Genomic DNA, 144,179 nt, shown 5'->3' with positions numbered 1-144,179 from the left:
ATTTTTACCTACATGAACAATCATCCACAAATAACATACTGCAACTCATAGACCATGATCCATATGTCTAAAAATAGACATAGTCTAAAAATAGACTTTGCGCCAAAAATAGCCTGCGGGCCCACTTAGTGAAGGTGATTTCTTTCCACTAAGCTCCATCATCTTGTTGCATTCTCAACACTCCCTCTCAACAAGATATGGATTATCAACAACCTTATCCTGCCTCGATGGTATTCAAATTTGCCCCTGGTGAGCGCCTTCGTCAAGATATCAGCATCCTGATACTCCGTTGGAATGTATGAAAGTAACATGATTCTTCGCTGCACACAATCTCTGATATGATGGTACCGGATGTCAATGTGATTATATCTATCATGAAAAACAAGATTATCCGAGAGTTTAATGCAACTCTGGTTATCACAGTAAATCATAGTAGGCTCCAAGTAGGAACCGAACAACCCGACCAGGATCTTCCTCATCCATATAGCCTCGCATGTAGCCAAACTTGCTGCCATATACTCGGCCTCTGTTGAACTGAGTGCCATGGATCTCTGCTTCCTACTGTACCAAGAAACTGTTGTCGACCCGATACTGAAGACCCCTCCTGATGTGCTCTTTCTCTCCATTGGGCTCCCTTTCCAATCTGCATCCGTGAAGACACATAGCTTCACCTCATCCTCCTGTCTGTACCACAAACCATATCCCGATGTGCCTCTCAAATAACGCAATACATGCTTGCCTGCCTTCCAGAAGAGCTTGGTTGGCTTAACCATAGCTTGTGAAAGCTGGTTAACAGCATAGCATATATCGGGTTGTGTATTGACCAGATACATAAGCGACCCCACCAACTATCGATAAACAGTGGCGCCCACTTCTTCTGCTGAAGTGGCATCCTCCTTCCTCCAACCTACAGGAAGAGGAGTATCAACAGGCTTGTACCCATGCATGTTGAACTTCTCTAATATCTCCCGAGCATACTTACCCTGAGAAACAAATAGTCCATCACTGTGCTGCCAGATTTCCAATCCCAGGATATAATGAAGGAGGCCCAATTCCTTCATCTCAAACTCCTTACCAAGATCATCGTTGCATGAAAGTATCAACAGCTCATCACTCGTTAGAATCAAATCATCTACATAAAGTACAATGATAAGAAACTTACCCTCCACCACAATCTGGTATAGGTTAGGATCCGACTCACTCTTGGAGAATACAAGTCCGGTGAAATAACTATCTATTCGTGTGTACCAAGCACATGGTGCTTGTTTCAACCCATACAGCGCTCTATTGAGCCTGCACACATGTGACTCGCTATTGAAGATCTCAAAACCTTCGGGCTGCTCTATGTACACCTCCTCCTTAATGACTCCATTGAGGAACACAGTCTTCACATCCATCTGATGAATGTGCCATCCCATCTGCACTGAGAGAGCAAGAATTGTCCATATGGAAGAATACCTTGTGACAGGTGGAAAGGTCTCCTCATAATCGATCCCCTCTATCTGTGAAAAGCCTCGGGCAACAAATATTGCCTTGTACTTCTCCACACTCCCGTCAGCTGCCTGCTTAACTTTGTTGATCCATCTCAAACCCACCACTGATTTCCCTTCCGGTCTTGGGACAATCTCCCATGCACTGTTTCTGACAATCGAATCATACTCTTCCACCATGGCATCTACCCATGCGGGATCCTCCACAACTTCCTCGAAAGAGGATGGCTCAGTCACAACACATTTGCTCACAAGAGCCATGTATCCAGTGTACCGATCAGGTGACTGTCTCTGCCTACATTGGGCTGTAGGTGGTCCTACAAATTTCTCTACATCTTGAGCCAGTCGCTCAGCTTCTGTCAAGCACTTTTGCCCTCTGATGGTCGACGCTGCATGAGTGGTCTCTTCCATTCCATGAACTTTGTCCTGTGGATGATCCACGTCCTGAAGCTCATCTTTAGGAACTAACAGCGCCTCATCTGCATGCAAGTGTGGCTCCCTCTCAAGCAAACACTTCATGGCTTTCTCCTCCTGAAATTTTATATCCCGTCGCACAACAGTCTTGCCACTGTCTAGAAAATACACACGATAGTTGTGGGGCGTATCAGTGTACCCCAAAAATATCCCAACCTCTGCGGTGGCTCCAACTTCTTCCTGGCATCCTTCGTTACATGCATGTAAATGTTAGCACCAAAAATCCTCAAATGAGAAAGATCAGGCTTCTTACTAGAATAAGCCTCCTCGGGTGTACTCTTGCCAAGTATCTTGTGAGGACAATGGTTCTGCACATATACTGCAGTATTGCATGCTTCCACCCACAAGTGAAGGGGTAGGCCCTGATCATGCAACATCGCCCGTGCAGCACCCATGATCGTTCTGTTATTCCGCTCAGCAACCCCATTCTGCTGTGGGTTATGGCGAGCTATGAGCTCTCTTCAAATCCCTTCTGCACTGTAAAAGTCCTTGAACTTGCTAGAGATGTATTCACCACCATTATCTCTCCTAAGAGCCTTCACCTTCTTCCCCGACTCCTTCTCGACCAGTGCTTTGAACTCATAGAACTTTGAGTATGTCTTGCTCTTCTTCTGCATGAAGAAGATCCAACACTTACGAGAGAAATCATCAACAAAGATCACATAATACGTGTGTTTTGTTGTCGAATCTACTAAGAAAGGTCCACACACGTCTATGTGAATTCTCTCAAGGATCGTCGTGGTGCGACTATCCTTCTCGTGAAAGGTGGCTTTCACAAACTTTCCCAAAGTACACCCCTTGCACTGATCTGACTGCGCAAGAGTGCCTTTAGGAAGCCTAGTAGTGATCTGCTGCAGTATCTTCAAGGCTCCATGGTGAAGGTGGCTCAATCTCCTATGCCACAGCTCGCCATCATCCCAGCTCACCGATCCTTCTGCCTTGCATGCCATTGCTGCGCAATGATCTACATGCAACTGATAAAGGTTGCTAACTCAAACCCCTATCTTCCGGGTTTCTCTGGTTGTCTTACTGCGCAGGAAAGCCTTTCCATCGTTGAAAACAACATCATATCCCTTGTCTTCTAACATCGCCACAGAGATAAGATTCTTCTTCAATCCTGGAACATGCATCACTTCCTTCAATACGAAGGGTTTACCAGACTCCCTCTCAAAGGAAATGGTACCGATACCAGTCACACTATATCTACCATCATCGCCCATCTTGATGTGCACTCCAAGATCTTTCTCCTCTAGATCAGAAAACAAATCTCGATCTCATGTCATGTGAAAAGACGCACCACTGTCCAAGAACCACACCGATCCCATCACACTTGAAACCAAGCATGCGATCAATGAAAAATCAAGCTCAAATTGTGAGGCTAGAGCCTCTCCTACTACAGATCCAACAACTTGCTTGTTCTTCTTCTTCTGCAGACAATTTGTGGCATAGTGTCCATGCTGGTGACAGTGAAAGCACTTCACCTTGGACATGTCTTTCTTCTTACCTTTCGCACCAGAATGAGAAGCTTTCTTGCTCTTCACTTTCTTTGCTTTGACAGCCAAAGCACAATTTTCTTCATCAGTTGCCTTTGATGAAGATTCGTCCTTGGTATTCCGCCTGATCTCCTCCTGCACAAGATTTGACCAAAGTCTCTCCCATCCTGGCAATTTCTCCTGACCATTGACAGAGTCCTGATAGGAATGCCAACTCTTTGGAAGACCAAGGAGAGCCAAGCTCACCAAGTCCTCATCATCGACAGTCACCCCCACACTTCCCAGCTCATCCCTGCACTGAGTGAACTTTGTGAGATACTTGGGCATACTGTCCCCCTTCTTGCATTTAATGTTTCTGAGTTTATCCTTGAGTGCCAGCTTCCTCTAATCGCTCTTGCTTTGGAATAGATCTGTCAATGCTTTCCACATCAAGTATGGAGAAGTCTTTCCATGCAGGCTGGACACAATGTAATCCTTCACGCCCTCCAACAAAATCCTTCGACACTTTTTTGTCTTCTTTTACCAAGCATCAACTTGCGTAGTATTAGTAGGCTTTGGGACATCAGCCTCTATGAACTCCTTCAGCCCATTATCATCCAACACTGCCTCCATCCTGTCCTTCCATGCAATATAGTTCGAGCTGCCCTCAAGAGCATACTCCAATCGCAATCCGTTGAAAGACATTGCCACGTTGATACCAAGAAAACACTGCTGCAAATTCGAATTCCACCAGCTCAACAACTCAACCACCTCAGATCTAAACTTCGTGAGAACAAAGTATTTCTCATACAGAGATTGACTGTATGGGATTTTACCAGATATCTCACCTTCGAAAGGAAGGATGAATCCAGAGGCTACCTGACCCGATTACAGACTCTGCCTGAAGAAATAAAATGTAAACACTTTCTGAATAGTAGATCTGATGATCAACAGCTCTGATACCATGTAGAAATTTTGAATAATTAATCACTTATTCACAGAGATTATCCTGATTATACACTATTGTGGAATACATGCACAATACATAATCTCCTCTACGTTGATCATCAATTTAGCAGCATCAAAAACATTGAAACATCAATTGCATGCACACATTAACACAGTATGTAACCCGGGGAAAGCATACAGCTGAAAACCCCACACTATCTGTATATTATAATGATTGAGAACATGTAACAATACATAGTACAATACTTCTCTCAAGTATCGAGCACTATCTCCACCTGTTACACACAAAACTAGCTCAGATCCGAACAAGTCACAGGTTCAAATCTCCTCTACTGCTTTGCCTGCCTCCACTGCACAATGCAAAGTGAAAATCACGTGAACACAGGCTACAAGTGCCTTGGTATTGGCCCACAGTGCGCAGTCCTCATTGGCATAACTCAATCCCATTGATTGTGCAAGATCTCATGCACAACTATAGTCACAACTGATAGCAATCTCAACCTCTAACACCTGTCTCCACTGAACTGTCCATGCATTGAGTTAACTGATGTATTCTTTAGTTGCTTTATGAGTTAATAATTAGTGAATTAATTAATATTTAATTCACACAACTCATCACTAGTGTATTCTTTAGTTAGACTAAAATACAACTAGTTCAACCAAGTCAAACTGAACACAACTCCATCAACTCCACAATCAACTCCACCAAACTCAACCACATGAGTTCTAACTAAAGTCCTGCATGCAATAGCTCAACTGACCCATAAATAAAGTGTATTTCCTTCTGACAGCTGCATGTGCCACATCTATAGCTCAAACTGAAGTGCTCCAAGAGGATAAGATAATGTTTATAGTCCAAATATTATTATGAGACAATAATATTTGACTGTTATATTTTTATCCTAACAGTCTAAAAATAGAAACTTGCCCATATGTTTAAAAATAGAAGTCCATCTATTTTTACCAACATGACCAATCATCCACAAATAACATACTGCAACTCATAAACCATGATCCATATGTCTAAAAATAGACATAGTCTGAAAATACACTTTGCACCAAAAATAGCCTGCGGGCCCACTTAGTGAAGGCGACTTATTTCCACTAAGCTCCATCATATTGTTGCATTCTCAACACAGAATATAAAGAATGAAGAAAGAGAGGTATACACAGGTTCACCTTGACCAAGTTGCATATACATGTAGGTTCACTGAACACAAGTAGCGTATACGTACACACACACTTTCACAGAAGGAAAAGTGCGTATATCTTAGAAAACTAAGTATTTGGTCTGAGGTATTTGGTCCAAGGTATTGGTCCTAAGTGGTTTTGGTCCATGGTATTGAGAAAGGCCTAAAACTATATAAGGAGGAGAAAATCATTACACCAGGTGTGCAAGTATCGAATATCTGATGAAGTGTGAGATCTAGTATGTAGGTTATTGTCTTATGGTGTTGTGCTTGATCTGAACCAAGGATGAACCTTAGTGGTTGATGAGGGATAAGATCTAATGATGGATCAGGATCTTAAGGCTTGAAATGAATTATCATTATGTGGTTTGATCATGTATAGTATAGATCTGAATACTGATGCATGTGTTATTCTGTAAATATTATGATTTGGGTATAACTAGAGTCTGGAATAGCTGCAGAATTATGAATTAATATTTGCAGATGTGTACGCTGGTTGGCTTTGATAAAAGCATGTATACATGCTAGTTTGAGACATGGAAGTAGTGTATACCTTATAAATAATGTTTCAATTGTTTCTATTTGTTGTTGCAAAGTTCTAGGTTCTGGTTTGGGTTCTGGTGACTGTATTCTAGTGACAGTATTCTGAATGATCAGATTGATTGTGATTTGACGATGGGTTGTCAAAGTGATTGATTGATTCAGTTGTGGTTGATTCAGAAAGTGATGATTGAGTTTCAGTGATTGGTTGATGCAGATGTATTTGATGATTTTATTGCAGTTATGATGTTGTTGATGGATCCAGTCTGAAAATTTATGAAATGTGGTCCTTGGAGGAAGAAAGAAGGTCATAACCTTCTATAGGTCATCGCCTACATACTAGTAAACATATCGACTAGTACAAGAGTTAGGGGTTTGTAGCTCCCTTCTAGTAGAAGCTGGAGAACGAGAGAAGGTTGCAACCTTCTGCAGGTAGAAGCCTACGTACTGGTATGAGTCTGCAACAGTACAAGATTGTAAACATATTTTCTTATTATTAGCAGGTGGTTTTTTTCCATGTTGGGTTTCACCTTATATCTTGGTGTTCATGTGTGTTAATTATGTGTGATGCTTTATTCTGCTTTTATTTCATTGTCTAATAAATCTTTGATATACTAGTTAAAGTTAAATGCATTATAAATTGGCTAAATCAAAAGTTCTTTCCATATACGCTGATTGCTTTAAGTACAGTCGTGTGTACACGCTAGTTCACTTAGCTGAAGTAGCGTATACAAATCTATTTGGGAAATAGAATTATTGATCTGATAATACTAATTCACCCCCCTCTCAGTATTATTTCCAACAATTGGTATCAGAGCAGGTCCTTCAGAAGAAGCTTGATCGCTTGAAGGGAGATCCATCATCATGAGTAATCAAGAAAGCATGGGATCCATCAGACCGCCAATCTTTGACGGGAGAAAATTTGTTTATTGTAAAATAAGAACCACAGCCTATCTACAATCACTTGGAATGGATGTCTGGGAAATTGTGGAAGGAGGATATACATTTCCAACGGCAATTCCTATAGATACGGCAAGTAAAAAGAAATATGAAACCAATGCTAGGGATGTCAATAATTTATTGGGAAGTCTGTGACAATAAGAGTTATTCAAATTCATGTAGCTCAAATCAGCCAAAGAAGTATAGGACAAAATCGTTCTAAGCTATGAAGGAGACTCTAAGGTAAAATGTGCTAAACTTAAAACTCTCAAAATTCAGTATGAAACTCTTAAGACGCACAATGATGAAAGTATAGCTAGTTACTTCTTATGTATAGATGAGGTTGTCAATTGTATGAAGAGTCTGGGTGAATATATAAAGGAAGTTGCCTTAGTTGAGAAAGTTTTAAGATCCTTGTCTGCTAAATTTGAATCAAAAGTGTCTACCATAGAAGAAAAACAGGATCTGTATACTATCACTATGACACAGCTTCACGGAATCTTAACTACCTTTGAGATGAGAAAAGGAGGTCCATCAGATATTAGAGAAGTCACATTTAAAGCTTTAGCAAAAGGAAAGGAAGAACTCGATGAATCAGGACATATTTTAGAAGAAGAAGATGAAGTAAACTTTGTCAAGAAGCTTCAAGTTCCAGAAGATTTAGAGGTAAACTACCCTTCAAATGCTTTGCCTATGGCAGAGTCGATCATTATGCTACCAAATTTCCTCATAAAGATAAATATGAAAAAGGAAAGGAATATGCAAAATGGAATAGAAAACAAGTTGTAAATAAAAAGAGTTACTATACTCATGAAGATAGTGATGGTTTATCAAATAGTGATGACGATGAAATAGTAATGACTATAGACTTCTAATGGATTATGACAATGATAATTTTTGGGATGCTTTAGAAGAAGATGACCTTCATGAAGAAATCTCTAAACTCAAAATCTGTTTAGAAGAAAAGAATACGATTATAGATACCTTGACATACCAACTTGCTAAAAAAGAAAAACACAATGAAAAACTAGAATGTGAAATTGTGGGTCTAAGAAAGGATCTTGAGAAAACGAAATCTCTCAATCTTAGATTTGCTAAAGGATTAGAAACCTTAAATGAAATTATCAAAGTGCAGCATTCTCCTTTGATAAAGAAAGGTCTTGGATATACTGAAGAAAAATCTCAATCACAGAAGCCGTCAACCTCCACTAAAATCTTTCTTGATGGAGCAAAGAACAGTGAATAGTATGACAATTGTCAACAAAGGCATAAAGAAGATCACCAAGTAAATCAAACTCAATTTTCTTCAAGGATGAATAGAAGCCACAACCAACCTCAGGTAAATCACACTCAATTTTCTCCAAATATGAATATCAATAGAAACTACAATCACCAGGTCAATAGATTTGATAGTCGTAGGAACTTCTTTAATGGACAATGTTTCTCATGTCATAACTTTGGACACAAAGCTGCTCAATGTGTTGCTTACAAAACCATCATGACTAGAGAAGCACGAAATCAAAGGAATATGACAGGGATCAAGAAAAGTTCCTATAATAACTTTTTTCTTCTTGAAAATGAAATAGAATGCTCAATCTATAACAACTTTGGCCATGAAGAATCTGAATGCAGGAGCAAATTTTGGCAAACATCTCAAAAGGAGGAAACTCCATTAAATCCCAATATATGGAGAAGGAAAGAATCTCAAACAAAACTTCACTCATATAATGCCTTAGAAAAGGAAAAGAATGTATTATTTGGAAACGACACTCCTGTTGTCATAAAAGGTAAAGGATTTGTTTTCTTGAAAGAGAAGGTTAAAGCTGGGAATGTGATGTATGTAGACGGTCTAAAGCATAACATGTTAAGTGTCAGTCAAATGTGTGATCAAGGAAATGAAGTGGTGTTTCAATCAAATGGATGTGTTGTTCGTGAGCTTGATACAGGAGAAATCGTGATCAAAGGTACAAGAACTCCAAACAACTTATACATACTCAAGGGAGGACAACAATAGTGTTATCTAAGAAAAAATGATGAAAATTGACTGTGGCATAGAAGATTGGGACATCTAAGCTTTTCTCAAATAAGAAAAGAATGCAGATTCAAGGTTGTTCGTGGTCTTCCAGATATCAACATCCCTGAAATTACAATATGCAAACCATGTCAGTTCGGTAAGAAAACCAGAGCTCACTTCATTGAAAAAGAAGGGTCAGCTAGTAATCCTCTTGAACTTGTCCAGATTGATTTATGTGGACCATCAAAGAAAAATTCACCTCGTGGAGAAGAATACTTTTTTTTTCATTGATGATTTTTCTAGAATGTGTTGGATAGGTCTTCTAAAGCATAAATATGAATCATTTGAAAAGTTCAAAGCCTTCAAAGCTTTGGTTGAAAATGAATCAGATCGCAAAGTCAAATGCCTCAGATCTAATCGAGGAGGGTAATTTACCTCGGATGAATTCTTTGACTTTTGTGAACAACATGGAATAAAAAGGCAGTTCTTCACCGCAAGGACTCCTCAGCAAAATGGAGTGGTAGAAAGAATTAACATAACTATTCAAAAAATGGCTCGAACTATGCTAGATGAATCTGGAACTCCTGCAACCTTCTGGGGTGAAGCGGCATTCATTGCCGTAACTATTCTCAACCAAGAAAATGTTTGGGTAAACAACACTCAAACTCTACATGAACTTTGGTATGGCAAGACTCCTACTGTAAAATACTTTAAAGTTTTTGGAAGCAAATGTTATATCAAAAGGACTGGTGAAAAACTTGGTAATTTTGAGCCCATAGTAGATGAAGGTATTCTTCTTGGTTACTCTTCCCGAAGTAAAGGATATAAATGTTATAATAAAAGACTTGGGAAAATTGTTGAAAGTATTGATGTTGTATTTTATGAAGCATGCAAAAATCCAAAACAAATAAAATCCGAAGATTATGACAATGAAGAAGATGGGGATTATTTTACCACATCAAATCACAATGATTATGAAGAAGAAACCAATGAAGCACCAGAAGAAGAGATAATGGTAGAAGAAAAGACTTCGTCTAGGTATGTTCAGAAAAATCATCCAGAAACTCAAATTTTAGAGGAAAAAGAGGCAGGTGTATAGACAATAAGAACTATTACAGAAACCTCAAGCTATCTAGCATTACTATCCTCCACCGAACCTCAAAATGTAAATGAAGCATGCAAGGATGAATGTTGGGTCAAGGCCATCAATGAAGAACTTGAACAAATTGAAAAGAATAATACTTGGGAATTAGTTCCTAGACCTCATGATAAAAATATTATAGGAATTAAATGGATATTCAAAAAAAAGTTGAATGAAAATGGAGAAGTTATTAGAAACAAAGCTAGACTTGTTTGTAAAGGGTATGCTCAACAAGAAGGTATAGATTTTGAAGAAACTTTTGCACCTGTTGCTAGACTTGAAGCCATAAGGATGTTTCTTGCTCTCTCTAGCTTTCAGAAATTCAAAGTATACCAAATGGATGTAAAATATGCTTTCCTTAATGGAGATTTAGAAGAAGAAGTCTATATTGAACAACCAGAAGGATTCATTATTGGAAATGATGAAAAACTTGTATGCAGACTCAAAAAGGCTCTCTATGGTCTAAAATAGGCTCCAAGGGCCTGGTATTACCACCTTGACAAATATTTACACCAACTGGGTTTTTCAAGAGGGTCAGTGGATAGCAATTTATATAAAAATATTGACACTGATAAATTGCTAATAATTGTTGTTTATGTTGATGATATCTTTTTTGGTAGCAATGAAGAATCCATGAGTCAGAATTTTGCTTCAGTAATGCAGCAAGAATTTGAAATGTCCTTGCTTGGCGAACTTACCTATTTTCTTGGTCTACAAGTTCAACAAAATAAAGATGGTATTTTTCTTTCACAAACCAAATATCTCAAACAGATATTGAAAAGGTACGGCATGGAAGATTCTAAACCTATATGTACCCCAATGGTAACAAGATGCAGTCTTAGCTCAAATTTTGAATCAACAGCAGTACATCAACCAACTTACAGATCCATGATTGGTAGTTTGCTTTATCTAACAGGTACTCGACTTGACATCATGCATGCAGTAGGAATAGTTGGAAGATTCCAAGCAAATCCAAAGGAATCACACCTTTAGGTAATCAAAAGAATTTTCAAATATCTTCAATGAACACAGAACCTTGGTTTATGGTATCCTAGAGATATAGATCTTACTTTTAATGCATATATAGATGCAGATTGGGCAGGAAGTGTTGATGAAAGAAAAAGCACTAGTAGTGGTGCATTCTATATGGGTTCCAAGTTAGTGTCTTGGTTCAGCAAGAAACAAAGTTCATTTGCATTATCTACAGCTGAAGCAGAATATGTGGCTGCTGCATCTTGCTACACACAACTACTTTGGATGATGCAAACATTGCAAGACATTCATATCAGATGTACTCAACCCATCTCCATTCTATGTGATAATACAAGTGCCATTAGTATTTCAAAGAATCCAGTCATGCGCTTGAAGACCAAGCAGATATCCATCAAATACCATTTTCTATGTGAAGAAGTGCTTGAACAAAAGGTCAAATTGTAATATGTTCCCTCGAAAGAATATGTTGCTAATATATTCACTAAACCACTGCTTAGAGAGACATTTGAATATCTCAGACAAAAGTTGGGAGTAGTTGCTACATCATCTTGCTGCTGAATCAAATTTTTTAGAGAAAGGTTATTATACATGCGTTTCATGAAGTATAGTCGCATACACATGCGGGTTTCTGTGGGTCAAGGAGCATATATGTTTTTTAGACAAGAAAAACAGTGGGGAAGGCTCTGATATGGGTGTTCTGACCGATATTGATGATTAATATGCTCTGTTCATTAATTTTATCTAACTGACAAAGATGCCTTGATCATTGACCTGTTAACAATGCACAGGTAGCACTAGTTTAGGGGGAGCATTAACCTTCACGTACATTCAGCATTGTTGGCATTATGGTTGCTGAGTCCAGCTGTGGCTTCAGATATTTATACCATTTGTTGCTTAAGTCTTGTAAAATTCTAGGGTGTGATATGTCTTGTCATGCATTTGAATGAGTCCTCTTCGACAAATGATGTAATTTATATCATCACTTTACATGGGATGGATGATGTAATATTTCTTGTTTTTGTCATGTATAAACAATTGGTGTATCCGCACTTGGTTGGGTGGATGAGTCAAATTTGGTATATCCCCACTTTGTTGGGAGATGGATGTATGTATGAGTCATTGGTGATAGGAAGGTCATCCTCACATAATTGAGTTATAGAGTCATGATTATTCTTTTAGAAAATATTTTTGTAGAATTTTCTGGTGCTCAGGGGGAGCATGGACGGTTTCAGTACATCTCAGCATGTACAAAAGGGGAGCTCAATCAGAGAATTCAATATGTACTCAGGGGGAGGATGACCAACATTATCTTGGTCCACCCTTTGCCCTTGATGTCAAAGGGGGAGAGTGACATGATGTTGTTGTTTCCATCAAGTCCAAAGGGGGAGATTGTCGGCATTATGATACAGGTGTTGTCCTTGATGGCAACTCACTCATATGAAAGATCACAATACAACATGTCAATAGCAAAGAATTACAGATCAGAATACAAATAATGAAGAAAGAGAGGTATACGTAGGTTCACCTTGACCAAGCTGCGTATACAAGCAGGTTCACTGAACACAAGTAGCATATACGTACACACGCACTTTCATAGAAGGAAAAGCGTTCATGTCTTGGAAAACTAAGTCTTTGGTCTGAGGTATTTGGTCCAAGGTATTTTGATCCAAGGTATTGGTCCAAGGTATTTGGTCCGAGGTATTGACCCTAGGTATTTGGTCCAAGGTATTGGTCCTAAATGGTTTTGGTCCATGGCATTGAGAAAGGCCTAAAACTATATAAGGAGGAGAAGATCATTAGGCCAGGTGTGCAAGTATCGAATATCTAATGAAATGTGAGATCTAGTATACAGGTTATTGGCTTATGGTGCTGTGCTTGATCTGAACCAAGGATGAACCTTCGCGATTGATGAGGAATAAGATCTAATGATGGATGGAGATCTTAAGGCTTGAAATGAATTATCATTATGTGGTTTGATCATGTATAGTCTAGATCTGAATACTAACGCATATGTTATTTTGTAAGTATTATGATCTGGGTATAACTGAAGTTCGCAATAGCTACATAATTATGAATTAATATTTACAGACGTGTAGCTGGTTGGCTTTGATAAAAGTGCGTATACATGCTGGTTCGACACATGGAAGTAGCGTATACCTTATAAAGTATGTTTCAGTTGTTTTTGTTTGCTGTTGCAGAGTTCTAGGTTCTGGTGACTGCCTTTTGGAGACAATATTCTGAATGATCAGATTGACTGTGATTTGACAATGGGTTGTCAAAGTGATTGATTGATTCAGTTGTGGTTGATTCAGAAAGTGATGATTGAGTTTCAGTGATTGGTTGATGTAGATATATTTGATGATTGTATTGCAGTTATGATGTTTTGATTGATCAAGTCTGAAAATTTATGAAACGTGGTCCTTGGAGGAAGAAAGAAGGTCATAGCCTTCTGTAGATCGCCACCTATGTACTAGTAAACATATCGACTAGTACAAGAATTAAGGGGTTGTAGCTCCCTTCCAGTAGAAGCTGGAGAACAAGAGAAGGTTGTAACCTTCTGCAGGTAGAAGCCTGCGTACTGGTATGAGTCTTCACTAGTACAAGATTGTAAACATATTTTCTTATTATTAAAAGAAGACATAGATGACAGCAGCAGGTGGCTTTTTCCTACATTGTGTTTCCACCTTATATCTTGATGTTCATGTGTGTTGCTGATGTGTGATGCTTTATTTTGCTTTTACTGCATTGTCTAATAAATCTTTGATATACTGGTTAAAGTTCAATGCATGATAAATTGGCTAAATCAAATGTTCTCTGCATATACGCTGGTTGCTTTAAGTACAGTTGTGTTTACACGTTAGTTCACTTAGCTGAATTAGCATATACAAATTTGTTTGGGAAATAAAATTATTGATCTAATAATATTGCTTCACCCCCCTTCTCAGTATTATTTCCAACACACCCCAGGGGTGGAGGCCCCCTTACAACAATGCTCCAGCTTTATTGCCTTCACCTCCTACTCAACCACAAATTTTTCACCCTGCTCCACCTAAACAACCTTAGATGCATGCCCAGCCAAATCTGAACCAAAACAACAGACATGCAAAACAAGTATAAAATGGAGAGACATCCTACCTTGGTTATGTTTTGGCGATTCAGGAAATCAACCTAAGGTCTGGGAGAGTACTCCTAGACAACCAACCTTCATCTCCACCTAGGGAGATTGAGGAGGAAAGAGAGGAAAGTATACCTAAAGCAAATCCACCACCCTTTCATGAAAGATTAACTCAACCAGTCTATCCTACCCCAGAAGAGAATGAACTTCTAGGTGAATTGAAAAATATATGTGTCAAAATTCCACTTCTCCAAGCCATTAAGGATGTACCTATTTACAACAAACTAATTAAAGGGAAGTGTTTCAAACATCCAGGGAGGCAAAAAAGAGACACTCCTACCATTAATGTCATTGGACAACTGTTCGACCTACTGTTGGGGTAGGTAATTTTCCCAAATTATTTAGACCCTAGAAGCCCTGTGTTAGATTTTCACATCAATGGCACTGTTTTCCCACACACCTTGATTGATCTTGGGGTTGCCATTAATGTGATGACTAAGGACACCATGCTTAAGCTAAATCTCCAGGGTTCCTTGAGGAATACCACAATAGTCTTGCAACTTGTAGACCATTCCATAGTAGCCCCTGAGGGGACTATTGAGGATGTGATGGTCTTCATCGACTCCTGGGAGTACCCTGTAGACTTCCTAGTTCTCCAGCCTAAGTCTAAGCTTACTGGTTATCCTCTCATACTTGGGAGGCCTTGGTTAGCCACTGTCGATTCCTACATTAACTGGAGGGAGAGAAATATGACTATAAAAAATGGGCATCTATCCAAGCAATTGTTCTTGTACCCTCACGCTCAACCATATTTAGAACATGATTTACCTTTATGGCTAGAAGAGGTGGAAGAAGATGAACTTTACTCATCGCAACTCTATACCCTAGAAGTTGCCATGGGAGGATGTTATGAAACCAGATCAAGAAAAGATAGAAAGATAGATCAACACCTTAGAATTCAGCCTCTTCGAGGGGGCAACCTCCTTTACATTACATAAATGAACAATTCTTGGATGATACAAATGAAAAGACCTCCTTTCTATATATAGGAGTCTAAGGGGTCATAACATAATCAGAGACGACATAACAATAATAATGTAAGGGCACAATAATAACAATAGTGGGCTTCTATTTGGCACAATAGTAACAATTTGGGCATTACATGGGTACATAAATATAATAAGTGGTTTGTACTAATACTAATAAGGGGTTACACTAGTAGTATAGGGGCCTAACATGCCCCTCTCCTTCAAAAATGATTATCCTCAATGCTTGAGTAGTTCTTGATGCTTCTGTATAAAATTCTTGTCCTCCCATGTGGAATCTTCAACAGGTAAGTTCTTCCACTTGATGAGATACTCTGAAATTGATCAATTTTGTAGTTGTCGGGTTCTTGTTTCTGTGACTGCTCCAGGTTCCAATATGATTTTTCCTTCCTCTTCAATTTCTGGCAATATTGTTTGAATTGGGATCTTTTACAACTTTTGAATAAGTTTCCATACTTCTTCGTCCTTCTTCCATTCATCCCTTGCTTTGTTTATCCAATCTAGTTGGATAATAGAAATAGCACAAAACAATGCTTCCACATCCTCATCCTTGAAGAGTCTTCCCATTCGGTAAGGTCGCCAATTTTTAAGTGCATGTAGTATTGCCAACATTTCCTTCTCATAAATAGCTTGCTTGAGATGTAGCAGTAAAAATACCCAATCACCTACATCAAAACATTTTTCACTACGATGTTGATCTACCTGTTGTTTCGTTTGATTTTGCACCGAAGTGGCGTTATCCTTTAAAATTTGGAGAACTTGTTGTTGATGCTCGATGTGATCTTTCACTGCTTGAACCTTTTTCTTCTTCATATGTCCTTCTATCTCTAGAGTTTGAGGAGTAGTAATTTCTTCCAATCCTTTACAAGATATGGTCGGATTCATTTCTTGATGCTCGATGTGATCTTTCACTTCTTGAACATTTTTCTTCTTGATATGTCCTTCTATCTTGATAGTTTGAGTGGTAATTTTGACCAATGAATTACAAGATATGGTTGGATTCATTTCTTCTTTCTCGATGTGATCTTTCACTTCTTGCATCTTTTTCTTCTTGATATGTCCTTCTATCTTGAGAGTTTGAGGAGTGGTAATTATTGCCAATGCTTTACAAGATATGATCTGATTCATTTCTTCTTTCTCTGGGGTGGGGTCATGGCATATAGCTTCTTCTTTTGATGTTTCTTGATCCTTTTCTTCCTCTTCATATTCTATGTAAAATAATTTCTTCTCAGCACACTTATGAACTTTAGTGCATTTGCTATCACAATTGTAACAAAGCCCTTTTTCTTTTTTTTCTTCCAATTGTTGTGGTGTAACCCTTGTAGGTTGTGGAAGGCTACGAGAAACAACACTTCCATCTTTATAGTTGTTAGGGGCATGCTTCCTGGTTTCCATAATTTTGCTTTCCACTATGTCACAAAGCCCTTTTACTCTTTCCAATTGTTGTGGTGTTGCTCTAAAGAAGGTGTTGCTCTTTGTATCCTCATAATGTGCTATCATTTCCTCTGAAAATTGACCACGTAACAAGTTGTTTACGAGAACAAAGCCCTTCATACCATAAAATTGATCCAGTTCTAAATATGAAGATGCAATACATACCTTTTGTAACAGTGGTACACCATGTAGATCAAAATATTGCTCCATCTGAAGTATCCATTTTACCGGATCCTTGCCATCAAACTTCCTCATCTTGCTTTTTCTTGATTTTAGGAGCTCTATCTTGAAACGACTGTAACTATATACTTTCAGATCTTTAAGTTCTAAAATTTAGACCTATAGTAGCCCTTTGTGTCGTCTTTCTAATGCCACCAGTCTAATCCAAATTGGATTTTCCAAGAAAGAGTTATGCACAATCTCCCAAGATGACCTGATTATAGACCTTTCCAGAAGATCAAACTTGTATGAAGTGCCACGTGTCACTGTTTCGACCTCTAGCTCTAAAAAATATCTACAAGAAACTACAGTCCATCCTCGTTCTGTACCTTCTTACAAAATTTCAATCCGATGCACAGAGAGAAAGTTATGACGATTTTCCCTAGGTCACCTGTTTGGAATGTAATTCGGGAGTCTGCACAAAGACCAACTTCCTCAGATCATATCTCCGCAAATATAGTGCGAAAAGCTCTGAAATTTGGATCTGATATTTAGCGCGATTTCTTCTCAATTGGGTTTTTTTTTATCTTCTGAAACGTCTTAGAAAAAAAGTTATAGCGAACATGTGACGATGACCTGTTTGGAGTAGTGAAACCCTAGAATCCAAAGCTCTGATACCAAATGTTATGAAAACAGCTCAAGAAAAGATAGAAAGATAGATCAACGCCTTAGAATTCAGCCTCTTCGAGGGGTAAACCTCCTTTACATTACATAAATTAACAATTATTGGATGATATAAATGAAAAGACCTCCTTTCTATATATAGGAGTCTAAGGGGTCATAACATAATCAGAGCCGACATAACAATAATAATGTAAGGGCACAATAATAACAATAGTGGGCTTCTATGTGGCACAATAGTAAAAATATGGGCACTACATGGGTACATAAATATAATAAGTGGGTTGTACTAATAACAATAAGGGGTTACACTAGTAGTATAGGGGCCTAACAGATGAGGATAGCCAGATGAAGATGATTTGATTGAACACATACTCCAAAATTTAACTCCCAACACCTCGTCCTTAGAGGAAGTAGTAAAGGAAACCAATAGCAATCATCATATTGATCTATGCTTAGCTGATTCAAACCCTAATTGTTTCAAGACAATATAATTCGGCCCTGAAATAACTTTGAAAATCAACCCCTCTCTTTCTGTACGCTGAGAAGAAGAGTTGTGCAACATGTTAAGGGAACATCTGGATGCCTTTGCTTGGAGTTACAAAGAAATGAAGGGAGTGAACCCCTCGATGTGTACTCACCACATTTATATCAAATAAGGCTGCAAAATATTCCAACAACCCCAAAGGAGAATGATCTAGCTCTCAAGGATATAGTCAAAGAAGAACTGCAAAAGATGCTGGATGCAGGATTCATTTACCCTATCTCGGAAAGTAAGTGGTTTTTTCCTTTGGTGTTGGTTCCAAATAAAATGGGAAGTGGAGGATTTGTGTCGATTATAGAGAGTTAAGAAAAGCAACAAATAAGGACCATTTCCCTCTACCTTTCATTGACAAAGTGTTAGATGGCCTAGTAGGGAAAATGTTTTTCTCTTTCCTAGATGGGTTCAGTAGGTACAATCAAATCCAGATCAGCTCAGAGGACTAGGATAAAACCACCTTCACATGTCCTTGGGGTACCTTTGCCTATAGAGTCCTTCCTTTTTCCCTATGCAATGACCCTACCACTTTCCAGAGGGCATTCCTAAGTATCTTTGTCGAGTTATTCCTATGGGTCTGATTTCCAGGAGGCTCTGTCCAACTTGGGTAAGGTGCTAAAAAAATGCATTGAAATGAACTTGTCCCTTAGTCTCGAAAAATGTGAGTTCATGATTATTGCAAAGATTGTTCCAGGTCATTCAATATCCCATAAAGGACTGCAGGTGGACCCAAATAAGATAGCCATCATCCGAAGGGTCCCACCTCCGCAAAAATAGAGGGATGTCAAAAGTTTTCTAGGTCTAGCTAGATATTATAGGAGATTTATAAAAGACCTCAGCAAGTTAGCTTCTCCTTTATTTGGGTTATTGGCCAAAGACTCTGAATTTTTATGGTCAAAAAGCTGTCAAGAGGCCTTGGACACCCTAAAGGACAAGTTGATCACTACACCTATTCTCTGAGGCCTAAATTTTTCCATTCCTTTCCATATACATGTTGATGCCTCTCACAAATCCATAGGAGAAACTCTAGGCTAGATAGATGAGGAGCTACCTTATGCCATTTACTTCATCAGTAATAATCTGTCAAAATCTGAGTTGAACTACATAGTGACTAAAAAGGAGCTCCTAATTGTTGTTCATTCATTGAACAAATTTAGGCATTACATTATAGGTTACCAAACATTTTTACATACTGATGATGCTCCAACTAAATACTTGATGAATAAACCTGATGTAAATGCCGGGATTATTAGATGGTAACTTTTATTGCAACAATTTGATTTAACTATTATTGATAAGCCTGGCAAGGAGAATTTTGTTGTAGATTTTTTTATCTAGATTGACTTTGTCTGCAGGGGAGAAAGGAATCGTTGATGATGAATTACCAGATGAACACTTATTCACCATTTTAGTTCTCTCTTCATGGTTTACTGACATAGAAAATTACTTAGTGTCTACATTGTTTCCACCAAATTTTTCCTCCAAGAAAAAGAGCAAGATTGTGAGGGAGAGCGCCCCATTCACTTGGATTAGGGACAACCTCTTCAAACTAGGCCTGGATCAAATTATGAGAAGATGTGTCAGGGAGGAGGAAGTTTTTGACATCCTTCTGACCTGTCATGATGGGCCTTGTGGAGGTCACTTTGCAGCCAAAAGGATAGCATTCAAGGTGTTACAAGATCGTTAGTACTTTCCCACTCTTCACCAGGATGTGAGGAGGTATACTAGACAGTGTGATCGGTGCCAAAGGATGGGGAAACCTACCCCTACCCCAAGGGATTCCTCTACAACCTCAAGTGACTCTCGAGCCATTTGACAGTGGGGCATGGATTTCATTGGACCTATTGATCCTCCATCCAAGTAAAAGCAGTACACCATTGTGTGCACTGACTATTTAACCGAGTGGGCTGAAGCCAAGGCAATCAAAGTAGCAACATAAGGGAAAGTCACTGATTTCTTAAGGGAAAATGTATTTTATAAGTTTGGGTACCCTAGAGAACTGGTCACTAATTAATGCAATCAATTTACATCTCACATGATTGAAAATTTGTTAAGTTAGCACAAGATCAAGCATAGAACATCCACTCCTTACCACCCACAAGCTAATGGAAAAGTGGAGGTAACCAATAGAGCGTTGGAAGGTATTCTGACCAAAGTGATTAGCAACAACAGAAAGGACTGAGCAGATAGATTAGTTGAGGCCACTTGGACCTACAATACCACCTGGAAGACCACCACTGGATTCACTCCTTATGATCTGGTCTATGGGAAGAAAGCCCTATTGTCAATAGAATTTGAATACAACACCTTAAGGATGGTAGCACAACTGGATATAGATCTCACCAGGGCACAACAAGAGAGATTGCTCCAGCTGAATGGGTTAGATGAATTTAGGATGCAGGCCCTCTTGCACACATAGGTGACTCAAGTTCAAAGGAAGATTTGGCATGACAAGAACATAAAGGACAAACAATTTCAAGAAGGTGATTGGGCTTTGTTGTATGATTCCAGATACAAGGATTTTAAAGGAAAGTTAAGGACTAGATGGTTGGGGCCTTATTTCATAGAAAAATGTCATGACAATGGTTCAGTACAGATAAGAACCATTGATGCAGAGGCTATCCCTTTACTTGTCAATGGGTACAGATTGAAGGTCTACAGGAAGCCCTTGTCAAAGAAAGAACTCATCAATGGCATCAACAAGACAATGATGGTGGTGGAGCAAGTCTCAAATTCTACCCCATCAAGTCCTTGAAAAAAGAAAAAAAAGAAAAAAAATAAGGAGGCTCGGGTGAAAACCTCCATGAGGCACCTGCGTCCCACTGTTGGGTTGAAAACCTCTTGAGGTGACCCAATGGTGTTGTAAATAAAATAAAAATAAATAAAAATATCTTTGGGTGGAAACCTCTTTTGAGGCACTCAGGGCAAGTATCTAGGATGAAAACCTCTTGGAGGCAGAGTAGTTGTTAAAAAAAAAAAATAGGAAGAAAAGGTTTGAAAATGTTGTTTGCAGGTTAGCAGGAGGAGGAACATAAGGACCTACACAATCCATATTTTCATTCCTCCATCCCATATTCTTCATTATCCCATCGATCCCTCCATTTATGAACTCCTCCAGCTCAATTTACATAGGCTCTATGTTTTCTGCAGGATTCCCTGTAATCCTACAAGATTCCATGAAAACCTACAGGAGTTTCCTGTAGGAATTATAGTGGCTTGGGAATCCCAAGAAAAGTGACCCTATAGTAAGGGGATGACCAGCCTATGTCAAAAAATAAAATATTTACTCCACTACATCATCACCATGCCTCTCATCACCACGTTACCCCTACATCCATCTAATAAGTCAATTCAAAAATTATAGTTTTCAAAGAAGAAGAAGAAAACAAATAGAAGAGGGTGAGAACAAAGGATAAAGGGACAATACCTGAAGGCTATACCTCTCACCTACCAATCAATAGACTCCTTCTCTACCCATGTCAAAAATCCTCATGCTCTAGAAGTGAAGAAAAGTATGAAAATTTTAGGGGAGAGGCAGCTACAAGACATCCTGTAGGTTTCTTGTAGGAAATCCTGTAGCAGCCTATCCCACAAAAGGAAAATTCACAGGGTTTAAACCATCTTCAGCATAGAGATTCCAATGTCAAGGAAGCTCCTCCAAAGCTCAGTAGCAACAGCAAGATCATCAACATCACTCTCCAATTCCTACACATCAAAGGAAACAAGCATCAAAAGAGGCCAATATAAACAATATGCAGCAAGTACACAACATAGGGACATCATTCTCCAACAAGCATAATCATCAAAGCATATTACCCACAAGTATTTCATCTTGCTTATGCTCTCTTGTTAGCAGGATATGATAAAAAATGAAGGATTATGTAAGAGTTGGTTTTATAAGCAAAGGTGTCTAGTTAACTTGGCCACCTTCAGCCAATCGACGAGGAGAAAATAGTTAGACCACTCCACATGTGGCAACAGTCAAATCAGAAGAAAAGGAGTTAAGGCCAAAAATGGTTAAATTATGGATGATTGAAGTGGGAGATGATTACGAGGTAAGGAGGAATGATGGAGTGATAGTGGGACCAACGGTCCAAAAGGAGGTTCTTGTACTTAGGCAGTGAGCACACTATCCCAAAAGATCACCAATATAAGGAAATAAAACACTGATTTCCATGGAAATAAAGCATTAGAAATCTTGAGGATTCATCGAAATAAGGTTTCTATCGGCCTCTTGAAGCAGTTTCTACAGGAAAGACAGTGAGCATTTTACAGCACAGGAGCACCTACAAGATCCCACAGGAAAACCTACAAGATCCTACAAGAAGATCTATAGGATACATAGCAGTCACCTAGAGGATTATCAGAGGGTATTACAGGAGGAGAGATCAAAATTTTTCCTCATCAAACAGAGTCCAGTGAAGTATGAGCTATACCTTCCCATATTTTCCAGTTAATAATAAAGAAAAATTCCTCCATTTGGTTAAGGAAGTTGCAGTCTAGGGGAAGTATAGTGCAGAGTTACATTTAAATCTCTCACCCACTATAATTCTTGAATTGTATCCATACAAGCCTCCATAATTACCAAGGGAAATATGACAGGGGGTTTTAACAAGAGAGAACCCACAAACACAACAAGAATTCATTAGCACCCTCCTGTAGTAGAAATTTTCACAAGGCACGATTGGATGGGTTTCTTTGAAAGAATGAGAGGATATGATGATGAGGTGGCTAAATACTTTTCTCTCACACTCATACCTCTCACTAGGACCCATGCCACTGTTGTGGTGAAAGGCCTATCAATAGAAATCACCCCTAAAATTATAGCAGAATCACCACCCTCCCTTTAGAGTTACCTTGGAGAAAAGAAGATAAGGGTAGCAGTACCCTTGAAAAGAAGAAATTCTTTTTGGAAGGGGAGGAGGAAATGGAGGGAAAAAATGGGGTCAGAAGGGAAAGCCTTCCATGCCCTTGGAATGAAGTTAGTTACCACCTCATTAAATATATATCATGTGAAGGGAGATACAATGTGGTGTATGGATACCATTTCAGAATTCTCCAAGAACTGAGATTTGGAGCAAACACACCTCCTCAAAATAGACTAGGTATACCCTATTTTCTTCTTCAATCAATGATAGATATGAGCATCAAAGTGCAGGAGGTAAAAAATCAAAAACTAGCTCATCATGGGCTAATCAAACTTATCCTAGAAGATGCTCTACAAAACCTAAGACTCCCTATTACATGGACAACTTTCAGAGACATGCAGGTAGAGGGAACAATTCAGACACTTGAATATGACAAAAGCCCCACTGCTACTGAGAGGGATGAAGAAACAGAGGGAGAAGATGAAGAGGAAACAAAGGAGGAAAAAGATGAATAAAAAGAAGAGGAAAATGAAGAAGAGATAGAATAAGAAACAAAAGAAGAGACAAATGAGGATAGTGAGGAACTAGAGGAAGAAGAGAAAGATAAAGTCAAGGATAAAAAGGAGAATGGAAAAGAGGAAACAAAATGGAAGGAAGAACAGAGGTCTAAAGTTCAAGGCAAAGAAGGGAAATGATCACCAAGGGTATCTCCAGAACCCACTAAGGAAAAGAGGCAACAACTTCTCTTACTGCCCTGAGTACACTTGTAAAGTCAAAAGGGAAGAGATAGAGACAAACCCCATTATACTTTAGGACGGGAAAAAGCTCAAGGATCAGGCAACAAAGACCTCAAACACCCACCAAAATTCCTATTGTCATTGAATACTCACCAAAGTAGCAAGAAAAGGTATCTCCTCTTGAGAAAAATCAAGGAGAAGGATCATCAAGACAAGCCTCTCCCAAATCTCCCATCACTTATGTTAGGAGGCCTGTCACAACATCTGCCTCATTAAAGGGAAAAAGTCTCCTACATGAGACACAGAAAGACCTACAAGAGGCAGAGGCCATCCTTCAAGAAACTCTGCTAAACCTACATGAAACTCGGAAAATTGACCAAGAAGGTATCACTTAGCAAGAAACAAAAAAGGAAGACCCAGAATTGAGGGAACCTAGTCCACAACCCAACCTCAACTCTTACCATAGTTTCATTGAAGGGGGTAGGGTCATCCCACAAAATTTTTCCATCCCCTTATTCTTTGAGCTTGAGAAAGGAAGGGAAAGGACACATAGGTGGATGCAGATTACCAAATCAAAAGGAGTGGAGGACGTAGGGAACATGGAGGAGAAATTGAAGGATATGGGCAGATAATTGAGCAGCATAAGGGACAAAGAGGCAATGATGAAATCTCAGTTGGAGGCAATGAATACATGGATAAGGGAACAACTACAAGAAAGGGAAAGTCAGTTGGCAGCTATGGCTAGTTTATCCTTAGAGGCAATCTAGTGCAGGATGCTAGCAAAGTCTTATTCCTTGTATCTCAAGGAACAATGGCTACAATTCCAAATTAATACTTTATCACAGAGAGGCACTATGCCCTTCCAAGACTATAGACAATTCATTGATCTCTGTGATCAAAGTACCTTGGAAGATAGAGAAAAAATGTCAGAGTTTTACCTACACAACTTGGCCTTGACAGATTTGAATGTTTGGGGCCCAAATTAAAAACTAGGGGACTTGCAATTGATGGATTTAGCATCATGGATGAATCATGAGGAGGCAAGAGATATAGAAATGAAAAAGGTAATGGAAAGAGAAGAGACAAAAATGCTCATGATAAGAGCTTACCAATCTAATCCAATGGTTGTCATCAACACCCACAATCTGATTGCAAATGATCCTAAGCTTGCACCTAGGTACCTTGCTACACAAGAGCAATCAATCACACACTTTGAAGACATGCTCAAATTGCTAGGATATGACAGCATGCAAGCTTTCCAAAGGATATGGAACACCTTGCCTTGCAGCCTAAAAATCAGAGAATACCATTCTCCCCAGAGGATGAGAGAGGCACTAAACATAACACCCATGTACAAGTAAGCTCTACAAAGACTCCAAGTCAATTGGATTAGCTTGAGACTTAGTCCACCACTACTTTTAGGAATGTTGGAAGGAAGGAAAGAAGAAGAAGAAGAAAGAAAGTAGTGGGAAGAGATAGAGAGCAAGGTAAGATTTTATTCACAAGAAGAAGAAACTACAGTAGAAGCATGGGATGTCAGAGAGGCCACCAGTGCAATGAAGGACATGGATATAGATTAAGTTGCTTAAAGGATGAACAACACTTTTAGTAGTGGGGTGATGATGAGCCTCATCATTGGGTAACTATATGGACCTTAATACACCTCCAAGCTTATTAAAATCAAATCTTCTCATAATTCCTTACATATTTTAATTATATTTTGTTTAATGAGATGAGTAAAAGTAAGATGTTATGTCTAGTGGTCTAATGTGCATTGATTATATGTTTTTGAGAGAAAATAATGGAAATTTTGGTTAATTAAGGGTAGAAACTCGAATGAGATAAGGAGACATTATAGGAGACAGATCCTCCTCATTTAATCCTCACTCATTTGAATATTTCTCAATCAAATCACACTAGCTCGGAGTTGCAAGCAGCCAAGTCCTGGAGATCATAGGCAGCCAAGCTAGTGACAGTTAAGAGCCAGTTCATCTTGAGTTTTCGAGACAAGCCTCCCTAGATTTAAGGAAGTCGTTGGAGACTTCAGTTGTATAAATAAAGTGTCCCAGAGCCTCATTAGGATTCAAATTTTTTTATGTAAGAGCACTAAGCATTTTCGAGTTCAAGTTTTGTGGAAAAGCATTGTTATGTAATTTTTCTGATATGATAATGAGAATGAGAATTTCCTTGATCCAACACTAAGTTGACTCAGAGGACTGAAGCTCTTGGGTTAGTGCCCAACCCTAGTAGCAAAGGCTCCTCTTCTTGTACTTGTATGTTTATGTGATTTCATAGCTTAATGATTGAATTGGTTTTAGCATTGTTTCATTTCAAGTAGTTGTGAATTTGATTAGTTTGCTTCCATTTGTGCATTTCTTTAGCAGTAGCTTAGAAAGATAAAGGAATACCAAAAAGGTTGATAGCAGGTGGATTTTGCCTCACTCCCCCCTTCAGGGACCAGTGTTTGAGGAAAAACTCCTATTCAACCCCAAAAAGATAGAATTCTGATTTCTTATGGAATTTAGGGTTTTCTGCTACTTAGGCCAACATATTTTCAGTTTTCAAAGATAGGTTTCAATTTTCATTTATGATATCTTCAAATTTGTATTGGATCTCATGGTGTTTCATAATATTTTTCAAGCATTTCGATGCATGAACTAGGCAACTAAATAATGAAATTCTTTTTTCCTAAGTTGATTGGAAATCATCCTTGTTTGATATGATTCATGGATAAATACCAGTAATGTATTTATTGCAGGAGTTTCAATAGTGCAGGAAGATCTCATGCCAGTCACCCCAGCTTAATCACATCCATCCATGATCACCAAAAGACACCAAGTCCCTCAACTAATTCATCATTCCATAAGAAAAACTTTCCAGGGTTGTTGAGAAAACCCAACCATCTTACAAACTCTGTTTTGAGCTCTGAAGAATTCCTAGCCACTCCTTTGCTCTATTTCTTCCATCATTCACCTTCCCTAAGCCCTATACCACCTTCAAAATCACTCCTATTTCTCTCGGCTAGATCCTGTAGGAATATAGGGGATCCTATAGGAGCATTAGGACATTCTGTAGGAAGCATTAGGACATCCTGTAGGATGACTTGTAGTGGCTTGTTTTGAGGTCGATTTGTGGAAAAGGCATCCTAAAGGATAGGGTAAGACCCCTACTTTCCTCCCAAACCATCTGACCTTCCATCACCATCTGTAACCCACCTGCCACATCACTAAGGAGATGTAGCATTCACATTTTCACAAAAAAGGACAAAAAGGAAAAAAGAGTTATTGTGTTCATTCATATGCACAACAGTAGAATGTTTGGTCATTTTAGATTGCATGCCTAGGCCAATTAGGATTACACACATGTTAGCCTAGAATCCTTTTGAAGCAAAATCTCTTAGCAATTAGTTAGATGAGTGGTGTGTTCAAAGCATTTGATTTCAATCTTTCCTTACTACAGTAGACACTGTTTCAATTCTCTCAATTAGTGCAAAATTCCCCTTTCCTTATTGGTAATCAAGCTTCTTCTGAATCAATAGAAGGTTGGTTTGAGAAACCATAGTGGTATATTGCCAGCTCAACAATGACAAAGAGTGGACCCATCGCATCTTCTTGTGTATAAAACATTGTCACCTCCAAGTTGTATGAACCCTGGGTTGATAAAGTAAAGTTGGTAGCCCCAGGAGTTGCAGCATTCTTGTTGCAATACTGGTGCTCATTAACTATTGTTCGGGTTTGGCCACATTTTTATTCTATTCCTAGTGAGGCTTTATATTATTTTGAAACCTTTTGTTGGACAAAATTGCTCTTATACAAGCCATTTCGTGACATTTCTGCAGAAATTGGCCTTTTAGCTAAAATTATTATTGAAAATTGGAGGAATTTTTGATATCGAGCAACAACATGTTGATCAAAATCCATCAATTGTCGACAATATTGAAGATGAAGAAGATGGTGATTTTTCTAACCAAGAAATGAATCTTGAAGATGATTTTCAATAATGGGATATTTTCTCTCGCTTGGTTCCACTAAATGATGTGAATGTTTATGATCTTGACACCCTTGGTCGAAGGGACTTTGATATATCCTTTGACTGGGAAAGTACAACTATGTTTGATGATGTTACAGAAGAAGCTATTAGTTTTATAAGGAATGGAAAATCAAGGGGTGATATTGTTGACCTTTCAAATAGAACATTTTCATCTCCAAATTCATTTTCAGAAAAAAATGGCTTACTTTTGAAATTGTTTTAAGGCACTTTGTTGAATATGAGATTCGTGAACTCTTCTTATGATTGTTCAGGGTATGTCACACGGAATCTGTCAAGGGTGCGGACACGACTGACCTTCCTAGAAGTCTAAGACGTTCTAATGACAAACAAGACAAAATGGAGTGATCTTTCTCTAAATACACCTTTTACAACATGAAAACTACAAGTGTTTAGGCTTACCTTATTCCAAAACGTTGTTGTTGAAGTCCGTTCTTGACGATCCGGATGAGCTCCTCCTTCAAGTCAATTCCTGCAACCACAAACAATCAAACAATTACCAAGCACTTGCATTTCATATAATAAAACATATATTCAACATGCAGACCAAGGAACACATGAAATAACTCATTAACACAAGCTATTGAGAAAAATAAACCAGTTTGTATTAATAACGAAACAAAGAAACTCTTACAACCTGGCCTTGGTGTTGTGCAAGTTCCTCCCAGGGTCCATCAAGGGTTTTCCTCTACTTTGACAAAGCTCACCCTCTTCCAAGTAGAATCAAGTGAAGACAATCTCTCCTCACAAAGGCTCTAATGGAAGACCTAAATCCTGCAGCATTTACCCAAAGAAAATGTATAGCTCCAACCTCTTCTCCTTCTGGCTCAATGCCTTCATTTATAGTGCTGTAAAGAGGTTATTCAGGTCCACTATCAATGGGATCATCCCCCTCTATGGGTGGGATAGCTCCCTTATTGATGGGATAAGTTCCCCCTTAATAGAGATACATGAACCAACTGGAGGCGCATCCATTTCATCAAACCGACCTCTAGAATGTTCTAGAAGTAACCACAAGTAACTTTTTCAAGATAAAACTCGCGCATTTTGCCTTTTACAGAGGGACGCACCTGTCCCTTAACATACAGAGCGTCCATGGACGCATATTTTGTGAACATGGTCAGCGTCCCCGCAGGTAAGGCTAGAGAGAACCTGCGACCCCAGAGATAAACATGATTTTTACAAGACTTTCTCTCTTCTTTGAGTTTGAGATGGATAACAGAGGCATGAGACTTGCCTAAGAGGGTAGCATGACTTGTTGATTGGAGCCATACTAACTGTAAGTAGTCAAGGTGACATTTTTTAGTGTAACAGATTGCCCCCTAAAGTGCGAAGCCTGGAATAGAATAGGGTTTTGTAATTCTAGGAAGGGTGAAGCGCTTTATCATTTCAAGGATTGCCTTGTGGATGGCCTGGTTGGAACCTGCAATTTTCAACACAAAATACATGGATAAGATTATATCATCACTGAGGTAGGCATTCCCATACTCAGATTCAAAACTTTAACTAATGGACTAACTATTCTGATACAGGAATGATCTTGCAGTACATCATTTTTATAGACTTTTGTAGACACAGTATGGACGCAGCCATCTGTTTATGATTAGTCTACATAGATAATGAATACAAAACTCCTCGCAGCCTGGATGGTAGAAACTAGATCCAGGGTCTTCACTTCTACTTCCCGAATTGGTACGATTCTAGCCATGTGATTAAATGATTCGATGTCGAACATGGTAGAAACCACTTGATTACCAGTCAATGATGTAAACTGTTAACAAGCGTGAGAGAAACCACCAGTAATGTCAATGGTTCTCAAAGTACCAAGCACAACCCGTGAAATGTGAATAGATGTTTTGATGTCGAACACTTCACGGAATCCTCTGATCGAAAGTCAATGATGTAAACTGACGTCAAAGGCGAGAAACCTGCCATTGATGCATGCAGACTTCAAGGTACTGTCGATTCCTAAGTCATCTTTCTAGATAATGTGTCGATGTCGATAGAAAGCGACCCGTTGCAGGCAAGCCTGCAACACGAAATCATTGTTCAAGTTGAAGAAATGTTGCTGTAAGGACTGACTCAGGGATGGTCAATGGATGACAAGTATTTTGCAGATGAAAGTTTTGCTTGCAGACCTCTTGAACACATAACGACACAACAGATGGTTTGGTGACGAATAACTCAAAGTTGATCCCTGAACCCGGTTAAAGATTTTCAAAGTGATTTAGTCAACTGTGAGGTAAAAGATTTCCCAACCCAGGTGAATGAAAAGTGTCGTGTTCAAGAGCGGTAATAAAGTTTCTTCTGAGGCAAAAGGTGACAAATAGGTTCATTCTTCTCTTTTTTCCCCCACCATTTCTGGCAAGTACCTCTTTATTTTTAACAAGCTTGAGGAGGATAACATATGCTTGATTATAAGCTCATCCTTCGGACGAGTCCAACCTAGTTTAAATGCGAACCCTAGGAAGGAGTGGTTCGTTCCTGTTTGTAATTGAACAGGTCCTTTACTGTAAAAGTTTAACGAGCCCAGTATAGGAGAAACTCGGCGTTTTTCAATTTTAGAGAGTCTGAAAAACTTAAGGAAACTCCACGTTGAACTTTTTCGTATATTTGTGTCCCTCAAGCCCGAAAAAGTATAAAATAATACCTGGGGGAACCGCTTGATCTTGCGACCAAGGAGTACTTTCATAATAGTATCGTTGACCTGAAAAGTAAAAAGCGATCAAAGACACGTCGTTTTATTTCCTTATCGAGTTTGAAACGACAAAAACCCGGCAATCTTTTCCTGATTTTACGGTCAGAAAAGAGCTAAAAGGGGACCGTCTTTTAATTCCGTTTTAACGAGTGAAAAAGAAACACTCGGCGATCTTTTCATGTTTTAGGAGTCAGAAAAGGGCTTAAAAGATGACTCTGAAATTTTGTTTGTGAAAAATTACAATTTCCCTTGAAATCCCTTCGTCCTGCACAAAAGCGACACATTACTCATACCTGTTTAAAATAGGCAAAAATACATTTGAAAACATCTTTTCATGGTAAAAAATGAACTAATTCATCCAAAAAACCTATAAAAAGACCTTTTACCATGTCATTTTTACCGTTTCACTGTTGAGGTTGAAAAAGGAGCTTTTGACAAGAAACTTCCCGTGGTTGCTGCGGAAAATCTGACCGTCGGAATCGAACGCCGCTTCACCGAGGTATTTTACACATCCCACTCTTCATTTTTATCCGTTTAGTTTTTTTGTTTTTGGTCTCTGTTTCATTTTTTGGGGGGGTTTTGGGTTCAAAATGCGCCCCTCGGCGGACGCAGGTGCCCTTCGGGTGAGCCGCGTCCCCCGACTTTTTCTCACACGGGAAAAAGGTCTGGGGACGCAGTCCGCCTTCAGGCGAGCTGCGTCCGGACGCCCTGTGCTAAAAAGCCGGGGTGCGTCTTCCGCAAAGGGCGCATTTCAAAACCCTAACTCTCTCAAAAAACCACCAAATTTTCTCAAATTAATTTCTAATTGACTCTTTTGATGTGCAGGGCCCAAAACATGTTAGACTGGAGAGAGAGAGAGCACGTAGAAGACGATGAAGCTGCGATTAACCACCAACCCTCTCTGGATGCCTTAAGAACATGTGGATTGTACAAATATTGGACCATACCGGGCATGAGGGGCCAGGTAAGATTTTTGGAATGGCTAGTTGAGCGATGGAACGTTCAAGATCAATGCTTTTACATTGGAGGGCACCAGCTCGAGATAGAGCCCTCGGATGTATACTTTCTCACTGGCTTGCCAAACAGAGGTGAGCAACTCAACCTTGCGGGGACCAGGCCGGGTGGCCAATCCCTTGATGATCTCCGCGAGGAGTGGTGCAGACCAGGGACTCGCCATAAAAAGGGCGTGGAGATAAAGCACATCGCTCTGGCGGAACTTAGAGTTATTGCATTTACGGTCACTAGGATTTGTGGCGCGGCCGCCTTGCACATTGCTTCCGGATCCCAAATGCGGATGGCAGTTGACTGTTACCAAGGCACCATCTTCAACTGGTGTGAAGCTGTGTCGGCTCATATGAAGAGCCAACTAACCAAGGCAAAGAACGGACGACTAAAGACTTTTGGATATGGGCCTCTAGTCGTGAGCTTTGCCTTGGAGAGAGTTCCTATGCTGATCCCTCAGCAACTCACTGTTGATGACTTGGGTCCTCGGGAGCCAAAGCTTGTTCGATGGGTTGCGGTGATGGCCCGGCATCCTGACGAGGGTGCTGCAGTGGTTCGATTCTCAGACAGTTACTTCGACTGGCTAGAGGGCCAGCTTTTTGTGATACAAGACTTTCCATATGCCGGAATGGATTTCAGAGGTGATCCGGACATGGTTCTTCCACAGGGAGAACAATGGGATGACAGAGGTACTTTCATTTTCACAAGTTTTCTAATTATGTATTTTTTTTATTTTTCATATATATCGTCTCAAAGTAACAGTAAAATTTTAAAAATGCAGATGTTGGACCACAGCGTCCAGCCAATCTCCGGCCTTACGACAGACGACATCCAGCTGCACCGGCACCGGCCTTACAGGATGCGACAGCAGAAGTACTAGCCGATTTGGAGCATGATCTAGAGCGTCTCACGGCAGATATACCTGAGACTACTATGGATGACATTCCAATGAGGCTTCAGCGCTTCGTGGTTGCAGTCCCTGGACCGTTTAGGAGATTTCTGCGCAAGATAGCCCGCGCAGTGGTGTCGTACAGAGAGCACCACCAGTGATTGACTAGTCACTTTTGTAGTCACATGTGACATTTTTGACTTTTTGCACTATCATTTTGCCGATCATAAGGTGTGTTAAACCTATGATCGAAGACGATGTATATATTTTTGGACACACTTCTATCTATATCTATATATCACTATTATCGGCTTATCTTGTTTAACATGTATGATGAAATGTCTTTAAATTTACTTGCATGATTATTATAAATGTCTGTCCAACACTTGAGAAGCAATTGCATCTGCTAATGTATTCAAAGACCTTGGAATATGTTGATATTCAATGTAATCAAATTCACGTTCCAAGAGACGCACTCTCAAAAACAACCTTAATAACACAGGATTTCTAATGGCATAAACTCTATTAAGCTGTAATACAACAAGTTCAGAATCTAACCTCACTATCAAACGTCGAATTCCAAATGAAATAGATTCGGATAATAATTCAACCACTGCACTGTATTCTGCAATGTTATTCGTTGTTTGACCGAGGCTTACCCCATGCATAGAAACTAACTCGTCAGAGGGCGAATAGATAACCCAAGCTGCGGAAGAGATATTCCGTGTACTACGACAAGCACCATCAGCAAATCCAATGTATGTTTGGAGAGGCGTCGACATCTACAATATCAAGAGTAAAACCAAGATGAGCCAAAATAATGACGAAAAACCACACTTGCTAAGCTAAGCACACTGACTAAACTAACACACTTGCTAGCTAGAAAGGAAATCTAACCTATCTAAAAATTTCTCCATCCATCATTTTAAGCATAATACCTCTTTAGGTAAAGTCCATTTCTGGGTTTGCCCAAAGAGTCCCCATCAAAATCAACTAACTCATAAGCCCCTTTTGCTAGCTTTCGCTTTACAATGTAGGGCCCATGCCACATGGGAACGAATTTTCCAGCACCTAGCTTATCGTTAGCTTGATCATATAATAGTACTAGGTCTCCTTCCGAAAAACTTCGAGGGGTTACATTTTTATCGTACTGAGCTTTCATTCGTTTCGCGTGAGTCTCGATAGCTAAAGTAGCGTCACGTCGAGTCTCATCTAATTTAGCTAAGTATAACAACCGTTTCTCCTCTTCGGAAGTAGCTGGAAGTAATTCGACAGCCATTTGAAGTGATGGGATTTCGCACTCAATAGGTAACACAGCTTCTAAGCCATAAACTAGCTGAAAAGGGGTGAAACCTGTTGAATTTTTCACTGAAGTTCGATATGCCCATAGCGCCGAAAATAACATGTTATGCCAATTCGTTCGATGGATACCAATGATCCGTCGAATCATGATGACTAGAACTTTGTTGATTGACTCAACCAAACCGTTGGCTTGCGGATAATAAGGTGTAGAGCTATCGTGGCGCAAACCAAGCTGGCTTGTAAGTTCAGTCATCATGACATTTCGAAAATGGCTTCCATGGTCCGTAATGATTGCTTGTGGGACACCAAACCTAGTTATGATATGATTGAATACGAAAAGTGCAGCTGTCTTGCCGCTTGCGTCGAATGTAGGCATCGCCTCGGCCCACTTAGTAAAATAATCAACCGCAAGGATGATATACGCATGCCCCCCGGCCGAGTGAGGGTTACAAGTAATAAAGTCAATGCCCCATTTGGCGAATGGACCAGCGGCAATTATAGGGTGGAGAGGAGCAGGTGGAGCGCGCATCTTGCGATCAAACACTTGACAGTTGTGGCATTTTCTGACGGCAAGGATACAATCTTTAAACATAGACGGCCAGAAATAGCCAGCGCGCAACACCTTCTGAGCTGTGGCATACCCAGACATATGACCGCCACATGCTCCAGAGTGACAATCATTCAAAACTCTCTCAGCCTCATCGTGAGTTAAACAACGTCGAAAAACTAAGTCTGCCCCCAGGCGATAAAGTGTATCTCCAATAATTCTGTATTGCTGGGATTGAAACCGAATTTTTCGACGGTTTTCCTTGGAAGCTTCAGGCCGAAAGGTTTGGGTTTGGAGATAGATGATTATATCCCCATACCACGGATCTACAGTGCTAATAAGAAACAAAGATTCGTCCGCAATGGACTCCTCTGCCACAGTCTCTGTGTCAGCACTCGGGAAATCACACATCAATTCCGCGAAGACTAAAGATTTCTTAGACTTGGACTTCTCAAACTCCAAGTCGAACTCTTGCAGGATGACGATCCATTTAGAGTACTTGCCCCCTAGCAGTTGTTTTGTCAAGATATAAATCATAGGGTTGCAATCCGAAATAACAGTAGTTTTGCGGAGAAGAATGTAGTGACGAAAACGCTGGACAGCTTGAACGGCTGCCAGGGCCAATTTCTCCACATGCGAATATTTTAACTCAGTTGGATTTAAGGTTCTGCTAAGGTAATATATCACATGCTCTGCCTTGAATTCATCTTCTTGAACTAACACCATTCCAATGGTGGAATGCGAAGCTGCGAGGTATAAGAAGTAGTCCTGGTTGTAGTTGGGAGGATGCAATAACGGTGCATGGGTCAACGCGTGTTTCAGTGCATCAAAAGATTGTTGAGCAATCTCGTCCCAAAAGAATTGTACGTTCTGTTTCAACAACCGTGTAAAACCTTTAGTGACCTCGGCGTAGTTAGGGATGAATCGGCGTAAAAAGTTTGCTTTCCCTTGCAAACTTTGGAGTTGGCGCAAACTCGAAGGAGGAGGCAATTGGATGATAGCCTCGACTTTCGAGGGATCGACGCGAATGCCGGTTTTGGAAACAACAAATCCCAGCAATCGACCTGTTTCTATACAGAAAACACACTTGTGGGGATTCAACCGAATTCGATAATGCCTACACCTCATAAAGATTGCTCGTAGGTGGACAAGGTGATCAGCTCGGTGTAAAGAATGAGCAGGCAAATCATCGAGATAGGGTTGCACAATGTGCTTGATGTCATGAAATGCATAAGACATGGCCCGTTGAAAAGTAGCACCGGCATTCTTAAGGCCAAAAGGTAATTTGCAATAAGCAAATGTCCCCCATGGACAAATGAATGCCGTTTTTGGTTGATCGGCAGGTAGAATATTGATTTGATTATACCCTGAGAAACCATCCATGAAGGAAAACATCTCACTTCCGGCACAATCATCAATAATTTGATCGATATAAGGCGTAGGATAGTTGTCTTTTGGACAAGCTCGATTGATATCCCTATAATCGATACAGATTCTTATTGTTCCTTGTTTTTTATTGACGGGAACAATATTCGATACCCAATCCGTTAACGGGATCGGATAAATGAAACCTGCTTTCAACAGCTTTTCGACTTCGGCTTTGATTGCAGCTGCTTTTCGAGGGTGAATCTGACGCAACCGTTGCCGAATGGGTTTAGCATCCGGGTAGGTTTTGATTTCATGAACAACAATGGCAGGATCGATTCCTGGCATTTCTTCGTAGGACCAGGCAAACACGTCGCGGAATTCTTGGAATAGGGCCTTGTAAGTTTCAATTTCTTCGTCAGTACATGCGGCACCTATATGAATGTTCTCCTGATTCCGGGCTTCACTGAAATATCAATGGGAATAGTACGAGAAATATTCCCTAAATTCAGCTCTGAATCAGAATGTTTCGTTGGATCCTGAGCGTCTTTGACATATTCAGCGGTAAAGATAGATGAAAAATCATTTTCAAAGGCATCATCCTTAGGTAAAAACGAAGATCTGTGATGGAGATCGTCCCATGGTAGATCATCTACACTTAGGATTTCGCGAAGTTGTTCGTCAGATGACACTTCTTCGGGAAACGTTATCCGTTCTAAGGGTGAGGTGAAAAGTGACTCTTCACTGACCACATTCATTTGGTCGGTTGAATGAAAGTCGGTAAAAGACATAAGAGCTTCATAAGCAATCTCATACGGACTCAACGGCATAACATCACCGAGTGAGTCTAGCTCAGAGTCAGAGGGAACATACCAAGGATCATCATAAATAATGTTTTCTGACGTGATCATATGAATTGTTGCGAACGAAGGGTCTGCATTGAGTGGAGGGAGAGGAAAAGTTCCCAGTAAACCGGAATCCTTAACTAAACCTACACCAATGTCCCTATAAGGGATTGTCGTTTTACCAACATGCTGGATAGTTTCTAAAGAGGTTGGGTCGGATGAAAAGTATGTCAGCTGATCAATAGTCACGATCTTACCGTTATGTGGAAACTTAATGACTCTGAAGACCGATGAAACGACCGCTGTCATAGCATATGACCAACTTCGACCCAAAAGAAGGTTGTAGTCTAGAGGGGCATCAACCACTTCCACATCCAGACTAACGGTTTTACCTTCGACCCCTATAGGCAATTCTTGTAGAATACCAAACGGACGGAACCCACGGCCATCAAAGGCCTTAAGGATGGTGGGGGATTGGTTCAACGAAGGAGAACCAAGCGATCTCCAACATTGAATCGACATAATACACGTAGAAGCTCCCTCATCAATCACAGTCCGATGAATAGGCCTGTTTTTGACTATCACTGGAATTTGGAAAGCCATTTGATGGGGGAGACGCGGTGTACTACTTTCTAGATCAAAGATCATTAGGTTCGGGTCCTGAACATCGACAGCTCCAATAGCCGACAAAAGCAATTTTCGTTGCGCTGGACATGATTGCAGCACTTCGAGTGCCGACATTGCTGAAGGTGAAACAGCTAAGTCTTCAACAATGTTGTAATTCTGGGCTGCTCTCGCATGTGGATTGAAAGCAGACCTTCGAAGTACACCCTTGGCGGGCGGCTTAATCACTAAGTCTGGGTTAGGTTTTTCGATCTGTAGTGGATCGGAACCAGGAGCTGAGGTTGATGGGTTAGAGTTAGAAGATTCTGCTTCTTTACCATCAACAGGAGCCTTACTACCATAATCTTGCGATCGAGTCGCAATCCTGACATGAGACATCATCAAAATGGGTTCTTCACTGGCATTCGAAGAAGAACCTATCATCTTATTTTCCTGCTCGGGGAATGGATTCTTTAACACAGCAGGAGTCGGAGAACCTTTAACTATTTTCACTACCTCGGCCCGATGAGGGCAGTCTCTCGTAAAATGATCTTCTTCACAAATGAGACAAGGATAACGAGGTTTGCGCTTTTCGTCATTAGTTTCCGACTTTTCCGTTTTCTCCTTTGGAGCCTTGTCTGCTTTAGCCTTCTTCTTTCCTTTCTTCTTTCCACCGTTTTTGGATTTGGCCGTAGATGACTCTACAGCGTGAATGTCGGCGGTAAGTTCAGGAGGAGAAGACTCTCCTGTCGGAGAATCAGGCAAAGTGATAATTGGAGTATTGGAGGTCTTGGAAGACTTCTTCTTACTCTTCGTAGTCACGATACCGATCATACCATCAGCGGCATGAGATCCCGAAGGAGCAGCAGCGATTTGGTTTGACTTTGGAAGATCCGGAATTTTCTCGTGTAACGTACCCGACTGAGTGTAAACTAAGTCAAGGTATTGTGCCTGAGCAATGACTTGCTCCTCAGTAACTACGCCGGCCTTAGCTACATCTTCAGTAATTCTTGGTAATAATGATTTTACAAACCATTCAGCTAAGATTTGGTCCGGGATAAAAACTTTCACTAATCTCCTTCGACGTCTCCACTCATGGATGTGATCAGAAATGTACGTGGATGTCGATTGTTTTAGCGAAGTTAATAATTCTGTACCATTATCGTATCTGACTGGTAACTGAAAATGAGTTAAGAATGAAGTAGCTAACTGGCTAAAGTTGTAAAAAGAAGCCCGTGGCAACTCAATGTACCACTTGGCTGCGAGACCAATGAGTGTACGCTGGAAAAGACGTAAGCGGATAGAATCATCTGAGATGGAATTTGATGCACACCAGAGGTGGTAAGTCATCACGTGATTAGACGGATCCTCTCCAGACTTACCTTCGAACTTGGGTATATCGCTGGGCAACTTATTTGGCATTGGCGGCCAGAACGGAAGATATTGAATTGGATCGTTCGTTAGGCGCGTCAAGTCGGGTAAATCTAAAGTCGCAATAAATGGTAACTGCCGGTTAGGATCTCTAAACTCTGAGTCACAATACCAGCCCCAGGAGGAGGATATCCAGGATAACTAGGAACAGGATTCGCATTGGGGATATTATATCCTCCTGGAAAACCAGGATTAACCGGACCGTACTGGGGTTGTTGAGGTGGTTGATAATTGTACCCAGGATACGGTTGATACTGGTAAACCGGTTGTTGGGCAGCTTGACCAGGTTGATACTGTCCCTGGTACGGAGGTTGAACAAATTGAGGTTGAGTAGTAACAACCGTACTTGTACCAGGTTGACCTGCAGGCATCTGGACTGTGGTTTGAACCGTGGGTCCAGACAACGGTACAGATGTCTGAGGAACGGTTACAGGGACAGTAGAAACCGGAGCTGCCGATACTCCAGATGTAAGCATGGTAGATGAAGCGGTAGTTGCTGCAGCCGTGTGAGGTGGAGTACTCGGTGCAATTGGCGGCTGAGTAACTACAGAAGTTACAGGGGTCTGAACACTTGACTGGACAGGTTGCGGTTGCTGGGGTGGACCAGGAACTGCAGGTTGTCCTGCTTGAGGTACCGACTGTATACTTGGTTGCGACATCTGTTGACCCTGTGACGGATCCCATGTTAACATTCCAGGGTATTGACTCGTAACAGGTTGAGGATACTGAGATCCATAGCCGTATTGAGGATAGGGTTGATAACTGTAAGGTGTAGTCCCATATGATTGCCCTTGAGGTGGTTGATAACCTTGACCAGGGTATTGACCCGTAGGTTGATAACCTTGAGGTAAATACGAATACTGGGGTTGACCTTGACCTTGAGGTTGGTATCCTTGAGGTTGATACCCTTGGGGTTGATACCCTTGGGGTTGCCATCCTTGAGGTTGCCATCCTTGAGGTTGATACTGATACTGAGGTTGACTTTGGGGTACGTATTGAGGCTGGGGTTGATACCCTTGGGGTTGATACCCTTGAGGTTGCCCCCCAGTCACAAATGAAGTACCTTGAGGTTGCCCCCCAGGCATTAACGAAGGTTGCCCCCCAGGCGGTAATTGGCCACCTTGAGGTTGGTTAATGGGAGTTGAACCTGACATCATATAAACTTCACCTATACTCAATGGTACATTACCACTGTTTCCAACTAATAACCCATGATCAACAGGTTGAGGAGATGCTCCCGCAAAGGTACCAGAAAGTGACTGATACCCAGTAGGAACAGAAGGACCGCCATGTAAAAATGATTCAGGACTTTGTGAAAACACAGACGACTGACCAGACATATTTACAGGAGAATGAATTCCTCTAGGTGGAACCGGAGTACGAGGTGTAGAAAAACCTACTGAGTTGTCTAAAAAATTGGTTAATGCAAGGTACCAAGACTCACTTCTAGGAGGACTGTAAAAGATGGATTCACGCTCCCTTAGATCAAGGGTAATTAGATCTTCAGAATCAGAAACGCCTATTTCTTCCTCTGGAACAAGTTCTTCTATAGCAATTAATCCAACAGGAAGATTTTCGGTGATAATTCTTTCTATTCTTGGTGAATCAGGAACACTAGGAGTTGGAGTAACAGGTTCTGAAATTTCAGGTTCTTCGCCTGTTTCACTGGCAGATGAAAAACTACCAGCAAGCTCGGAAACTGTAACAGCTTCGGGATTGTAACCTGTTTCTAATCTTTGGTAATCTGGATGGACTACCAAAGAAGATTCTCCTTCTTCAGGTGAACCTACTTTACTGCCACTAGGAGTTACAAGGACCTTTAAACCCTCTAAATAACTGGGGTCGTCTCGAGGAGGTGAACCCCTAAGTTCACGGGATCTTCTCAACAATTCGGCCACAGATACAACTTCAGGAGACTGGCCCGCAATACGACGGGACCTTCTCGGTAATTCCGCCACAATTAAAGATTTTAACTACAACACACGAAAACAAAGTAAAAAATTTCAAATCAAACCACCTAAAGTCTTCTAAAGAACCAATCAAATTTGAAGCACACGCCTAAATAATCTAGAGCGTCAAACCACACACAAACAGTAGTCTTCCGGACCAAAAGCGCTAGTTGGTGATTAGGCCCAACCTCGCAGGATTCAGTACAGAAATAGTGGGTGGAACAGTTACCCCGGCAACCTGCTTAATGAATAGACTGGACCAAGTTCCTCCACTTTAACCGTCTCGAAGTGAAGCGAACCCCCCAGAAAATCCAAGTGAGTATAACCGACGTCTGCTCCAGGTACAGTGGGACCTTCCCTCCACCGTCACCTTGGGTAGAATCCTAGATATTATGGCCACTAAGGTTACCAATCACAACAATTACACCTGGGGGAACAGTCTAAACTCCGACAGCACGCAAGGGCAGAGTAGCAAGCTCCAATCCCCTTACCGGCTCCTTGACAACAATCCAAGGTTTACCGATAAGTGACCCCTGGCTCCTCGACAATGGTTAATCCGAGGTTTACCGTTTGTAATACGTACTGCCTGGCGTCGTTCCCAACGAGGGAGGAATGATCCCCTCACTGGTTCGGACACGAGCTCGTGTTTCTCCTTTAAGAGGAGCTTTCCCAGAATGTAACTGAAACAATTGGATTTGTTCTACTCAAGATAGACTATCTGTTTGGTTTTGTAGTCTTGGAGAGTTAAGTACTCACCTACTCCAAGACCCTAGCCTAAGCTATGTTGGTGCTTCAGAGCCCTAGAAAAATAAAGATTACTAGATTGATTTTAATTTAAGCGTTACTTTTAAGGTTGTTTCTTAAGTCAAAAGGTGATGGAAGTGAAACTAGTGGTATGTTGACTCGACTCGAAACCACTACAAAATGCACCTAAAATGATTTATCCACTACTTTACTTTTTCGATGAATTGCTTAACTAAAAAGTTGAGAGAATGCAATCCTTATAAAAGCAACTTCTTAATTGAAGACAATCAAAGAAACAATTCGTTTTTCTTTTCCAAGCATAAAAACATAACTTCTCTTTACATGCACGAAAAAACTCTTTTCTTCTTTTGAAAACAAAAAGCTACTTGAAACAAGACTTTTTAAGAAGATGTTTTTGTATTTTTCTTTTAATAAAGCAAATAAATCTAATATAACCAAAAATCAATCTTAACAACTCTTAAAATCTATGAAAATGCACTCATAAGCAAACTAAAGGCAAATTTACTCTAAGCAATCTTAACGAGGCCAAAACTAACAATGATTATTTCTAAGGTGTTTTACTTGATCACAATCAAATCAAGGACTAGCTTATTGCAGAACCAAAAACTAGTCAAAACAAAATTCTAATCTTTTTGTCCTTTTTGAAAATGGAAATCAATACTTTAAAAACAAGCAATTCGAAATTTGACCCAAAACAACTCAAATGACAAGTTGCTCAAACAAGGAGACTTTACGGCAGGCTCAACTTCTAAGAAGGTTGACTAACCAGAGATATCTAAGGCTGGAACAACTTTCTAAGCTCAAAGTTACTACAAAGCCTTTCCAAAAATCAAACCCTAGGTCTAAACTTCGTTGAAAACCACTAAAACACTCAAAGCTCACAAAACCAGTTCAGGTAAGAATTCTTGACAGGGTACTAAAGGATCTGGGCAGAAAACACTAAGAAAAAACAAAATCTAAAAGTAATTTAAGGCAAAAATGGAATTTTCTTAACTTTTACAGGAAGACGCAGGCCAGCAGTTGTCACAGGTGCGACCCCGCACTGTGCAGTCGACAACAGCGCGTCCAAGGACGCACTGTGCAGCACACAGAGACTGCGTCTTTCTGGAAAAAGGAAGAAAAACTAAAGCCAACTAAAGCTACAGCTAAGCCACCCAAATACTAATTCTCACAGTCAAAAACCAGAAAATAAAAATGATTTTCTCAAAGCAAAGTTCATATAAAGGAAAAGACTCTCTCATTAATGGATTCCCCAGTGGAGTCGCCAATTTGTCACACGGAATCTGTCAAGGGTGCGGACACGACTGACCTTCCTAGAAGTCTAAGACATTCTAATGACAAACAAGACAAAATGGAGTGATCTTTCTCTAAATACACCTTTTACAACATGAAAACTACAAGTGTTTAGGCTTACCTTATTCCAAAACGTTGTTGTTGAAGTCCGTTCTTGACGATCCGGATGAGCTCCTCCTTCAAGTCAATTCCTGCAACCACAAACAATCAAACAATTACCAAGCACTTGCATTTCATATAATAAAACATATATTCAACATGCAGACCAAGGAACACATGAAATAACTCATTAACACAAGCTATTGAGAAAAATAAACCAGTTTGTATTAATAACGAAACAAAGAAACTCTTACAACCTGGCCTTGGTGTTGTGCAAGTTCCTCCCAGGGTCCATCAAGGGTTTTCCTCTACTTTGACAAAGCTCACCCTCTTCCAAGTAGAATCAAGTAAAGACAATCTCTCCTCACAAAGGCTCTAATGGAAGACCTAAATCCTGCAGCATTTACCCAAAGAAAATGTATAGCTCCAACCTCTTCTCCTTCTGGCTCAATGCCTTCATTTATAGTGCTGTAAAGAGGTTATTCAGGTCCACTATCAATGGGATCATCCCCCTCTATGGGTGGGATAGCTCCCTTATTGATGGGATAAGTTCCCCCTTAATAGAGATACATGAACCAACTGGAGGCGCATCCATTTCATCAAACCGACCTCTAGAATGTTCTAGAAGTAACCACAAGTAACTTTTTCAAGATAAAACTCGCGCATTTTGCCTTTTACAGAGGGACGCACCTGTCCCTTAACATACAGAGCGTCCATGGACGCATATTTTGTGAACATGGTCAGCGTCCCCGCAGGTAAGGCTAGAGAGAACCTGCGACCCCAGAGATAAACATGATTTTTACAAGACTTTCTCTCTTCTTTGAGTTTGAGATGGATAACAGAGGCATGAGACTTGCCTAAGAGGGTAGCATGACTTGTTGATTGGAGCCATACTAACTGTAAGTAGTCAAGGTGACATTTTTTAGTGTAACAGGGTACTACAGGCACTGGGAAGTCTTTCCTTGTCCATTGTACTTTTGAAGCTCTTTCTAATCTGTCAAGTAATGTAATAATCCCTTTGTTTCTTCTTGCCGCAACAGGAATATCTACTTTTAATGTACATGAAAAAACAATACACTCAACTCTAAAAATTCCAATTAAAGATATGCAACCACTACAGGGAAAATCACTAGCAGTATTCCAAGAAGAAATGAGACATATTAGATATATATATTGATTGATGAAATGAGCTTTCTAGGATCAAGGATGTTTATGTAAATAGATGCTCGATTACGAGAAGCATTTCTAGAGAAAAAGAATTGTCCTTTTAATGGCAGATCCATCATCCTTGTGGGTGACCTTCGCCAACTGCCTCCTGTGAGAGATAAGCCTTTGCATGTAGGTAATACACTAGGAAAATTCTTATGGAACAAATTCAACATAGTTGTTTCTCTTGACACAATCTTTTTCCAACAAGGGAATAATGAGAAACAATCTTGTTTTCGTAGAGTCCTCAATAACATAAGAAATGCATAACCTGTTCTTGAGCATTAGGAGTTTATTATGTCACGGGCTGATATGAGGTTGCATCCTAGAGAAAGGGATTTATTTAATGCAACAGTTCACATGTTTCCAACAAATAATCTGGTCTCCTTCCATAATAGGCATATGTTAAAATCATTAAATTCTCCAATTACATGGTGTATTGTTGAGCATTTAAGGCATTTAGAAATAATTGGTGTTGATGATAATCAATTGGACCATGAAGTTTTGTTGTGTCATGGTCAACGTATTATGTTGACATGTAATTTTTGTGTTGAATCTGGCTTGGTGAATGGTACACTTGGTTATGGTAAGGATATATGTTATATGCCTACCTCTAAGCCACCTTAGCTTCCAATGTTCATAACTGTTGTTTTTGATAAGTAAGTTGGTGTTCCATTTGATGCAAACAATCCAAACATTGTTCCTATCACATTAGTGATAAGAGAAAATCGAAAACAAATTCCTTTGAAAATGGCATGGGCTGTTACAATCCACAAGTCACGGGGTTTGACCTTAGAACGAGCATCAGTTGATATCGAGAATAAAGAGAAGAAAAGCCTAACCTTCACAACCATATCAAGAGTGAAATCAATAGATGGTTTACACATTGCACCACCTTTCTCTTTTTAGTGTTATGTCAAGATGAAAGATAGTGCATATGCTACAATTAAGAAGAAAGAAGAGGAGTGATTGAAGTCCATATCACTATGACATACAACTAATAACATTGTGGCCTTTTCATAGATTGTTTTTTGAATTTCTTTTATTGTCTTGTTTATTTAATTTTAATATAATAATCATTTTCATATATTTATGAGATTAATACATTCATCATATTAATAGTAATATTTGAGAAAGTTGTTTACATCGTTTTTCATGTTGTTAAATTTACTTATTTTTTTTAAGTGGCTATTGTTCTTTTGTTTACAACAAACCATTCAGACATAAACAATGAGTTATATGAACCAATCATTCAAAATCAATTTTATAAATGGTTCATATTGATATTAATATTGTGGATTCATATTACATCATGAAATGAAAAATGGAGGTTTTGAATATTGGCCATCACTGTGGCAAATATTCATTATTTGAATATTGGCCACAATGTTATTTTATTTCCATGGTTTTATCCATTGTATTGTGAAATGAGGCTTATATTTGTTGGAATTTTTTATATTATTTGGTTAATGTAACATTAGATTATTTTGTAGCATGAGGTTTATAACATTAAGTTTTTAAACATAAATAAAAATGGGGTGTTATGTTTTATGTATATATATCTATATATGTGTATTCTTATTTGTTTGTGCGTGTGTGTATTAATTTTTATTTTGTTTCTTTTTCTTTCAAATGCAGATATGGATAATAATGATGTCATCTATTATGCCAGAATAGTGCACAATATTGTTGGAGCGATAAGTTTTCTTTTGTATCTTCGAAACAAGTTTGATAGAAAACATGGGTTCCATCCTGCTTTTATTGATGAGCATCTTCATGTGCTAGATGAAATGAAAAAAAAATGTAAAATACTTGTTACATGTGTACTAGAGAGAGTATGGGAGTAGAACAAGAAGGAATTGGTTGGAAAGTGTTAAGTATCGTGATAATTATCTTGTTGATTTGAATTGGTGCTGCTTTTGTCATCGGTTTGGTTGTGTTTTGGAAGAGGCTATTCCATAGATGACTTTTGATGGAGTGTTTCAAGTTCAATTTTGTTGTAGAATTATTTGATGTAAAGAAAACAAAAAAAATGTTCATTTCAATGTTCTTTATGTGGTTGCAATGTTTTTGAAATTGATTTTTTTTCTTGTTGTTGTTGTTATGTAGAAAATTGTAAATCTCTAGTCTTAAAATGTCCCATCATGTTGTTCTTATTTAAATCCAATGTGTGCAATTTACATGTGTTTTTTTCATTTATGTTCCTTTGCTTCAATGGCGGTGTTACTATTTTATTTTTTCTCTTGCATTTGTAATTGTTTTCATCTTTTATATGGGTCCCTTCACTTTGTTCATGTCTTTTATAACCGAAAATATTATTGAGGTTTATAGTATTATTGTTGGGCCTTCATGTTATTGTTGTTTATATCAATATTCTTGAGATTTATACTATTAATATATTCATGTATTGATATTAATGTATTTATGCTTTAAAATTCATTTATTGTTTATAATGTAGTATTATAAATATGTTATTATTAATGTGTTGATGATTTATCATGTTTTAATGCTTTATAGTGTTTTATTATTAATGTATTCATATTAATTCGTTGTGTTGAAGTCTTAATGGTTTACAATGTGGTTCTTATATTGATTATGGTTTATGTTTATTATTATTGTTTTGTATTATAACATTATTTATGTTTATAATATTGATGCCATGGATTTAGGGCTTAGGGGGTTTAAAATATTTAATATGACATATATTCTCTCATTTTCAAAACCAATCATCATGAGCCTTGTCGAATGTTGCATTATAACAAAGATTGTCTTGAGATGAAAACCATAATCAACCATGGCGAATCATGGTCAACCTTGGTCCAATGTCGCATTGTAACAAAGATTGTCTCAATATGAAAATCAACAATGGTTAAGCATGGTCATTGATGTTTATTTTTTGATTTATAATATTTATCTTGGGGTTTAAACAACTTGGGTTTATAATATTAATCCATTGGGGTTAAAATATCAATCCTTTTCATTTTTAATATTGATCCCTTGCATTTTTTTATCCCTTAGGTTTATAATATTTTTCTCTTGGGTTTATAATATTAAACGCTTGGGTTTAATTTTTCTTTGAGTTTTAATATTAATAACTCCTTTAGTTTATCATTTTGTCCCTTGGTTTTATCAATCCCTTGACTTTAAAATATTAATTGCTAGGGTTTATTAATATTTTAGGTTTTTAATATTAGTTTGTTGGGTTTATTTATTCCTCGGGTTTATTGATTGCTTGGGTTTATTAATCATTTGTTTTTATAATATTAATGCCTTGGGTTTACAATATTAATAATGCATTGGGTTTATTCATCCCTTGTATTTATAATATTAATAATCCCTTGGATTTATAATAATAAGAATCCCTTGGATTTAAGGGTTTAAGGGTTGGATTTATAATAATAATAATCCCTTCGGTTTATTAAACCCCAATATTAAGGGTTTAATAGTCCAGCTATTTATGATTACGTCAATATCACAATAGATTAAACTAATATGGAAATCAACCATGTTCAACCATGTTTATTTTAGGGGTTATAATAGTCATGTTAGGGTTTATATGCATTGGGTTTATAATTTTTATCCCTTAGGTTTATTATTCCCTTGGGTTTATAATATCAATCCCTTCAGTTTATTGATCTAAGGGTTCATATTCCTAAGATTTAATATTATTCAACAATGGTCAATGATAAACAACCATGTTCAACCATGGTCCAACATCGCATCACACAAGGATTGTTTCAATATGAAAATCAACTCTACTCAACCATGTTTATTTTAGTATTTTTAATATTTATCTAAGGGTATTTATACGTTGGGTTTATAATTTTAGTCCCTTCAGTTTAATATTATTTTGTTGGGTTCATAATCCCTTGGGGTTTTAGTATTAATCCCTTGGGTTTATTATTACTTTGGGTTTATCATATCAATCCCTTGGGTATATTATTCCCTTAGGTTTATAATATCAATCATGGTCAACCATGGTTGAATGTCACATTGTGACAATGATTGTCTCACCATGAAAATAAACGATGTTTATTTTAGTGTTTGTAATATTTATATTAGGGTTTACCAATGTTGCGCTTATAATATTATTCCCTTGGGTTCATAATCCCTTGGGATTTTAGTATTAATACCATGGGTTTATGTTTTCCTTGGCTTCATAATATCAATCCCTTGGGTTTATTATTAACTTGGGTTTATAATGTCAATCATGGTCAACCATGGTCAACCATAACCAACCATGGTTAACCATGGTCAATCATGGTCGAATCTCGCATTATGACAAAAATTGTCTCCATATAAAAATTATTTACAATCATGGTCAACCATGGTCAGCCATGTTTAATGATGGTCAACCATGTTTTATAGAATCAAACATGGTCAACCATGGTCAATAGCGGTCAAACATGTTTGAACATCGCGTTGTGAAAAAAATTGTCTCGATATGAAAATCAACCATGATTAACCATGGTCCAACATTGCATTATGACAAAGATTGTCTCAATATTAAAATTAACCATGGTCCGACATGACATTGTGATAAGGATTGTCTCAATATGAAAATTAACCATGGTCAATCATGTTTATTTTATTGTTTATAATATTTATCTTAGGTTTTATATACGTTGGGTTTATAATATTAGTCCCTTGGGTTTAATCTTATTCCCTTGGGGTTTTAGTATTAATCCCTTGGGTTTGTTATTCCCTTGGGTTTATAATATTAATCATGGTAAAAAATGGTCAATCATATCCAACCATGTTCAACCATGGTCAAACCATATGGATATGGAAATCAGCCAATGTCAACCATGGTCCAACGTTGTGTTCTGAAAAAGATTTTCTAGATATGAAAATCAATCATGGTCAACCATGGTTAACCATGGTCCAACATTACATTGTGACAAGGATTTTCTCTATATGGAAATCAACCATGGTCAACCATGTTTATTTTAGGTTTTATAATATTCATGTTAGGGTTTATATACCTTGGGTTTATAATATCAATCCCTTGGGTTTATTGATGTAAGGGTTCATATTCCTAGGGTTTAATATTATTCAACAATGGTCAACCATAATCAACCATGTTCAACCATGGTCCAATGTCGCATTGTGACATGGATTTTCTCAATATGAAAATCAATTGTGCTCAACCATGTTTATTTTAGTATTTTTAATATTTGTCTTAGGTTTTTATACCTTGGGTTTATAATATTAGTCCCTTGGGTTTAATATTAGTCCCTTGGGTTTAATATTATTTCCTTGGGTTCATAATCCCGTGGGGTTTTAGTATTAATATCTTGGGTTTATTGTTCCTTTGGGTTTATGATATCAATCCCTTGGGTTTACTATTCCCCAGTCAACCATGGTTTACTATTATGTCAACCATGGTCAACCATGGTCCAACATGGAATTGTGATAAGGATTGTCTCAATATGAAAATCAATGATGATCAATCATGTTTATTTTAGTGTTTTTAATATTTATCTTAGGGTTTATATACGTTGGGTTTATAATATTAGTCCCTTGCGTTTAATATTATTCCCTTGGGGTTTTAGAATTAATCCCTAGGGTTTATTGTTCCTTTGGGTTTATTATTCCCTGGTCAACAATGGTTTATTATGATGTCAAACATGGTCCAACATGAAATTGTGATAAGGATTATCTCAATATGAAAATAAACGATGGTCAATCATGTTTATTTTAGTCTTTATAATATTTATCTTAGGGTTTATATACATTGATTTTATAATATTAGTCCCTTGGGTTTAATATTATTCCCTTGGGTTTATAATATCTATCCATTGGGTTTATAATATTAATCATTTCCAACCATTTATTTTATTATTTGTAATATTTATCTAAGGGTTTTTATACCTTGGGTTTATAAATTTATTCCCTTGGGTTTAATATTATTCCCTTGGGATTTTAGTATTAATCCCTTGTGTTTATTATTCATTTGGGTTTATAATATCAATCCTTTGGGTTTATTATTCCCTTAGGTTTATAATATCAATCATGGTCAACCATTATCAATCATAGCCAACCATGGTCAACCATGGTTGAATGTCTCATTGTGACAAGGATTGTCTCACTATGAAATTAAACCATGTCTATTTTAGTGTTTGTAATATTTATATTAGGGTTTAACAATGTTGGGTTTATAATATTAGTCACTTGGTTTAATATTATACAATTTGGTTCATAATCCCTAGGGGTTTTAGTATTAATCCCTTGGGTTCATAATATCAATCCCTTGGGTTTATAATATCAATCATGGTCAACCATAACCAACCACAGTGAATCATGGTCGGATCTCGCATTATGAAAAAACTTGTCTCCATATAAAAATCATGGACAATCATGGACAATAATGGCCAGCCATGGTTGATAATGGTCAATGGTCAACCATGGTCAATCATGGTCAAATATGTTTGAACATTGTGTTGTGACAAAAATCGTCTCAATATGAAAATCAACCATGATCGACCATGGTCCAACGTCGCATTGTGACAAATATTGTCTCGATATGAAGACTAACCATGGTCAACCATGGTCCAACATGGCATTGTGATAAGAATTGTCTCAGTATGAAAATCAACCATGGTCAATCATGCTTATTTTAGTGTTTATAATATTTATCTTAGTGTTTATATACGTTGGGTTTATAATATTAGTCCCTTGGGTTAAATCTTATTCCCTTAGGTTCATAATCCCTTGGGGTTTTAGTATTAATCCCTTAGGTTTGTTATTCCCTTGGGTTTATAATATTAATCATGGTAAACCATGGTCAATCATAGCCAACCATGTTCAACCATGGTCAAACCAAATGGATATGGAAATCAACCATGGTCAACCATGGTCCAATGTTGTGTTCTGACACAGATTGCCTTGATATGAAAATCAATCATGGTCAACCATTGTTAACCATGGTCCAACATTGCATTGTGACAAGGATTGTCTCTATACAGAACTCAACCATGGTCAACGATGTTTATTTTAGGTTTTATAATATTCATGCTAGGGTTTATATACCTTGGGTTTATAATTTTTATCCCTTAGGTTTATTATTCCCTTGGGTTTATAATATCAATCCCTTGGATTTATTGATGTAAGGGTTCATATTCCTAGGGTTTAATATTATTCAACAATGGTCAATCATAATCAACCATGGTTCAATGTCGCATTGTGACAAGGATTGTCTCAATATGAAAATCAATGTGCTCAACCATGTTTATTTTAGTATTTTTAATATTCATCTCAGGGCTTTTATACCTTGGGTTTATAATATTGGTCCATTGCATTTAATCTTATTCCCTTGGATTCATAATCCCTTGGGGTTTTAGTATTAATCCCTTGGGTTTATTGCTTCTTTGGGTTTATAATATCAATCCCTTGGGTTTATTATTCCTTGGTCAACCATGGTTTATTATGATGTCAACTATGGTCCAACATCGAATTTTTATAAGGATTGTCTCAATATGAAAATCAACGATGGTCAATCATGTTTATTTTAGTGTTTATAATATTTATCTTAAGGTTTATATACATTGGGTTTATAATATTAGTCCCTTGGGTTTAATATTATTCCCTTGGGTTCATAATCCCTTGGGGTTTTAGTATTAATCCCTTAGGTTTATTATTCCTTTGGGTTTATAATATCAATCCATTGGGTTTATAATATTAATCACTGTCAACCATGGTCAATCATAACCAACCATGTTCAACCATGATTAAACTAGGCTAGATATGGAAATCAACCATGCTCAACCATGGTCTAACATTGCGTTCTCAAAAATATTGTCTTAATATCACAATCAATAATGGTCAATCATGGTTAACCATGGTCCAACATTGCATTGTGACAAGGGTTGTCTTTATATGGAAATCAACCATGGTCAACCATGTTTATTTTAGGGTTTAGAATATTGATGTTAGGGTTTATATTCCTTGGGTTTATAATTGTTATCCCTTAGGTTTATTATTCCATTAGGTATATAATAGCAATCCCTTGGGTTTATTGATCTAAGGGTTCGTACTCCTAGTGTTTAATATTATTCAGCAATGGTTAACCATAATCAACCATGGTCAATCATGGTCTAATGTGGCATTGTGACAAGGATTGTCTCAATATGAAAATCAGATGTGCTCAACCATGTTTATTTTAATAGTTTTAATAGTTATCTTAGGGTTTTTATACCCTTGATTTATAATATTAGTCCCTCGGGTTTAATATTATTCCCTTGGGTACATAATCCCTTGGGTTTATTATTCCTTTGGGTTTATAATATAATCCCTTGGATTTATTATTCCCTTAGGTTTATAATATCAATCATGGTTAACCATTGTCAACCATGGTCAATCATGGGGTTTTAGCATTAATCCCTTGAGTTTATTTTTCCCTTGGGTTCATAATATCAATCCCTTGGGTTTATTATTAACTTAGGTTTATAATATCAACCATGGTCAACCATGGTCAATATTAGTATTAATTCCAATGATTTGTTATTCCTTTTGTTCAAACATGGTGAATCATAGTCAACCATGCTCAAATGTCACTTTGTGACAAAGATTCTCTCAATATGAAAATCAACCACGTTCACTCATGGTCCAACGCCACATTGTGACAAAAAATTAATTATTATTATTAATTATTATCATTATTAATTATTATTATTATTAAAAAATGAATTTATTATTATTTTTTATTTATTTAATTAATTAATATTCATATTATTATCATTTAATAATATTTCATTTAATTAAGAAATATTATTATTGTTTAACAATAATTAACTATTTAATTATTATTTATTAATTATTATTATTATAACTTATTAAATAAAATATTTATATTTATATATATTTTTAAAACAATATTAATTTCTTTTTTTAATAAAATAAGTATTTATTTATTTACATTTTATAAAAAATAATAAAATTTATTATTATTATTATTATTATTATATATTTATCAATAATTTGTGTCATAGATAGAAATGAAGTCTTATATGTTTATCAACCATATTTACTAAAATAATTGTAGTTTTTATTAAATAATAATAATTATTAAGATCAACCCAGATGCGGGTGGTTGAAATTGATTTATTGTGGATGCGATGCCTGTTTGGCAGGTGACCGAGCCAAATGGTCTTCCGCGCTCTCGCCTGTGGGAATTTAAGGTAGGCCTCTATCACCTAGCCGGCACCATTAATCCGATGCACGGGTCAAGACCTTCCCTGTAATCTTAAAATCATGGCTCTGCGCCATCGTTAGACCTCCATTCCACCTTTAAACTACTTTTACCACCCTGCTGCAGCAGAGCCAAGCTCTCGCACTGCAACAGGGCAGTGTTGCAGGCTTCCTAGCTGTGTTGACCTGGGAAATGGTATTCACTTCTCCCACTCTATTCACTACACCTTGCATTTTGATGCCCCGACCCCTGCCTCTGTCCCTGAATTGAATCCCCCTGTCATTTACAGTGTTAACTCTGATGCCCTCATCTCGCTCCTAGTCTGTAACTTGACCATTTCGGCTCAGTCCTCACTGCATCACCCCGTTCAGAGCAATATACCGCGACTTCGTCACCGCATGTGCTGCAGGTGAGGCAACAACTGCGGATGAGCCATCTGCCCTCCTTCGCCATCTTCCTCTACATCGACTTCCCCTTCGTCCTCCCCGCCCTCCACCTTGTCCACACCCCGTTTCCATGGCAGTCATCTGGTTACCCGAAGCAAAATGGGACGAGCTTGTCCCTGTGTAGCTCGTTGGGTTGATGAGGCCACCCAGACGCACAATCTAAGTGCTGCCACCCAGTCCGCTCAATTTCACTTCCTTTTCTCCATAGATAGACCTGTCATTATAGCCACCATTTCGGTGGAATTCAGGGAGGAAGTTGGCACGCACAACGACCCAGAACACAGCCCAGTGAAGAACCTGGTTCATCTGCCCCTCGACACTGCACAGAAGGTGCCGAGCACCAGCAATCAGCAGGAGGCCCAGGATCATTCGACCACTAGCAGACCGAAGGCTTCGGGTGGCAAGGCCACTAGCAAAGCCAAAGGAGTTTAGGATGAAGCCAGAGAGACACACGACAATACGGGTGGCAAGCAGGCAGAGGATACTGATTCAGGCGAGTATAGGTGTCTCATAGTGGAGGAGAAGCCACCATCATAAGACACCTAACACTCTCAAGAAGACAGTTCACCTGCCTAGCTCGGTTTTTTAGATGTTTGTTTTTTAAGTGTTGTTTATTTCAAAATATTTGGACAATTTGGAAATTCACCATGACAGTTAATTCTGAGTTTTGGAGCTGTAACTCCTGCGCGGGCAGCTGGTTTTTTTCTCATCTTCGGACTGGTTTCCCCTCCTGGGGCAGTCTCTCTTTAGTTTTGATGTTTAAACTAGTTATTTGGCTATTCTAGACCCGGAGAGGCCAGGGCCTCATTGTAAATTATGTTTCCATTAATAGATTTAGTCTTACGCAACAAAAAAAAAATTATTAAGATCATTATTGTTAATTAATATTACTAATATTATTATTAAATATTTAAATTATATTAAATAGTTTAAAATTTAAATAATATTAAATAAAATATTATAGAGTAATTTAATATTATTTTAATATATAATATAATATTAATATAATAATCATAAATATATACATATATAAAAATATTGTTGTTAGTATTTATATAGTTATTAATAATTATAAATAGTTGGTCTTTAGCAAAATACACATAATAATTATTAATGTGGTTGATATATATCTATCAATGTATATTAACTATATTAAAAAATATAATTGTATATATGTTTCATACATGTTTATAAAAGTATATCAACCACATTAGTAAATGTGATTATACTTATAAATATTTATTTTACATGTATTTTAGCTTCATAAATGATTACTAAACTATATAAAAAGTTCATAAATGATTACTAAACTATATAAAAAAATCATGATATTCATGAGTGCGAAACATTTAATTTAACAAAAACAAAAACAAAAAACTTCATGTATTAATATCCATCCATATATGATTAGAGTTTTACAAAGATTATAATGGTTTCACATGTATTTGAATATTATGGACAAATATTATTGAGTTTCACAAAGATTATAAATATTTTACATGTATTTCAATATTAATATTGAATAAATATTATTGTATTATATTATATATAAAATATTGTTTTGATTATCACATCATACAATTGATTAGAAAATATAAATATTTTTTTAATAAATGAATAAAAATAAAAAACTTAATATACCACATTTACAAGAAATTTACTCAATTCAAAAGAGAACATCTCATGTGTAATTATTTCAAATGTATTATATAAAAAAAAACAATAACAAAAAAATATATATTTTAATTTTTTACAAAATATATTAAAAAAATATTTAAAACATAGTATTTACTCATGTTTTTATATTGTATTTATTAAAAAAATATATTAAAAAAATATTTAAAACACATGTAATTAAAACTATATATTAAGAAGTTTATGAGTTTTGGATAGACGGTAATTGTATACTTTATTAAGAAACTTTTTAATGTGAAGCCACTGTGTTAGTTTTCTCTCGATCGAAATGATATATTGAATTAAAAATATAATCTTATATATTAAAAACATATATAGATTAAAAAATATTTATATATATTATTAAAATTCATTTATAAAAAAATTATGATTCAATTCTTATAAATAAGAATAAACTTGAACTTGAAATTGCATATATAAGAGGCATATTTATTAGCGTTATTTAAAACGGTAAATATGAACATCTAAGATGTTAATGTACAGTCTTTTCTAAAAAGTACGTTACAATTTTTTTTTAGAAATATGAAGGAATAGATTTTCTATCGTTAGTACATCAATGAGCCATTTTATATTTTTATAATGATATATTTTAAATTTATAAACACAAAAGTCTACAAAATGAAATAGGAGTTTTGTTAACGGTTTTTTGTTATATGTATAATTAATATAATTTTATTAATTTAATGTTAATTCTTTTTATTGTAAATTTATTTTTATTAATAAAATTACAAATATTTTTTACATAAAAGAAAATTATAGCACTATATTACATTAAAATATATAACAAGTAAATAGTAATTATAAATTAAATTTCATTTTATTATATAAATTAAAATAATGATTTCATAGTTATATTTAAATTTAATTAAACACATAAAAATTTAATATTTAAATTGTAAGATTCTTAATTATGAATATTAACCTTATTTTATGATGGATATTATAAGCTTCTAAATAGGTTTTGTTACAATACCATGGGTCAATACAATGGCTTATCAATACCATATGTCCAAAAACTATAATTCATTTCAAAATCAAAATATTTTATAAATATTTTACTTTAATTTAATTTTATAACATTTTTAAATTAAAACTTAATACTTACAATATCACAAGATTCTTAATCATGGATATCCACCCCCAGCTTATCATGGATATTATTAGCTTGTAGATAGGCTTTGTTACAATACCATAAGCCAATATCATGGCTTATCAATTCCACTTTCCCACAAACCATAACTCATTATATTTACATGTGGGCTCAGTTGAAAAATAATAAAAGGTTTAAAGTAATAGCCTGACGAGTTATTGCCCAATATGTAGAGATATTTTAATGTCTAGTAAACATTTTGACTTGGTTAAAAGAAAATAAAAATAAAATAAAATAAAACAATTAAAAATGATAATTATCAATGAAACATTTTAAGTTGGTCAAATTACATACTAGACTAGATCCATCTTAGCTCTGGATCTACGAAGCCCCAAGAGGGATCAAATCTCTTGAGATGCAAACCTCTTTTATAGTGATAATATATTTGATCCCTCTAGACTCTTGGTAGATCCAAAGTTAAGATGGATCTAGTTTGGTTTAAGTTCCCCCGTAAATAGGTTATATTCTACATTAATACCATGAGCTAATACCAAGGATTCTGAATACCATGTGTCAATACCATGGGTCATTTTTATTTTTATTATTATTTTATTTCTATTAGGTTATTTTTTTTTTGCTATTTTTATTTTTTATTTTGATCAAGTAATTCAATCTCTTGAGATGTAAACCTCTTTTAGAGTGAAGATATTTAATCCCTTTTGAGTTAAGATGGATCTAGGGTAGCAAATATTATTTTTGTTAGTGTTATATCCTTAAAGATATATAGATAAATTCTAAAAAATTAATTATTAATAAGTTTTTAAGATGATTTTACAATGTATTAAATATAAATGTAGATTAATTAATAGTTGAAATAACTCTCTTTGGAGTACTATTTTTTTTTGGTTTAAGATTAACAGTGTAAAGATTTTTAAGATTTATAAGTTATTTAATTTATAAATGTTGAATACCTCAAGGGATTTTCAAGGTGTTGAATCCATTTATGCATTCAAAAGTGCATTTTAAAGAAATTACAATCTTGCTCAAAATTGTATTACTAGATTTCAATATAAAAATAAAAATAAAAAACCATGTCTTTTATTAATTAAACTCATCCTTAATACATATGACAAACTTAAGTCTAAAATACTTTAGAATATTAAAATAATAATAATTGGATATACAACTTACTAGACATATAAATGATATCTAATTGTTCACATTAGAGTGATAACCATTAGCTAAAACAATAATAAATAAACAACTATTTTACAATTTTTGAAATAGATAGATACCAACAAACATTGAATGAAACATCTTTCGAGGAGTTTGTTTAAGGAGAATATTGTTTGATGTTTAGTATAGGAGACGACATTTTCTAATCATTATAAATTTTAGAGTTTTTGGTAGAATTTTTTTTTTTTTTTTGTCAAATCTGGATCTCTGTTGTATAAATTTAATTTTTAATTATATGTATAGATCACTCTCAAAAACTCTTGGGGCACTAGGATTGTGAAGAGTTTACAACTGAAACTTGATTCCAACAAATCATCCCCATATTTTGAATAAATTACGATGAAAAATATGAAAAAAAAAAAAAAAAAACAAACAAACTAAACTCCAAAACATATAAAAATCAACTAAAAAATAACACTTCTTTTTAATAATAACTAAACCAATAAAAAAAAATATTTATTTACTATTGATGTATTAAAATATGTATTTAAATGAATGATATTTAAGAAAATATTAACTTTAATTGCATTTTCTAAAAAAAATATTTAAATAATCTTAGAAAAACACTAAATATGGATTGTGTTTTTCCATAAAGGGTTAGTGTTGGACACTAATGATCATTCATTACATGTTCGAATATAATGTTGCATTGTCCTAACTTGGATTAGTGATGGTATGTGCCCTCTATTCACCAAACAAGTGAAAGAGATAGAGTTAATGTAAATGCTGAGCGCTGAAACCATGATCATTTAAACGTCCATAGGATTTGGTACCATTGAGTTAGCATTTGGTACTATAAACATTGGAGACATATTTGGTATCCCATGGTTTGATGCTATGGATTCGATTTTGTGAAATATGTAACTGTGGTAAAATTTGATCTTAGACCATATCACTCAATTATTAAGTAATTGTGTATTTGTAAAAATGTTTATGTGGCGAAATTTGTTTAATAAGTAATTGCGTGTTTGTAAAAATTAATGTATAAAATAACGTGTCTATACTTTGTTAGACATTGTTGTACATTTTCATTCATGGGTGTATGTTTTAGTTAATTAAATTAGCTTTTTTAAGTGTTTGGCGATTAATTAAATTATAGGATTAAATTATATGTGTTTTATGATTAAAAATTGTAAATATTTATTATAAAAATAATATAATAAAATAAACTAAATGGATAAGAAATATAGATAGATAGGAATACATTTATCTTATTAAATATATTTGACATTAAAAAAACTAAATTATAATTTTATTTTATTTTTTATTATTATTAATTATAAAAAATTAATATATATAAAATATTTTTAATTATGAAAATTTAATCTCACTTTATCATGAAGATTTTTAACTATAAATAAATTTGTTATGATACTATCTACCAATACTATAGCTTACTTATGATTTTCTTAATTAATCAATTTAATTAAAAGGAAAATAAACCTTAACCTTTGATGTATGATTATTATAAGAATAATCTAAAATATTTTGAGGTTAGATCCCTATCATCTCTATTATTGATAATTAAATTAAAATTTTGGAAGTCTTATTCCAAAACTAGATCCCTATCATCTATCTAATAACTATTGATAATTACATTTATAGACATGTCTCTTTCGGAATAGACTTCCAAAATTTTGATTTAATTTTCAGTAATTATTAGATAGATAATAAGGATTTAACATCCAAGAAATATTTTAAAATATTCTTAGTAGTATTCTTTCTTTTCCCAAGGTTTAATATTCATAAATTAAATGTTGAGATTTATCTCCAAAATAGTTATATCCTTTTTACTCTTTCAATTAAATTGATTAATTTAAAAAAATGTTACATGAACAAGTGTCCAATAAAATGAGTTATGATTTTTTGGGCATGTGATATTTTTCAGTCATGGTAATGATCCATAGGATTGTAGGAAAACCTATTTACAAATTAAAAATATCCATGGGAAAGTGTGGGTGAATGTTAATGTTGTTTTAAATGTATATACATTTAACTTATATTAATTATTTTGTGGATAACAATTATAAAGTTATAATTTAGTGAATTTTTATGGTTAAATTTTTTAGAAACCCTATTCCAAAAATAGATACACCTATGGGTGTAATTGTAATGATTTGTTAATTAAATTTAACTTAAATAATTGAAAAATAAGTAATATCTTTACAATATTAACCATAAATGAATAATGTTAATTTAGAAATAAAAAAAAGAAAAATAAATCAAAAGCCTATTACAAACCAATAATTTAAAACTTTGTCATTAGTTAGTAAAGACTTTCCTATTTCTATCTTTAGGGAGGGTACATTCTCACGGCTACCAATATCATTTCTAATTGAGAGTTCATCACCAAAATTTTTACTCCCATATATATGTATAACTTTATTTTTCCCGGAGAAAAAAAAGAACTTTCTATTAAGGTAATAAAAAGTTACATTTGTAGATGCAATTAAGCATTCAATGTAGTGTATGTTCAACAAGTAAACATAGAGTGTATCTGGGTTGAAAGTAAAAACATAATACTATCCAAACCCAATATAAGAAGAGCATGAGCTGATGACTATTCTCGGGCCTCCTCATTTATGAGGAAAACAGGCCAAACAGGAACAAAACAATTTATACAAAATTACAAAAAACATATATTTTTATAGTGTATTTAGGTTTCTAAAAACCCCTGCATATATGATCATAAACATAAAACAAGAATATGTTGTATCTAGTTCATTACAGTGTACTAACTTTTCAAGGAAAATATGGAGGTTGATTCACGAACATGTCGTTGTCTGTTTGTTTTATCCACCAGTCACCCATAGCTTGTTGTAAACCCTCCTTAGATAGGAGCTCTACTTCATAATTACAGTGATAAAATCAAATGATGTTTCAATAGCAATACTTCTTCTAATAATCAAATCAAAAAGTAGTTTTGAGATATGTGTTCTCCATTAAACCATTTTACAATATTATGAGAATCTCCAAAAATCTGAACCAATCCCAAACCCAAATGAATAAGCCAACAAAGTAACACTTTGAAGGATTGTAGTTAAGCATAATTATTTGTTCCAGAGTCAATGCCCACCGAAGATTTTAATTTTTTTTTAGTATTGGTGTGAATGACTAAGCCTACCCCACAAGTATTCTGTGGATTTAATGCTCCATCAAAGTAAGCCCATGAGATGTCTCCCCTTATATGTTCTACTTTTACTTCCCTAGTATTTTTTATTGAGTTGGGTAGAGGAATAAGGCCATAGATTGAGACACATTCTACCTCAATGGGAGCATGAGAAGGGGCTAGGTCCTTGAATATGCTCCTATTCTGATCCAACCAGATGGCACAAGATATTATTAATGGAAGGTTTCTCATATTTTCCTCCTGGGATTCATCCCACCATCTTTGCCATGCTTCCCTGATATTTTCTCCAAACCATCACTGGTTTTTCCTACTAAACTCAAAGTTCCATCCCATTTACTTTTATTGAAAGGGAAATGAAGAAACATGAACGGATTCCTCCTTTTTTTCAAAGTGTGCAACATCCAAGACCCATCTTATTTCTTTTGTCGATATTTTCCCATGTTGGGACTTTGTTCCTTAAAATACACTAGAAAAATAGTCTTGATTTTGTAGGGATTTTTAATTTCTAGAGAGGTTTGTATGACCACTTCGGTGCACCCCACTTCTTTTTTGTCATTAGGTGATTATATCAATATTTTGGGGAGTACTTTTCTGATGGCACATGTACCCATCTCAACATGTCTGGGCAATCCCTAAGATGTACATTGGTTCTCTACAGTTCCCTAATGAAATTATGTCATTTCCTTGTCCATTGGGGCTCCATTTGAATATCCTCCATTGATGTCCATGCTTGTTTCCATAATGTCGACTGACCTTCCTTCTCAATCTGGTTTAGTCAGAAGCATGCTCTCGAATTCATGTGAGTTATGACCTCTCTAGATAAAGCATACCCCTCGTTACATCCTACCCAGGGATCCAAACTAAGTTTAATTTTCTCTCCATTCCCAACATGCCATGCTAACCCTTGTTCAATTATCTTGATCGATTCCAAAGTCGCCTTCCACACGACTGAGGCTTGTGGGTACCTCTTATCTGGGCTCCTCATTCATTCATCCATTTAGAATCGTGTCAATATATTTTCTTTTGATGATCGTCATCCACAGGATTTCCATTGAAATAAGTCTCGATCCCAGTTTTGTTTCTAGAGAGGATGAAAATGCTATAAGGTCTTTATCGCCCCCACTTCTTTTTTCTAGCTACTTTCTCCTAGGCCACCCATGGCAGCAATGAATCCTCCTTTGATTCGGACCACATAAATTTGATGCATAATTTCCTTATCCGAGAGAGTATTCCTTTTGGTGCCCATGTTAATGTAGTCCAGTAAACAAGAACGGCCATAAGAACTGACTTAATTAGTACCAGTCTTCCTACTCTCGACAACCATTTATAACTCCAGTGTTTTACCCTATTTTTTATTTTTGCCATCAGCTAGTACCTATCCTGAATCTTGTAGGTATCTGACTTAAGATGAAAACCCAGATATTTAAAGTTGTCCTTCATCCTATTTATTTCAAAAGGGAGATCCTTTGTTATCCTCCTAGTATTAGACCTTGAGAACCCTTCTAGAATCAAAGTGGATTTTTGTGCATTAATACATATTCCAGTAGCTACTAGAAACCGATCAAGAATTGATTGAATCAACCTAATATCACTCCTACTTCCATCACTAAAGAGGAGGATATCATCAACAAACAATAAATGTGAGATATGTAGGTTTACTGCCACTTCGAGATGGTTTATGTGTCCTCTTCTCCTTGCTTCTAAAATCATTTTAATAAGTCCCTCTGCAACTAGAAGAAAAAGAAGGCATATCAAATAGGTTCTTTTCTTAGCTTCTAAAACGTCACAGAAAAAACGTTAAAGTGAAAATTCCACGATGACCTGTTTGGAGCAGCAAAACCCTAGAATCCAAAGCTCTGATACCAAATGGTATGAAACCAACTCACAAAAAGATAGAAAAGATAGATCAACACCTTAGAAATAAACCTCTTCAAGGGGGAAACCTCCTTTACATTACACAAATGAACAATTCTTTAATGATACAAATGACAAGACCTCCTTTTTATATAAATGAGTCTAAGGGGTCATAATATAATCAGAGCCGACATAACAATAATAATGTAAGGGCATAATAATAACAATAGTGGGCTTCTATGGGGCACAATAATAACAATATTGGGACTACATGGGCACAAAAATATAATAAGGGGGTTGTACTAATAACAATAAGGGGTTACACTAGTAGTATAGGGACCTAACAAGATCAAACCTTGAACAACCTTTCTCTTATTTGATCTGCCCTGCGTTTCGAGGATAATCTGAGAGGTTTTTTTGTTCATCTAACTGAGCATTAAATTCTATATCATAATTTGTGGCTCTGGTGGGGAGAATTATTCTTCCCGATTTATTTTTCCCTCTCCTAAATTCCCTCTCTCTAATCTTGTATTTACTTGAGTTCCCATCCATTGTTTGCATGCTTAATAATCAAAACTGATCTGAACACTTTTCTTGGACCCAAACCCTCTTTTTTTGAGTTAAACTTATGTAACATTGTCTACAGTGGATAACAAAGTGTTATAATTCATATATCCCTTGCTTATAGTGTGTTATCACTGCTTGTAACACGTTGTATTGGTCTGTTAGCCTGTGTTAGTACTTATAACCTCTAATTTGTCACTTTTCTAGTGATTTCCACTGCCTGTGTTTTGTTGGTTTGTGTCTTAAGGTCTTTGGTGTCTTAGACTATGATTATCGTGGATGCATTTATGTTTTCTTTTGGAATTTAGTTTATCTTATATTTTCTTGCATCTTAAAAGAAAAAATTTCATTATCTCCTCAATCTGCTTGATATTCTATACATTAGTGTGCATCTAATTGGAATATCATTGTCTGCATTTTTTTAGGTACATTGGAACTTGAATTTTTATTTCTTTATTATGGGAAATGACGTATAGTTACTCTCTCCTTGTGGAAATCCTTTTTCATCGAACTGAAATTGAAAAGCACCTTTCTGCATGGTTTGAGTCAGAGTTTCATAAAACTCCATACATCAACACCCCTTCTGAACACATTAATAAAGTACCTTTAAAATAAATCTCATAATAAAAGTAATCAACAACTCTTTTTGAGAATACAAGCATATTAGTGTAGGCTAGAGCCTTGGGATAGGTTGTAAAGTGTGAGAGAAGGTAGCCCGCCTTTGATTGCATTTCGGTGGGTATTTTGTCTACTAGGGTTCCCCTTGGGGATATTGGAGCTGAGGAAGGGAGTCAAGGGTCATTCCACACAACGTTATGTCCACGACCATGACCCCCCCGGTGGTGTCTACGATTTGAGGTAACCTTAGTGGCCATACTTTTAGGGATGAACACAATGTTACTAGGGTGGGCTTGATCCCTAGTACCTAAAGAGAAAAACCTAATTCGTCTTTGGTTTCATGGAGGGTACTTGTCTTAACAAGAGCGCTTGGCCCCTTCTTACTAAGGTTCAAGTGAAGCTCAAGAGTAATTGTAATTGTACATTTGTATGACTCTCTTTGTTAGCCCCTTCGATACTGGGTTTCATCACCATCTAGTTGTGCCTATTAGACTAAGTTATGTTCCCTGGCTACGTGTTGATTTCCATTAGAGTTTTTTTATTTTTAGGTGTGTGCTGTTTTGTTACTGAGACTTATATGTACATCATTTAACTTAAAATTTGTAAAATATATTCACTGTGGCTACTCCAGGTTCTCGTTTTTTGTCTTGACACCTGTAAGGTCTTGCTCCACTTTCTATGGGGGAATTTTCAAGTGAATTAGATTCCCTCATTTCTCAAGGGATTTAGACTCTAGTTTCAAACCTTGAATCACACCCATACTGACCGAGAGAATCTTTTGTCTTAGGACCCTTATACAAAAGGTCTAGTACCTCCTTGTAATCATGTGCTTGTAGATCCTCCTGGGCCTATCTTGAGTTAGGCAACACCCTTACCTTTAGTGTCTCTGTTTCTTTCCATATTGAACATCCAAATGACTATTGGTGTGTCAAGGTATTTTTTGGACACATTTCCTCCACCGCTGTTCATCCTGCCTATCTCAAGTTCCACACATATTATGGGTCATCCTATTTTATAACCTATCGTTCATCCAGGAACCTTAGCTACACCCACTTGGGGTAGTGATCAACATTTTTTTTCTCTTCACTGCCCCTACTCCTTTTGTGTTTTCTCCTGGTGTTCCATGTCTGATGACCTTCAATAATCTGTTTGGTTGGAATCCATTGCTTGTTTCAGCTCCCCCACCACTATAGAGTGGGGGTAATATTTCCATTACTTATCCACCTGCCGAGGGCATTACTACACCCATGCAATATGTGGATCAATAGGGCCCATCTCTGATTGATTCTTTTCCTATCAGTGGTTACCCAAATCGTGGTGGTCTCATACCTAACCCATCTTATGTGGCTAGTGGTGTTCCATTCTCTAGACCCGCTGCATCTCCTTGAGGCCTCCCAACTTAACCATGTGCATCTATTGGGGCAGCCTATATCTTGGGGGAAACCCGTTAGTTGGTAGTCCTCTTCAATCTAGGGGCATGCCTTATGGCTTGTCACTTTAGACGACCCCATCACTACCTCATGGAAGCTACTATCCATCACAATCTATGTACCCTACTAGAAACTTGTTGATGGGAGGACCTCTTGGTCCCTCTAGTCATTTTTCTCTTCCTTGATATGATTTGGTTGCACCTACTCCATTGCCTTTCTTGGCTACATCGTAAATCCCATATCTATACAAGTTGACAAATGATCCCATCAACCATAAATTTATTTGGCCCATAACCTCTCGCAAAATCTTTGAAGACATTCCTAAGCTTGAAGGAAAGCAGGAAGCCCGAGCATTATTTTTATGGTATTTTTCTTGCTCATTAATATGAAAAACCTTAAGTTTACTTCTTCAGGCTCATTAAAATTACACGAAGAAGGTCAAGCATTCTTTTTATGGTATTTTTCTTGCTCATTAATCTGAAAAACCTCTGGTTTCCCTCTTCAGACTCATTAAACTCCTACAAAGAATCTTTGAGCATTCTTTTTACGATATTTTTCTTGCTCGTTAATCTGAAAAATGTCAAGTTTACTTCTTCAGGCTCATTAAATTCCTATAAAGACGATCTGAGCAACTCTTTTTCTCTCTTTTTCTCGCTTGTTAAACTCAAAAAGATAGTTCGAGTTTTTCTCATTTGACTCGATTAACAAATTTTATGAAGATTATTGAGTTTACTTCATGCCCTCATACTCGTAAAAGAATGAGAAAGATGTCTTTTGAGCATAGGTTTCTCACTTCATTCGAACTCATTGGAATAACTTACAGAAAAGGAAATGTGTCAGGTATACTATTAACCCTTTGTCGCACCTGGTCATCAACCATGACAAAGGTACCCCATTGGAGTTGTCTTTACAATCTTTTCAGACTCTCTAAATGTAAAAAGACCACTGAGTTTACCCTTTTTGGACTCTTTAAACATAATCATATTGGGAAAAAATTGGAAGAAAAAATAGTCATTGTTATCGATACTGGTCATAATTTTTATGGCAGCAGTCGACTGTCCATCCCTTGAAAATGGAGGTTATCTTGCATATTCCTCATTCATCATCTTCTCTTTGAGCCTTGCCATCATATGATTTTAGCGTTGATACCCTGATGTCCCTACGTCATTGTATCCTAACACTCTTTGCTTTTCTTGAGTCTAAGTTATTTGGTCTCTTTAATGTCGTGCCTTTTATTGTTCAATGGATTGTCTACTATCTTTTGACCTTATCAACCACTATATCATGTGTCCATTTGACATGATTCAGTTCACCTTGTTTTTCCATATCACTGCAAAATCAATTACTTTATTATCGTTTCGTGTTGATTGATGTGGGACTCCTTATTTCCCACCTTCGACAAATCCCTTCCTATCGATTTCAACAAATTATCTAGGAAGTAGGTCGAGGAACACCACAGTACCCTGGAGCTTCCAGTCCTTAGTGGAAGGTTTCCACGTGTTTGATTGGGGGTTTTCATTATTGGCTCCCAATCAAATGATTTTACGAGTGTTTGACTTCAACTCATTTATTCACATTTGCTAGATTGTACTAAGAATCTTGGAGACCATCATCCTTATTGGTGGCCATCCTCACATTTGTTAATGGTTTTCATCATTGACCAGTAATCAAACAAATTCTTTCATGTTCGACATCAACTCATTTATTCACATGTGCAAAATTATGTTATTCCATGACAGTGACGAAAACCTTGGGTAGAGGCTTACATCACTCAACCTGTTTCCTCTCCCAAGCTACTTATTTTGTCTCTAGAGAAAAATTATCTCTGTCTGACTACACCACAACAAAGTTCCACATTTTACTAGTGGACTCGATCTCTCATCTTCTATATGGATCCACAATGTGTCCTTATATCTTCTGAGCATGGGAATACCCAACTCGGGACATGATTTATATATGTGACATATGTTAAATGTTGTTTGCAAGCCTCCTTTAGTAACAATGCTCTGAAACTCTCTCTCCTTGATTGTTTTATAAATTATTTTAGCCATCACCTTCTTCTTTGACCTCACACTTTAAGGGGCATCTGTTATACATGAAAATACCTCCTCATCATCTCAGAGGAGAATACTATTTTGTTGGTTGAAATTTCCCTTTCTCCTAGCCTATATAAGACTATAATACAAGTTATATACCATGAGGACCATGTTATCCTAGTCTATAACAAATTTTCCCTTTCATCCAGTGTTACCAAAATTCTCACTCAGTCAAGAGGCAAAAAGCTCGAGTTAACTAGACTTTGACACTCTTGTTCACTTTCGGAAACTCATATGGTGGAATGTGATCTATTTATCCTCATCTTTAGCTTTTTACTAAATAAGAAAAGCATACAAAAGTGGGAAAGAGCCATAAATCATGGGGAAGATTTTTACTAAGCATAAAAGCATCTAAAAACCAGAAAAAGGCATTTTTATATGGGGAAACATTATTCACCAAAAATATTTTGCCCAAATTGAACTAAGGAGGAATTTGGAAATATTCATTTCCTTCACTTGCCTGTATATTGGAGGCTTGGCTATTGAGAAAGGGATGAGAAATTTTGTATTGTCACGTTGTTGAGATCTATCTTGAGAGGGATAGTTTGGGAGCTAGGAGTTGGGAGAGGTGCTATTGTAACTACATCTAATGTTTGTAACTTTCCTCCAACTCCTTTAATAATATAAATTGATTGTTCTTCCTTCCATATTCTTCTATTCATTATTTACTTCTCTTGTAAAACTAATGAATGTATGGAAGTTTGATTTATATTTATTCATTCAATTATGTTCAAATGTTTCTAATAGTTTTGATTATCAAGATATTATGTTGTGAAGCTTGCTTTGTTCTCTCTATTATGTGCAAGACCAAACTTTGGAGCTAGCTAAGAGCACTTCCCAGTTACACTGGAAACACCAACAAGACCTACATACGAGGACTCAAAGGCATTCCTTCACTTCTTCTTAATCTCTACTCTACATCTTGTTCTACTGAGAATCCTAAGCCTTATAAAAACCTTTCTCTTACTCGATCTGCCCTAGGTTTCTGGGACAACCTGAGAGGGTTTTCTATTCATATAAATGGGAATTAAATCCTATAGTAGATTCCATGACTCGTAGCACACCATCTGTCCCTCCAACATAAAGACTCTACCAAGTCCTTGCTTGAAAGAATTTGTGCACAACACAAACTCTTTACCTGGATCTGCAATCTTTAACGCTGGAGCATTTGTCAACAACTGCTTCAATTGCTCAAAACTTGCTGCACATTCTTCTGTGCATTCAAATTTCTTCGCTTTTCTCTGTAATGGTGTAATAGGATACAAAATACGTTAGAAGTTCCTGATGAACTTCTTATAGTAACCTACTAGCCCCATGAATCATCTAACCTCATCCACTTTCTTAGGAGCTTCCCACTCCATGATAGCCCTTAAATTTTCCCGATCCACTTCTATGCCTTCCTTGGAAACAACATGTCCCAAGTAATGTACCTCTATCTGAAATAAGTTGCATTTACTAAACTTGGGATACAAATGATGCTCTCTAAGCAATGTCAACATTATTGCTAAGAGTTTGACATGCTCTTCCTCATTCTTAGAATATATCAATACATCATTAATGAACACAATAATAAACTTGTCCACATAATGACACAACACACTATTCATAAAGCACATAAAAGTAGCGGGAGCATTAGTTAAATTGAAAGGAACTACAACAAACTCATAATGCCCACACCTGGTCTGAAAAACATTCTTGTAGATGTCCCCTTCTTTAATGCGTACCTGATGGTATCCTGATCTCAAATCAATCTTCGAGAACACTGTTTCTCCCTTCAACTGGTCAAACATGTCATAAATCCTTCACAATGGGTACTTGTTATTGATCATTACCTTGTTCAATTGCCTATAGTCAATGCATAACTTGAGAGTATTCTTCTTCACGAGCAACACTGGTGCACCCCAAGGCGATACACTTGGCCTAATGTATCTATTTTCAAACATTTCCTTCAACTACAACTTCAATTCCACCAACTCTTGATTGTTGATCCTATAAGGTTCCTTCGATGTTGGTGCTGCCCCTGGTACCAATTCAATAGAAAATTCCACTTCCCTGTGATGAGGAAACTCTAAAACCTCTGCTAGAAGCACATCTAAAAACTTCCGCAATACAGGGTACCTATTGAATATTTTTTCATCCTCAACACCCTTACTCTTGTCAGTGGAAATATGGATTACAAATAGTACACACCCCTTTCTATGACTGCACTTAGCTTTCATAGTTGTAATCATTCTAACTGATGTAGGCTTCTTCTTTCCTTACAATATTCTCTTTTCCCCATTATCATCTAAGCACTCAATATCCTTGTCATATCAATCTACTTTGGCTCTATGGAGGTACAACCAATCCATACCCAAAAGCATACTATATGATCCCAATGGAAGCACATTGAGATGTGCTGATCTAGGCATATCATTAAGCTCTAATGCACAAGCTCTTACCTAGTGATGAACTCTCTTCTTAGTACCTGTAGCCAACTGCACCAACCAAGACTCTACATGCACTTCTTTTCTCAAACCACACTCATCCAGCAGTTTAGGATTAACATAACTATAATTTGATCTAGGTTCAATCAAAATAGAAACTACTTGACCATATATCTTACCTTCCATCTCAATAATGGATGCCTGGTGATGTGCCTGCATGTTTTCCACAACTGCATAAATATGAGGAATGTTATGGCCAACATCCCCAACTGTTTGTGCCTCATGAGAACTGTAGATCTGAGGCCTAGCACCCTAGTACAATGGAAAATACTTCTTGTGATGATCTTTGCCACATATCCAACACCACAATGGTCCCCTATCATCACCTTTGCTATGTTGTTGTCCAGGTTGCGATCCGTGTCCCTTCTCAATTGCATTGAACTTCTTCTAATAAAACACACTCTCTTTCTCACCTGCATCCTAACGTCTTCCCTGCTTCGGTGGCCATTTCCCTTTAAATTTCTCATTCCCCTTCAATTAACGCTTAGGCTCAACTTTATGCTCTAACTACTTACAACAATGCTTCATTTTCCTGATGGATTCCTAAAGAAATCACGGCTCATAAAACTCAATTTAATCTCTATATGCTGCTCGAAACTGACTGACGAATCTTTTAATCTTTGCTTTCTCATCCTTGAGGTAAGGCATGTAACTCAATAGCTCCAGGAACCTACTAGTGTACTCATCATCAGTCATAGAACCCATCTGCAACTAATAAAACTCCTTAGCTTTGTCACCATAATATCTCTAAGATAAGTACTTCTTCTTGAAGAGTCTCTCGAACTCATCCCAAATCAACTCTTCCTCTCGAATTCCTATAACATTTTTCACATCTTCCCATCGGATATCTTCTTTCCTTTTAGGACTGAAGGTGACTATTTTAGCTTTCATGTTCTCTGAATAGTTTCACAATCTGAAGAATTTCTTCATTCCAAGCAACCATGCCTCTGCATCTTCTACCTTCTTCATTTCCCATCAAATGTAGGTGGCTTGAGTTTATTGAGCTCCTTATGAAAGTACTCACTCCTCCTATAAGGATGATGGCAGTGATGATGATCATGTCTCCTCGAAGAAGAAATAAAATGATACCCATGCATATGAGTCCTCCTGTTATGGGTACCCAATGATCTACCACCTTTGGTTGTTTCCTCTCTATCCAACTTGTATTATGATCGATACCTGCTACCATAGGCTCCATTAGTCTTCTCTTCCTGCTCTTAACTAATCTGCAACCATACCTATCTTCAAAAGTCTGAAAAACTCTAAGCATGAATGCATTGACCTATGCCTGCTTTTCTTGAGCCCTTGCAAGTCTTTGTTTAGTCTCAACCAACCTGTCATTGCCTTATTTACAACTTATGATCTCTACCCTTAAATTCCTCAATGTGTCTTCTATCAGGAGAATACTCATCTCCTTGTTGCCCAACTGATCTATAGGGAGAGTCACATGAACTTTAGTCTACCATTTTTCTTGTCATCTTTGATTCTCTTCTTCCTGCAAGTATACTATGTCATATAAACCAAATAGACACCATAACTAAAATCATACCTCAATGACGTTCACGGGAGGCTTACCTCATCTATAAAATCAGTCCACATTAGCATGTATCATGCTAATATATACATAATCATAATCATATCAATATATCAACATCATGCATGACAATACCAACCATATACCATGACCCCATGCATGACAACCATAACCATGACAATGCATGCATAATAACATGCATCTAGCCTATCAGGTCCAAGTGTTTGAAATATACTCTGATACCACTCTAATACATGCCTCCTTTCATATCTCCCCACTTTCATCGCATTTCCCAGGGTAAACATGAGCTAAGGGACTACTATGACATGACTCAAACTCCTAGATGACCTTAAGGAAATGGGGTCGCCCTAACAAGACCTTACTAAGTTCCCTTAGGTGTTACAAGACCCCCAGGAACTAACCAACCATTCGAAGTGTCCAACCTCTCAGATAAATTTATTTTTCAGTGAGCTAGAGCCCTAATCGCTCCCATGATAAGGCCTCCAAGCGATTATAACCCTCCACTCACTCCCACAAGCTTGCTTCCCAATGACTGCAATCTCTTTTAGGTAGTTTTGTGCCAGCGACTGCGAGATTTAAGCCACTTTTTGAGGGCTAGGATCCAGACCTGTGCCCAGAACTTAATCTAACTTCCATAAGTGATAAATAACACAAAGACAAAGCCTCTAACAAAAAATTTACTTAAGGACTTGACCTAACCCAATGTAACCATCATAGTCATTTCGTTAAACACATGATGAACATGTAATCTACAGGTCATGAATGCATATCTAAACATAGAGATATGAAACTTATCTGAGGTTTACCAAGAAGTATTAATACCCTATCATAGTAGCTTCCATGATACCAATTAAGCTATGCATTTATTAACGAGTCATTCATCAATTAAAAGGTGATAAGAGACATACTTAAATATGTCATAAAACCATGCTTATAACCAACATATAACCAAATAATTAACAATGATAGAACAACCATTAAAGCCACATAATATAAATTACATTTACTCATAAAGAAAATATGAACTTATCTCTCATTAACTATATACAAAATCTAACAAAGTCAAGGACTTCCATGTACCACCTGATCATAGATTGGGTTGAACCAAATATTTCTTTCAGCCAATCACCCTCGTTCCATATTCCAAGCATGAATGTAGGATATCATGGGATAAACCAATCCATAAACAATCAAGGAATCCAGAGGTTAAACCTCCTCCACGCTCACCATATCGTGATCTAACCTAAACTGATTCCGAGATAAAATAAATAAATAAATAAAAAATAAATAAATAAAATTAAATCGAGTTTGGATGCCTCAGTATTCCTTCACCATCGTTTGAGTAATTTCCCTATCTCTACCTAATTGTTGAGGGCTTCTTGGAGAAAATCATCTCCACCCCCAACTCTTGGAATTTTCCTATGACCACCTCACCTGGATCCAAAACCTTCAAGAAATCCAAAAGTCAACCAAGAATGAATCCCATCACACCATGGCTATTCAGAAATGGAAAGGCAAGGCTAAAATCACTATTGAAACCCAACAAAACCCATGCCAATGACAAAAACTAAACCAAATACAAACATGCATATACCATGCATGCCAAAACCAATTAGCAAATCATTCATTCAACATGTTACCTGCAATTATTCCTGCTGATGTTGATTGAACCAACCTTTATTTGCTTGATCCTTGCTTTCCTTTGCTTCCCTTTGATTTCCTTGTCCTTCATTTACTTGCTTGCTTTCCTTCTCCTCTTGGTGCTCTTCTCCTCTCTCAAACCAATTTTGAAACTGAATTGACAAAAGGTTGACTAACAAAAGTTGTGAACTGATCCTCTGATGCCTTTTTATTATTGATGCCTCTAATTTCTTCATTTTCTCTCTATTATCTTTCAATTTCCTCTTCACATGCAACATGTGACCTTTCATCTCTCTTTTCTCTTATTTTCCTTTATTTTCATAAAATAAAATGCCAATAATGCATTTTTTCTTTTTCAAGGCCTTTGTCAATGCCTTTGCCAATTCCCCCTTAGCCATAATAAACAACAAGTGATGCCCACTAGGATACTTTTCCCAATATTCATCTTGTAATACATGTCCCATGACCTTGGTCTTATTTTTCATTTATTAACTTTATTACATGAAATTTTAACCTGGGGGAGTTGTTCTAGTTATGTGCTTAATGGCTCACTGGCCTTGGTGATCTGGTATATGATATGTGCACAATAATCAAGTTTAAATGATGTGATCATGTTGTTTCTTGGTCGTTGCACCCTGGTAGAGTCATCAGAAACCCAACCTTGACTAGGGCTCGACCCTCCTCTGATGCACGCAGGAATAAATCCTTGATTCGACATCTATGGCTTTAGAAAACATATGCATTTAAGCACTTTGTCTGGATATTGTGTGGATCAATTGATATCAATCAGATCTACTTCTCTGAATGATCAACAGGCCAATGCGAACAATTTCACTTTTATAATTAGTGCAGTGGCCTTCTGGCCTTCTCGATGAAAATTTTGGCTTCCCTGCAATTAAACACATGCCCTCAAAATAAAATACTTTTAATGAGAAACCATTGACATATATAGATATGATTCGCCAACTGAAAAATGAGAGACCAACTAGGGTGATATCAAATACCACCAAAAGATGGAAATTCTGGTTTGGGTGATAATAAATTCCATCGAAGTTCCCTGCATGAAACCCTCAAGTTGGAAGGATGCACGACTCTAATACCACTATAAGATCCCAAAAAGCTAAATAATCAATAGATATAAAACATCTGAGTGTTCTAATTGAAATGATAAGAATCGAAACACAAAACACGAGGGATATGAAAAAAGACGTATCCCTTAATTATATTATTATTTGAAAGTGATACATGCCAGAATGATCAACCATGAAATCCCCTTCTAGATGGCATGCATGATTGCTCAAAAAAATCTACACAAAAACACTAAAGCACAATCATGGACCTTGAATGGATCCACCAGACAAAGTCACCAAGGGGTTTTCATCCGAGGGATTAAACTGGAACTGGCCTTGCCAAGTTCTCAACAAAACATAATAAGATAGACAAACTCAAGATGCCCCAAATGCATAACTCCTATCCCCTTTGATAGACGTGATGGACTCTCTACAAACCTTATTTTATTGTTTTCCCTCGAAGGCAAATAATGGGAAAATACCACCATAAATACCATGGGCAGGTTCTGTCCATTTTGACTATATTAGAAAAAGAAAGTATTACAAATTAAAAAAAAAAAAAAATCCAGAGTTGGAATAAGAATTGTAAATTATTAGTTCCACCCCCTCTCTTAGACACACATATATATTCTTTACAATATCTCTTTTAGACATGGTATCTAGCTATTCTGGAATATAAGAGGTATTAAAAAAAAGTGATGCTTCAAAATCAACAATCCAGATGGAAATGGTTAGAGATGATTCTTGAATATATATATGTAACTTGTTTACGATTATATGCAGGGTTGCGATGGGTCATTTATGCTGGATGATAATGCTACATTCACGGAGCAACACATGGCTCTCCCTCAGTGTTCAAAATTGAACCCTTCCTAGCCCTTCTTTGGGCTCCTGGCCCTTCCTAGAAGGGCTAAAAAAAAATTACGCTTCCAAAAAAATTTAAAAGATCAAAACCACTAGTCAATTACAAAGGCTAGATTAAATTTTTATATTTCAAAAGAAGGGGAATATTTTTAATAACCTGTCAATACTTTTTTAAGTTTACTATAATTTTGAGTTTGTACTAGCGCATAAATTGCTCTGACTAGTGATAGTTTCGTAAAACAGACCAGTGAAAGTCCAAATGACCTCATACAATTTAATAGTTATGTCATGATTTGGGAACATTTCTTGAGGCCCCTAACTTATGCCAACATGATGCAACTTGCAGCAATAATACATGCAATAGTCATGGTACTATTACACCTAGCACAGGGTGGCAGAGCACATTGAATAACCATTCAACAACTATGCACGTGCTCTTGCTCCTCTGTGATTATCCTTGACTGCTCTTTCCATGCATCCACTTTTTCCATTTTCATTTGAATTGCAACCCATCATCCATAGAAGGAAAGTTATGGTTCCACGCTAGACTATAACATATTTTTCATTATCCTCCTCATATCTTCATTAACATTTGGTTTTTATTCTATGGATTCTTTAATGCAACACTCCTTGAAGTATTGGCAACCTTCATGGTCACACAATGTCTCATGGGCACCACAGAATCCACCCCAAGAAATCAACATTGTGGCTAGATACCCTGAATACAACTGCTTGCCATCCTTCCATTCTAGGAATGGGTGGTGGAGTTGTTTTCTACATTTTTAATGGTGCCATTTTTTATTGTCATAATTATATGAATCTACCAAATATGAAAATAATATCTATCTTATATCGAGGGTATTGGACTCCACAACTATAACGCTTTCATTCAAACTCTTGCTTATTTTTCTTCGTTGCTTAAATCCATACAAATTTCTTGTCACAGTATGATTTTTCATGAAGTGTTTGTTCTCTATCATAAAGCTACAGGTTTCCTTGAATGTTACAAAACATAATTCAACAAATCAATGAATAACCTATCAAGAAATCTATAGTCAAATCCTATGGAATCTTGCTAAAGTTGAATTTTGTCTATCTCAATCTTGCTAAGGGATTTTTAATGTATGTATTTACTTATTCTATTGTTTTTATTTATTTAATAGGCGTAAATCTTGAAAAATTCTCCTATTGGTTGTCCTAAGAAGGATAAAATGCAATTATCAATTGTTGAATCATTTGGCCTTACACAACATTCTAATTAACCATGTAATATTCACAATGAAGTTGATGCCCATCTACATGAATATGATGAATCAAATAGTGTAGAGCTTGTTGAAATAAAAAACCCATCAAAGAAACACAAAATAATATTAAAATCCAAATGGAATACAAGGTTTCCATGGGCTTATGTTTTAAAACATTTAGTGGTAATGAAAGAATAAAATGTTCTTGACGTGTTAAATTTAAAAGTGAGACTCCATTTTCAAAAGAGTGAACTACCACTCTTCAGTTAGTGGTATAAGTGGCCATGCAAAATCAAAAGCTTAATTTTTTTTTCAACTTTTGGAGGGAACAAGCGATTGAAGCAATATTCCAATCACTAAACATGTAGAACTAATGGTAAATGTTGGGAAGGAGAAAATTATATCAATGATTGAAAACATGTATTTTGTTGCTATACATGATTTATCTTTAGAAATGTATAATCTAATATGTGACTTGAATAGGTATAAATGAACTCCACCACCAAGAAAATATTTTCTTCAACTTTCTTAAGAGGTGTATTGGAACAAACTAAAAGAGAAGATTTTACATAGGTCATTTTACTCAATTTTAGTTGATGAAAGCACTAATCAAATTATGAAACACCAATTGATTGATTATATTACATTTTTGACGAATGGAGGAAGAGTTCAATGTTTAACAAAGTTTATATGTTTACTTCAAATAAAGGATGGAATAGCTCAATGTATGTATGATCTAGTGAGAACTCTTTTAGCATAAATGGATTTATATTTGATGAAGTTTGTTGGTTTTGGTTCAGATGGTGCTTCTTCCACGAGGGGTATTCATGAGGGTTTATCTCCTAAGCTTCGTATGCTACTCATTTATTAGTTATCCATTGCATAGCTCATGGGGAAGCATTAACAATCAATGAGGCTTCATCTCATTTTCGAGAGTTGCAATATATTAACAAATTTGAAACAAAGTTTATTCATGACTTGGAAAATCAACTAAAGGACAAGGAAAATTGAGAGAGCTAATGTATACATTTCAAATCACTAAGTTAGTGGTCTTACAAATTCATCAAATTAGGCGGCTCTTTAGAGGAAAGGTCATGGAAAGACTTGTTAAACTCATGCATTATTTATCACGATTGGGAATCAGGGGAGAAAGAAATGCATGAGTTGGCAACAATATTTCAAGTGCATACTTGCATCCATATACTTGTAGACATTCTTGTAGAATTAAATAAGTTGAATCAAAAGTTCGAAGAGGATCATGTTGCTATTACATATATTGACACTACTTTACATGTTTCTATTGGCATTCTTCATAAATGATTTTTGGAAAGCATTTTTGGTGTAGATGCAGTGCATATGTCTTCCTTTTTAGTTAAAGCATAAAGAGGAACCCTTGAATTTGTAGATAGTACAAGTACGGTACATTTACATCCATTGAGGTTTGAAATTTTTCCAAAGATGAAAATATCGGGGCTACTATATGATTGTCTTTTTTGGGAAAATGTTTTATTGTAAAGGTGATTAAATCTTTAGATAGGAGATTCATAGATTTACATGTATTTAATGTGGATAAGTTTTGCACTTTTCAACATTATTATGAAGAAGTGAATGATATAGACTGTCCAACAAAAATATAGTTGAAATGTTTATGTGAAAAATCTATTGTGGATAATTGTGGATACTGCTAGATGTTTGGGTGAAATGAATTAATTTATTTGTGCTATTTGTAAATCATACCTGAAAAGAATATGTATGGCATGACACCTATGTGGAGATGAGCATGGATGGTTTTAAGACTTTCCATATTTGATGCAATTATGGCAAGCTATTCTTGTTATCCCAACAACCACATCAGTGTGTGAAAGACGCATCAGTGTGTGAAAGAGGCTTCTGAAAATTAAACAGGATAAAAAATGATGATAGATAAAGACTTTCATTGGAGACACTAAATATGTTAATGTTTCTATCTCTAAGTGCACATCATGCTCTAAATGAGATAGATTGGAATGCTACTTATGATGTAAGGAAATAAATGAAAACTAGAAATCCATTTCCATTGGGAAAATATATTTATATTTTCAATTATGTAAGTCCAAATACTTTTGAAAATCATCTAATGAAACATATTTTTACCTTTTTTTAATAGAATTTGAGATTTTTTTGTTTGTTTATTTACTAGTAATATTTAGATTTTATAGTGTTTTCATTGAAGCTACTCTTTAAATTTTTAAGATTTTAAAGATTTAGAATGACACTATTTTATTATGGATTTTTTTTGAAGGGTTTATTTAATATATACTTTTCAGTAGAAGTGAATTTTTTTTATAACCTTTCATCTTTGAAGGGTTAGATGAATATATGCCCTTCCAAATTAAATTAAGAGTAGACCTTCAAATTTGATCACTGCTCTCCCTAATAATAATTCAATACGAGGACTCAATGTTATAGATGCGACGAAGGTAGCTTTGGAGAATGAATGCAATCAAACTGTGTCCTGCGTAGATATGCTCACTATTGCAGCTCACACTTTTGTGTTTCTGGTATATGTTCAATTGAAATTCAAGTCCATTTCTTTAGAGCCAAAGTTTTTCATAGACTGTATTTCCAATAAATTAGAGCTTTCTATATATATAGTAAATCCTTTTGAATTTTTTTGAGTTTTATTTGTAGAGCGGAGGTCAATTCTGGCAAGTTCTCCTATGCAGAAGGGACAACACAACTGCCAACCAGTCTGCAACGAACAAGCACCTTCCATTTCCCATGGACACCTTAGATACAATTATCTCTAAATTTGAAGTTGCAGGCCTTAACACCATTGACGTTGTTGCTTTGTCAGGTGAATCTTTATTTTGAGATTATTTTGTGATTTTTTTTAGGGAGATTCGTGAATATTTCAGAAATATATATATATATATATTTATATTAATATTAATATTTAAATATTAATATTAATATTAATATTAATATTAATAGAATTAAGTGCCGATCTAAATTTGAAGTTGCAGGACTTAACACCATTGACGTTGTTGCTTTGTCAGGTGAATCTTTATTTTGAGATTATTTTGTGATTTTCTTTTTTGAGTAGGGAGATTCGTGAATATTTCAGAAATCTTTTATATATATATATATATATATATATATATATATATATTTATATTTATATTTATATTAATATTAATATTAATATTAATATTAATAGAATTAAGTGCCGAACTTAGATTTGGATTGTCCATTTAAACAATATTTTTAAATTAGACCTAACCCAAGTGAAGTTAAAAGATTGATCTACTATATGTTGTAGGTTAGATTATGAAATATTCTAGAAATCAGTAATGTTAGATTCTTCCCTTAAATTTCGGAAATATTTTTCCAAAGATTCCATCAATTTACCTATTTTTCTGGACCACCATCTCGCCGACATTCCTCACTGAGCTTCAAAATCTGTGCCCAGTATGGGGAGATAACAACACGCTGGCACCTCTTGATCGCACATCGAAATACTGGTTCGACAAAATTTATTTCAAGGCTTTGCAGAATAATAGTGGGCTTCTCCACTCTGATCAAGAACTTTATGCCACTGACGCTTCGACCAGGTCCCTGGTAAACACTTACAACAATAATCCAAGCACCTTCTCTCATGATTTCATTGCGTCCGTGATAAAGATGGCACTGATGGTCATATTCGCAAAAACTGCAGAGTAAGTAGATTAAGAACGTCTAGGTCCATAGGCTCACAAAAAAAATATATCAGTACTTGGTGTCAGTAATTGCGTAAATGGGTAGTAGTGGTATATTTAGTACTACGCATATTTTTGCTTGACAAATGGGTTAATTAAATAATTAAATATTAAGCTCTTATAAGCTCTCACATTTAATTAAATATATAAAAGCTTTTATGTTTTAATTCATCAAGCTTGTTACTAATTTTGGTTCTCACATATCTCAAAAGCCAAAGGGAACCTCATTAAAAGAATATTAATATGATATCATGATGAAAAGATCAATCAATTAGTATGAACTAAGTGAAATTGTGGAAGTTGCACTTATGATAAGTCATTCTTTTTTTTTGGAATTTATTGCCCAGAGAGGTGCTCTACAACCGAATATAGAGGGAGATGAGGGAAGATGTGTAGGCGTAAATGTTTATAACCATTTAACATTTATAGGGTTATCTTAGTATAGGAGGAGATGTGTAGGGATAAATGTTTGTAAACCTTTAATACTTATCTCTATCCTCCTATAGGAGGAGATGTGTAGGGATAAATGTTTGTAAACCTTTAATATTTAACTAGGAGGAGATGTGTGGGGATAAATGTTTGTAAACATTTAATATTTAACTAGGAAGAGATGTGTGGAGATAAATGTTTGTAAACCTTTAATATGTATCTCTATCCTAGTATAGGAGGAGTTGTGTACGGATAAATGTTTGTAAACATTTAATATTTAATATTTGTGGACTCAATTAAAAACTAATAAAATGTTAAAAGTAATATGAGTATGGTGGGAGTGGTCCATAGGTAAATCGTCTGTAAATCGTCCTATTCCAGTCCATATTTTTACGAAAAGACATGCTTAAATTATGGTTGGAAGTAATTGATTGTAATTTACTTGACTATTTTTGGATGTTTTTTTTTTTGCCTGCAAAGCTTAAAAATAAAAAATCACTACACAAATATATAAAAGTCATGCATGAATATTACAACCATATCCATAAATTATGGCATAAAATATGTAAAGTAATTATCCACATGGAATTATATTGTGCAAAAATTGCAATAAGACTTTCACGTTATGGTCTAATCAAATGATTAAAAAATATTTTATTTAATAAAATATTGAAAAATAAATATTTATTTTTCAAAGTTAATCATTATAATTTGCATTGGTCAATGCTAAATTAATAGTGATCAACTAACAAATTGATTGTTGTATTCCTCCCTTGGCAAGGATTAATAATGATTTCATATTTATATAATTTAATTAATAAGCATATAAAAATTTAATACTTACAATATAACAAGATTATTAACTATGGATATTCACCCTCACTTTACCATGGATATTACTAACTTGTAAATAACTTTATTAAGATATCATCACCCAATAACATGACTTATCAATACCACATGCCCAAAAACCATAACTCATTTCACAATAAGAAATTAAATGTAAAATATATTAAACCTTATATATTACTAATTACATAGAGTGACAATTCTTTATCATCTGGATGGAGGGGGAAGAGAGGAGAGAGGGAGAGAGGGGGCAAGAGAGGAATGAAGAGAGAGAGGAGTGGAGGGAGACTAGGGAGAGAGGATGGAGTTGGATAGGGAGACAAAGGGAGGGAAGAACAAAGGCATAGAGAAAGAGAGAGGGAGTGACAAAGGAGAGATGGAGACAGAGTGAGGGAGAGAGAAGAGGATGGAATATAAAGAGGACGAGAGAGAGAGAGAGAGAGAGAGAGAGAGAGAGAGAGAGAGAGATGGGGGAGAGATAGAGGGAGGTGGGAGAGAAAAGGAGAGAGAGGAAGGAAGAGAGAGGACTTGAGAGAGAGAGAAGGAGAGGGGGGGGGGGAGAGAGAGAGGACTTGAGAGAGATAAGGAGAGGGGGGGGCGAGAGAGAGGGGATAACAAAGACATAGAGAGATAGAGGGATTAACAAAGACATAGAGAGATAGAGGTGGGGAGAGAGGTAGTAACAAGGGATATATGGACATAGAGTGAAGGAGAGAGCAGAGGAGGAAAGAAAGAGAGAAGGAGAGGAGAGAGGAAGAGAAGGGGAAGAGAGAGAGGGGGGGACATAGAGATGGAGGGGGGAGAGAGGGGCAGAGATATAAGGAGATAGGGAGGGAGATAATGAGAGAGAGAGAGAGAGAGAGAGAGAGAGAGAGAGAGGGGTTAGAGACAGAGGGACCCAAGAGAGAAAGGGAGAGAGATGAAGGAAAAGAGAGAGGACTTGAGAGAGAGAGAAGGAGAGATGGAGGGAGAGAGAGATGGAGTTGGAGTGGGAGAGACAGGGAGGAAAGAAGAAATATATGGAGAAAGAAAGGTGGAGAGAGAGGAGGAGTGACAAAAGAAAGATGGAGAGAGAGTGAGAGGAGAGGGGAGAGAGAGAGAGGAAGAGATATGGAGAGAGAGATATAGATATGGAGAGAGACTGTGTATGTTTGGGGATTGAGATAGAGATATAAAAGGGGGGGAGAGGGAAGAAGAGAGAGACAAAGAGAGGGAGGAAGGGAGAGATAGATATATAGGGAGTGTGTGTGTGTGTGTTTGGGGGGTTGAGATATAGAGACAAAGAAGGAGGGATGGAGGGAGATTATATATAGATGGTAGGGGTGGAGAGAGTGAAGAAGACAAAGAGATGGAGGGAGAGGAAAAGAGAGAGAGAGAGAGAGAGAGAGAGAGAGAGAGAGAGAGAGTGAGAAAGAGAAAGAGAGGGAGGGAGGGGGAAAGAGAGAAGGAGAGAGGGAGGGACATCAAAACAAAGATGGAGGGGAGAGAAAGAGGGAAAAAGAAAGTGATACATAGAGACACATACATATATTATATAGTATTATATAATATTTAACATTAGTAACAATAAAGGAAGAGGAAGTAAGACTTTTACAAAAGGTAAAAGTTGAATTTAGAAAGCCATGAATATTTTTCATTTTTCACTGAAATATATGCATTGACTTTAGTGTAGATGTTGATTCTTGATCCTATTTGATTGATTGCACTAGATGTGTTGATTTTAGTATAGTTTTTTTTATTTCTAATCCTATTTGGTTGCTTGCACTAGATACATTGATTTTAGTGTATATGTTGACTTTTAATCCTATTTGATTGCTTGAACTAGATGTGTTGTTTTAAATGTATATGTTGATTTCTAATCCTATTTGATTGCTTGCGCTAGATCCATTGATTTTAGTTTAGATGTTGATTTCTAATTTGATGTAACTAGATGTATGATGTACATTAATTTCAAAGTAATTATATTAATAGCATGCATTGATTTCAATGTAAACACACAAAAATTATTTACGTAAAGAATTTATTTTTGTGTTACAATAATTCAACCATAAATAAAATAATTGAATTTTCATCTTAATTAAATTGTTCACTTAAATTAAATGTTTGCATCTTGAAATTGTAAATTATTTTTAATTGACTACATTCTTATTATTCATATTTTCCATCATTCAACATTGTTATTCACTTTGAATTCAAACTAGGTAACAGAAAACAACTACCAATGAAACTTTCTTGGGGTTTAACGCTCCATAATTCACAAAAATTGACATTGGGGAAAACTACTATTAATATTTGAGAGCAAGAGAGACAAGGTATATTATTTACTACAATAACTCAAGTTAACGATTTGAATGATCTACAATTTCAGCCGCCCTTTTCATATGATTGATATGAAAATATGAAAAAAGTAATAGGTGTAATAATAAGAATAGTAGAAAAATTAGTTTGAGAATGATGACAATAAAGACTATTTGTAATTGACTACATTCTTATTATTCACATTTTCTATCATTCAACACTATTACATTGTCACTTTGCATTCAAAATTTTTATTTTATCATTTTTCTCATTCAAGTTAATAATTGTCTCTATCATCTCAAAAATTGAGGTAACTGAGTAAATTTAAAATTAAAATGACCAGATTAATATTAGACATATTTAGCATATTTAAAATTATCAGAAAAATTAAATGTTCAACAAATTTTGCGTGACCATGCACGATTGAAACTAGCTTAGATCCATCTTAACTCTGGATTTATCAAGTGCTGAGAGGGATCAAATTTCTCGAGGTGCAAACCTTTCCTCAAGTTTTTCACTCAAAAAAAGGTTTACACCTCAAGAGATTTGATCCCTCTCGACGTTTAATAGATCTAGGTTGGTTGCAAAAAGTACTCTTTCTTGGAATAAATTACAACAAAGAGTATTTCAGGGACCCTCAATTTGCAATCTTTGATATTTAACTTAGAGACAAGTGAGCATCTCTTCAATTATTGCATTTTTTCTTCTAACATCTAGGATTAAATGGACACACTCTTTAGAAACTCTGCTCATTCAAAATAAGCCTAAAATCAACCATAGAAGAATGACGATCTTCCATTTTCTCTAAGTTAATTCTCAATAAATCTTGGAAAGTATTCATAATGAACCATAGAAAAATGAATATCTCCCATTTTCTCCAATTTAATTCTCAATAGAGATTGGAAGTTATTCATGGGTTTTATTTTAATGGTTACATGGAAAGAATGTAATAGAAGGGTTTTTAAAAATTCTTTCACCTACCTAGATTCAGTTTAGCACTCCATCCTTAAACTTGTTCATTAAAATATTTCCATCTCCCCTAGAACTCATTAATATTAGATCGACAATCCTCAAGAGAGAAAGATGCTAATCTTACTCAAGCTTTAACTCTTCTCCCTTCTTACTCCTAGCTCCTCGCCTCCTCATTATGTTATCCCATCTTTTTGGTCTCGAGTTTCTCTTGGTTTTCTTAAGCTTAATTTTGATGGTGCCCCCAAATGCAATCTGGGCCTGACCAAATTTGGAGAACCTTTAAAAAAATGTCAAGGGAAAATTCTTCGCATTTATGTTGTATTATTGGGGACACTCAGCTATCTCGTTCTTTAGACTCCTCCACCGTGATTCAAATGGAAAAGAAAATCCAATTCGAAATAGCTTTGTCTAAAGAACGAGATGGTTTGAAATTGGAGGGTGGTCTCAATAGAGTAAGTCATATTTTGGTGAGAATTGCATCGCATATCCTGTATCATGTCAAAAGGATTCAAAACAAATTAGTGGATAGGTTATCCAATGAGGGGATGCAACATAAGAAAACAATATTGAATCAGCCATGGCTACAAGTCAAATTAGGCTCACTAAAACCTCATGTGATGAGATCAATATTTAGGATCGTGCTACCCATTATGGATCTCCATCGAGGGAAGCCTAGCCCATGCCTCAAGATGTGAGAGAATATATTTAAGAGGGGGCTCAACCCTCCCTATAGGTGGCATACAACATTTGATAATAGTGCAAAGTGGGAGTTAATTATTGGTATTCATCTTGGGAAGTGGATTGTCCTTTTGGCACAATCCACCCCTCGGTTTCATCCTCCACTTTGAGCACAGGAAAAGGGGTGGAACCTTATGTCTGGAAATTTAAATTACGACCAACCTACATGGAGACATACACAAGGTTTTATATTTGTTCCTATAATCCTTCTGTTTATATCTTTCATTTTGGTCTCTCAACTTATTCGCTTCACTTCTTGTTATTTCTATTCTAGGAAGTTTTTTATGTATCATCAATTTCTGGCATGGATTTCTTTGCTTCTCCTCTCAACATGTTGATAATTTATGGGTTTTTTCTCATCTTGGAACTTATTAACTTTGGGGTTGGATTATATGTTTCCAGAAGATGAATTTTTTTCATAGAAGTCTAGGCCAAAAGGTAGGGGATTCTTTTCAATTTCACTAGCTCTCCATTTTACTCTGGCCTAGGACTATTTTTGGTTACACAGTTTATTTTTTTTGGTTGGTTATTACCTCACCCTACCTTGGGACCTTTATTTGGTATTGGTATAACTATATGGTGGATTTGGAGAACTCAGGCTATCTTAATAGATCTCATCTCCTTCTCACTCAGATTAAGAGGTGTTGGTTGGTGTCAACTCTCTAGGGTGAAAAAAATATCATTCAACATTGGACCTCTTCAAGTTGTAATCTTTGTTCTCCTTGGAAGGGTAATTAATTTCTTGTGTTGTTTAGGAACTTTGGGAGGTAGGAGTGCATTGGTATTATCTTTATTTATTTGTGACCCTACTTTTGATTATTGTTTCTTTTAAACTAGTAGATTCTCTCTTCTAAGTGGCCATAGATACTTAATGTGGTACAAGACAATCTTTCTTGTTCACCTTAGTGGTTCAATTGTTCCAAATAATTAGCTATATTTTCATGTTCAAGTTCATAAACACTCGATGGTTCTTGTTCCATGTAACATTAGGCATATTGGGTAGTATTTAGTTATTGTATGGAGCAAATGTGCTTTTCAAGCATAATGGGAAAGTTTTTGTTGCCTCAATTTTAGCCTTGGGGTTATTTACAATATAAATAATTTGAGTTTCACAGCTCTTGGGTTTGGAATTATAGCACTTTACTTTCTTCTCTACATGGACCCTTGAAGAACTCCATCGAGTAGAAAAAGCACTAGGATGAGTCATCCTCCTATGCAACCTAGAGCTCAAATGGACACTAGAAGATCTATGGTAAAAAATAATGACACCACTCCTGTAGAAATTCAGAGTATCATCTCTAAAATGGAGGACGAAGTGTGTTTCAATCATCGCTGCATTTTGAATCATTATATTGAAATGGAAACCAAGAATTGGATTAGAAATATAAGAAATACCATAACTAAATAAACACGCTACTTGCAAACTATTGATTTATATTGGTAACAAAATGCTTTTGGGACAAGTTTTAGTGGAACGTTTAGAAACACAAAGGGAATTATTGTTTTGTATTCATGATATACTAGAGAAGGTATGAATTGGAAATCCAAGTTTCCAATTTGATTAGCAACATAAATGTTCCTCCATCAATACCTCCACTAACAAGTGCATATTGGTCCCCTCGTACACAGGTGGACTCCCCTTCTCATTAATACAACTTGTAACTCTATGTTTAATTTTGATACTCTTAGCTAGGAAGATTCGTTCTCTTCTAGGCACAGTTGGACCATGCAACACATAATTTTTTTAAGTATAGTCTACTTTGAAAGTAGCCTTATTTTTTATATGCAATCTTAAGATATTGAACATTCTCTATTAATCTAGTTTTTCTAGTAGCAAGCCAATAGAGGAGGAGGATGGATTCTTCGATGGCAGTGATTTTCAAGAGGAATCACAGGGTAGGGGATAGTGCCCTCCACCACGGACTTGATAGGCAATATAATGCAACGGGTGGTGTGAGCTCCCACTCACATGCTTAAGCATGCAACATCATTCATATATTGGTACCATGAAGAGTAATCAAGTGATGTCGAGGGTGGGAGACAAGGGCTATAAGTATATTCCTGCTTAACTAAAGAGGGAAACTCTACACCAAGAGAGTATAAATTGTTTCTTTTTGCAAAGAGACTGGGGCTACCGAGTGGAAATTACACTTAGGAAGGTTGAAACTATTGGCTTGAAATTTACATGGTCAAACGATTAGAGAAATTTACTAGCTACAAGGAATAAGGTTGTCAATAAAGAAAGAATGGGAAGATATTTTCATTGGGTAGACTGCTTAATCCTAGTCAGGCACAACTCACCCCAGAGCAAGCCATCTTCCCCAGGCAATGATGAGAGGAAGTTTTCATGCTACTACTAGGTAATTCTTCACCCATAGTTATTTCTATGAGCACTATCCATTTTTGTAGTAGAAATATCCATATTTCATCATGTCATGTTGTTTTACAAGATCATTCTCCTCTCAATTGTGTCATCCTAGATAAAGGTCAATTTTCCTGGAATTGGGTCTCTCTGTGTCACTTTGTTGATGTGTTAGCTCCGGATCCTCTGAAATCCAACAGTTTGTACAAGGTTGTCTTAACTTTGTATGCCCATTCTACTGTGGGTTTATTTCATTCTACTTTGGGTCCCCTCTATTACGAAAGTTTGTATGGTGTTACTCTCCTAGGTGGCTGAGGGAACTTAGTGGAATTTGATGACCCACATAAATTGGGTCAGAAGTAATTTTAATTCGACTATGTCATATATTGAGATTGTTTTCTCCTTTTGGGGGCTACTATTAGGGGTATAATTTTTTCCTGGCTTAATAAGTACACTCCCTCTATCCAAGGGTTGTTGCCTAGACGCTTTCTTTTTGGGGTGTATTGGAATTGTATGAACATGAAGTACTAGAGAATCTGCACTCAACATGGTGGAAAGGGTATAGGACCTCAAGATCATAGTAAATCCCATCAATAGGTGTAGAACATTGTTGAAATCTTCTGAGGAATGATCCCTCTTGATACCCAAAATAAAATTTGAAACTTTGAGTCTCATGTTGTTAACGCGAGATAGGTCTTCTCTAACTCTGAGATTATGGAAACTGTTTCCACCTAGATCCTTGACCAGGGGTATACCCGAGGATGACAAGAACATTATTTTGGAGCTATGACTCTCTATTGGAAAATGAAGACCCTGCAGGATTTTAATGGATAAGCAGGCTGAGAAATACAACATATTTTCCAGACTAGAGGATGTAAAAGGATTTCAATGTAACTAAAGGAAAGATTTGTTGACATTGAGTTACATTTTGAGTGTAATATATCTTCTTATGCAATAGGGTTGAGTGCTCGAGATACATCCCTGGCACTTGAGTTTTCAGGATGTCTATCAGTTTTTGTTTCTATATTTTCATTACATGCATAGATAGTTTGGTCAACCTAGTAACCTTGAAACTTAGGGAATGTTGGACTGATTATTCCATAGGTAAGTCGTAAAACATCTGATCTCCCAATTGGCAGATTAAGACCATCTATCTATTAGAATATTATTTTATGTGGATTGATGTACATATTTAACCTTATTTTTTAAGGAAATAGAATCTAAACTAAAAATAAAATAAAATAGGAAGAAGATGTATATGTATCTGTGATTCGGAAGTTCGAGAGTGGAACTCGAGAATCTAACATGTCGACTACACCTTTCCAAGGGTTATGAGGCAACTTGATGGAGCCCATGCTGATCTGGAAGTTGTAAACCATTTAAATAATGATTATGTATTTTATTTTCTATGGGTAGTTCAATAAGTTCATGTAATGTAAGCATTAAGGGGAGCACTTGGAGTTAATTCTTACATTCTATATCTGAGAAATTGGTTTATGAGTTGTTCATGATGGTTGAGAAATTCTCTCAACCTCTCCACCTAAATTAGGAATAAGTATAAGTTGTTTAATTTATAGATCTTGAATGTCTCAAGAGTTTTTCAGGGTGTTGAATCCATTTGTGCATTCAAAAGTACATTTTAAAGAAATCATAATCTTGCTGGAAATTTTATTACTATATTTCAATTAAAAATAAATAAAAACAAAACAATGTCTTTTATTAATTAGACTCATCGTTAAGTACACATACAAACCAAAGTATAAAATACTTTAGAATAATAAAATAATAATAAAATGGATATACAACTCACTGTATAGATAAATGATAAAAAATTATATCTAATTTTTCACATCGGATTAATAACCATAAGCTAGAACAATAATAAATAAACAACTATTTTAGAATTTTAAAAATAATGGATATCAACAAACATGGACTGAAACATCTTTCAAGGAGATTGTTTAAAGATAATATTGTTTGATATTTAGTTTAGGAGACGAAAATGTTTAATCATTATAAATTTTAGAGTTTTGGGTAGAAATCATGTTTTTCATATCTTCATCTTTGTTATTTAAAATTGGTTTTTGAATATATGTATGGATTCAACACAATCAAAAACTTTTAGGGCATTAGGATTGTGGAGAGTTCATAATTTAAACGTGATTCCAACAAATCACTGCTAGATAATTTAGAATAAATTAGACTGAAAAATATGCCAAAAAAATTGCAAAACATATAAAAAATAGACTCCAACCAAAAAATTACACCTCTTTTTAATGATAACTAAATCAATAAAAAAAAATTATTTACCATTGATATATTAAAAATATATTAAAACATAGGTTTAAATTTATGATATTTTAAAAATAATAATAACTTTAATTGCATTTTCAAAAAAATATTAAACATGGATTGTGTTTTTGCATGAAGGGGGTTAGTGTTGGAGACTAATGAAAATAATTAAGCTCTGTTGCTCCTCTCTCGGCGAGTTCTGCACATTAAGCTTTGTTGCTCCTCTCTCGGCGGGTTGAAAGTGTGGGAATAAAATCTGTGAGCATATTGAAAGTGTCGGAGTGGAATCTGTGAGTGGGCTTGGATGCCCAACATCTCAACTCTTCACTTCACTTCACTTCAAGTTTCTCAACTCTTCACTTCACTTCAAGTTTCTCAAGTAACATTCCAATACTTTAAGTAACATTCCAATACTTCAAATACAACCAGATTCATATTCCAATAATTTGCTCCTTTATAATAATCTGGTACTTTCAAATTGTTTGATTTATTTATACCTAAACATTTCCAAGTCATTAAATAGTAAAAGCAGAGCTGCCTGGTCTGTTAATATTGCAATTTCTATTGGGTTAGTGTCAAAATTTCCTATAATTTTACAATCTCCCAAACAAATTTTCGATGTAAGTTTACGATACTTTGTGGAATCAAGCCTTCTTATAACTCAGTGCATTCAATAATTTCCGATGGTGGGTTTAGTCGAATCTAAGGGCAGAGGCATTTTCTCAGGGTTGGCAATGCAGAGTCGAAGATGGTTGTATGAGGCTAGAGGCCAGTGTACATAACAACTCTGTCTCATTCTTTACTCTTATAATAAATTAAAAAAAGGCACGAGCATGTGGTAAGATTCCTGGGAACTAAATGGCCAATATATTTATAAAAGTCGTTGTTTAACCAGGTTATATATTTATAAAAGTCGTTGTTTAACCAGGTTACCATTTAGTTTTGAAAATTATAGAAATTTTGTTAAGATTTTGAAAATAACAGTTATTAAGTTTTAGGATTTTTAGTGTTCCAGAAACTTTTGATGATGTTGAATTCATTCCAATTATAAAAAAACAATTCAAACACTCTAAAGATTAAATTTCTTCAAATTTAAAATTCTAACCCAAACCCTTAAACATGTTTCTTTTAAATTTCTTTTAAACTCCAGTGGCTGCTACCTTACTGAACACCTCACGACATATTTACTCCATTCACAATTAGGAATCACGCACCCAGTAACAGTCATTTAACTATGTGACCGGAAACTTGAGAATCAAGATGAACACGAACGTACCAATGTCGTCGAGATGAAATTGTAGCCTATGTAAACAATGCCTCGATCATATTACACACCTAACTTAAATTAAATACGATTTACACACCATTATATATTGTTTTAGGTTCGTTAAAAAACATATATCTCAAAATAAAAACATATAATGACATAACACATATGCTTTGTGATTACTCAAAGTGATCCATCACAATTCTATTCCTGCTTGTGATTCCTGCTTGTGGAGGCTAAATCTATGTCGGTTTTGGGGTTGAGCATGGGAGTAACATATTTTAGGGCATAGTCAATGCACAGTAAAACAAATCTGCTTGTGTAGGATTTGGAAGTTTTATTCTATAGTAGGCTTGAAATATCTATGATTTCACTGTCAAGCGTTGCTATTTGATTATGGTAGCCATTATATTTGAGACTGTTATTATGCAGGTTCAATGCTAAACTTGTTATCGATAATATGGAGTGATGCTTAGCTATACCTTAATATTTAACTGATTTAGTTTCCGAAAAACATATTTAAAGGAATTTGGCAGCAACAGAGAAAGTGGCAGCATTAATGTGAAATCAAATATGAGTGAGTCACAACTCTGCACTTCAACAATCAAGTATTTGTGTAAATTATTAAATGGAATGTGAGTCGTATATATACTCTTTAAATTTTACTGAATATCAGTTAGATGACATTTTCGTATTTTTAATTTGATTGTAGGTTTGAATTATGAGATAGTCCAACAATAGTAATAAAAAGATATACATACATAATTAACACTTAATTTTTTGATTGCGCAGCAGTCATGAGGATATTAATTTTGTGGTTGCCCAGCAGTCATGAGGATATAGAGACAGTTTATAATTAATTTTAAAATTCCAATAATATTTAGAAGGGATATATGTAGGAGTCAGACAATTAAAAACTAAAAAAATTACAAGTCTAATAGACTAATTTGGTCTCAATGGGCATTAACCACTATCATCATCATCATATAACAATTAATTTTGTGATTGCGCAGTAATCATGAGGATATAAAGACAGAATCTATAATTAATTTTAAAAGTCTAATAATGCTTCTTTTTTTTTTCCTTTTTTTTCTCTTTTTTTTTTTCTTCAGTAAGGAAAAAAACTGCATTATATTCTTATAAGATGAGAATATACATCATGGGGCAAATTGTATATGGGAGATATACATCATAGGCAGATAGTATATGGGAGATATACATCATGGGAAAATAGTATATGGGAGGCCATATATCAAATAGAAACTGATGTTAAGACTACTATCCCTGTGGAAGACAATGAGATCTTTAGCCCCCAATGAGATAGAAAAAGACCAAGTACCGACTCAAAACATAACTTATATTTGAAGGTGTCTGCAAGAACCCTCAGATACATAGAAGATGATAGTAGAAGGATGGAAAAACCAAATATTTACAGGATTATCTACCTACCTAATGTAGAGTGTCATATTTATAGGACTAAAAAGGTGCATTCAAAACTTACCAAAATTTGGAAAAAAAAAACTATTAGCTTATACCATGGAGACTAAACTCCACAATTTCATGCTAAATTTCTCCCACCATGATTGTTCTATAGAGGAGAGACCTGCTTTTGATAGAGAATTGGCATCTAAGTTGTAAGCTCTTTGAATATGTTGAATGGAGTAATCCTGGTGAGCATGCCAAATATATGAAATTCTATGCAGCCACCCCAAAAGATTGATGTTCTGAATGTGATGAACTGATTTCACATGATCAATAATCAGTTTAGAATCACCAAAAATATGCAGTCCAGATATCCCAAGGAAGTCACAAAAGTAAAGGAGGCCAACTAATGCCATAACTTCAGCCTTGTTGTTCGATCCCTTGCGACCATTCCAAAAGATTTTGATAGACTGGTCCACACATGGAATGATGAATATTCCACAGGCACAAAAACCGTTCGCTGCAGCTCCATCAAAATATGCACGGGGAAGAACATCCAGGTCTAAACTGCGATGAACATGTTTCTTTGAAGAATGTAGGTTCTGTGGATTCTTACAAGAAGGAAGAAGAGCTAAAACAGAGTCTATATTAAGAGAAATAATCACTTTCCTATTATGAAATAAGGCTTGATTCCTGCTTTTCTAGATGCACCAAATTATGACCAGGGGAATAAACCTTCCATCTTGTCTCAGATTACTCCACCACAGAAATGCCTCTCTTATATAAGAGAATGTTATCCTATTCAAACCAAAAACATCAGCCACTGTTTCCAAAATCTCAATAGCAATTAGACAGGTCAAAAAAGGATGATAGTTTGTTTCCTCATTAGCTTTGCATAACTGACAAATAGTTGGCCCTTGCCAATTTCTTTTTTGTAAATTTTCCCACGTTAAATTCTTATTATTAAAGACCAACCAAGAAAATATAATCACTTTTGTAGGGAAACGAGCTTTCCAGAAAACAGAAAGGAAAATATTATCTAGCTGAAAAGAGGATTCCATCTGTAGCATGAGGTATGCATCTTTGACACATACAGCTGATCTCCCCTTTGGACTGTTCCATATAAGACAATCATCCTCCATAGTTTTGAAGAAACCCCTATGATGCATATATGATGCTATCTTTTTCCATTGAGCAGATGGAGAACCATAGAGTCCGATCAATTCTGTCGATTTCCAAATGGGAATTGAACCCACACACTTTTCAATTGCCTGATCCCAATAAAACATACCCTTATTCTGCAGATTATGAAGCAGCTGCTGAGGAAAATCAAAATCTGGACTCTCACCCACCAATCGATCTACTCCCATTAAGATCTTTCTGCCTGAATGTAGATTCCATGCCAAATTATTAAGAAAAAATCCTTCAATCTTATGAAGACTACCCCAGATGGCTGAGCCTTTGTGGGGACCAAAAGAACCCAATCTGTACCAAACAAGAATATCTCTGTTGTGCAGATACTTAGCTTTGATAATGTTACTCCAAGTGCAGGATCCGAAAATAGCTTTCCACAGTGATTTGCAAAGAAGAGCATAATTGAAAAGGCTGATATTCATAATGCCCCATCCCCCAAGGACTTTTAGCCGAGCAAGGTTAATGATCTTAGAGAAATGAAATTTCCTATGTTGTTTATTAGTGCCCCAAATGAAATTGGCCATACTCCGATTCATTCTCTAGATGATTTTAGCTGGGATGTAAAAGAGATGCACCCAATAAACTAATAACTGAACCAGAACCGATTGCGATAAAAGGTATCTGCCTGCTAGTGAGAGCCATTTGTATTCCCAACTCTCAATACATTTGATAAATCTTTCATGCATCCAAGTCCAATCTAAAGGGGAGTAGCTGACAGGCTTGAGATGAAATCCCAGATATTTCATCCCCGCGTGTAGGGGAGATACCTGAATATGAAAAAAATTAGAGAGATACATAGCCATTTCAGAGTTCATATCTTCCATGTAAAAGGATGACTTATCCTCGTTGATACAAAGACCTGTTGCTTTCTAAAATTTCATCATAATAGTGTGTAGACAGTCCCAAGTAGCCCTGCGTAACATAGCCGCTAATAAGATATCATCCACAAATAAATTATGTGAGAAAGAGAAGTTTCTGCAGATAGCCATTAGCTTATAGAGTCTAATAATACTTATAAGGAATATAGATACCCTTATATAGATCATTCATGAAGATATAGAGACAGTCTATAATTAATTTTAAAAGTCCAATAATACCTAGAAAGGATATAGATAACAAATAATTTTTCTATTGCACAATAGTCATGAGGATATAAAGACACAATCTATAATTAATTTTAAAAGTCCAATAATACTTATAAGGGATATAAATACCCTTATATAGATACATAGTCGATTAAATAAATGTCGAGTCAACGATTACTTTTATTCCTGAGCAACCATCATCAAAGAGTACACAAAGAATAATTAATTTGAATGTCTAACCAATTACAATCTAGTTGAGTATAACAAAAGACTAAAAGCACAGGAGGACAAGGTTGCCATGGGAGAAAAAGAAGATTGAATTAGCATTAACTTTGGTTGCTGAAGAAGACGGGGTGAGTTGTACATGTGGGGCTAATGGATTTCGCTGGATTCATGAAACAATATTAATTTTTCTTTTCCAACACAAATTTCCATATTTAATTTTATTGGAGACCAGAACTGGCGAGTTACCGCTCCTCGTAACACTTATTGCACAGAAATCTCCACGTAGGTGAAATTTTCTGGTAGAATAAGTGAAATTGGTCACAAAATGTACACTAGTTAATTGGTTGAGTGGACTTTCTCTCACTAATCACAAAAAAAACAAAAAATAAATTTTGTAGTTGAACCTTTTTATAATTACACATTCATTATACTTGTGATTATATTTATATTTATAAATATAACAAAAATAATATAAAAATAAAGATATTAATTATATTTATATGTATAAATATAAGAAAAAGATAACACGAATTTATATTATTTATAAATTCTAACTAATGTAATTAAAAAATAAAATATATATTATTTAAATAAATGATTAATACACATTAAAATTTTAATTAATATTTTATATTTAATAAATTAATTGATAATGATACAGAAAAAAGGTTTCTCTGGGTTTGGATTATTATCTAAATTAATTAGATATAAGGTACACAACGTTTATTTATTAGGTTTTTACTATAAACTTATTTAATTGTTACAATTGGTTAATGAGTATTTTTTAATATGGAATGAAATTTTCATTTTATAATTAATAAGTTTTTTAATTATAAAAAAATATAATCAATTATTTAATAAACTATCTAATCAATAATGTTAAAACATATTTTACATAATGATCAAAGATTAAAAACTTTATATAATAGTTAAAAATTTAAAATCAAATAAATATGTAAAGATTCTAGTGATAACTGTAAAAATGGATCTCATGTTACCTAACAAACTTACTACACTATTACATAACACAATCATTATATAAAATATATTATATCACTACATGATATAATATATATACATTTCAATATTATATAATATGAATTCTTTTATATAATGATATGAATTGAATTATTGAAAAAAAAAAAGTTTTTCACTTTCGAGGAAAAATATTTTACAAAACATTCAAATTTGAAATTTGCAAACTTATAAATGATGGATATCATGATAACTTGCGAGCTACTTCTTTATTTTTAGTTGAGAAGACAACCATGGTTATTTGTGTATATTTTTTCTTATATTTTTCACAAATAACATATAGTACAAGTATCATTATTTTCATGTGATTTAACAATTTTTTAACAAATGTTTTTTTGGTAATGGTATTATACCATCTTTATATTCTTTTAGGTAATAAATAAATACATATTATTAGAAAGTACAAATTTGTTTGATTTAATGAATTCTAGTTTTCATATATATATTTTATACATGTGGTTACAAACCTACAAATGTTTTAAAAGAGAAAGATATAAATTACAATTGGGGAAATGTATGGATGGACAAAAGGGAAAACTTCTAAGACTCGGAGCAATTCAGAAACATTTGAAGATACGCATAATACTCATGTGGAACAACAATTAACCTGAAAATATTTGGAAGTTCTTCTGATCATGATGTACATGAAGAAACAAATGACGTTGAAGAAGAGGTTGGTAATAATTCGGAAATGAAAGTGCAAACAAAAAGACAATTTTAAATGGAATGGCTAGATAAGTTTGTTTGGTTTAATATGTGAGGTTTGATGATAAAATAGCTATGAAGTGTAACTATTGTGAGAAGTATAGGATGAATGGACCATGGGGTTTAGGGAATGGTTGCACGACATTACAACATGATGCTCTTATTACTCATGAAGAATCACAACTGCATAAAGATGCTAAGGAAAGATGGATTAATGCATTAGAGGGAAAGATGAAACCAATTCCAGATGAGAGATGCCAATAAGGAAAGAGTGATTTCTACAATGAAAATATCATATTTCATTTGTTAAAAAGATTTATCTCTATCAAAGTATGAGAAGCTTTGAAAATTTCTAATGTATTCAAAAACTCCAAATATGCCAAAGTCTCAAGAGTACTCAATCGTAAGTCTGCAAATGAGTTTATATATTGCATATAAAAACATCTTGAATAGATTCAGATACAAAATATGTTGGAAAGTCATTTCTTCTCATTGATGGTAGATGAAAGCATTGATTGAACCTTAGAGCAACACCTTTTTCTTTATGCAACATATTTAGATTCAAAGGGTCTTGGGCCACCTATCTTGCAGTTTATGTAGCTCAAAGATGTTGTAGATGGAAAAGGAAAAAAATATATGATAGTGTCAATCAATTAATAGATGTTAGAGGCCTTCAATATAAAGATTTGATAGTTGATTCTATAGATGGAGCTTCAACAATGATTGGACATGAAAATTTTCATTTTTGAAAAAGAACAACTCAAACCTTATTACAGTTCATTATGTGGCTCATCGTGAGTCTTTAGCATCAGCAAATGCTTCTAAGAAATTACCTGAGCTATTATTTGTTGAAAAAATTGCAAACAAAGTGTATTCATGGGTTCAAAACACCCCAAAGAGAAATAATGAACTTAATTATTTGCTTATATTCATGCAAATTGATGTTCTTGATGTTCTACAAATGCATTCAGTGAGATGGTTATCTAGGGGGGAGTTATTATAAGGCTTGTGAAGCTTATGCCAACAATTTTTACTTTGTGGAAAAAAAAAAAAAAAAAAAAAAAAAAAAAAAAAAAAAAAAAAAAAACTTCACCATGGTATGATGAGATGAGAATATATTCTATCGAGTTTTGTTTACATGTGCTTGTTGATGTGCTAGGGGAATTGAAAAGGTTGAATGTGACTTTTCAAGAAGAAAATGTAGACATTACAACTATTGGGTTGGCTCTTGAAGTAACTATAAGCATATTATCTAGGTGGTTTTTTAGAAAAGAGACATTTGCAGAAGGCACACCTTATCTTTCAAAGTTTTAAAATGATTCTCAAAATGGATACATTGATATTAAATATGAATGGATAGTTGTGTATAGACATGAGTTACGATACATCTCTCTCTCAGCCATGGATATTGAATCCAATGAAGCAAGGAAACAATCTATGAAGCCTTGTATTGAAGGTACACAAGAGAGTTGTCAGCAACTCATAAAAGGTTATATAGAGACTCTCATAGACTCTTTGAATGAAAGATTTCCAAACCATCATCTTTTTAATGTAGAAAAATTGTTCAGCCCTTGTTATTATCTAGAAGAGTGTCATAGTCATGAGAAAAATTCAGAGCATTGGCTTTTAAATCATTTTCAACATTTGCAACATACCATATTAAGTAATGTTGGGTTTGTAGCTTTATTTAATGTTAAATATTGTAAACAAGAGTTGCAACCTTTTGTTGATTCATTAAATCTGGCTTGTAAGGGGTTCTCTATGAAAGAATCATGGAAAGTCTTTCGTAACAAAAAACAATGGCACAAAAATTATCCTAATATGATGAAATTTATGGCAAGTTGTACCCACTATTCTTGCAAGTACAATGGATTGTGAAAGGGGATTTTCTAAGCAAAACATCATCAAGGACATTAGAAAATAGAGGCTAGGGTTGGATACACTAGATGCTCTAATGAGAGTATCTTTGAATGGACCTGAATCATCTAATGTTGATTGGCATGCAATATATGAGATATGGACAGAGAAAAAGTCAAGAAGGATTCTTGAGCTTTGAAAATTCTTCTAGTTTATGTTTAATAGAGGATCTATGTATTGAGATATTCCTATTAATAAGTTTTTTTGAAGTTGATCCAGAAATTTTGACTTTTAATGAAGTATATTACTGTCTATTATTGCAGAACTTTTCTGTATTTTCTCTAGATGATTTATTTATAATCCATGATTTAGTTATGAAGTATAATTATCGTCTATTATTGCAGAACATTTCCGTATTTTCTCTAGATTATTTATTTATAGTCCCACTATATGATTTATTTATACTCCATGGGTTATAATTTTTGCAGGGTTTTTATTGTTTAAATAGTCCCACCATAAATTTGGACTATAAATCTGATAGACTACAAATCTGCAGTGTCAATCTAACAAGAATCAAACCATTATTTTTGTCTTCCATTACTTTTGCCTTCCATTAATTTTGCCTTCCATTAAGTTGGCATAGTATCCAACATGACTCAAAGCTGGTATAAGCATTACAGAATGGTCCTCTACTTTAAATTGACGATTGAACCAATATCCAATTGTGAACACTATTGGCACTTTAAAAAATTCTTCAATGATCAAGCTCATGTATTCTCTCATAGATACATACTTCTACTTTGCAATCTAGGCATGCTTCTTTTACAAATTAGTGCCAAGTTTAATAGAAAAAATAAATATACTAATCCATAACTATTTTTTTTAATAAACTCTTTAAATCACTATTAAGTCAATTTGTGATATATTATTTATAATGGCATTTGCCAGGGAATGGGATTTTATGTTTTTTTTGGATCCCGTAATAACGTAGTCATCTTGAGTAACATGTACTATAAAAACATTGTGCCTAATTCCACAATATAGTGAAGTCACAGGAGCACACTATACATGAACTCTCACATTGTGAAAAGAGCAAAGGATTCCACCAAAAAATGTGTTCAGAAATTCCATAGAAATATTCATCCACAATTTCCATGATTGAAACAATACACAATTTTTTCAACCAAGCAAATATCACTGAAGTGGCATAATTTCTCTACCACAGAATAAATTCAAGAATTTATTTTTAGAAAAAAAATGATTTAAAAAAAAATTGTTATTTAAGAAAATCATTATTAAATATTTATGAATAATGGAAATTTAAAATGAATGTTTATAAATAACAGCCATTATCAGCCTCGAATTTGATGACTTATTTTGTTTTGTGGAACAAATTTACAAGAATTGTTAAAAGAGAGTTTTCCAATCAAATAAGGTCGACACTCACAAATTTGATTAAAACGTAAATGAAGGGCAAAAAAAATGCAAAGACGCCATCAAAGTTTCATTTGACAACCAAAAGGAATTTGAAATTCCAGGCCTGCTGCCCACGACTCTCACACAAATGGAAGAAATAAAGTTAATGTAAATGTTGAGCGCTAAAACCATGATTATTTAAATGTTCATAGGATTTGGTACCAATGCTAATGTCCATAGGATTTGGTACTAGTGAGTTGGCATTTGGTTCTATAAACATTGGAGAGATAATTGGTATCACATGGTTGGATGATATGGATTCGATCTTGTAAAATATGTAATTGTGGTAAATTTGATCTTAGACCATATCACTCAATTATTAAGTAATTGTGTGTTTGTAGAAATGTTTATTTGGTAAAATTTTATTAATAAGTAGTTGTGTGTTTGTAAAAATAATGTGTAAAATAATGTGTGTATACTTTTTTAGACATTGTTGTACATTGTCATTCATAGTGTGTATGTTTTAGTTAACTATCACAACCACATTAAAAATATTAATGTGGTTGATATAGCCGAAGGCTTCAAAAACCATGGTTAACCATTCAATGAATGATAAACCCAAGGTATATAAACCCTATATTATTGTGGTTGATATATGCCAAAGGTTTCATTTGTATCTACCATTGATAAATATATATTAATAAAAATAATGTTATTATAATAAAATTATTATTATTATTATTATAAATCTATATTAATTAATATTTAATATTAATAAACCCAAGGGATTGATATTATAAACTCAAGGGATTAATACTAAAACTCAAAGGGATTATTAACGCAAGGGAATAATATTAAACCCAAGGGAGTACTATTTTAAACCCAAGATATATAAACCCTATAATAAATATTATAAACACTAAAATAAACATGGTTGACCATGGTTGATTCTCATATTGAGACAATCCTTGTCGCAATGTGACATTCAACCATGGTTGACCATAGTTGGCTATGATTGACGATGGTTGACCATGATTAATATTATAACCTAAGGGAATAACAAACCCAAGGGATTGATATTATAAACCCAAGGGATTCATACTAAAACCCCAATGAATTATGTACCCAAGGAAATAGTAATAAACCCAAGGGATTAATACTAAAACCCCAAGGGACTATGAACCCAAGGAAATAATATTAAACCCAAGGGATTAGTATTATAAACCTAAGGTAAATATTATAAACACTAAAATAAACATGACTGACCATGGTTGATTTTCATATTGAGACAATCCTTGTCACAATGTGACATTTAACCATGGTTGACCATGGTTGTTATGATTGACAATAGTTGACCACGATTGATATTATAAACATAAGGGAATAATAAACCCAAGGGATAATTATAAATTTATACTATTTAATATTTAATATTAATAAACGCAAGGGAATAATAAAGCCAATGGATTAATATTATAAACCAAAGGGATTAATACTAAAACCCCAAAGGATTATGAACCTAAGGGAATAATATTAAACCCAAGGGATTATTATTATAAACCCAAGGTATATTAACCTGAAGATAAATATTATAAACACTAAAATAAATGTGGTTGACCATGGTTGATTTTCATATTGAGACAATCCCTGTCACAATGTGACATTCAACCATGTTTGGCTATGATTGATGATGGTTGACCATGATTGATATTATAAACCTAAGGGAATAATAAACCTAGGGGATTGATATTATAAACCCAAAGGAATAATAAACCCAAGGGATCATTATAAAATTATATTAATTAATATTTAATATTAATAAACCCAAGGAAATGATATTATAAACCCAATCGAACCTAAGGGATTAATACTAAAACCCTAAGGGATTGTGAACCCAAGGGAATAACTTTTAACCCAAGGGACTAATATTATAAACCCAAGGTATATAACCTTAAGATAAATATTATACACATTAAAATAAACATGGCTTACCATGGTTGATTTCATATTGAGACAATACTTCTCACAATGTGACATTCAACCATGGTTGACCATGGTTACTATGATTGACAATGGTTGACCATGATTGATATTATAAACCTAAGAGAATAATAAATGCAAGAGATTGATATTATAAACCCAAAGGAATGATAAACCCAAGGTATAATTATAAATTTATATTAATTAATATATAATATTAATAAACCCAAGGGAATAATAAACCCAAGTGATTGATATTATAAATCCAAGGGAAAAAACCCCAAGGGATTATGAACACAAGAGAATAATATTAAACTCATGGGACTAATATTAATCCCAAGGGACTAATATTATAAACCCAAGGTATATAAACCTTAAGATAAATATTATAAACACTAAAATAAACATGGTTGACCATGGCTGGTTTTCATATTGAGGCAATCATTGTCACAATGTGACATTCAACCATGGTTGACTATTGTTGGCTATGATTGATAATTGTTGACCATGATTCTAAACCTAATGGAACAATAAACCCAATGGATTGATATTATAAACCCAAGGGATTAATACCAAAACCCCAAGAGATTATCAACCCAAGGTAAGAATATTAATCCCAAAGGACTAATATTATAAACCCAAGTTATATAAACCCTAAGATAAATATTATAAACACTAAAATAAACATGGTTGACCACAGTTGATTTTCATATTGAGACAATCCTTGTCAAGATGCGACGTTGGACCATGGTTGACCATGGTTGGTTTTCATATCGAGACAATCTTTGTGACAATGCGATGTTTGACCATGGTTACCTATGGTTGACCATCATTGTTGATCATGATGAAAGAGACTATAATCAAAGTTAATCATAGTTGATGAAATTCAACCATAGTTAATTATGGTTGAATTAATTTATTAAGTAGCATTTATTAAAATTATTTACTAAGAAATCATTATTTATTTAAATTAATTAATTAATTAATTATTTATATTTAACTGAATGTATTTGTTTTTAAATATTATAGATATAAATGAAACTTTGGGCTTATATCAACTACATTTACTAAAATAATTGATTATCATTACTACTATTTCCAATTAATAATATTATTAAAATCTTAATTATATTAAATAATTAAAAATTAAATAAAATTAAATAATAAATATGGGTGAAGGGTTCACCTTAAATGTTGGGCAAACATTCATTTGTGAGAAACAGTTCTTTAGAAATCCTCAATATCAACAATTATTGATTGTAGAAATATACATGCTAAAATAAGAATTAATTTATTTTTCCAAATAATATTTATTATCTCTAAATTTATTTTCAAATTATTGATTAATTTAATAAGGTAAAATAATTTAATATTCATAAAATAAATTTCAAAAAATGAAATTGATAAAAGCATTGGTATATGTTTGAATAAGTAAAGCTTGAATTGTTCACGTGGGCAATCCCATTGAAAAAGGAAAAATATTTCATTTTTCTTTTAAGTATATGATAATATATAGAGTATAGTTATCAATTAATAATCATATATAGAATATAGTTATCAATTAAATTTATTTTTAGGTGCCTAAGGAAAATATATTTTATTGAAACTTTAACCTGGTCGGTAAACAACGTGAATATCATTATTTTTTTAATGATTAATTTAAGGAAACAATAATTTAAATGTGTGAAAAATTGTGTATATATGGTGAAATTCACAGAACACATATGGTTTGATGGTCCGCCATTGTAATCCTTCTCGCCTGTCACACACAGTCAGACCTAGTCCATGAGACTACGACCCATTATGAGGCCAGAGCAGCAACTCAGTGTTTTGTCGCATTGGCTATCATGTTACCAAAAACAAGAAACAGGAAACGAAACGATGATGGTCAGAGCAGCAATTCAGTGTTTTGTCGCATTGGCTATCATGTTACCCAAAACAAGAAACAGGAAACGAAACGACAATGGGATGAGAAACAGAGTTCAGAGGTTTCGCACTCAAAGAAACGAAGAGAGAACAAAAAAAACATAAAACAAAACATTCATTTACATATATGAAAATGTAATGATCACATTTATGATTTAACCATAGTGGATTAGGTTGCATGTGTATATATACATATATCGTTATGCACGTGCGTGGTCCTTACCACTCAGCGCAAGTTGCGGTCAAAATTTTCTACACAGGGCCATTTCTAACAGTGCTTTTCCCATACACCAATAAGTTAACCGAGTTATTGTGCATTCAACCATGACCATGTATTTATATATATATTATACATATACAAGGTATTGAACCCTTGTTATGATTAGCAATAAATTTGAGAGCAATCTGAACACGGTCTTCAATAATCTTGTTCAACACATTGAACCCTTGTTATGATTAGCAATAAATTTGAGAGCAATCTGAACACGGTCTTCAATAATCTTGTTCAACACACGCCGCAAACTGGAGTGTATGGCCGGACACCGGGCTGAATATATGGCCTGCTCCAATGCAGGGGAGATACAACAGTGGAACAATGTTACCATTGTTCCAAATTGGTAACTTATAACGTTAAAAATCTCTGTGGGATTGGCGTTGGGTGTAGAGTTTGGGTTGATTTATGTTAAACTATAGTTTCATCAAACAAATGGGAGATAATGGAAAATACATTAATGTAACGGGAAATGACACAAATATTTTTATGTCTATCCCGATTGTCAATAAACTTTGGTCTAAATTGGCCGTTGAAGCAGCATCTGCAATGAAATTATGTGCTTTCGATAGAACTGTAGATTCCTTGTCTGGGAATATTAGCGTAATTGGAAAGATCGCCGTTATAAAGTATTTAATGTGAATTTTTGAAGATATGCAACCCAAGCAACCTCCCAAAGATAAATTTCTGAGCAACAACAATGAAGACAAGAACGGACGTAGAAAACAACATTTTCTGTCCCGTTCTATTTTTAGTACGTTCTTTTCTAGGAACGGTGGCTACCGTCCCGTTTCCTGTAACAGAGCTATCGGATAGTAGGGATCCAAGTCTAGGCATTACCATATTAAAATAACTAATTTCAGAGAATGAATCGCAGAATTTTCTAGAAAAACGAACACTTAGCCTGCTCCCCAAAATATTCATGTTTGAAAACTATTCAGTCATAGCCAAAAGAGAAAATAAAACACAAATCCTCCAAATAAAATGCCCAAAATATATGAATAATTTCGATGCCTCCAAGTATCCCCACAGAACCAATCGAAAAACAAGGGGTTGTTTTTTCCTTAAAAATATAACTTAAACAATAGGAAAAAAATTGCCATAACAGTCAATATTGTTACACATAAAATGGGTAAAAATATTCACTCTTTGGAGTACGATTCGAAGGATCATGCGTGGAACCTTTGGTCTAATAATTTTCTACCAATACTTTCACATATACCAAAAATAGTTTAATAATAAAATTTTCTACCAATACTCTCACATATACCAAAAATAGTTTAATAATAAAATTTATGGTAGACTCATATACCACCTAAAGACCGTTGTGTCGTAGTCTCTGACCTAATGAAATCATTCCCACGGGTCAACGTCCACCGTCCCCAGGTGTTAAATTTGACGTGTCTGACCCACCGTCCCCAGGTGTTAAATTTGACGTGTCCTCCTACCCATCATGGAAATTTTTTTATGATGGTTTTATTTTTTTACTTCCTTCCACATGACTTTTAATATTTAATTTTATTAATTTCATTTAATTATTGTAAATTATATTCATAATTTCTCTTATATGAAAAGAAAAAAGTGGTGTACCCCTACAAATCCTGAAGTGAATGCAATTGAATTTTGAAGAGATTAAAGTAAAAAACCAAGTGCGATTTCTAAAAACAAGTTTCCAAAGTTTCGTTTTTGGTTTTTTTTCAAAAGAAAAAACCTTCTTTCATTATGAATCAAAACAAAAAAAAGTTACATTAGCCAAAGTCTTTCTCGCTCATGATATGACTAAAAATATGCAAAAATATTGTAGTAAGATAGAAAAGGAAAAACATCCCCATCCCAAATATCAAGGGGAAAACCACCCAGCTAAGGAACAAGAAAACAACAGAGAAACTCCAAAGTTTGTCAAAATAAAAACTAGACTTTAGGGATGCATATAGAAACACAGAAAACAATTACCCGCAAACAACGCAGTTGAGTCTAATATGAAGAACCGGAAAAGCAAAAAACAAGCCTTTATGAAAAAATGAAGGCCCCAGAGTTGATGGCAGTGCCCCTGTCCAGGCATTTGAACTGAATCAGTCCAGGCAAAAGGAACTAAATCAGTTTATTTTTTGGGTTTTGCGAGGAAGACGCATAAGGAAGGATCTAGCTCTATGTAATTTTATTTATTTACAAACAAATATGATTCAGGCTCAAGCTTAAACTCGTACAAGAATGAATCCAGAAAAATCCATTCAAGAGAAAATTTGAAATGACTGACAATTAACTACATATAGAAATAAAATTGTTAAAAGAAAAATACTTGGCACTGGAAAAATCGGAAAGCCTTCCTCTGATTGAGAAAATTATTAGGGTCACTTCAGCATCACACAATACTGATAGCTCATAGGTTTTCTTTAGCAGCTTGTTTTGGCGTTTCGAAAACATGACCTGTCATTTTATTTGTTCTCTATGTCAACATATTTGTTTTTTTCCGAAAAAGGTGAACATCATGGAAGTTGGGAGTGTCTCACGTTAATTTGACTATCTTGTCTCAAACCCCTACCGTAAGCTCACACAAAATATTTGAGGAAGGCTGACAAGTTATTTATGATATCAACAGATTTGAATGGATAGGTGACCAGTGTTGTATAAACGACTTCTCCATTTACAATCTATCACACACATAAAATGAACTTTCCATTCAAAATTTTGCATCTTGTTTCCATTTATTCAACGCTCACCATGTTCAAAACGAGTGGGATTGGGAGTGATGAAGCGAGAAATCTTAAACATTGGTTTTTTTTTAATGTATTTCTTGATACTCTGGATGAGTCACACCATCATTCCAAGTGTTGTAGGGGTTATACCTATGGGCGAGCCATATTTCCTGTGCTATCGCGCTTTAAATGAACTGAGGCTGTATATGCCCACCGTTCGATTTCGGCCTTAGCAAAATCTAACGGTAAACATATACAACCGTCGTTCATTTAAAACCTAATAACATGGGATTTATTGGTTACCATACCGATGTGTCCCAAATGTTGCAATACATATGTTCCATACCCTTTTAGCACCATGCGATTTATTGATTGCCATACCTACGTGTCCCAAATGTGGCGATACATCTGTTCCATACCCTTTTAGCACCAAAGATGGTTGCGGTGTCCCTGATTACAGAATCTACTGTAATGCAGCCAATGAGATGGAATTCAAATCAGTCAATGGGAGCTTCTATATAATAGTTAGTAATGATCGGGCCACGATGAGGCTGGTTATTCACCTGCACCTCTGATTGAATTATTTTTTCAGCCTGAAGATATGAATAACCAAGGATTGCAATTGAATCATAACCTACCTTTCAATATCACGAGTACAAACACAATTATATTTTTGAATTGCGCTCCTGTACTACTGACATCCTCATTGAATTTCAACTTAAGCAGTCTGGGGCCATCACACCTCTCATTATTTTTTTATATGAATGACATCTCTGCAACTATTCAATGCCATGTTGGATAATTTTTTTTTTTTTTAAATATCGTACTGAAGAATCAACGACTCAGATATCCTAGTTCCATCTTAGTATAAATAGATATATAAAAACTTGAAACTTCTGATTTTTTTTATAGGCCCGTTATTTTGACATTTTTCAAAATTATGTGCATGTTAAATGTGACATGTTTATTTTAGAAGGAATTGTATTTTACGGTTAAAAAAGGGAAAACATGCGTAAATTTTAAAGCCTGATTGTCCAGTACCTGCAAAACGTGTTGGGAAATACACCGAGAATCCGAATCTCGAGGACGTGGCAGCAATCGAGGGGGTTCGTACTTGAGGTCATGTTTGTTGTGAAGCACCAACACTTTCGTCGTGCCCTGCTACCGCTGCAGCTGTGATGTGCGATGACTTGTTGATGGAAACTTCACATCTAAAGATTAACTGGTGTGCGTGGAAAGCATAACAGAACAAAACTAAACTGTCTCGATCCCATTAAAAGTGTCCGCATCAAGTTTTTTTAATTTATTAAAATTCAACACAACCCAATAGACTCTAACACACCAGATCCATTCATAATCATTTAGACCAATCATATATTAAGCATATTCTCTTGAGAATCAATCTAGGCTCTCCATTTTTATTTTAAAGTCAACAAATCTTCATCTACCTGAAGTTAAAATAGGAAGTCTTCCATTAATTAAATTAGATTTTTTAAGTGTTTCGTGATTAATTAAATTATTGTATTAGATTATATATGTGTTTAATGTCTCATTAAAAATTGTAATATATTTAATATAAAATTATTATAATTATATAAATTAAATGGATGATAAATACAGATAGACATGAACACATTTATCTTATTAAATACATTTGAAATTATCAAAATTTAAACAAACCATAAAAAATAACTAAATTATAATTTTATTTTAATTTGTTATTATTATTATTGTTTTTAATTATAAAAAATGAATATAGCCCACATGGCCTAGCATAGACAATGATCGGGTGTACTGTTAAGTCACTCCATGATGTGAAGGTCATTGGTTTAAAACTCCATGGGAAAAAATCCAAACATGTAAAGCCCTAGTGTGGCCTCGGATGGGTGTGATCCTCGAGTGATTTTGATGGCTTAGATGCCCTGGGTCGCAGTTTCTCAAGCCACAGGTCAAGCCTGATATAGTCTATGATGAACTGAGACCACTTGACAAACAAGTTTTTTTTATAACAATTAATATAAGAGTTAAGTGTGTGTGTGTATTAAAAAACACGAGATACGATTCTTAACCATGTAGATTCACCCCCACTTTATCATGTAGATACCATAGACCAATACCATAGCTTACTAATACAAAGTGTCCAAAAAACTATAACACATGCTCATATGATTTTTTTTAATTAATCAATTTAATGAAAGGAAAAATAAATCTTAACCTTTGATGTATGAATGTTATAAGAGTAATCTAAAATATTTGTGGATGTTAGATCCCTATTGTCTCTATTATTGATAACTAAATTAAAATTCTATTGATAATTACATTTATAGACATGTCTATTTTGGAATAGAATTCCAAACTTTTAATTAATTATTAGTAACTATTAGATAGATTGTAGGGATTTAACATCCATGAAATATTCTAAAATATTCTTAGTAGTATTATTTTTTGCCCCAAGATTTAGTATTCACAAATCAATTGTTGAGATTTATCTCCAAAATAGTTATGCCCTTTCTACTCTTTTAATTAAATTGATTAATTTAAAAAAATGTTACATGAACAAGTGTCCAATGAATTGAGTTATGGTTTTTTGAGGATGTGACATTTATAAGCCATGGTATTTGTCTATGGTATTGTAGGAAAGTCTATTTTCAAATTAAAAATATCCTTAGTAAAGTGTGGGTGAATGTTAATGTTGTTCTATGTGTATATATATTTAACTTGTATATTAATTCCTTTTTAGATAATAATAATAAAGTTATAATTTAGTTAATTTTTATGGTTTTTTAAACAATATAGGATATATCATGAAGTAAACTTTTTTATGATTATAATGGATTGATGCCTATCAATTTTTAGCAACCATTTAATTTATATGGGTGTGCTAGTTAAATTAAACCTTGTTGCAAAATAGACACACCTATGGGTGTAATTGTAATGATTTGTTAATTATATTTAACTTAATTAATAAAAAAAAGAACTAATATCCTTACAAGATTAACCATAAATGAATATTGTAAATTTAAATATAAAAAAAAAAAGAGAAAGAGAAAGAGAAATCAAAGGCCCATTACAAATTAATAATCTAAAACTCTCCCATTATTTTTTTTAATATTTCATTGTTATTCTTTTAATTTATTTTATATGAGTAAAGACTTTCCTACCATTATCTTTAGCGAAGGTACATTCTCACCACTACTAATATAATCTCTAGTTGAGGTTTCAACACATGGGACACTCACTAGTTTTCAAGCTAGTGTCCACTATGCAAAGAGTTTCTTAACAATGCACTCATTCACCAAATGTTTTAAAAACATTATTTTTTAGTAATATTATCTAAAGAATAAAAATAATTAAATATTAAATATAAATATAATTCTTATGTTTTAATTCAAAAATATTGCTAATAAATTTGGTTCTCATATAAGCCACAAGCTAAAATGAACCTTTTAACTAAAAGGAGCTTAAGATTTTATCTTGATCAAACGATCAAAAAATTAGTATGAACTAGGTGAAATTATGGAAGTTTCACTGATGGCCTAGAGTCACTCTATTCCTTTGGATTTAGTTGCAAAAAACACATACTTGGAATAAATTAGAACAAGGAGGATTTCATGGACCTTCAATTTGCAATATATTCTCTTCTAACATAGAGAGAACTGAGCATCTCTTGGATGATTGCATTTTTCCTTCTGAAATTGGGGATTAAATGGCCTCTCTTTAAACATTTTAATTGTTCCAAAGTAAGCCTAAAAATTGACCATAGAAAAATGGAGGTCTTCCCTTTTCTCCAATTTAATTCTTACTAGATCTTGGAAAATATTCTTGTGTTTCATTTTATAGTTTACATGGAAAGAATGTAATGGAAATATTTTAAAAAATCCTTCCATCTCCCAAGATTTTGTTTTCCACTCCATCGTTAAACATGCTCATGAAATCGTTTTCATCTCCCATTGGACTCATAAATATTGGATTGACAATCCTTAAGAGAGTAGGATGCTTCTGTTACTTGGGCTTCAACCCTTCTTGCTCCTTCTACGTCCTCGTCATCTTGTTGTATTATCCCTTCCTTTTGGTCTCGAGATCCTCTTGGTTTTCTTAAATTTAATTTTGATGGTGCCTCCAAAGGAAATTCAGGTATGATTAACATTGGAGGACCTGTCAAACATTCTCAATGGGAAATTATCCACATTTATATTAGTTTCTTGGGGACACATTAAAACAATGAAACATACCTCTTTACATTGGAAAAAGGTACACATATTGTAGAAAATAATTCATTTCATAAATTAATTATATAAGGAGACTCCTCCACCATTATTCATATGGAAATGAAACTCAATTTTGGAATAGCTCTGTTTAAAGTACGAGATAGTTGGACATTGAAGGGTAGTCTGGATAGAATGAGTTAGCTTTTGGTGAGAATTGTGTCACCTATCCTGTCTCATGTTACAAGGATTGGAAACAAATTTACAAATAGGTTATCAAATAAGGGGAAGCAACATAGCCATTAAGAAGATGCAACATAAGAAAAAAATATTGAATCAAATTTGATCAAAAATTGAATTAGGATTGCTAAGAACCTTATGTGATGATATTTATATTTAGGATCTTTCTCCCCACAGTGGGTGTCCATTAAGGGACGCTTATCCATCGCCTTAGGATGTGGGAGAAGATAATTAGGAGGGGGATCCCGATAGGTGGCATACAACAATTGATAATGGTGTGTCATGGAAGTTAATTGTAATTACTTAGCTTGGAAAGTGGGTTTCCCTTGTAGAAAAATCCACCCCTTGGTTTCATCCTCTACTCAAAGCATAGGGAAATAGGTAGAACCTTATGCATAGCAATTTAAATTGTGACCACCTGACATGCAGTCATATGCAAGGTTTTCTATTTGGTCTGATAATCCCTTATTTCATATCTTTGGTTTTCCTCTCTCGATTTATTCACTTCACATCTTGTAATTCCTATTCTAGGAATCTTTTTATATATCATCGACTTCTAACATGATTTTTTTCTACTTCCCCTCTTGACATGGCAATAACTGGTGGATTTTCTTCTCAAATTGGAATTTATAAAATTTGGGGTTGGCTTCTATGTTTCAGGAAGATAAATTTTATTCATAACATTCTAGGCCAAAAGCTAGGGGATTGTTTTTTATTTCACTCTCTTCATTTTACTCTAGCCTAGGGATATTTTTGGTTATCAGGTTTTGTTTTTTCAGTTGGTTATTACCTCACTTTGCGTTGGCGTACTTATTTGGTATCAATATGGCTCTATTATGGATTTGTAGGACTCAAACTATCCCGATATATCTCACCTAATTCTCACTCATATTCAGAGGGATTGGATAGTGTCAACTCTTAGGGTGACAAATACTCATTCAACATTGGAACTTTTCAAGTTGTAAGCTACGTTTTCCTGGGAAGAGTAAGGAATTTCTTGTGTTTGTTTAGAACTTTGGGAGGAAGGTGTGAAGTGGTATTATCTTTATTTATTTGTGTCCTTAGATTAGATTATTGTTTCGTTTTAATTGGTTTCTTTTCTCTTCTTAGTGACCACAGAGACTTGATGCGGTACAAGACCAACTCTTTTTTTCATCCTAATGGTTCAAATGTCCAAAAAATTAGCTATATTTCCTTGTTCAAGTTTTAAAACACCCAGTGGCTCTCGTTCCTTGTAAAAATAGGCATATTGGGTTGTACTTAATTATTAAATGGAACAATTGTGTTGTTCAAGCACATTAGGAAACTATGTGTTTCCTCATTTTTTAGTGATATGTCTATTTATAGTATAGAAAATTGAGTTTCACTACTCTTGGGTGTGGAATTCTAGGGGTCTACATTCTTATCTACATGGCATGTCAACAAGCTCCATCGAGCAGTAGAGGCATTAGAATATTCGTCCTCCTGTGCAACCCAAATTTGAAATGGATGCCAAAGGATCTATGGTCAATTATAATGACACCGATCCCACGAAAATAGACAATATCATCTTTGACATGGAGGACGAAGTGCATTTCAATCGCCGCTACATTTGAAGTTAGTATATTGAAATGGAAACTAGGAATTCATTTGAGATATGGGAAATACCATAACAAGAAAAACACGCCACTTGCAAATTATTGATTTATATTGGTAGAGAGTTTAATTGGTATACCAAAACTCTCTAAGGATAGTTTCTAGCAAAATGTTCAAAAACACAAAGTGAGACACTCTTGTGTTCATGATATACTAGAGAAGATGCACAAGTTGGAAATCGAAATCTCCAATCTTATTAAAAAGACAAATGCTCCTCAGCTAATACCTCTAGAAGGGATAGCAAGCCAATAATTATAAAAGGATAGATATGTATCTCTTTTAGACCTTAATTACTTTCCTTTTAAGAGGAGTCTTTTCAGTAGAAATCACATAGGAGAAATTTTTTGCCGATGTGTTTCGAACCATCTAGTGTGGTTCATCATGAGGACCAAATGAAGATGCAACTCATGGCACAAGCTTAAATAGAGGGTGATTTAGAGGCCAAAAGATCATATAATATCTAGTTTATAAAAATTAATATTTTAATAATGATTATTAAGATCGAATAATATTCCTTTAACGACTAATATAATGGCTTGTTTAAGAATAATAGTATTATAATTTATAATAATAAGTAAGATATATAAAAGTAAGATAAGATATATATATATATATATATATATATATATATATAAAATGAGGAGTCAAGACCTGATTAATGAGTCAAGATCCTATACCAAAAACAATAATTAAATGAGACTAAAATTAAATCAAAGCAATCAAAAGCGAGGGATTTTTTTTAATAGGTGAGAAACGGATCAAAAGAATATTAAATTAAATGCAAATACATATATACAAACAAACATATTCATAAATAGAAACATCAAACCCTAAAAAATAAAATAATTCACAAACAGAAACAAACTAGGAGGACAGGATAGGGACCCAACTTCTGCTAATATTCCAACCATCATCTCTATTTAAATTATTGGGCCCTTTTTCATTTTCTATGGCCTCCCTGAATTTACAATGATGGAAATGACTAACCTTGGCAATGAGATGGGCTTCCTCAATGCAAATGTGATGCCTAGATTTTTTTGTATGTTCTGCCAAAAGAAGAACACAGTTCTCACATCCAGAAATATAATCTATATTTATTATCACAGTTTAAAGTGTTAGCATATTTTTTTTGGTAATTGTAATTCTATTAAATGAAGAAAGTCATTAAAATACAAATTGGTCTTTATATTATTATTACGAAAAGTGTTCCTTAAATATCGTCTTGAATCACTTGACTCAAAGCAAGTGAGAGTTCATGTAAGGAATAGAAAGATGGAGAAATATCATTTTTCTTCCTAAGAAAACAGATAAGGATGGCTACAGAGATTAAGAGTGATGTAAAAATGTATTTAAGGGAATCTTGCAATGTCATGTTATCACCTTCCATTAAAAAACAATGAATGTTTTTATGGAAGATATGGCCAAGACTCAAGCATCTGGCACATCTATTTCCTATGAGGTGGAAGAGTTATAATTGATTTTGACACACAGAAGATTTGTTTATTTCACTTCCGTGTTTCAGGTGCAACAACCATATCTGCGTCTAAATATTTTAAGTTGAACGTGAATGACAACTGATGTGGATTGTCCTTCCTTGGTTCCCATTTGCTGCAAAAGATAATGGGGGGTGGATGGGAAAGTAAGCACACAATATGCTTCAGTTAATCTGTAGCCTACCAACCTTCATCCCTTTGTTAAATCTTATCTCTATAAATAAAGTAAATTTAAAACCAACATCAATCTCAGCAAGTAAGAACTGTTGGAAAGGCAGAGGAGGAAAAGCACAAAATTTCACACACAAACAATAACATGAGTTTCGACTCTTCTATTGATCACACAAACTTGTTGATTACAATGAAACCAATGAGGGTTATTTAAATTTTTTCAACTATCCACTCACTCAAAATAACTTAACATGCGCACACACTCTAAATTCGACTTTACCCAAAATAAGATTGAAGTCAAACTTAGTCAACTTGACTCAGTTAATTGACACTCTAAATTTAGACAACTTCTGCATGTTGGAGTTATTAGCTATCTTTAACACTCCCTCTTAATTATGACCACTAAGCTAAAACACGACTCATGACAACTCAAACATATTTCACATACCCATCTCTACATGTTAAAACCTTACCAATTTTTTTTTTTCCATAGCTACAATTATAGAAGTTGGTTCTTAACGTATGGCTTAAGTGACTAAATCTCACTAGTAACTAATAATTACCCTTAAGGCACACACATTTAGTAACCAAATTACCTTATGAATTATTCTTCTTATGCTATGATATTGGAATCAACATAGTAATGTATACCGTTTTTGTTACAAATTGTTTCTCCTATTTTCTATGTTAAGTTAGGTCATTATAAGGTTTGGGTACATGCTCCTAGGTAATATTAAGCATTATACCCAACTATTACAACTATCTATGTATTTATGTTCATATGGTTTAGTCGTATGGTCTCCTTGTATGGTGCGCCATAACTAGAACACATTCACATAACTCATATACCTTTCATTGAGATACATTACATTTTTATTTTCATTCCTTTTGTAAGGTAGTAGCACTAGGGTATTTCACTATATTTGGTCTAGGTGGATATTATTTGCCACCCACCTATTCATCTTGGACCCCCAATATTGTACCATTATTTCTTTCAGTTTCATTAATTGTAGCACAATTTACTGTTTTTGGCAGTTTTTCGGGCCCTGAACTTCTGGAATCATTTTGAGGCCCTAAATGACATTTTTTGAAAAAAAAGCAAATTTTCCATAGTCGAAAGTCATAGACCTCAAATATATATTTCTAAAGAGGTATTGTGTGTGTCAAATAGAGAGTGTATGTCGAAGTTACAACTCGAGGAAGTTGATGTACCAATTTACCCCAAAGGGGTCGATAGTTTTGGTGCTTCATCTCCTAGGGTTAGGTTTTTAGATGTTTAGGGTTTTCCATTGTTTCTCAATAATAAATAGACCTTTGAGCCTATTGTAACACAATTCAGAAGCATATAGTTGACACATATCTTCTCAAAGATAACCTATGATTGCCCAAGATAGTTTATCTCGATTCTATATGTAAGCATATTTTAGTTCTTTGATATTAATGAAATGAAGTTTTATTTCTATTGCATCTCTATGTTTATGTTTATAAATGTATTTTTTTACATTCCTGCATAAGTCCGGATCAGTTGAAATAGAGTGGTCTACTCTTTCTTTGTTTTTCATCGCATGTCCCCAACGAGGTCAAGGTATAACGAGTTAGGGCTCGAACTAGTTGAACCTTTGCAAGACCAGCCTGGAAAAACCTCACGGCCTCCCATGGTGGAAGAAAAGAAAGATGAGGGAGAAGGATATCCCTTCAAAATATTTCTCTAAGAAGCCCTTGAGAGACAAAGGAACGCGATGATGGAAAAATTTTCCCAGATCCTTCGACAGATGCCCATAGGCGACACATCTCCATTTGATAGCCACTCTGAGGCACCACTTCTTTCAAGGTAGAAGTCGACTTTGACATTCCCATATTTGAAGGACAGATAGATGCATATGTCATAGATAGATGGTTAAATATGTTGGAAGGGTATTTTTTGGTTCATGATTTTTCCAATAGGGAGAATATTACTTTTGCACTCCTCAAAGCTGCCCCCCATGTAAAGGACTAGTGGGAAACCTACTGTGAGTAGAAGGAAGAGAGGGAACCCTCATTGTTTTCAATTGCACCCAATTGGAACTCTTTCCGAGATGCCATCAAGGAGTTGTATTACCATTTCGAGAGCTATTAAGATAAGTACATAAAGTGGACCACACCATGGTAGAGAAGGGACCAAGACGTGCCAAAGTTCACAAATGTTTTTCATACCCTTCGCACGAAGTTGGGTATCAAGGATTATGAGCGGAATCTATTACTCAAGTACCACAGTTTTCTACACAAATACATCCAGGACAATATGGAGTTCCTAAACATCTCCTCCCTTGGCGCCACCTACTGATACATTATCAAGATCAAGCAGAAGTTTAAATAGAAGAAGTGAGACTTTGGATCTGTGAATCTGAAGCAAGGGAAATGTGCCCCAAAACTGCAGAACAAAGGAAAAATCCAAGGCAGGGTGACCTAGGACAACCTGTCAAATCCATAAGCAAATAAAAACACCACGAATACTAATAAGGACACAGGAAAGTGGTGTGAGTTCCATAAGATCCCCACTCACAACACAAGTGAGTGTCGAACTAGGAATTCATTGGTGGTCGAGTTGAAGGATTTATAATTAGATGCATGTTCTGAATATGAGTCAAAACCTGACAAGGGGAATGACAAAGGGAAGCACGTTATTGATGAAGAGCCCAACACCATTCTTTCCACCACCAAGATGCAGAATATTGAGCCCACAGATCCTGAGGAGGAGGTGTGTCTCTTCCACTCATAGATGTGGGTGAAGGGTTCGCTACTGCAATTTATTGTCGATAGGGGGAGCCAAAAGAATATCATTTCAAAAGAGTTCATGAATACATTGTGCCTACCGACCACACCACACCCATAATCATACACCATCGGGTGGCTTCACCAAGGATGAAATCTCTATGTCATCCAATAGTGTTGCCTTCCGTATATCATCAAGCCTTTCATGGATGAGGTATCATGTGATGTTGCTCCTCTTGAAGTTTGTGATGTATTATTAGGCCAACCATACTTGTGGAAGCGTCATGCTGTGTATGAGTCGAGGCCTCACAATTTTATTATTTATTTGGGTAATAAGTTATATAGGATACCGTAGGTAGCCCTGTCTACTACCATCTCTTTGATCTCTGCTAAGCAATGTAGTAAGATCATCTCCTAGACCAGGAAATTTGTTTTCTTTCTGATTCACTCTCAAAGTAAGGGGAAGATCATGGCCACATCCATGGCCCCCGGGAAGGGTTCCTCCACGCAGCAGAAGTAGGTGGATAAGGTCATGGAAGAATACATGGACATATTCTCCTCACCCACATGGGTACCCTTGAACTGTTAGTTCCAGCATTCAATCAATCTGACTCCCAGAGTACCTATAACCAATGGGCTGATAGATCGCCTCTCCATTCTGGAAAATGAAGAGATCAAATGAAAAATCTAGGAGTTGCTGCAAAAAGGGCACATTCAACTAAGTTCCTCGCCTTGTGGGATCCCGATTGTACTTTTACAGAAGAAGGATGGGACCTGGAGGAACTCCATTGATTATCAAGCACTAAACAAAATCACTGTCAGGAATAGGTATCCAATAACATAGATTGTTGAACTTCTTGACCAAATAAAGGGTCCAATTATTTCAGCAAGATTGATATGAAATCTGGCTATCACCAAGTTCCAATAGAGCCCACTGATATATGGAATACCGCCTTTAAATCCAAGGAAGACCCTTTTGAATGGTTGGTTATGCCCTTTGGGTTGACAAATTCCCCTGCTAATTTTATGAGGCTAATGTATGACATCTTGTAGCCCTTCACCAACTCATTTGTGGTTGTTTATCTAGATGACATCCTCATCTTTAGCAAGAGTTGGGAAGACCACTTCCAACACATCCGGCAAGTCCTTCAATCGTTTAAGACAACCTATGTGCAAACTTGGAGAAATGCACCTTTGGCATGAGCCAAGTCCAATATATGGGTTACATCATAGATGAGCGAGGTGTGCATGTGGATCTGACTAAGATCCAAGTCATTCAAGATTGGCTTGCCTCGACCACTCTAACAGTGTCACATATTTTTTGGCCTTGCAAATATTTATCGGAGGTTCATGTTGGGATTCTCCCATATCACTTTCCCTTTGAGTCAGATTACTAAGGATGGAGCGAAAGAAAAATTTTCTTGGTTTGAGTCCCAATAAAATGTGTTTTTACAGTTGAAGTGTCGCCTCTTTTCTGCACTGGTACTCACATTGCCGACCTGTAGCAAAAATTTGAAATTGAGACAAACACCTTTTACTATGCTATTGGTGCAGTCCTCACCCAACATGGGTATCCAATGACCTATCATAGTGATACACTTTCTGATACAATTCAGAAGTACCCCACCTATGATAAAGAGATGTATTCCATCATGTAGGCTTTATAACAATGGAAGCATTACATTCTAGGGAAGGAGATGGTCATCCAAACCGATCACTGACATCTTCAGTTTATACAGACACAAGAGAAGTTGTAAAAATTGCCATCAGAAGTGGTCTACGTATCTACAACAATTCCACTTGAACATTAAATACAAAAAGGGAAACGCCAATCATGTTGCAGATTTCCTCACCTAGCCCCCAGTTGCACCACTAACTACTGTTCTCAACTCTTTTTCCCATGAGACCTATGGATGGCCACAACTATACAAAAATGATCCATAATTCACCTCCACATACCATATGCTAGTAGATGGCAAGGAAGTTCCTGATTTCCACCTTCATGATACATTATTATGCTACCTGGGCCACCTTTGTGTTCCTTCAAGCAAGCATGCAAGGCTGATTTGGGAGGTGCACTACAGTCAAGTCACAGGACACTTTGGTGTGGAGAAATAAGTGCTTGTACTATATAAGTACTTTTATTAGCCAAAACTATGATAGGATGTTTGGAAGTATATCAGATCTTGCGCTTCCAGCACCATCGCCAAGCCAACCATCAAGAAGCAAGGCATGTACACTCCTCTGCCTACTCCCAGCTAGCCTTGGCAATCCATCACCATGACTATCTGTTTGGCCTCCCTTCTACAAAGGATGGTAATGACTATGTATATGTGTTCGACAGATTTTCTAAGATGGTTATATTGGTTGCCTACAGGAAGAGTATCATAGTAGAGGACACTGCCAAACTCTTCTTTGAATGAGTGTGTATATATTTTTGGATCCTGCAGACCATTATACAAGATCGAGATAACAGGTTCTTGAGCACATTTTGGTCAAGCCTCTTGATACTTTTGAACACCAAGCTCACCAAGTGCACTGTGTTCCATCAATAGACTGATGGCCAGATACAAGGCATCAATAGGATGATAGTGCACATACTCCACATGTACAACTCCAATCATCCACAAACCTGGGATGAGAGCCTTCCCTATGTGCAACACAGTTATAACAGAACTCTCCATAGCTCGATTGGTCATAATCCCTTTCAAGTGGATCTAGGATTTCAACCATTGTATCTGATTAATGTTTCAATGCCTCATGGGACTACAAAAACAGAATTCACACATGTACTATCTGAGGTTGATAAATCAACCACATTTATTGAACGCATCCAACACATCGGATAGTAGGTTTACGAAATATTAGAGAAGTCCAATGCCAAGTACAAGAAGCGACATGATCAACATTGGGTGCCACACCAGTTTTAGGTGGGCGACAAATTTTGGTTGCATTTTTATAAATAACACCTTACCGGAGCCCATCTGAAGCTCAGACCACTCTGATATGGGCCTTACACCATTACCAAGGATGTAGGAGATAATGGTTTTGAGCTCAACATTCCATCATTCTTGGCCTGCACCCACTGCTCAATGTGGGTTACCTTCTGCCATAGTTTCCACCATTACTGGACACATCAGACATTGCAAAAAAACTCACATCAATAGAGCTAAATGATGCGGGAGCATCCAGCCAAAAAGGAAATTATTGTAAATAATAGAAATAGGGGTCATGCATTAGTTAATTAGATATTCTCAAATAAAACTAGGAGAGCTTTTAGGCATAAAGGAGTGGATGTGGATCTTTAAGTGATAAGGATAGCTTTTCTATTTTAGAATAGGAAAAAGACAGAATAAAGCTAAAAAGATGCTTTTGCCATATGTATGCATTGCATGAGCTTTAGTTGAGTGATTTTTAGATCATGCTAAGTTAATAAATTAAGAAGCCTCAAAGGCATAGAGAAGTGTGAGGAGTGAGTGTGAGAAGTGAGCAAGGTTCTCCTTGGGAGCCTTCGGGCAGTTTGTAAAAGGGCCATAGATTTGCATATCTGGCCATGAATGTAAACCTCTTGTGAATATTTGTTTTATGTGAATATAAATATGATTGCATGGACATGATTGTGACAGGCTTGATTTTATGTGGCGTACATATATGCAGTTATATAATTTTGAACTTGCACATATATGTAATTATATAACGTTGAAATGGCTCGGGGATGATGGTTCCGGTTTTGATTCTCTACGCATTGCTGTGTGTGTTAATCGTGATGATATACCACATTAAATTAAATGATGTCTTCGCAGATTCTTGCGTCCCCATCCCAGTGATGATTGGAAGCCATCCGTTGGGTGCATATACGCATTGATTGGGAAATGAGTAGTGGTGAAACCAGCGATCACAGGCCCGCAGGTATAATGATAATTATTGTTACATGTTAATTCATAACCGGTGTTAAGTTTAGACAGGCAAGTTCCGATGGAATTCCAATTTATATAACCTGTGACAATTCGTGCTTATCATCCGGGAGGCGATAACCAACGGGATCACATATATACAATTATCTTAATGTTAGACTTTAATAGCAGTTTCAAGATTATATTGGCATCGTCGAAGACCTCAGGAGCGGCTGTTGAATTTGAGAATTCCTGCAGTTGAATGGAAACATATTAAAATAGAGGCGGCGTTCCGGAGATTGAGAACGATTTGATATCGCCGAGACAATTGGTTCGTTGCAATTACAACTGTGTCGGGTCATATATATATCCACGAGATTTTATTAGCATAAAAGCCCAGCTCATATAACCATCGCCGAAGTGATAAGAGGTAAAATACGCTTATACTATTGTGTTATTTGCCAATTGAACTCTGGTCAGATAGAACCGTAAGGGTGCACTCTTTAATTGAGCACAGCCAATGTTGATATTGTTTATGGGATAATGAGTTATGAATTGGATTGATGCCAAGCATGGGTTTCTTATCACGATATTACAAGCCATGAATCAAGCTTATATGCATGATGGAAGAAAGATCCTGGTAGTAGTGGCCTGGGAGTGGCCTGGGCTGCATCACTAAACCCTGACTACATGGAACAAGCCATAATTGATTGGATCATGGACACGTATATCAAGAACACTCACCAATAGAAGATCCAATGGTATGTTAGGCCCCTATAATACTAGTGATTCCCCCATTACTATTGTCATTGTATCCCTTATTGTTATTATTGTTCCCCTATTGTCCCCATATTGTTATTAGTATGCCCCATAGAAACCCATTATTGTTATTTTTGTGTCGTTATGTTATTACTGTTATGTCAGCCTGATTATATTGTGACCCCTTAGACTCCTATATATAGAAGGGAGGTTTAGTCATTTGTATCTTCCAAGAATTGTTCATTTTTGTAATGTAAAAGGAGGTTGCCCCCTCTAAGAGGCTGAATTCTAAGGCGTTGATCTATCTTTTCTATCTTTCTGTGAGTTGGTTTCCTAACATTTAGTATCAGAGCTTTGGATTCTAGGGTTTCGCTACTCTAAATAGGTCATTGTGACATTTTCGTTATAAATTTTTTCTGTGATGTTTCAGAAGCTACAAAAAAAACCCATTTGAGCCGAAATCATTCTGAACTTAGGGTCCAAATTTCAGAGCTTGTCTTGCTATATTTGTGGAGGTATGATCTAAGGAAGTTAGGGTTTTGCAGACTCCCGAATTACATTCCAAATAGGTGACCTGGGGAAAATCATCATAACTTTTGTTTTGTGCATCAGATTGAAATTTAATAAGAAGTTTTAGAAATAGGACGGCCTGTAGTTTTCTATGTATCAGTTTTAGTTACTAAGGTTGAAACAGTGATACGTGGCATATCGTACAAGTTCGCTCTACTAAAATAGTCTGTAATCAGGTCATCATGGGTGATTTGGCATAACACTTCCTTGGAGAACCAAATCCTGATCAGACTTGTGAGGTTAGAAAAATGACTCAAAGGGCCACCACAGGATGAGATTTATGATATTCTAGATCCGCAATTACAGAGATACAACAGATTCAATATCAAGCTCTTAAAAAGTGAAAAAAAATGTGTGTAATTTTTTTTAAATTTTGCATAAGATTGGTTTGAAAAATTAGTTTGAAGGAATTCAAAGGGAATGGTGAAGAATTATTAGCATTAATTAATACCCCAAATAAAGAAAATGGAAACACCTAGTAAGCAACCTGAAAGCTCTAGCATGACTCGTGAAGAAGAGGAAGAAATGCAACATGATATATCAAAATTACGAGACCAAGTACAACAAATTTCACTCTCACTAAAGGTAAATGAAGCCAAGATGAATGGTGTGGAAGCTAATGTGAATGGAATGAAAGTTAAGATGGATGGCATGGAAGCTAAGATGGATGGCATGGAAGCTAAGATAGATGGCATGGAAGCTAAGATGAATGGCATGGATGCTAAGATGAATGGCATGGACGATAAGATGGAAGAATTGAAGATATATTTGAATAAGTTGCTAAAAGAAATGGTCACTAATGGTGAAATGGTAGTAAAGGAAACTCATGATGAGAACAAAAGAAATGTTAATCATGATTTCATAGACTATAATGTTGGATTGAAGACCCACCATGTTCCAAAAATCGATATGAGGCAGTTTGATGGCAAGGATACCAAAACATGGATACTACAGATGGAGCAATTTTTCGATCTCCATAAAGTGCAAAACACACAAAAGGTATGTATTGCAACTTTATATTTGGAACCAAATCAGTTTGTATGGTATCGATGGCTTTTCTATTGTAAACAAATTGTCACTTGGGCAATTTTTACGGAAGAAATGATAGCACATTATGAGGATACAAAAAGAAACACCTTTTTTAGCCAATTGATAAATCTCAAACAAAAGGGTTCAATGATGGAGCACATTTAGGACTTCAAAAAATTGAACATAAGGGTAAAAGATATTCTAGAGGAGCATAGGATTGATGTGTTCATAGGGCCTTTAAAGGATAATATCCAACATGAGGTTCGCCTTTGGGAAATTGATTCATTGGAGAAGGCATTCAGGTTAGCAAGAAAAATGGAAAGAAAAATTACGGCAACCAGGAAGCCTACCACTCACAACTATAAAGATGGAAGTGTTGTTGCCCTTAGCCTTCCACAACATACAAGGTTGACACCACAAAAATTGGAAGAAAATGGAGCAAAATGGCTTTGTTACAGTTGTGATAGAAAATACACTAAAGGGCATAAGTGTGCTGAGAAGAAATTATTCTACATAGATTGTGAAAAGGGGGAAGAAAAGGAACAAGAAATGTCAAAAGAAGAGGATGTACTCTAGGAATAAACCCTAGATAAAGAAGAAATGAATCTGACCATGTCTTGTAATGCATTGGTTGGAATTACCACTCCTCAAACTATCAAGATAGAAGGGCATATCAAGAAGAAAAAGGTAATAGTGTTGATTGATTCGGGAAGTACCCATAATTTTATTGATTGTAAGATAGGAAAGGAATTGAATTGCTTCCTATATCCAGCACCAGAGTGTCAAGTGATGGTTGCAAGTGGAGGAACCATAAATTTCTCTAGAAAGTGCCATAATATCAAGCTATCCATGGGAGAATATGTATTGAATAGCCCAATGCTGTCCATTCCAATGGGTGGTGTTGATTTTTTACTAGGAGTCTAATGCCTACAATCCTTGGGTACAATAGCTTTTAATTTTCAAGAATTTTTCATGAAATTTTGTGCGGAAAGAAAGGAAGTTGAATTAAGGTGTATTGCAGGGAAACCAAGAAAGATAATAAGCTCTAACGGTATGAAAAATATTCTAAAGAAGGAACAACAAGGTGTAATTGCACAATTATGTTCTCTAAAGGTTCCCACATCGAAATCATCTATTTCTCCAGATCTCCAAAAATTCTTGGACAATCATTCCAAGGTATTTGAGACTCCCAAAGGTCTCCCACCTATTCGTGATCATGATCATGTTATTCATTTGATTCCAAGAAGTGTTCCTCCAAACATCCGGCCGTACAAATATCCCTATTCACAAAAGAGTGAAATTGAACATATGGTTGCACAAATGCTAGAGGCTGGTATAATTCAACCTAGTCAAAGTTCTTTATCTGCTCCACTAGTATTGGTGCACAAGAAGGATGGATCATGGCTCATGTGTTCGAATTATAGGGAGCTCAACAAGCTCACTATTAAAGATAAATTTCCCATTCCTATCATTGATGAATTATTGGATGAATTGCATGGATCAATTTACTTCACCAAGTTGGATCTTCATTCAGGATATCATCAAATCAGAATGAAGATTGAAGACATTAGGGAAATAGCATTTAGAACTCATGAGGGTCATTATGAATTTTTGGTCATGCATTTTTGCCTTACCAATGCATCTTCTACATTTCAAGGTTTGATGAATTCCATTTTCAAACCCTTCCTTAGAAAATTTGTGTTAGTATTTTTTGATCATATACTAATCTACATCATGTCTTGGAAGGATCATATTGAACATGTTGACAGGGTGCTCAAACTATTGGAGGAGAAACAATTATATGCAAAAAGCTCCAAATGTTTCTTCGAAGTACAAGAGGTGGAATATCTAGGTCATATTGTATCTCATGAAGGTGTTAAGGTAGACCCTAACAAAAGTAAAGTCATCAAGGAATGGAAAATCACCACATCCATAAAGCATCTACGAGGATTTCTCGGGTTGACGGAGTATTATCGCAAGTTTGTTAAGAATTATGGGAGAATAACAGCACCTCTAACAACATTATTGAAGAAAGATGCATTTTCATGGACTCCAGAAGCAACAAAGGCCTTCAAACATCTTAAAGAGGCAATGTGTCAAGCACCGGTCTTAGCTGCGCCAGACTTCACAAAAGACCTTTATTGTGCAATGTGATGCTTCAGGAAATGGAATTGGTGTTGTTTTAATGCAAGATGAAAGGCCCATTACTTTTGAAAGTCATCCAATCAAGGGAAAACATTTACAAAAAGCTATTTATGAGAAGGAAGTGTTGGCAGTACTACATGCACTTAAGAAATGGCGACCCTGCCTAATGGGAAGACATTTCAAGGTAAAAACAGATATGATAGTCTTAAATACATTTTAGAACAAAGATTATCATCTGAAGAGCAACAAAAATGGGTCACAAAGATGTTGAGTTATGACTTTGAAATCATCTACAAAAAAGGGAAGCAAAATGTTGTGGTAGATGCACTCTCAGAAAGGATGAGGATGTGGAAGCATTGTTGGGCGCCATTTCTATTATCGAACCAGATTGGATAAACGAAGCAAGGTAGGAATGGAAGAATGACGAAGAAGTGTGGGCACTCATTCAAAAGTTACAACACGATCCCAGTACATTTGATACATTTAGCTGGAAAAATGATTTAGTATGGTACAGAGATCGCTTATACTTATGTAAGAATTCCCAACTCAAACAAAAGATTCTTATGGAATTGCACACTTCTCCCTTAGGAGGGCACTCATGATTTTTAAAAACTTACCACAGGGTTAAGAAGGAATTTTTTTGGGATGGCCTTAAATCGGATATTCAAAATTTTGTGGCGGAATGTTTGGTTTGCCAACAAAATAAAGTTGAAACAATTAAGACCCTAGGTCTATTACAACCTTTATCTAGTCCAAGCCAACATTTGGAGGAGGTTTCAATGGATTTTATCACAGGTTTACCCAAGTCCAAAGGAAAGAGTGTCATCATGGTGGTAGTTGACAGACTTACCAAGTATGCACACTTTTGTGCATTATCACATCCATTTAAAGCCAGTACAGTTTCCATTGCATTTATGGAAACAATTCAAAAGCTACATGGAAACCCAAAGATTATTGTAAGCTACAGAGATCCCATTTTCACTGGAAAGTTTTGGACATAATTATTTTCTTGTCTCAGTACTCAGTTAGCTCATAGCTCATCTTATCATCCTCAATTTGATGGGAAAACTGAGATAGTAAACAAATGTTTGGAAGGATATCTTCGTTGTTTTGTATCTGATAAATAGACACAATGGGTCAAATGGTTGCCTCTGACTGAATGGTGGTATAACACTTCCTCCCATATTGCAGCAAACATGACCCCATTTATAGCACTTTGTGGATATCATCCACCATCCATCACATCATATCTAAGAGAAAATTCTAAGCTTCAAGCAGTGGAACATCACATTGAGCATCAACAAAAAGTTCTCCAACTCTTAAAAGATAACCTCATGTTGGCGCAGAATAGAATGAAACAATAGGTAGATCAACATCGCAGCGAAAGAAGTTTTGATGTAGGTGATTGGGTATTCCTACAACTACAACCATATAAACAAATGTCCCTCAAGAAAGCTAAGAAGGACAATAAATTATCAACAAAGTATTATGGTCCTTACAAAGTGTTGCAAAAGATTGGTACTATGGCATACAAATTGGAGCTTCCTGCAGCTTCCCGAGTGCACCCAGTTTTCCATGTTTCATGTTTAAAGAAGGTTATAGGTGACAAGCTCCTAGTTCAAACAATATTGCCAGAACTTGACAAGGAAGGAAAAATCATATTAGAACCGGAAGCAGTCACAAAAACAAGAACTCGATAGCTACGAAATCGATCAATTTCAGAGTATCTCATCAAGTGGAAGAACTTATCCACTGAAGATTCCACATAGGAGGATGATAATTTTATACAGAAGCATTTAGAACTACTCAAGCATTGAGGACAACGCTTTTCATAAGGAGAGTGGCATGATAGGCCTCTATAATACTAGTGATTCCCCCATTACTATTGTCATTGTATCCCTTATTGTTATTATTGTACCCCTATTGTCCCCATATTGTTATTAGTATGCCCCATAGAAACCCACTATTAATATTTTTGTGCCCTTATGTTATTACTGGTATGTCGGCTTGATTATATTGTGACCCCTTAGACTCCTATATATAGAAGGGAGGTTTAGTCATTTGTACCATACAAGAATTAATTTGTGTAATGTAAAGGAGGTTGCCCCCTCAAAGAGGCTGAATTCGAAGGCATTGATCTATCTTTTCTATATTTTTTTGAGTTTGTTTCCTAACATGGTATCTGGTTGTCAAAGTTGGCTAGCTCTTGCACCAAGGCAAGTGGTTCACCGGGGACCAAGTTTAGCAGAAGTTTCCCCATCTCATGGAGGCACTTAACACAATGGAGTCCATTGATTCCTAATTTGGGAGTAATGATCTAGGTGGATATTGGTGACCACCCTCTGATTCCACTTGGGCCCCCACTATTGTACCATTATTTCTTCCAGTTTCTGTAATTTAACACAATTTACTATTTTTGGCATTCTTTTGGGTCCTGAACTTCTAGAGCCGTTTTGAGTCCCTAAACAACCTTTTTTTGGAAAATTGGAAAACACGAGTCAATACCTAACATTTGCATTCAAACGTTATAGTCCTCAGACAGATATTTCTAACGAGGTATCATGCACATCAAACAGAGATCATATACCAAAGTTATGACCACCAGAAGTTGATGTACCAATTTACCCCAACAAGTCCCATAGTTTTGGTTCTTCACCTCCTAGTGTTAGGTTATTGTATGTTTAGGGTTTTCCATTATTTCTCAATAATAAATAGGCCTTCAAGCCTCATTGTAACATAGTTCAGAGGCATGTATCCGCCACATTTCTTCTCAAAGATAATCTATTGTCACTCGAGCTAGTTTATTTCCATTCTGTATGTAAGATTTCAATTCTTTGATATTAATGCAATGAACTTTTATTTATGTTGCATCTCTATGTTTATGTTTCTATCTGTATTATGTTTCTTTCCTACATAAGTCTAGATTAGTGGTATTAGAGCGGTCTGCTCTTTCTATGTTTTTCTTTGCATTTCCCTTATGAGGTCAGGGTATAAGGAGTTAGGGATCGAACTGGTTGAACCTTTACAATACCAGCCTTGCAAACCCTGACGACCTCCCATGGAAAAAGAAAAGAAAGGTGAGGGAGGAGGAGATCCATTCAAAATATTGCTTGAAGAAGCCCTTGAGAGATAGAGGAACGTAATGATGGACAATTTTTCCTAGATCCTTTGGAAGATTCCCACATGCGATGCATCTTTATTCGGTAGCCACTCTGGAAGCACCACACCCTTCAAGGTACAAGTCAACATTGACACTCCTTTATTTGAAGGCCAGATAGATTCAGTCACCATAGATAGATGGTTAAATATGTTGGAAGTGTATTTTTCGGTTCATGATTTTTCCAATAGGGAAAAGATTACTTTTTCACTCCTCAAAGTCATCCCCCACATCAAGGACTAATGGGAAACCTACTATGAGCAAAAGGATGAGAGGGAACCCTCACTTATTTCATCCACACCAACTTGGAACTCTTTTCGAGATGCCATCAAGGAGCAATATTACCCTGTCAAGAACTATGAAGATAGGTATATAAAGTGCACCACACTATGGTAAAGAAGGGACTAGGACATGTTAGAGTTCACAAATATTTTACATACCCTTTGCACAAAGTTGGGTATCAAGGATTCTGAGTGGCATATGGTACTCAAGTACCATGGTTGTCTACATAAATACATCCATGACGAGATGGAGTTCCTAGACATCTTCTTGCTTGGCACCACCTACCGATACATTGTCAAGATAAAGTAGAAGTTTAAACAAAAGAAGCGAGAATTTGGATATACAAATATAAAGTAAGGGAAAGGCGCCCCCAAATCGCAAAAAAAAGGACAAAGCCAAGGTAGGGTGACCTAAGACAACCCATCGAAGCTGCAAGCAAAGAAAAACACTGCGAAGACAAAGAAGGACACAGGAAAGTGGTGTGAGTTCCATAAGATCCCCACTCACAACACAAGTGAGTGTCGAGCCAAAAAGCCATTGGTGGCTGAGCTGAAGGCTTCAGAATCAGATGCATGTTCCAACTCTAAGTCAAAACCCAATAAGGGGAATGTAAAATGGAAGTAGATTATTGACACAGAGCCCAACGCCACTGTTGCCACCACTAAAATCTAGAATATTGAGCCCGAATATCCAGAGGAGGGGGAACATCTCTTCCACTCACAGATGTGGGTGAAGGATTCACCGTTGTTATTCATTATTGGTAGTGGGAGCCAAAATAACCTCATTTTAGAAGAGGTATTGAAGCAGTTGGGCCTACCGACTGTTATCACTCAGGTTGTCCCTTGGCTCCTTAAGGGATACGACCGAGGTAACCATAAACCAATCTTTGGACTGCAGGTCCTAGCCTACCTGTAATAAGAGAGGGCTCTCTCTTTCTGATTTAACTTTGTTTTTTGGGTTGATTTTAGGCTAGTTATGGACTTCTTTTGATTTTGTTTAAGTTTTGGTGGGATGATTGATGTTTGCAAGTATGGAGGCATGCATCGTGTGAGAGGTTCAAACCATTGGGCATGGAGTCATGGAGTTGGGCTGCTGGTGCGTTTTCTTGGTCACAAGAGGAATATAGAGCAGGATAGCTACACATGAAACAATCATTCAAGCTAAAAGGATGAAATGAAGGCTAAGGAATGAAAGGCAACTAAGAATCTCTCATTCAGCTTAATAGAGGGAAGGTGAGTGAACTATATCTAGGAGCAGTCAAGAATTCCTAAATAACAGTCATACATGAATGAAATAGAGCAAATACGAGCCATGAGGAATTCATATTTATGCCTAAATCAGAAGAAAACATATAGAAGTCACAGAAACTGAGCATAGAGTGCAGCCAGGCAAATTCTAAGCTAATCTTTCTTTCTGTAACTTAGATGGTGATATGTGTATGGTCTAAACATATATGAATTGAAAACAGAGGTAAGAAACACTTATTGGGCCATGTAGCAGTGCAAGAATTCTATATTTCACTCTTCAACCATTAATAACACAACAGACAGTCCATCCTCCAAGCTTTTCAGCAGTCTTTGATTATGGAAATTCTCAAACATACAGTGCGAGTCCAGAATGAAGATTATCAACCAACCAACCCCTTAAACAATGAATTAGGGTGGTTTATATAGGGAAAATATCTAGAAATATCTATTATAGCAAACCTTAAACAGGTCTAAGGGAAATGTGTTCTTTAACCTAATCTTGCCCTGAAATTAATGCAGGAAACTATCTTTGAGCTGCGTTGGAGGAAGCTGTATCAAAATGAGTTAATATAGTGTCCTTATGGCTCTGTGTTGTTCATTTAGCCATAATTGTGCTTTGGGCTTTGATCCCCTGCTCTTGAGTGGTTTTGATGTGCATTAACTGTGATCTGAGAGCCTTTAGATGGCTTCACCACTTTCTTTGACTTTGCTTGGGGGCCTTTAATGTTCACCCGCTTTGGTATTGCCGACCTGATACACTTTGCCACTTCACTGATACTCTTTGATTGAATTTGGGCTTTATCTTTCCTCTGATACTCTTTGATACTTGAATCAGGCCACTTTCTCTCGACCTAATATGCTTGAAACTGTCAAATCGCCCCTTTTTTTCCCTTTCAAGGTAAAAATGGCTGCTGCAAATGATTTCTGTGGCCTCTAGAATGCTACCGGCGCTGGCCAATTTGAATACGAACATAAATGAAGAAATCTTGTCAAAACTGCAAATTTTCGGGCCTGCTGGTAGCCGAGCGATATGAAGCCTTCCATTTTGGTCATTTTTTCTTAGTGATGCACGATTAGCGCTAAGTGCTAATCGCGCATCGAAAACTTCCTCTGTTTTACATTTTGGGCTCTCTTTGCTGCAATTTTCGCCCTTTGCGCCTTCTTTCAGTGATGACGTCAGCATGACGTTAGCGTGGGGTCCTGGTACAGCAGTGACGTGGCAGGGTGATGTGGGAGTACGACAGGGATTAAATCGGCGATCGACAATCAGCAGGGATAGGGGGCAATGGCTTTTATATATGTGATTCGATGGGAGCGATCGCCGATATCGGAAAAGCGATAAGGCATGTGGCTGTGCGAAAAAATGGGAAATATTGTGGAAATGAGTGGATCGCGATGCGATAGGCTTTCGGGTGCGATAGCAATATCACATCGGCGGATGAGAGGGGGGCATATGTATATAGGTACAAAAACCTTGCGACTGCCGATCGCGATATCGCGATCGGCGAAATGATATCGGGGAGTTATAAAAGGGGGCCGATGAATGAATGCTGCGACCTCCGACAGCGATATCGCGTCGGAGGGGAGGAAAACTCATCGGAGGAGGGTTAATGCGATCAGAAAAGGCTTTTTACAGCTTTGGAAGGGTTCTTGAAGCATCGGAAGGGGTCCAATAACTAAAAAGAGGGACTTCATGCCTTGGAAGGAGTCCAAAGACACTTTGAGGGAGTTCAAGAAGAAAAATTGAGGGTTCTTACCTAAGTTTCAGGCAAACTTAGTAATTCCCAAGCATATTTATGGTTATATTTCAACCAGAGGAGGGGATATGTAAATAATGGGGATTTTTACTATATCTTTTAGTATGGGAAGGGGAAATAAGGAAGGATTTACATAATAGAGTTAAAAGTTAATATGAATTTTGTGAAGAAAGCACCAAGGATAGGAATCTTAGGCTTTAAAGGGGAAACTGGATCTTTATAAGAAATATAGGCATCCTTAAGCAAAGCAAATCTTTACTTAGGCAATGATATGACAAATGATGAAACTTAAGAGATATCACGCATATCTTGACCTCTTTGGGGAGGTTAGTGAATGATTTGGGGAACAAGAATAAGGGGGAGTTAGTCATGCCTCGCTTGAGCTGCTCCAAGGGAAAATTGCCTTGCACTTGTGATCTGAAGTAAAATAACACTTTGAGATACAAATTGATCACACTTATTCATTCTGCGACCTCAAAAACTACTTACCCAGCCTACTTACCTAACATTTTTTCTTCTTTTTGGTTTGGGTGCACTTAGACTTGCAGAACCTAATTATCTTCTTTTCTTTTGACCACCCTCCTATCTAAATGTACCCTTATATCTTCCAAGGGCCCAGGTTAAGCAATTGGGCTCCTTTATTTCTCTACCTAGCTACCGATCTTCCAAGCTTAAGATGTTTGGACAGATATCCATTCTCTATGTTCTACAACAAGAAATTGAAACCTACGGAAGCCAGGATTAAATTGTTTGGCCTTCCCTTAACTGGAAATTCTTCAAAATGGAATGACTCATCAAAATTGGAGTACAGCAGTGGCATTTAGACTAGCACACTTTCATGGCCTCTTCTTTGGCCTCCTAAGGAAATATGGAACATTGCAGCATGCAAAGTATGACATAATTGGCATGTAAAAATGTCGATCATCAAAGAAGAATACCTGTTGCAAGAGGAGGCTAATAGTGGCTCCACTTGGGGATGGCTTTTCCTTGTGAAAAGCCAAGAACAACAGGCCAGACTGCCTTGATCTTCTATTGTTGCTGTGGAACTGAAAACAATTCTTCGTTGGCTGCTAAAAGACTAGAATTTTGAGATCTGAATAGCACTCTCCTCAACTGAATTACTGTGAACTATATAGCGTCGCCTGCTTTATTCTGCATGCTTAATGTTAGGTACAATGTTGCCTGAGCACTGCCCTTTGAAATAGTCTCAAAACATGGATCAAAACTAATGTATTTCCCTTATTTTTGCTTTGACCAATGGTGCTGATATGAAACATAAAACGCTCCTCTGTTTTAATACTATTGACTGAAGTGGGAAGCTTGATTGTAGCACTTCTAACTGAATTTGATTTGATATAACAGCGCTGCTTGGTTCCAAGCAATCAGATTGCTTATACAAACATAAAAAGGAAAGTGCTGACATATATACAAACACTAATATACAAATATATACACAGGGGCATTGTATCCCTTAAAAGGGATCTCGATAATGTTTCAACATTCGGCCATTTACAGGGCCGTCTTCCACTGTGTTGTCATCTATAGATTTGAGAAAATACGTGTTATTTCCTTGCACAACGTTGATAACAAATGGGCCTTTCCATAGAAAATCAAATTTTGCATGCTTTCCCTTGTCTTCTCTTTGTGAGTCCCACCTTAGAACTTTTTCGCCAATGCAGAAATCCTCAACCTTGGTCCTTTTGTCAAATTCTTTCTTCAGCCTCTCTTGCACAATTTGAGCTCTGTCATACACTTGCTCTCTGGTTTGCTGAAGATGAATGGTCTGATTTATTCTTCGTTGAATATCATTTGGTTCTGCCTGAATCTCTTGTAACAGCTTCATAATGGAAATGCCCAAAGAAGATGGAAACCTGGCCTCCATGCCATACACCAGCTCATAAGGGCTCATCCCAATGGATCTCTTTGTTGAAAGTCTGTCTGCCCAAAGGGCATTTGTGAGCTTTATATGCCAGTTCTTCTTGTTTTCTTCTAAGATCTTCTTGACAATATTAATGAGGCTCTTGTTGGATGATTCAGCCAAGCCATTACCTTGAGGGTAATATGCTGTAGAGTGGCCTAAGGTGATATGAAATTTATGGAAAAAATTGATCATATTTTTGGATTTGAAGGCAGCAGTGTTGTCACTGATGATCTTCTCAGGGCAGCCAAATCTAGAAAGGATGCTGCATTCGAGGAATTGGATAATGGTGGTGTCATTAGCTTGCCTACATGGGATGGCCTCAATCCACTTGGTGAAATAGTCCGTGGCTGTTAGAATCCATTTGTGCTGGCCTGGGGAAGAGGGATGGATTTCTTCAATGAAGTCAAGACCCCATTGTTGAAAAGGCTTTTCGGTTGAGATGGGCTTAAGGGGCAAGGGCAGAAGCTTTCTTTTGCCTTCAAAGATTTGGCATTTGTGGCATGAAACAGCAAACAAAGAGGGTCAATAGAAACCAGCCCTAAGTGTCTTGTCAATAGTGGACTTCCAGTATAAGTGCCCTCCACAGTCCCCTGCATGGAATTCTTTCATGACATTGTTAGTTTCATTCATGTTTAAACAATTAAGCAATATGCCTTCATGATTTTTCCAAAATAATGCACCATCTATGACACAAAACTTTAAAGCCTTCATTTTTAAAAATCTTTTCTTGGTTCTAGACAATCCTAGGGGAGCAAACAGGTTTAACAATACAAAACAAATATCAGCATACCATGGGGATTGCAAGAAGGTTTCACTGATCTATGGAGTCGCCAGCTCCTGTTCATTGTCCAGTTGGTTAATGTCTAGGGCTTGAAAATTTGTTTCGAACATCAGTTTGGCTAAACCTTGTCCCTTTATGAGCTTGGTTGGCTTTATCTCAATGTCATACTCAAGGATATTAGAAATCCACTTGCCTCTTTTGCCTTCTAATCCCTCTTGGGTTAATATGTCTTTTACAACAGCATTTGGGACATAGGTAATCACATGTGAATATAAAATGTAAACTCGGAAATCTTTGATTGCTTTCACAAGGGCATAGGCCTGCTTCTCCATGATTTGGTACTTCAAAGGGGCATCTCTAAGGGCTCAGCTAAAAAATGCAATTGGCTTTTCATTTCCTTGATCATCCTTTTGTAAAAGGACAACAGCTATGGTGTGATCAGATGCAAAAGAAAAAATGATAAAATCTTTGTCAAATTGTGGACTGGTGAGGACAGGGGCTTGGGTTAAGGCAACTTTGATACTCTCAAAGGCTTGCTTGGTTTCAAGAGACCATCTTACCTTGGCATCCTTCTTTAACATGTTTCTTAGCATTCTTATTAGTTCAGCTAAGTTTGGGATAAATCTCCTAAGAAAATTGATCTTTCCAAGGAATGCTTGCAACTCTTTTATGTTTCTTGGATATGGGATTTGAAGGATGGCTTGAATTCTTTTAGGATCAATTCTAATCCCCTCTTTTGAAATGATATGGCCTAGTAATTTTCCTTCTTCAAGGCCAAATAAAGACTTCCTGGGGTTTAAGGAAATGCCATATTTCCTACATGTTAGGAACACTTGTCTCAAATGTTTTAGGTGCTCTTGATCCGATTTGGAGAAAGGGGTGAGGTCATCAAGATAGATAACCAGGAAATCATGGATTTCCTTGGCAAAGGCAATGTCCATTACCCTTTGAAAGGTAGCACTTGCATTCTTTAGGCCGAAAGGCATCTTCACATACTTAAATGTTCCCCACGGTGTTGTAAAGGCTGACTTGTCTTGGTCATCTGGGTGAACAAGTATTTGGTTGAAAACTGAAAAGCTATCTAGCAAAGAGATTCTAGATGACCCCACTACTCTTTGTAGGATGTGGTCCATTTTTGGCAATGGGTAGTGGTCTTTTAGGGAGACTTGGTTTAAGTTTCTCAAATCTACACAAAGTCTAATCTCACCTATTTTCTTTCTGGTGGGAACAAGATTGGATACCCATTCAGAAAATCTGATGGGTGCTATTATGCCAGCCTCAAACATTCTCTTTACTTCCTTCACAATTAAAGGGAGAAGCACAGGATTGATTCTCCTTAGTTTTTTTTTGAAGGGCTTTTGGTTTGGTTTTAAGGGAATGGTGTGTTGGATCACTGAGGTGTCATAGGACTTCAAGTCCTCATAACTCCAAGCAAACACATCTTGGAATTCTTTGAACAAATCAACATATTTGGGCTTTTGATCGGGTGGCAAGGATTGAGATAGTTTGATCATTTTGGGCTTCTCTGCTGTCCCAATGTTGTGTTCTTCTATAGCAGCATTTAAGGGTTGCATTTTTGGCTTTTTGGGAACATCATTTGCATCAAACATATCTTCTAATGGAGTGAGGCCAGCAGGGAGAAAGTTATCCTTTAGATCAATGATCTCGACCTCTGTTTTGGCTATTTCCTCCAAATGCATTTGTTTCAGCTCTTCTATGTTTGCATTGTCAAAAATAGTTGGGTTTAGCATTTGTTTGGCTGTTACAGCCTGCTGATTTTCATTTTTTTGCTGTTGTTCATCTGTCATAGCATCCATGTCAATGTTAATATTTGAAAACTCATGCTCAAGAGTGAGGAAATTGTTAATCTGGGTATCATTTTCGAACACTTGCCAATCTTTAACATTATTTGGGACAGCAGGCCTATGTTTTATCTCAGCAGTGAAATGGTGATTTGGCTCAAAGGGAAGCTTGCATGTACTAGCAAAAGTGGCTAGGTTGTGAGCATGTATGTTATGGCTTCTAGAAATTTTGGCAAGCTTGGATTCGGTGAAGGAATTTAGTATTTTTTTGGCAGTAGACCTATAAGCTCTCAGCCTATTGTCATTAGTAACAAAGTTACCTTTCATCTATTGAATGATCAAATCGGAGTCACGTAGAATGGACACTTTTGCAGCTCCTAGAGTTTTGAGCAGTTTAAGGCCTAATAAGAGAGCCCCATACTTTGCCATGTTATTGGTACATTTGAAGTTTAGTCTGTAAGCATGACCCTCTGCATGGTTGTTATGTGTATTGTGAATCCATATTCCTGCCCCTGCTCCTAGCTTGTTAACAGAACCATCAAACTCTAAATACCATGTGATTTCTTGCTTGTGGTTCGTATTAAGAGTTTCAGTCATTTTAGGATTGGGTGGACCTTGGTTTTGTGCTTCATGTGGTTCTTCTTGTATGCTGGTTGTACTAACAGTTTCATGGGTCTGGGCAACCGATTCTTGATTTATGCATGTTTCTTGTTCTAAAGGCAAAGGCACCTCATCAGTGAGAGGGCAACTATTATCATTGAACAATATAAAGGAATCCATATCAGAATGGACTGAGTAAATGGGAAAGTTTTGGGGTTTTTCCTCACTACTTACCACATACTTCATCAGTGTTTCTCTGTACAGTCTCTTTGGTTGTCCAAAGACTGAAATAGTGGCATAGGAGAGGTCTAGCTGGAGAGATCCTTGGAGTTTTTCTCCCCAAGATCTTGATAAGAGCATGTCGTATTTTGGTGGAATGTCAGCAACCACCACGTCCATTAGGATCTTTTTGTTGGGAAATTGGACTAAAGACACATAAAGGCCTTTGATCAAGCCTAAACACTTGACCTGACTAGAATCAAATGAGAACAAGTCTTTGTAGGGTCTAGTGACATCAAGGTTTAGCTTCTCCATTACAGCTCTGGGCATCAGATTGTGTGAAGCACCTGAATCAAACATAGCATTGTGCAACACTTTATCATGAATGTGCAAACTGACATAAAAGGGTAGAACAACTCCATGTCCTGATTTACCATTGACTTCAGGACCAAAAAGTAATTCAGGTTGATTATCTAAGACATTAACATCATCCTTGGTCTCTGGCATTTGAAGTGATCTTTGGATTTGTTGCCTATATACATCATGCTTAGCAAGTTCAGATAGAGGGATGGATATCTTAAGTTTACCTATTTCTGCCTCTAAATCAAATGTTTTCTCTGATTGGGTTTTAGTGTTGTGATAGGCAGGCTTCCCTTTTTCCATGGGAGTATCAGCGATTCGCTCTTGTTCTTCATTGATTTCTTGAACTATTTCTGATTTGGAAAGGCTTTTAGGAGTGCTGTTTATGTTTTCTTTTGAGGGAAAAGATGCAAAAGGTTGATTTTCAGAGGGTTGAACATCTGTGATATCCTCTATGGTCACTTCTTTTGGATTTGGGACAGTTTTATCAGCAGTTTCTATGAGGGCAGCCTTTTCTTTGATCTTCTTGGGCTGCTTTGATTCCTTCTGTTTGATGGCCTCGGGCACATCAATTGTTCTAGTTCTCAGTTTATACTGTTTGTGGACCTCATAGACAGCTGAATCATAGCCTTGTTTGAAGTCAAAAGACTCACCAGACTAAGTCTGAAATTGATTATAGTCATGCTCATCTTGGTCTTCTTGGGTTAGGAATACTTGTTGTTCACTTTTCAAACCCATCACGTTTTTTATGAGTGTCTTCTGTCTGCTCACTAGATGTGGATGCTTGTGTATAGTTTTCTTGGAAAGGAGGCCTTATATCCTGGTCTGGGCTAGACCTACCAGCGTTTGTGTTATGAGTTTTCCTGAAATTTGGGTTCCTTATGGTATTGGGCTGTTGTCCTTCCCATGTAGATTTCCTTTCAATGCTTTCCACTCTATCTCCCAGCCTGTGCATGCCACTGATAATAACATACAGCTTTTGGTCTAAGGCTGAGGGTTCTTCCTTAAAGGTGGTTCTTCTCTCAGTTCTAGCTCTGTTTCTTTTGGCAATTAGGTTTGCCTCCACACTAACAGCAACATCTTGCATGTCTGCGAGGCTTTGAGGGGCTCTTTCCCTTAATTGATAAGCCATGTCAGTATTAAAACCATCAGGGAATTTATACAAAGCGAGATCAGGTGGAGGCCTGAGTTTCTGTGGTATTGCATTATAAACATTGTTAAATCTTGCACAATAGTCTAATATAGCCTCTTGAGGGCCTCTTTTGATGGTGTCATATTCAGATAATATGTGCAAGGGATATTTATTTTTCTCCCATATGTTAAGAAATGTTTGGTAAAGGGCCTCTGGGTTAGCTATGGAATTTGCAGCAAGGCTTCTAAACCAGGGCCTTACATCTCCTGTTAAACTTTGGAAAAAAATCTTCATTCTTACATTGTCATCATCTATCTCGTAGTTCTCAAAATAGTCTTGCATCTTCTTGGTATGTTGTAGGGTTGTGCAAGAACTAGTACCATCAAAATATGTGATTTTAGTTTGATAATCCTGAGGCATAGCCTCTGGATTTGCTGGCAACTGCAACGGTGCATATCTATTAGCCATATTTACAGGGATAAGTGGAGCAGCAGGGATAAATGGAACGACTAGAACAGCAGTAATAATAGTGGTAACGGGAGTATGTGCAATGTATGGAGGTGTGGAAGGAGTGCTTTGAGAGGTGGATGATGAATAAGGGGAAGTAGGGTTTGAAAGAAATAAAACTTTGACAGGGCTTGGAAAACAGCTAGGCTGAATTGTTTTAGGACTGGAATTAGCAAGCTCTCCTTGTTTTTGCTTGCTGAGGTTTCTAGAGATTAAATTGGGATTAAAACAACTGGTGGATTTGGATCTAGGTTTGACCTGGTATTATGTGTTTTCTTCTTAGGAGTCAGCTTCTAACTTGTTTTTGGAATTTTCTGAATAAGGTCCCCAGTTGAGTCGCCAATGATGTTATCACTCAGGTTGTCCCTTGGCTCCTTAAGGGATATGGCCGAGGTAACCACAAACCAATCTTTGGACTGCAGGTCCTAGCCTACCTGCAATCAGAGAGGGCTCTCTCTTTCTGATTTAACTTTGTTTTTTGGGTTGATTTTAGGCTAGTTATGGACTTCTTTGGATTTTTTTAAGTTTTGGTGGGATGATTGATGTTTTCAAGTATGGAGGCATGCATCATGTGAGAGGTTCAAACCATTGGGCATGGAGTCATGGAGTTGGGTTGCTGGTGCATTTTCTTGGTCACAAGAGGAATATAGAGTAGGATAGCTACACATGAAACAATCATTCAAGCTAAAAGGATGAAATGAAGGCTAAGGAATGAAAGGAAACCGAGAATCTCTCATTCAGATTAACAGAGGGAAGGTGAGTGAACTATATCTAGGAGCAATCAAGAATTCCTAAATAACAGTCATACATGAATGAAATAGAGCAAATATGAGCCATAAAGAATTCATATTTATGCCTAAATAAGAAGAAAACATATATAAGTCACAGAAACTGAGCATAGAGTGCAACTAGGCAAATTCTAAGCTAATATTTCTTTCTGTAACTTAGATGGTGATATGTGTATGGTCTAAACATATATTAATTGAAAACAGAGGTAAGAAACACTTATTGGGCCATGTAGCAGCGCAATAATTCTATATTTCACTCTTCAACCATTAATAACACAACAGACAGTCCATCCTCCAAGCTTTTCAGCAGTCTTTGATTATGGAAATTCTCAAACATACAGTGTGAGTCCAGAATGAAGATTATCAACCAACCAACCCCTTAAACAATGAATTAGGGTGGTTTATATAGGGAAAATATCTAGAAATATCTGTTACAGCAGACCTTAAACAGGTCTGAGGGAAATGCGTTCTTTAACCTAATCTTGCCCTAAAATTAATGCAGGAAAATATCTTTGAGTTGCGCTAGAGGCAGCTGTATCAAAATGAGTTAATATGGTGTCCTTAAGGCTCTGTGGTGTTCATTTAGCCATAACTGTGCTTTGGGCTTTGATCCCCTGCTCTTGAGTGGTTTTGATGTGCATTAACTGTGATTTGAGAGCCTTTAAATGGCTTCACTTCTTTCTTTGACTTTGCTTGGGGGCCTTTAATGTTCACTCGCTTTGGTATTGCCGACCTGATACACTTTGCCGCTTCACTGATACTCTTTGATTGAATTTGGGCTTTATCTTTCCTCTGATACTCTTTAACACTTGAATCGGGCCACTTTCTCTCGACCTGATATGCTTGAAACTGTCAAATCGCCCCTTTTCTGCCCTTTCAAGGCAAAAATGGCTGCTGCAAATGATTTCCGTGGCCTCTGGAATGCTACCGGCGCTAGCCGATTTGAATACGAACATAAATGAAGAAATCCTGTCAAAACTGCGAATTTTCGGGCCTGCTGGTAGCCGAGCGATATGAAGCCTTCCATTTTGGTCATTTTTTCTTAGCGATGCACGATTAGTGCTAAGCGCTAATCGCGCATCGAAAACTGCCTCTGTTTTACATTCCGGGCTCTCTTTGCTGCGATTTTAGCCCTTCGCGCCTTCTTTCAGTGATGACATCAACATGACGTTAGCGTGGGGTCCTAGTACGACAGTGACGTGGCAGGATGACGTGGGAGTATAGCATGGATTAAATCAGCGATCAGCAATCGGCGAGGACAGGGGGCAATGGCTTTTATATATGTGATGCGATGGGAGTCATCGCCGATATCGGAAAAGCGATAAGGCATGTAGATGTGCGAAAAAATGGGAAATATTGCGGAAATGAGTGGATCGCGATGCGATAGGTTTTGGGGTGCGATAGCAATATCGCATCGGCGGATGAGAGGGGGGCATATGTATATAGGTACAAAAACCTTGCGACTGCCAATTGCGACATCGCGATCGACGAAATGATATCGGGGAATTATAAAAGGGGGACGATGAATGAATGCTGCGACCTCCGACAGCGATATCGCGTCGAAGGGGAGGAAAACTCATCGGAGGAGGGTTAATGCGATCGGAAAAGGATTTTTAAAGCTTTAGAAGGGTTCTTGAGGCCTCGGAAGGGGTCCGATAACCCAAAAGAGGGACTTCATGCCTTGGAAGGAGTCCAAAGACACTTTGAGGGAGTTCAAGAAGCAAAGCTGAGGGTTCTTACCTAAGTTTCAGGCAAACTTAGTAATTCCCAAGCATATTTATGGTTATATTTCAACCAAAGGAGGGGATATGTAAATAATGGGGATTTTTACTATATTTTTTAGTATGGGAAGGAGAAATAAGGAGGGATTTACATAATAGAGTTAAAATTAATATGAATTTTGTGAAGAAAGCACTAAGGATAGGAATCTTAGGCTTTAAAGGGGAAACCAGACCTTCATAAGAAATATAGGCATCCTTAAGCAAAGCAAATCTTTACTTAGGCAATGATATGACAAATGATGAAACTTAAGAGATATCAAGCAGATCTTGACCTCTTTGGGGAGGTTAGTGAATGATTTGGGGAACAAGAAGAAGGGGGAGTTAGTCATGCCTCGCTTGAGCTGCTCCAAGGGAAAATTACCTTGCACTTGTGATCTGAAGTAAAATAACACTTTGAGATACAAAATTGATCACACTTATTCATTCTGCGACCTCAAAAACTACTTACCCAGCCTACTTACCTAACATTTTTTCTTCTTTTTGGTTTGGGTGCACTTAGACTTGCAGACCCTGATTATCTTCTTTTCTTTTGACTGCCCTCCTATCTAAATGTACCCTTATATCTTCCAAGGGCCCAAGTTAAGCAGTTGGTCTCCTTTATTTCTCTACCTAGCTACCGATCTGACAAGCTTAAGCTGTCTGGACAGATATCCATTCTCTATGTTCTACAACAAGAAATTGAAACCTAGGGAAGCCAGGATTGAACTGTTTGGCCTTCCCTTAACTGGAAATTATTCAAAATGGAATGACTCATCAAAATTGGAGTACAGCAGTGGCATTTAGACTAGCACACTTTCATGGCCTCTTCTTTGGCCTCCTAAGGAAATATGGAACATTGTAGCATGCAAAGTATGACATATTTGGCATGTAAAAATGTCGATCATGAAAGATGAATACCTTTTGCAACAGGAGACTAACACCGACCACACCACACCCACAGTTTTACACCAACGGGTGGCTTCACGAAGGACAAGATCTTTGCGTCAGTCAGCAGTGTCACCTTTGCTACAACATCAATCCCTTCATGGATGAGGTATTAAGTAATGTTGCTCCTCTTGAAGTTTGTGATGTATTATTAGGCCAACCATACTTGTGGAAACATCATGTTTTGTATGAGTCGAGGCCTCACACTGTTATTATTTCTTTGGGTAATAAGTTATATATAATAATGGAGGTAGCCCCACCTACCACCATCTATTTGATCTCTACTAAGAATTGTAGTAAGATCATCTCCCAGACCAAGATTTTTTCTTTTCTTTTTGGTTCACTCCCAAAGTAAGGGGAATATTGTGGCCACATCGATGGCCCCCGAGAAGGGTTCCTCCATGCAACAAAAGTAGGTCGATAAGGTCGTGGTAGAATACATGGACATATTCTGCTCACCCACAGGGGTATCCTTGCAATTTCAGGTCAAGCATTCGATCGATCTTACTCCCAGAACACGTCTACCCAACGGGTTGATATATCGCCGCTCCATTCAAGAAAATGAAGAGATTAGGTTGCAAATCTAGGATTTTCTAGAAAAAGGGAACATCCAACCAAGTTCCTTGCCTTTTGGGAGCCCGATTGTACTTGTACAGAAGAAGAATGGGACCTGGAGGCTCTGCATTGATTATTGGTAACTAAACAAAATCACTCTCAAGAATACGTATCCAATCCCACGGATTGATGACTTTTTGGACCAACTCAATGGGGCCAAGGATTTCACCAAGATTGATCTAAATTTTGGCTATCACCAGGTTCCAATAGAGCCCACAGATGTATGGAAGATTGCATTAAAATCTAGAGAAGCCCCTTTTGACTGGTTGGTTAAGCCCTTCGTGTTGGAAAATGCATGTGCTACTTTTATGAGGATAATGGATGACATCTTGCGACCCTTCACCAATTCATTCATGGTTGTTTATCTGGACAACATCCTCATCTTCAAAAAGAGTTGGGAAGAACACTTGCAACACATTCGATAGGTCCTTCAAACCCTGTGACAACACAAAATGTATGCCAACTTGGAGAAATGCACCTTTGGCATGAGTAATGTCCAATATCTATGATACATCATAGATAAGCAAGGCATGTATGTGGATCCGACTAAGATCCAAGTCATTCAGGATTGGCCAACCCTGACCACTCTAACAAAGCTTCGCAACCTTT

Source organism: Pinus tabuliformis, chromosome 8 (genome assembly GCF_031772625.1).
Source record: "Pinus tabuliformis cultivar Carrire ecotype Pingquan chromosome 8, CPIR1, whole genome shotgun sequence".
In the NCBI taxonomy this organism is placed as follows: Eukaryota; Viridiplantae; Streptophyta; class Pinopsida; order Pinales; family Pinaceae; genus Pinus; species Pinus tabuliformis.
This window is presented reverse-complemented; position numbering follows the sequence as displayed.